Source organism: Muscardinus avellanarius (assembly GCF_963383645.1).
Source record: "Muscardinus avellanarius genome assembly, chromosome: 1".
In the NCBI taxonomy this organism is placed as follows: Eukaryota; Metazoa; Chordata; class Mammalia; order Rodentia; family Gliridae; genus Muscardinus; species Muscardinus avellanarius.
The window spans coordinates 139836310-139980488 of NC_137786.1; the positions used below are offsets into that span (position 1 = coordinate 139836310).

Here is a 144179-nt window from a genome sequence, read left to right on the forward strand (position 1 = left end):
TAAGAGACCCTGTTTCCAAAATAAAAACTATAAAAATAGGTCTGGGAGTGTAGCCCGGAAGTAGAAGGGCTTCCATCCCCAGTACCACCAAAAAAAACCCCAAAAAACAAAAAACAAAAAAACAAAACAAAATAAAAACTTAAGAAAGCCAGAAAGCCTTCTTGGTAGTATGTAAAAATGATATTGAGATAAAACTGAGAATTCAGCTCAGGACTTAATTAGCAGAAAAGGTAAGCTTCAAAGAAGTTTAAATTCACAGAAAAACAGGTCTACTGTGTCAACTAGTTTTATTTCCTTTTTGTTAATCTCTGCCTCTTAGAATATCTGATCCATTAGCATTTAAAGTTTAGGCTGGAGTGTAGATCAGTGGTAGGGTGTTTGCATGGCATAAATGAGGCCTTGAGTTCAATCCATAGCATAAAAAAAAACACAATTAAAGTCATTATTGAGGTGATTAGATTTAGCTCTCCTTTTATTACTTTTGTTGTTGCTCTATCCTTTTTTTACCTTTTTAAGATTATCTTTTAAATTAATTAATTAATTAATTTTTTATTTACTTACTTTTGTGTGTGTGGTAGTGGGGATTTAGCCCAGAGGCATTCTACCTCTGAGTTACATTCCCCCAGCCCTATTTATTTTTTTAATTTTAAAACAGTCTTACTAAGTTGTGGAGGGTCTCACAAGGTTGCTGAGGCTGGCCAAGAATCTGAGATCCTCCTGTGTCAGCCTCCCAAGTGGAGCATACCACTGGGCTTGGCTATTTATTTTGTACTAGGGCTGAACCCAGGGGCATTCTACCTCTGTGATATACCCCTAGTCCTTTTTATTTCATTTATTTTCTGAATGTGGTACTGGGAATTGAACCCAGCAGCATTCTACCTCTGAGCTACATCCCCAGCCCTATTTTATCTTTTTACTTTGAAATAAGGTTACACTAAATTGCTGAGGGCCTTGCTAAGTTGCTGAGGTTGTCCTCAACTGAGATCCTCCTGTCTCATCCTCCAAAGTACTGGGATTATAGGAAGGCGCCACCACACTCAGCTCTATTTTTTATTTATTTTTATTTTATTTTATTTTTGTGGGTCTGGGGATGGAACCCAGAGACATTTGACCTCCGAGCTACACCCTCTCCCCAATTTTTTATTCTTTATTTTGAAACAGGGTCTCACTAAGCTGCAGAGGGTCTCACTAAGTAGCTGAAGCTGTCTGCAAATTGCGATCCTCCTGTCTCAGCCTCCCAAATGCTGGGATTACAAGTGTGAGCCACCACACTTGGCTTCTATTTCTTATTTTGAAACAAGGTTTCACTAATTTTCGGGGTCTCTCTAAGTTGCTGAGCCTAGCTTTGAACCTGTAATCCTTCTGCCTCAGCCTCTAGGTGGGTGCCACCATGTTTAGCCCGACTTCACTTTTTAAATTTTTTATAAACTTCTTTTTTTTTTTTTTTTTTTTTGCGGGTCTGGGGATGGAACCCAGGGGCATTTGACCTCCGAGTTACACCCCCTGCCCTATTTTTTATTTTTTATTTTGAAACCGGGTCTCACTGAGTTGCAGAGGGCCTCACTAAGTAGCTGAGGCTGTCCGCGAACCATGATCCTCTGGTCTCAGCCTCCCAAATACTGGGATTTCAAGCTTGCACCACCACGCCTGGCTTATAAACTTCTTTTTTAAGTCACCTATTAGACTTTCTCTTTCTCTTTCTCTCTTTTTTTCTTTCTTTTCTTTTCTTCTCTTCTCTTTGACAGTATTGGAGATTGAGCCCAAGGCCTGGTACATGAGGCAAGCTCTCTGCCACTGAGATATAACCCCAGACCCTAAAATGATGTTATACACTTTCATTATAGGTTCTGAAATTTTCATTTTGGTCTCACTTTTTATCTGTTGGAGTTTTCTACCTTTTTATTTATTGCAAGTACATTTTCTTTTATTTTACCAAGCATAGTTATCACATGTAATCGGATGTTCTTGTGTAATACTTCCAACAACTGAGTCTGGCCTATGTTGCTTTTCCCTTGAGAATAGGTACCAACTTTTCCTGGTTCTTTATATATCAAGTAATGTTAGAGTGTATCTTGGACATTGTAAGTATCATTTTGTCAAGACCTTAGATTCTGTAATATCTAAAGAGCAAGAGAGTTGCCAGGAGTGGTGACACATGCTTGTTATCCCAGTGCTTGGGAGGCTGAGACAGGAGGATTGCACAGGTTTGAAGCCAGCCTCAGCTACTTAGTGAGGTTTTCAGCAATCTAGTGAGACCCTGTTTCCAAATAAAATATAAAAAAGGTCCAGGAGTATAGCCCGGAGGTAGAAAGCCTCTGGGTTCCACCCCCAGTACCACCAAAAAAAATTTAAAAAAATAATAATAATAAAATAAAATAAAGAGCAAGAGTGAAGGGTGTGTGTAAAACATGTTCTTGGTTGGAGCAGCAGTGCGTATGCCTGGGAGACTTGGGAGGCTGAGGCAGAAGCTTCAGCAACCTCCTGAGATTCTCAGGGACCTAAGGAGACCGTTTCAAAACAAACAGCAACCGGGCGTGGTGGCGCACACTCGTAATCCCAGCATTCAGGAGGCTGAGACTGGAGGATTGCTAAATTGCGAGGGTCCTCAGCTACTTAGTGAGGCCCTCCGCAACTTAGTGAGACCCTGACTCAAAATAAAGAAAAGAACAAACAAAATAGGGGGCTAGAGATAAATGGGGGGGCTAGGTCAGAGGTAGAATGCCCTAGTACAAAAAACAAACCAACAAAAGAGCAGTGGGGGACACAAATTAAGAGCCAGGCATGGTGGCACACATCTGTAATCTCAGTACTTGGAAGGCTGAGACAAAAGGATTGCAGGTTGGAGGCCAGCCTCCGTAACTTAGTGAAGCTGTCAGCCACTTAGAAAGACCCTGTTTCCAAATAAAAAATAAAATAGGGTTTGGAGGGTAGCTCAGAGGTAGAATGCCACTGGATCCAATCCCTAGCATCAAAAAAAGGAAGGGGGCTGGGATGTAGCTCAGTGGTAGAGCCCTACTGAGTTTCAACCCTAATATCACACACACACACACACACACACACACACACACACACACGTATGTATATATTTATGTGTGTATATACATAGTCTTTTTTTTGTGTGGTACTGGGGATGGAACCCAAGGGGCATTTTACCTCTGAGATACACCCCCAGCCCTATTTTTTTATTCTTTATTTTGAAACAGGCCTCACTAAGTAGCTGAGGCTGTCCACGATCCGTGATCCTCTGGTCTCAGCCTCTCGAATGCTGGGATTACAAGTGTGTGCCGCCACGCCCGGCTTAGACATATTCTTTTGATGAATGTTAGTGCTTATATTGTAGCAGTAAATTTGGTTAAAATCAAACTTCAAACTGCCTCTCGGTAAAGAACGACAGTGCAAAGAGCAGTCTGTTCCTCTTGCCCTTTTCTGGGGTGTTTGGTATCTGTAGCTGAAGGGCTGGCTAGAGACAAGGCAGAGCTTACACAAGAACCTGAGAAGTCGCTCCTGTGCCTCTGTCCTCTCAGCTCCCTTCCTTACACTTGTCTCTCGCTCAAGTTCTGGTTTATGCTTCCAAAGGCCAGACACCTATTTGGCTTTTTGTTAGAGCTCCACCCACACTGTGACTGTGGCCTCCAGCCTGAGTAAAGGTGCAAAAACAGACGCAAACCCTTTTTTTTTTTTTTTTTTTTTTGATGGTGGTATTGGGGTTCCTGGAAGCCCTTCTACCTCCGGGCTACACTCCCAGACCTATTTTATATTTTTGAAACAGGGTCTCTTAGGCCAGCGCGGCTGGCTTCGAACCTGTGCGATCCTCCTGTCTCCGCCTCCCAAGCGCGGGGATTACAAGCGTGCGCCACCACGCCCGGCCGATGCAAACACTTTGACAGAAATTTGGTCTATATTTTTATCCTTTTTAAATCTCTATCTCTACTCTTTGGGTAGAAGGTAGTCTTCTATTTGGTTGGTTGGTTGGTTGCTTTTGTAGTGCTAGGGATTGAACCCAGGGGCATTGTACCTCTGAGCTACACCATCAGCCTTATTATTATTATTATTATTATTATTTTTTTTTTTTTTTGCGGGTCTGGGGATGGAACCCAGGGGCATTTGACCTCCGAGCTACACCCCCTGCCCTATTTTTTATCCTTATTTTGAAACCGGGTCTCACTGAGTTGCAGAGGGCCTCACTAAGTAGCTGAGGCTGTCTGCGAACCACGATCCTCCGGTCTCAGCCTCCCGAATGCTGGGATTACAAGCGTGCGCCACCACGCCCGGCTCTATTATTATTATTATTATTATTATTATTATTATTATTATTATTATTTTGGTGGTCTGGGGGTGGAACCCAGGGGCTGTCTACCTACAGGCTATACTCCCAGACCTATTTTATATTTTATTTGGAAACAGGGCCTCACTGAGTTGCTGAGAGCCTCACTAAGTAGCTGAGGCTGGCTTCGAACCTGTGCGATCCTCCTGTCTCAGCCTCTCTGAAAGGTTGAAAATAGAGTTAGGGAGTTTAGGAGGGAGGTGCAAGCACCAACTGGGTTATCAGAGACTGCTGCTTTATTCGGACTCAACCCGGCACCCTCTGGGGAGTCAGTTGGCCATGGGGGAAGAGACTGACAGGCCGCGTTTCTGGAGAGTTGTGCATAGTCTCGACTGGCTGGCTGAGTCACGTGGTGCATCGGAGGCACTGATGTTTTATAGGCATGTCAATTCTCTCCCAACATCTGTAGTCTCGCCACCTCTGGAGTCTGTCTCATGATGTTTGGAGTCTCGAGGCACCTGGAGTCTCACGATATCTTCGCCTCTAGATTCCGGGGTTCCGCCTTCTGTTCCCACTGAGAGATCATGTCGGGGAGGGGAGAGACCCAACTTATCACTCCCCAAGCGCTGGGATTACAAGTGTGAACCACTATGCCCGGCTATTTTTTGGTTTTTTAGACAGGGTGTCACGAGGTTGCTGAGAGTCTCACTAAATTGCTGAGGCCAATCTCAACCTTTGATCCTCCTGTCTCAGCCTCCCGAGTACTGGAATTACAGGTATGCGTCACCACGCCCTCTTCATGTAGCTGTTTTTATTGTGTTCAGAGTTTATGATTATTATCTGTTGGAGAACAAGTTCATTAGAACCTTTCTCCTCTATAACAACAGCAGTACTGTTGGCTGATTCACCTTTTAAAATTTAGTTTGGTCTAAGAGCATGGAAAAGTGGAAAAGTGACTGTGTAGCATGTGCAGGCCCTAGGTTCAATCTCCAGCAACTCAATAAACAATTAAACTTCAACCTATCAAAGCTAGAATGGAAGGATAAGAGAGGAAGAAGGCTGAGGTTGATTAATGAAGGAGCTACATCCGAATTTGTTTAAAAATATAACATGGTTAACTTGGACACTCATTGTTGGGAGGGGGGAAGCAGAAAGGGGGAGGGCACCAATCATAGTCTGAATATATGCCATTTTCAATATGTTCCACATAAAAATAAAAAAAATTTAAAAAGCGACATTAAACTAAGCATGGTGGTGCATGCCTGTAATCCTAATACTTGGAAGGCTGAGACAGGAGGATTGTAGGTTCAAGCACAACCTCAGCAACCTGTTTAAAAAAAAAAAATAGGGCAGGGGTAGATCTTTGAGGTGGAATGCCTCCTTGGTTTACCTAGTACCACAAAAAAAAAAAAGAAAAAAAAAGGCAACACCATTTCAGCATTATTTTCAACATACGACACTATTTATATAAAAGGATAACACATATCCCTTGCTAAGGACTAAACATAGTCTTAAAAATAGCCATTACTAGCCAGGCGTGGTGGCGCACGCTTGTAATCCCTGCGCTTGGGAGGCAGAGAAAGGAGGATTGCTCAGGTACGAAGCCTGGCTTAAGAGACCATGTTTCCAAATTTAGAAAAAAAAAAAGTATAAAAATAGGTCTGGATGCCAGGCGTGGTGGCGCATGCTTGTAATCCCCGTGCTTGGGAGGCTGAGACAGGAGGATCGCACAGGTTCGAAGCTAGCATCAGCTGCTTAGTGAGGATCTCAGCAACTTAGTGAGACCCTGTTTCCAAATAAAATATAAAATAGGTCTGGGAGTATAGCCTGGAGGTAGAAAGCCTCTGGGTTCCACCCCCAGTTCCACCACCAAAAAAAAAATATAGGTCTGGAAGTGTAGCCTGGAGGTACAAGGGTTTCCAGGAACCCCAGTATCACCCCCCCACCCCCGCCAAAATGAGGAAGATGGCGGCGGCCGAACAGGACAAGCATTCCTCGGGGAAGCCCTGGATACCAGATCTTGGTTTAGTATCTGATCAGGACAACTGAAGGAGACACTTCCAGCCACGACTTCCCATCTAGAATACAGGAGAGAGAGTAGATAACGGCAAAATTAGAAACAAGATGACAAGGAGGCGCACGCCGTGCAAGAAAAGCGATTTTTGGAAGAACATTCCAGAAGGATTAGAGAAAAGACCACTTCAGCTGTACATGCTGGGGACTCTTTTTTTTTTTTTTTTTTTTTTTTTTTTTTTTTTTTTGGTGGTACTGGGGTTCCTGAAAGCCCTTCTACCTCCGGGCTACACTCCCAGACCTATTTTTACATTTTTATTTGGAAACAGGGTCTCCTAAGCCAGTGCACGCGGCTAGCTTCGAACCTGTGCGATCCTCCTGTCTCTGCCTCCCAAGCGCATGGATTACAAGTGTGCGCCACCATGCCCGGCTTGTTGGGGACTCTTAACAACACACCTTGTAAGAAAAATGAGCCGGACATGGTGGAGGGAGCCATGCAGTGCCGGGTGGGGAGCCGAGCCGTGTGTCCCGGACCTCAGCTCCTCTGTGCTGCGCCAGGGGCCGCAGTGCACCCGGAACAGGTGACCCTGCTCTACACGGTGAGGCTGTGGGCCTCCACTCTTGGAAGGGAGATAAAATTCATTGCTGTTTAGTGCTCGATCTCACAACCTCTTCAAAACACACATACTGTCTTCTCTTATTACAAAAAAAATATATTGGAGGGGGGCCTAGATGGAGGCAGCGGCAGCCAGGACTCAGGAGATGCAGACAAACTCTATCCAATTCACTTGGAACTTTTGGGGGAAAAAAATACACAAAGGGGGACTACCCCTGCCGCACATGCTTAAGAATTCTGGACATCATATCATGTAAGGAAGGAGCTCAGCAGAGAACCTGAAGGAAGGCAGTGCTGGCAGAGCAGTGGCGAGGCAGCACAGAGGCGCGGGTGCTAGTGCCAGCGGCAGAGGTGGAGGCTATTATTTTGGAGAGGCAGAGACCTGATTCAACCCACCTTGATCTACTGAAGAAATTGCACCAAAGTTAGAAATTGGAGGGGCAGACAGATCCAGTCCAGTCCACCTTGAGCTTTTGAGGAAATGTCCCCAAAAGTAGACTGACTGTTCCTGCCACACATGCTCAAGAAGTCTGGACAACATGCTAAGTGGCAAAAGGGTTTAGGGTATCAGAGGGAGCCCCAAAGAGCTGGGATGGGCCTACTGTGCTCCTTTGCACAGAGTGAGAGGCCAGGGTGCACGTGGAACAGCAGAGCCTGCTTTCCAAAGAGAAGCTATGGACCTCTGCCTTTGGAAGGGAAGACAAAATTTATTGCTACTAGGTATTTGGGGTCCCAGCTTTTGCAAAAGACATGTACTGATTTCTCATATTAAAAAAAAAAAAAAAGGAAGAATGCTGGGCGTGATGGCACACGCTTGTAATCCCTGCTCTTGGGAGGCAGAGACAGGAGGATCGCGCTGGTTCAAGGCCAGCCTTGCTGGCTCAAGAGACCCTGTTTCCAAATAAAAATATATATTAACAAAAAGAGATAGGTCTCTGGGAGTATAGCCCAGAGATAGAGGGGTTTCCAGTAACCTCAGTACTACTACTACTACTATTACTACTACTAATAATAATATAATTAATATTAATAATACGCGCTTGGAAGGCTGAGACAGGAGGATAGGAGGATTGCACGGGTTCGAAGCCAGCCTCAACTACTTAGTGAGGCTTTCAGCAACTTAGCGAGATCCTGTTTCCAAATAAAATATAAAAAAAAGTCTGGGAGTATAGCCCGGAGGTAGAAAGCCTCTGGGTTCCACCCCTAGTACCACCAAAAACAAATAATAATAATAATAATAATAATAATAATAATAATAATAATAATAGAAAAAAGGGATCATCTGTAGATGACCTGCTCATAGTGACAGAGACCAGAGCTCAATGCACAGCAAGGCCAGTGCCGGGGACTCTAAGACCAGGATAAGAGCCTGCCGGGCTACTAGGCCGGCGCCAGGGCCAGGGAGGCTGGGAATGGAGTCTGTCATAAGGCAAGGCCAGTACTAGGGCCTCTGTCCGAGGCTGGGGTCAGAGCCCGCTGAGGGGTGAGGCTGATGCCAGGGCCAGTGAGGCCGGGATCGGAGCCTGCTGTGAGGCAAAGCCAGTGCTTGGGCCTCTGAGGCCATGATCAGAGCCTGCCAAGTGGTTAGGCCAGTGCTGGAGCCAGTAAGGCTGGGATCGGAGACTACTGTGAGGAAAGGCCGGTAATGGGGCCTCTGAGGCTGGGATTGGAGCCTGCCGAGGGGTGAGGCCAGTGTCAGGGCCAGCGAGGCTGGGATCAGGACCTGCCATGAGGCAAGGCCAGTGCTAGGGCCTACGAGGCCAGGATCTGAGCCTGCCGAGGGGTGAGGCTGGTGCCGGGGCCAGCCTGGCTGGCATTGGGGCCTGCCATGAGGCCTTCGAGGTTGGGATCAGAGTCTTTCGAGAGGTAAGGCTGGAGCCAGGGCCAGCGAGGCCAGGATCAGACCCTGCCGTGAGGCAAGGCTGTTTCTGGTGCCTCCAAGGCTGGGATTGGAGCCTGCCAAGGGGTTAGGCCAGTGCCGGGGCCAGCAAGGCCAGGTTCAGAGCCTGCCATGACGCTAGGCCGGTGCTGGAGCCAGCGAGGCCAGGATCAGAGTCTGCCGGGTGGCCAGACCGGCGCCATGGCCTTCAGGAGTGGGATCAGAACTTGGAATACGGCTTACACAAAGAAATATCACAGAAAAAAGAAAAAAAAAAACAGATGCTTTCCCTAATATGCAAAAACTAGGAAGAAATGGGTAATAGGAGGAGATCTAGTTGAAGAAAGGGCCCTACAGAGGAGCAATTAAGGTGACCAATCAGAGGGAATGGGATGGGGGAAGATGGAATCTCTTTAAAACACATGATGGAGCTGGGTATGGTGGCACACACTTGTAATCCCCGTGCTTGGCAGGCAGAGACAGGAGGATCACTCAGGTTCGAAGTCAGCCGTGCTGGCTTAAGAGACCCTTTTTCCAAATAAAAATATAAAAATGGGTCTGGGAGTGTAGCCCAGAGGTAGAAGGGTTTCTGGGAACCCCAGTACCACCAAAAAATAAGAATAAAAAAAAAATACATGATGTACGTAAACAAATATATCAAAGTTAATCACCAAATTAAGCATGAGATTGAGGGAGGGGGTAAATGGGATGGGGATAGGATAAAGGCTAATTGGATGATGTGTGCTTGTATATCCTCACAAGTCTTGTATTCCATTGTGATGTTTGACTACAAATGCACCAATAAAAGTATATTTAAAAATATCCATTACTATTAATTTTTCAAAATTGAAAGTAAGTAATAGATGCTAAGGCAGGAAGATTACAAGTTCAAGGCTAGTCTCAGCAACTTACTGAAACCCTGTCTCAAAGTAAGACGTGCTGGGGATGTAGCTCAATGGTACAGTGCTCTTGGGTTTAATACATTTCTGGATAATAATTTCTGCATCAATCTTGCTTCTCTGAGGGAAAGAATTCAATCAGAAGCACAAATGGGAAATATAAAAGGCTTATTTCAGGAAGTGAAGGCACAGTGTAAAAAAAAAGGCTATTATTATAAAAAAGAGGGGAAGGATTACATTCCAGGAAAAATGTCTGGAACAGGCTGCTTTCTGAAGTGGAAAATGGCGTGGAGTCTTCCACTGGCGACTTTTATTCTGCACGGAAATCCTTGCCCTTAATGTATATGTATTAGGGGAGGTCACTCGGGCTTTTCTGCTGCAGCTCAGGGGGCTCTGTCTCTGTACATTCTCACCTTGGTGGAGACTTTCTTGTGGGTATCTGAAGAAACCCTGGGAGAGGGGAGGTGAAGGCAACTGCAGCTCCTTATCTCTTCTCAGGAAATCTAGCTGGATCCTCTGTCCCTTTCCTTTCTCTGCCTAGCTCATCTCTAATCTAACTACCTAACAGGTACAACCCCCAGTAAGGGCTGAGGGGAGGAGGGGAGGAGAAAAGGAAGGAAGGAAGGAAGGAAGGAAGGAAGGAAGGAAGGAAGGAAGGAAGGAAGGAAGGAAGGAAGCTGGCACTACACATTTTCTGAATGTGTAGGTTTATTTTATTTTTGTGGTACTGGGGGTGGAACCCAGGGTCTTTTCTACCTTTGGGCTATACTTCTGTTGGGGTGCCAAAGATGTTGGGGTGAGTTCTTGACTCAGGAACTTGGGGGTCTGCAGGGTCCTTGGCTAACATGACGGAAAAGAATTTCAGCACGCGCCAGTTAGAGACATAGACAGAGGTTTATTGGGGAAAAGGGGAGGAAATACACATTCAAGAGAGAATATGGGCCCCTCAAGATGAGGAAGGAATTTTGGGGAGTTCAGGGTTCTCTTCTTATAGGGGACTTTCATGAGGGGTGGGCTAGAAAAGGTATGTGAGGATGAGCTCAGTCCGGTAGTCCCAAGGTGGTTTATGGTGGGCAGGTGGTCTGGCAGCCTTAGGGTGAATGAGCTCAGTCCAGTAGTCCCGAGGCACTTCCAGATGGTCTGGTAGTCTGGTCAGCCTTAGGGTGGATTGTACCAGTACTCATTTCAAGTCACCCCCCCCATGCCACTTTGGCATGGGGCTGTATTTCTATCTCCTGTGTATCTATATTTTCCTCTTTTTCTGTTTTTTGTTTTGTTTTGTTTTGTTTTGTTTCTTTGGAAAGTTTTTGGGAAATTATTCCCAGGGGTCTAACAAAGATCCCTGGGGACAGTTTCCCAATCCGTAACATTTTTGGTGCCCAATGTCTTGGGGTAACGCGGAGCACGTGGCTCAGTAATTTTCACGGGACTTTTTGTCCAGTGGGCCAGGGGGAACTGCAGCAGTTTTAGCTCCAGCTGGTGAGCTGTTGAGATGTAAAACAACTATAGAGCAGCCTTTGCAGCACGGCATCTCTGAAAGTGAATTCCAGGGCATCTCGTCAGTGGTCCTAGTACCACTGCACCCCAAAAGGTATGTACCTTCCAGGAGCGAGAAGGAGTTCCCCCAGAATGACCGTGATCGTCGGGCGTCTGGGAGGCAATTCTGGCTCGTGGGGAACCCCCAACCAAGGACATAGCCCGCAGTCAAATCCCCTCCAGGAAGAAACCCCTTTAAATAGTGTAGGCTTGTTAGGCCCAATGATTGCCCATCCATTCTGCCCACATCACAGATGGGACACTTTTTAAAATCCCTATACAAGTTTAAATCTAAGAGAAATGCCCATGGCTTACCTCCAGAAAAATTCCCAAACAGGAGACGCTAGCCAGCCAGGACCCATTTCTAAATAGCAGTGAGTTTTTTCCCCCCCAGCAATGGGAAACAGTTTCTAGGAAAATAAGCTAAAGGAGGGTAAATGGACAGAGAAAGCTCACCACACAGGAGACACAAGACAGCAAATGGTAATAAGCTCTGTTTTCGGTGGTTAAAAACAGGTTTTTAGAAGATAGGCTAGTTTGTTTTCAGCAGCAGGGTCTAGGAAGTGTGGCCATTAGCAACTATGGCCACGTGCACCTTGTTGGTCACTACGGCAGGTCATAGTCACGGCAACTAGTGGAAGCCATAATGGGTAAGCTTTTCCAAAAGCTCAAAAAGGAAAAAAAAAAAAGCCTGGTAAAAGTTTTTGCCAGGCAGGTCGGCCGGGTAATGGCCACACCTGGGAGATATTGTCAGGCATTCAGCAGGCAGTTACAGCTCCATTTGCATAACAAAAGCCCTCAGGGAGGAGGCAGCTCAAGGAGGAGGCCACACCCAGCTGCTGGCTGCTGAGGCTCCTCAGAAGTGAAATAGATACAAGGAAGCAAATTAATAAGACCATTTTTTTTTTTGGAAAATGGCAATCTTTTCAGCTAGAAAAACTCATTGAGAGACGGGATAGGCACGGTGAAAGCCAATCCAAGGCAGGAGGGAGGTGGCTACAACTCCAAGCTTGGACTAGCTTTCTGGTGGACAGTACAGCCACAGTATTGCTCCATATGGTCCACACTGGATGCCCCCAGCTGGACCACTGGCTTTAGGGGTATATCCTAAATGCTAGGTAATTCATTGGTTTTTGAGTGGGAAGCTCTGGGGAGAGTGGGCGACCTTGCCCAGACAGGCCACTAATACCACACCCTCTCTCTCAAGGGGGATCCCAGCAACCCAAAGTGTCGTATCTCCACTCGCATGTGTTCTCCAAAGCGGAGGAAAAGCTGTATCCCAAACGCTAAGAAAGCTCTCATTTTTTTTTTTTTCTGCACCCAAGTATGACTACAGTATGTGCTGGGGAACAAAGACACATGGCCCAGCCAGGGAGGTTTAAAGTAGCTTATATTCAGCTGTTATTTAACTTCAGAGACCACCCAAATTTCTTTAATGATTGCAGGGTTGAGACAATTGTGGTAGCCTTGGCTAAGGTAGTATGGAGAGGGAAAGTTTAAAATTCAATCTGTCCATATGTGGTAGTTTTTCTCCTTTTATGGGCTGAGTTTAGAGCGATATCACCAACTCAAGCAATAGGTGTTGGCATTCTTAAATCTTTACCCGGTAGAGCAGGAGGCCATCCTCAGACTGCAGACTGCCAATTTGGTTTAGTAGGGACTTGAAAAGGGAAAGAGAGATGGACAAAAGCCATTTAAGAACTCTGGCTGAGCACAGAAGCCTAGGCTCAAGTGTGCTTAAGGATGAAAAGCAAGGGCATCACTGGAGTGAAGGGTCCGAGAATCGCCCACCAACCCAAATATCGAAGGACTCACAAGAGATGTAAAATGCGCGTGGGGTTTATTGTGCTGCAGCTCTGTCCCGGCTAGCCAGGGGTCGATACCAAGACACTATGGTCGAGGTTCGACCCCTCCCCACTCCACGCTCTGAATTTTATCACCCTAGGAGGGAGTGGTTACACACGAGGGAGTGGTTACAAACGTCAGAGCCCTCCAAAAGTTTGAGCCCGCCAACCTTAGAATACAACCAATCGGATACAAGGTCAAACAAGTACAACCAATAATTTTAAAACATGCATCCACACACGTCAGAGCCTGCTCTGCCTTTCCCACCCACCTTGGCTGGGCCAGGCTTATCTCTGCCCTGAATAATCTGCCTGGAGAGCAGATTAACCTGGCCTTGTTTGCTGATCTAGCTCAGAGATATGGGGATGGGGTCCCATTTACAAAGACCTTGGCCGGCAAACTGGAGATTAGAGGCTTTGACCTTGTGGGTCCCCTTCCCTGTCCTTGAATCCTGCAACCTGGGCAGCTGGGCTTATGGATCTTCATTCTATTTCCAATCCTACCTTACTTCTCTATCTTAACTCTATATTTTAATACCTTATTTCTAATCCTAATATGGAAGAAGACTTCTCTAGTTAACCTCATACTGGGGGGAAAGTGCTTCTTCCAGCCTGCTTTCCAGCACCCCTACAGGAGTAGTGCTCTCAAACCAGGAGGCCAAATAGGCCCTCCGAGGCCTGGCTCACAGTGCAAAGGGGGACAATTAAACGGCTGAGTGCCCCCAGTTCTGGAGGGGACTGGAGTTCCCAGACCTAGGTTCCCAGTAAATTACCACCACCTGAGTTGACTAAAAGAGCCTCAGAGGCCAGTTCTAAGGCGTTGCCCTTCTTTCCCATACCAAGATCCAAAAGCTTAGCCAGGGTGGGGGGGCTTAACAAGCCAGCCCTGAGCCATCTCTTTACTCAAGACTTAGCCTGTGGCGTTCAGAATGACCTTCTCTCATTCTTAGCCACACCAGAGAATTCAGTTTCTCTGTTAACAAAAGGTTTTTTTTCCTCTTTTGCTGGCTGCAGTAAAGTTAGTGCTCACAGATACATTTTTTTTTCCCAATCAGTCTTAGCTAAAATGGTTACTTCAGAAAAGTTGTCCAATTAGACTCCTGTGAGAGGTGATTAGATAAATTTATTTTCTTCTTTGACAAAAATCAATGTTTTAAGACACTAGGGATTTCTGTGGTAATTTATGATACAGTTTTTAAGGTGTATTTCAGCCTAAATCAGCAAAACAGGTTTTAATTTCTCATTTAAGTGTTATCTTTTGGGTTTCATGGTTAACCTGTATTGAGTATTATCTCATAGGGTTAAAGCTTGCCGACAGACAGAACCTGACAGACATCTATTGAGGCCCTTTGGATCATCATGGATGCACACGACATGGACCCATCTGATTCCCCCATGCCAACTACATGCATGAATGTTACCCTAAAGCTGGGCCCCCCCAACTTTGCCCCTGTACAGCTCAAAGCAATTTATGACTGACTCGACATCCTTATTCCTTTGCTGAAGGATACATTCATGCAATAGAAATAGGGGGAAAATTAAGGGAAATTGAGCTCATGTTAAATGTTTGTAAAATTGTAAATGTCAAAATGTATCTGCTATATCTACCTTTGGCCTGACAGGTGTCAGGAAGTTACTAGACAAAGGGGGGAATGCACCAGTATTGGGAACGGCCTAGGAAGATTTGGGAAAGCTCTGATTATTAATATATTTCAAAAGAAAATAATTGGTATATTTCAAAATAGTTGTGTCAAAATGGCAGCAGACCTAGGTAAAGAAAGGACTTGATTTCTGCCTAAAACAGGCAGCTATTCCAATGTAAATTAACCTAGCTCAAAGTAATTAAACAGTCTCAATAGGAAAGGAGAACTAAGCCTGTCTCTATCTAAAGACAGATCTTAAGAGAGGAGAACTAGGCCTTTCTATAAAGATAGATTTACATGATTGGATAAGCTAGCTAAAATGGTAGGAGGGGTCGACCTTTATGAAAGCAGACACCTCACCACACCTTGCTAGGGGAGGTACCTGACAGGGATATTCACTACATCAGAATTACATAAACAAGATGGAGGTCATGGGTATAAAAATTCCGGTCCATGTGCTGTATCTGGGGAGTAGTGAGTTGGCCTGGGCCACCCGCCCCTCTCATGCCATTTTGGCATGGGGCTTTAATTATTTTCTGTATTTCTTTTTTTTTTTTTTTTTTTTTTGGTGGTACTGGGGTTCCTGGAAGCCCTTCTATACCTCCAGGCTACATTCCCACGGGCTACACTTCCAGACCTAGTTTTTAACTTTATGTGGAAACAGGGTCTCTTAAACCAGCGAGGCTGGCTCTGAACCAGCGCGATCCTCCTGTCCCTGCCTCCCAAGCGCGGGGATTACAAGTGTGCGCCACCACGCCCGGCATTATTTTCTGTATTTCTATTTTCTGTATTTCTATCTTTTTAATAAACTTCTTTAAGTCTTCAGCTACTGTCCAAGCTATGCATATTTATTCTTATCTTAGGACAAGAACCCGTGGTTTTTCTGGTTTTGGTCATTTTGGGTTTTGTTATGGGTTGGGGGAAAGTGTGTCCCGGGACCCTCGCAGAGGTTCCCGGGACACAGTTTCCCCACCACCATATTCTCCCCAAAACCGCAACATATCCTACAAACGAAGAAACCCACACAGAAAGATTAAGTACTTTCCCTAATGTCTTTCAAGTGATTAGGGTAGAACCAGGAGTCCAAGCCCAGCAATCCAACTCCTCTACAGCCAGAGGTAAAAGACAAGACAAGAGATTCTGGTTTAGATAAACCTTAATTGGAAAAGATAAATGTGGTTTTCAGAGAGGAGACAGTCTCAAGGCTTCCTTGAGCTGTGTTGAGAAAGATGGAGAAAATTGAAAGGAATTTAGTAAAAGTCTCAGCATTCAACCAAAGGCTAGCTACTTTTACAAACAGGTCCCAGTTTGCCTGAGGCAATCCCAATTTACCCCTATTCTCCCAGTCTGATTATCAGTAACTCCTCCTTTCTCAAACTTCCAGGTGTGATTCTAGGGAATACTACTGTGGTATTTTCTAAAGTCTTACAAATATAGTTAAAACATAAGCCTCTAGCATACATTGTTAACAGACATAGGTTTCTATAGAATACCAGCAGAGAGAAATTAGAGAGAGTATGTGGAATCCTTGCCTGTACTCCTGCTTTCTTAAGGGATTTAAGCAAGCTGCTATTGGCATTTAAGGCTAAGGTGCCTGAGGGCTACCCCTGAGGAGCTGGTGGAAAGGAAAGTGCTTCACGGTCCTGGCTAGGGGATTAAGGGGAGGAGCTAAAGTTGACTGTTCTGTTCCTATTGAGAACTTAGAGTTTCAGAACTAGAATAACCAGGGTAAGAACTCTGAAGTGGACTTCCAGGAAGATGGCGACCAAGAAAAGCGGGGCTAAAAAGCCCCTCTAACAACCAATCTCCATTACCACAAAATCAGCACCTTTCATAGCCAGAAAACACCATCACCAGAGAAAGAAAAAAATCACCAGGCTCCAGAGAGGAGGGGGACTCAGAACAGAGCTCAGAACCACAGAGGAGATATGCTGGTCTCATGCCCGAAGACACAGCAGCAGCGCCTTACTGCCGGCGGCACCGGCAAGTTCACTGGACAGCACCAGACCAATGCACTCAACAGCCCACCAGGCTTCAGAGAGAAGCGGCAGACAGCAAGCCGAGGGACGCAGGCAGAGCTCAAAACCAGAGAAGAAATATGCCAGCCTCACGGCCGAGGGCATGGCAGCGGAGCCATGTTGTCACCGGCGGCAGCAGCAGCGAATTCACCGAGTCCATTACAGCTCCATCTGCACACTCCACAACAGTGAGTCAAATTACGGGCCCGAGAGGAGAAATCCCAGTACTGTATTCCCAGGGACTTGACCCAGTGGGGGAGTGGCGGTGGCAGAGATATCACACCATAGGAGAACGCCCAACTTGCCCCCTCCCATAGTCTAAAGCAGCCTCTATTGACTCCCTGGGTCAGAGAATCTGTGATACAACCCAGTAAAGGAGTAGTGGCGTCTGAGATACCACAGACTCGAGATCCAGAACACCTTAAGTGAAGTCTTAGTGACCCAAGGGAAGAACCCAGAGAAGGCACAAACTTTTGAAATCATGGGAAAGAGGAATAACAATGGAGCAAGGAATGCCCACAACCCACAACATCAGAACCCGATAAAACAGAAATTCAGAGATTTCTAGAAGATAAAATCAGGAAAATAACTGTAGCAATAATAGAGGTGTTTCGAAAAGAATTCAGAGAGAGCCAAAAAGAGATAAAGGATGCACTTAATGAAGTAAAGGCCTCAATTCAAACTACAAACAACCGATTAGACCACATGGAGAATAGAATCTCGCTCTTAGAAGATGATCAATCCAAAAATGAACGCATAGTTACTAATCTAAAAAAAAATATCCAACAGCAGGAATCTGACATTGAAGAAATATGGGTCCATTTTAAGAGAGCTAACCTAAGAATAATTGGAATAGAGGAGGGAAAAGAAGGTGAAACCAAAGGGATCAACAATCACTTCAAGGAAGTAATAGCAGAAAATTTTCCAAACATAGAGCAAGAGGTCGATACACAGGTCCAGGAAACTTATAGAACTCCCTTTAGACAGGATCGGAGAAGAGGATCCCCACACCACATAATTGTCAAAATGACCAATGTGGAAGCCAAGCAGAGAATCTTAAAGGCAACAAAAACAAAGGGCCAAGTGACATTCAGAGGCAAACCAATTTGAATCACTCCAGACTTCCCAAACCAAGTCATGAGAGCCAGAAGGGCTTGGAGTAACATATTCCCAACTCTCAAAGAAAACAACTTCCAGCCAAAAATTTCCTACCCAGCAAAACTTTCTATCAAATTAGATGGAGAAATAAGAAGCTTCCATGACAAACAGAAACTGAAGGAATTTATGTCTTCAAAACCAGCGCTAGAGAAAATACTCAAAGAGATTAACTACAAAGAAGAAACAGGTAACACACACCAGAACCAGAGAAACAAGAGTTTCCATCCAACAGACAACTAAGATTGGTTATCTGTGGAGATTCATTATTTATGTTAGTCTTTTACCTATCTCTAAATTGTATTGTTTGCTTTTATTGGTGTTAATTTTTAGGATTTCTAGTTGGAATATTAATATACCTTCAGATATAGCATTTGGAAATATTTTATCCCATTCTATCAGTAACTTTTAACTCTGTTTACATTGTCTTTGGATATAATATATATATATATATATATATATATATATATATATATATATATATTTTTTTTTTTTTTTTTTTTTTTAAGGAGTTTGTATACTCTTCTGTTGCCTGTGCCATTGAAATCATATCCAAGAAATCACTGCCAATTTCAATGTTGTGAGGTTTTATGACCCAGATTTTCTACTAAAAGTTTATAGTCTTAAGATTTATATTTAGGTCTTTTATCTATTTTGAGTTAATATTTGTATATGGGATAAGGTAAGGGTTCAATTTTATTCTTTTTCATGTAATTTTATTTTTCAACAATATTTAGTTAAAAGATTATTATTTCCACCACCAAATGTTCGTGGAAACCTTGTCAAAAATAACCTGACCATATATGGAAGAATTTAGCTGTAAGCTTTTATTTAACTCCAATGGTTTATATATCTGCCTTTAGAACACTACTACACTATTTCAATTATTGTAGCTTTATATGGTTTAAAATCAGAAAATATATATCTTCTAGCTTTGTTCTTTTTCAAGATTGTTTTGGGTATCTAGAGTCCATATTCCATATTAGGATAGATTTTTTTCTGAAAAATAAATATATAAATATATGATAGTTTCACCAAAAAAAAAAAAAGATAAAATATTCTCTGGTAAGAAAGAAAGCAAAAAGAAATATTGAAATGTTATCTGTAAGTTATCAAAAGCTTGGTATCAGAAAAATGAAACTGTTGTTTGAGATTATCATTTTTAATTTTGGATAAATTGCTATAATACTAGACGTCAACCACTAAGCCAAGCATGGGAAGGAGGGATGGGGAGGGAATGGGGTGGGGATCGGGTGGGGGCTCACTGGGTGATGTGTGCATGTATGTCTACAAAATTTTTTTGTATCCCACTATAATGTATGACTATAGTGCACCAATAAAAAATAAAAAATAAAAACTCTGAAGTGCTGGAGTCATTGTCTTTGGTACTGTTAGTTGTCTTATTTTTTACTTTAATAATTTTATTATTTTACCTTATTTGTGGTACTGGAAATTGAACCCAGGGGAATTTACCTCCAAATTATACCCCCAGCCCTATATTATTTTTATTTTTTTAATTTTTATTTATTTACTTATGTATTTACCTTTTTGTGGTACTGGGGATGGAAACCAGGAGCCTTTTACCTCGGGCTACACTCCCAGACCTATTTTCTATTTTATTTGGAAACCGAGTCTCTTAAGCCAGTTGAGGCTGGCTTCGAACCTGCATGATCCCCCTGTCTCAGCCTCCCAAGCACGGGGATTACGGGTTTATTATTTTTATTTTGAAACAGGGTCTGACTAGGTTGGAGAGATCACTGCTTGCTGAGGCTGTTCTTGAAACTTTGATCCTCCTGTCTCAGCCTCTCACATACTGGGTTTACAGTCATGCTCCACCATGCCCAGCTGTGCTTGTTGTCTTCTGAACTTCTCCTGAGTAATCTAGAGCAAGAAACAGACTCGATCAAGGGTCACAAGGGCCTATCACAGAGTCCTGATGCCCGAGCCTTTTCCCTTGTCTCATCCCAGGACTTAAAACAACGTCTCGTGGCCTGAGGGCTCCAAAATGAAACCTCTGCCCCTTGGTGCCGTTCGCTAAATGGGGAAGGGGCTTATCCTGGATGAGCCCCCATATGAAGGGTCCAAGAATTGTCCACCAACCCAAATATCGAAGGACTCACAAGAGATGTAAAATGCACGTGGGGTTTATTGTGCTGCAGCTCTGTCCCGGCTAGCCAGGGGTCGATACCAAGACACTATGGTCGAGGTTCGACCCCTCCCCACTCCACGCTCTGAATTTTATCACCCTAGGAGGGAGTGGTTACACACGAGGGAGTGGTTACAAACGTCAGAGCCCGCCAAAAGTTCGAGCCCGCCAACCTTAGAATACGACCAATCGGATACAAGGACAAACAAGTACAACCAATAATTTTAAAACATGCATCCACACACGTCAGAGCCTGCTCTGCCTTTCCCACCCACCTTGGCTGGGCCAGGCTTATCTCTGCCCTGAGTAATCTGCCTGGAGAGCAGATTAATCTGGCCTTGTTTGCTGATCTAGCTCAGAGATATGGGGATGGGGTCCCATTTACAAAGACCTTGGCCGGCAAACTGGAGATTAGAGGCTTTGACCTTGTGGGTCCCCTTCCCTGTCCTTGAATCCTGCAACCTGGGCAGCTGGGCTTATGGATCTTCATTCTATTTCCAATCCTACCTTACTTCTCTATCTTAACTCTATATTTTAATACCTTATTTCTAATCCTAATATGGAAGAAGACTTCTCTAGTTAACTTCTCATACTGGGGGGAAAGCGCTTCTTCCAGCCTGCTTTCCAGCACCCCTACAGCAGTGGAATTGCTCAGTGACTCAGGAGGCTGAGGCTGGAGGAATGCAAGTTTGACGCCAGCCTGGGTAACTCAGTGAGACTCTGTCTCAAAATAAAATTTAAAACACTGGGTTTATATAGCTCAGTTGAAGGAAGGAAGGGCTTGATGAGGCTGTCTGGCTTTTCAGCCACTGTGAGAAGCTGCAGCCTATAGAGAGTGTCGGCTGATTTAAGGTACACAAGTAACTATGGAGCTCTGGAGCAAACAGTTGGTTTGTGCAAAAGTGCTCTGATATCAAGAAGTAGAAAGCTTTAGGAAAGTGTGTCAGCTTGAAAATTGTTATGGATTGGCGCCCTTAGAAAAAGGGAAAGTTAGCCGGGTGTGGTGGCGCACGCTTGTAATCCCAGCATTCAGGAGGCTGAAACCTGGAGGATCGCGGTTCACGGACAGCCTCAGCTACTCAGTGAGGCCCTCTGCAACTCAGTGAGACCCAGTTTCAAAATAAAGAATAAAAACTAGGGAAGGGGGTGTAGCTCAGAGGTCAAATGCCCCTGGGTTCCATACCCAGACCCGCAAAAAAAAAAAAAAAAAGAAAAGAAAAGAAAAGAAAAATGGAAAGTTAGAGCTTAGAGCAAAGCAACACGCCACAGAGTGACATAGTGGGATGACCCAAAACAAAGTTAGCCCCGCGTGGGCGCCAAATATGTTATGGATTCGGAGAATATGGTTGTGGGGAAACTGTTCCCGGTGACCCCTGTTAGGGTCCCGGACACACTTTCCCTCAAACCACAACAAAACCCAAAACAATCAAAAACAGAAGAAAACTGTGGGTTCTTGTCCTGAGCTAAGTATAAATATATATAGCTTGGACAGTTACTGAAGATTTAAAGAAGTTTATTAAAAAGATAGAAATACAGGAGATAGTTACAGCTCCACGTCTGAATGGCATGGAGGGGTGACTCGAATGAATACACCAAAGGGATCATACGTGGACTCGACCTTTTTTATACCCATGACCTCCATCTTGTTTATGTAATTCTGAGTTAGTGAACATCCCTGTAAGGTACCTCCCCCAGCAAAGTGTGGCAAGGTGTCTCCTTTCAAGAAGGTCGAAGATCAACCCCCTGCTCTATCCTCCCTAGACTATCATGTAGATCTGTCTTTAGAAAGAGGAAGCCCTAGCTCTCCTCTATTGACTTGTTAATTACTTTTAGCTAGGTTAATTTACATTGGAATAGCTGCCTGCTTTTAGGCAAAAATCAAGTCCTTTCTTTACCCAGGTCTGCCAGCATTTTGACACAATTTTTTTTTTTTTTTTTTTTTTTTTTTTTTTTTTTGGTGGTACTGGGGGTGGAACCCAGAGGCTTTCTACCACCGGGCTATACTCCCAGACCTTTTTTATATTTTATTTGGAAACAGGGTCTCACTAAGTTGCCAAGAGCCTCACTAAGTAGCTGAGGCTGGCTTTGAACCTGTGCAATCCTCCTGTCTCAGCCTCCCAAGCGCAGGGATTACAAGCGTGCTTCACCACGCCCGGTGACACAATTATTTTTGAAATATATTAATAATCAGAGCTTTCTCAAGTCTTCCTAAGCCATTCCCAATACTGGTACAAAAATGTTAGTCATGTGACATAAAATGGAGGATTCTCAACTTTTATTGCCCTAGCCTTATGAAAAGATAAGCAGCAATCCAACAACTGCTGTATTATGCTGTACCATTCATTGTCAAAACCAATGGAATGGGCTGATGGTAAAACTAAGACTATTTGACTTGATTTGAGGGATGCATCTTCTGGCATCTGAATGATCTGGCTATGAGCTCATCTAAAGAACATGATGGGAAAATGTTGAACATTATATGTTAGCAGATGAATATGTTTTGATTTATGCAAAAAAATAAATATGCATTGCTCAAACTGGAGCAAGCATCCTTTTCCACCATTGTATGAACGCCACCAAATAAACCTACACGGCCAGGCGTGGTGGCACACGCTTGTAATCCCAGCACTGGGGAGGCTGTGACAGGAGGATTGCTTAGGTTCAAAGCCAGCCTTAGCTACTGAGTGTGGCTCTCAGCAACTTAGTGAGACCCTGTTTCCAAAAAAATTATAAAATAAGTCTGGAAGTGATGTAGGATAGAAGTAATAAGTAGGTAGAAAGGAGACAGACAGGAAGGAAAAGTAAAAATATAACTTTGATATAAGAACCTTGAGCTGAATGCTTCTGCCTGTAGTCCACAAACCAGTTCTTTTCCCAGGCCTGACTCTATCATAAAATCTTGGGAAACCTGTAGATCCTAGAGTTAACAAGATTTCTGAGAAAACCTATAATTTAGGATATCCTAGCTTAGCCGTCAATCAACTAATGAGGACCCCAATCAACCCAAGATCATCCATGTACCAGTTTTGGGAATGGCCTAGGAAGATTTGGGAAAGCTATGATCATTTTCTTTTGAAATATATTAATAATCATAGCTTTCCCAAATCTTCCTAGGCCATTCCCAATACTAGTACAGTAATAATACTAGCCCTTACTTCATAAAATATTGCCAGGATAAAAAGAATTCATATATGGCAGGCATAGTGGCACACACTTGTAATCACAGTACTTGGGAGGCTGACAGGTGGATTGCAGGTTCCCAGACAGCCTCAGTTATTTAGTAAGGCCTTCTGCAACTTAGTGAGACCTTCTTTAAAAATAAAGAATAGAGCCGGGAGTGGTGGCGCATGCTTGTAATCCCTGCACTTGGGAGGCGGAGACAGGAGGATCGCGCAGGTTTGAAGCCAGCCGCACTGGCTTAAGAGACCCTGTTTCCAAATTTTAAAAATATAAAAAATGGTCTGGGAGTGTAGCCCAAAGGTAGAAGGGCTTCCAGGAACCCCAGTACCACCAAAAGAAAGAAAGAAAGAAAGAAAGAAAGAAAGAAAGAAAGAAAGAAAGAAAGAAAGAAAGAAAGAAAGAAAGAAAGAAAGAAGAGGCCAGGAGTGGTGGTACACGCTTGTAATCTCTGCTCTTGGGAGGCAGAGATAGGAGGATTATGCAGGTTTGAAACCAGCCTTGCTGGTTTAGGAGATCCTGTTTCCAAATTTAAAAAATAGGTTTGGGAGTGCAGCCCAGAAGCAGAAGGGCTTCCAGGAACCCCAGCCCAAGAAACAAACAAACAAATAAATAAATAATAAATAATAACAAATAAAAATAAAGAATATGCTGGGCGTGGTGGCGCATGCTTGTAATCCCAGCATTTGGAGGCAAAGACTGGAGAATCACAGTCCAAGGACAGCCTTAGCGCCTTAGTGAGGCCCTTCCCAACTCAGTGAGACCCTGTTTTAAAAAATAAAAAGAGTGAGCCGGGCGTGGTGGCTCACGCTTGTAATCCCACGATTGGGAGGCTGAAACAGGAGGATCGCACTGGTTCAAAGCCAGCCTCAGCTACTTAGTGAGGCTTTCAGCAACGTAGTGAGACCCTGTTTCCAAATAAAATATAAAAAAGGTCTGGGAGTATAGCCCGGTGGTAGAAAGCCTCTGGGTTCCACCCCCAGTACCACAAAATAAATAAATAAATAAATAAATAAAGTAAGTAAGTAAGTAAGTAAGTAAGTAAAAAAAATAGGCTGGGGGTGTATCTTGGAGGTACAAAGCCCCTGGGTTCCATCCCCAGTACTGCAAAATAAATGAGTAAAGAATAGAAAATAGGGCTGCTGATAAAGCTCAGAGGTAGAATGCCCCTGGATTCCATCCACAGTACCCTCCTTAAAAAAGTTCATACAGGGAAAACTCTTAGTACTGTTAGATATTCCTTCTTCTAAAAATGCTATTTTTCAGCAAGGTGTGTTGGTGCAGGCCTGTAATCCCAATACTTGGGAGATTGAGACAGGAGGACTGCAGGTTCAAAACCAGCCTCAACAATTTAGAGAGACCCTCAGTGTCCTAGCAAGACTCTGTTTCAAAATAAAACACTAAAAAAGTGTTGGGGAATCCGGGTGTGGTGGCGTATGCTTATAATCTTAGCATTTGGGAGGCTAAGACAGGAAGAGGAAGATCTGGGTTTGTGGCCAGCCTCAGCTACTAAGTGAGGCCCTCTGCAACTTAGACCCAGTTTCAAAATAAAGAATAAAAAATATGGCTGGGTGTGTAGCTTGGAGGTAGAATGCCTCTGGGTTCAATCTCCAGTACAAAAAAAAAGAATAAAAATAAAATAAGTAAAAATGTTATTTTTCAGCTGGGTATGGCAGTGCACATCTGTAATTCTAGCACTTAGAAGGCTGAGACATAAGGATCACAAATTTGAGGACAGCTTCATCAACCTAGTGAGACTCTCAGCTATCTAGTAAGATCATTTCAAAACAACAACAACACAAAAATTTTAAAAAGGGCTAGGGGTGTAGCTGGAAGGTAGAATGCATCTGGGTCAATCCCCAGTACCTCCGCCACAAAAAAGTTATTTTTCTTTCCAGAGTCATGTGTCAAATCAGAAAAAAAAAATGCATTTCTGGAGGCAAATTGGCATTAGTTGTATTAGTTGTTTTTCTTCCATCTGTTCTTTCAAATTTCAATAATTTGAGGAAGAAGATTTTTCACTTTAGTAATTGTTACGGATTTGGGGAGAATATGGTTCTGGGGAAACTGTTCCCGGGGACCCCTGTTAGGGTCCCGGACACACTTTCCCTCAAACCACAACAAAACCCAAAACGACCAAAAACAGAAAATTACTGCAGGTTCTTGTCCTAAGCTAAGAATAAATATGCATAGCTTGGACAGTTGCTGAAGATTTAAAGAAGTTTATTAGAAAGATAGAAATACAGAGGATAGGTACAGCTCCATACCAGACTGGCGTGGAGGGGTGACTCGAATTATTACACCAAAGGGATCACAAGTGGACTCAACCTTTTTATACCCATGACCTCCTTGTTTACATGATTCTGACTTAGTGAACATCCCTGTAAGGTACCTCCCCTTACCCTGTAAGGTACCTCCACCAACAAGGTGTGGCAAGGTGTCTCCTTTCATGAAGGTCGACCCCTCCTACCATCTTAGCTAGCTTATCTAATCATGTAGATCTGTCTTTAGATCTAGAAAAGCCTAGTTCTCCTCTCCTATTGACTTGTTAATTACTTTTAACTAGGTTAATTTACATTGGAATAGTTGCCTGCTTTTAGGCAGAAATCGAGTCCTTGCACAGATTTGCCCTTCACCCAATTTTTGAAATATATTAATAATCATAGCTTTCTCAAATCTTCCTAGGCCATTCCCAATACTGGTACAGTAATGTCCCTGCCCTGGGTGAAAAAATAAAATAAAATTACCTAAGCATCTCAATTTATGTCCCAGTATTTGCATATTATACAAGTTTCTTTTTCCTTTTTCTGGGTTTCTTTCTGGTTCTTTCCTAAACCATATATATATATATAATTTTTTTAAAGTAGGGTTCAACTTTGAAACAGACGTCTTTTCCCATAAGATAGGAGCTTAAAGGGAAACTATTTTACAAAACAGACTTAACTCCTTAAACATGAACTCAAGTCTGTATTTTTGGCACACTCTGCACAAAATGATATGGCACTATTTCATTTATTTTATCCTGAAGATACCCCAATTTTATTTCTTACTGGTTAGTTGAGAATGTTAAGTCCTTGCCTCAACATCAGCCAGCAGGGAAGAGTTTTCTTCGGTACCTCAAGTCACTTTTGTTTCTCAGAATCTTTTGAAGGCACAAAGATATTAGTAGGAGCCAGGTGTGGTGGTGCACGCTTGTAATCCCTGCGCTTGGGAGGCTGAGACAGGAGGATTGCACAGGTTCGAAGCCAGCCTCAGCTACTTAGTGAGGCTTTCAGCAACTTAGTGAGACCCTGTTTCCAAATAAAATATAAAAAAGGTCTGGGAGTATAGCCCGGAGGTAGAAAGCCTCTGGGTTCCACCCCCAGTACCACAAAAAAAAAAAAAAAAAAAAAATTAGTAGGGAAATGAGAATATTTTTGGTATTTTTTATCTTCATTTTAGAAACATGTTCTCTACTTTTATTTGTATGTAATTATAAAATGTATGCAAACCCAATGTGGTGGCCCACGGCTATAATCTCGGTACTTGGGAGGCTGAGACAGGAGGATCACAGGTTCAAGGACAGCTGTAGCAATTTAGGGAGACTCTCAACAACCTAGTGAGGCCCTGATTCAAAACAAAAAGTTTAAAAAGGGCTGGGGGAGCTGGGCATGGTGGCACACGCTTGTAATCCCAGCATTTGGGAGGCTGAGACAGGAGGATCATGGGTTGCGGACAGCCTCAGCTACTTAGTGAGGCCCTTTGGAACTCAATGAGACCCTGTTTCAAAATAAATAATAAAAAATAGGGCTGGGGATGTAGCTCGGAGGTAGAATGCCCATTCCCAGACCAGCAAAAAAAAAAAAAAAAAAAAAAAAAGGCTGGGGGTATAGATCAGAAATAGAATTCTTTGGGTTTAATCCCCAGGAAGACACATGCGCACGTGTGCACACACACACACACACACACACACACACACACACACACACACAATGTAAAATGAACACCTGTGTATCTGCTTTTCAGGAAGAATCAGACCGAACAAAATGGTGATGGGTGTAGGACTCTTTAGACTCTTTATTTGGGCATGTGGGGTGTGTGTGTGTGTGTGTGTGTGTGTGTGTGTGTGTGTGTGTTGTGTTAGTTACTGGGGATTAAACCCTGAGACATTCTACCTCCAAGCTATGCTACCTGCCTGCCTGCCTTCCTTTCTTTCTTCATTATTATTGGTACTTATTTTGGTGTGTGGTACCTTTGAACTACACTCCCAGTCCAATTTTAGTTTTTATTTTAAAACAGGATTTTACTAGGCTGATGAGTCTCACAACTTGCTCAAACCTGCAATCCTCCTGTCTCAGCATCCTAAGTACTGGGATTACAGGCATGGGCCACCAAGCTGGGCTTATTTAAAACTTCATGCTTGTACAGAAGAGAGTCACGGCACTGACCAAGAAAGAGCATCTGGCTAGGTCCACAGACAAAGAAGAGAACGAATTTTATTCCTGGGAAAGGAGCATAGGATCAGCTAGAGTACAGGAATGTTCATTAGCTTTCAGAACATTTCAATAGGCTGGCTCTTTTCCTGTGAGGGCACTTTAATTTCTAAGGGCAAGTTGGGTGATCAGCTTGGAACCAAATGTTAGTGCTTTGTATAGATGTCACATCCTTGTATAAACATCTTTGCTTTATGATAAGTATAAATTACTGTAGCTGTTTCTGTTGTTGTTTTTGTTTGTAAACCCAGGGGCATCTTACCTCTGAACTAAACCCTCATATATTATTATTATTATTATTATTATTATTATTATTATTATTATTATTACAGGTCTGGGGATGGAACCCAAGGGCATTCAACCTCCGAGCTACACCCCCTGCCCTATTTTTTATTCTTTATTTTGAAACCAGGTCTCACTGACTTGCGGAGGGCCTCACTAAGTAGCTGAGGCTGTCTGTAAACCGCGATCCTCTGGTCTCAGCCTCCCGAATGCTGGGATTACAAGCATGCGCCACCATGCCCGGCTTTTTATTTTTTATTTTGAAACAGGGTCTTGCTAAGTTGCTGAGGCTGGCCTCGAACCTGCAGTCTTCCTGTCTTGACCTCTCAAGTAGTAGGGTTAACACAGAATCCAGAACTGCAGCTATTAAGAGAACATATAACTGGGGAGTAGAAGAAAACAGATCATAGCAATTAACAACCCTGAAATCTGTTGTTTTGGTGACCGTGAGTTAAAGCCCAGGAGAGTGTTTGACCTTTGCCCCTGTCTCATATCTATCCCTGATTATGAACCTGGAACATTATCATCTGTGAAGTCCTGCATATGCCCTTCTCATGACATTCTGTCCCTTGTCTTATAGGTACTATCTGAATTGTGTTTATGTTCTTCTCCCTAGACCAAGCGTGATTGTTACTGGCCTCTGGAGATCCGACAAATTAGATCTGGCCACTCACACACCCCAAAACAAATGGAAAGTAATAGTGAAAAACAGAAAAGGAGCTAGAGTCAGTGCAGCTATCCTGGGAAGACAAGGAGGACCCTGGTCCTTAGTACTGTGTTTGAGGGTCAACTGAAAGCTTCTATACATGTTGAGGTTTTGTAGACCAGGGAATAGGGACAAGGGTTGGGGCTCTGTACAACTCCCAAAGCAGGTGTGCTTTGGTGCATCATCATCTAGGACTGGTCAGGCGCGGCCTTGTGGGCATAATAAAGTGCTGTTGCCGGGCATGGTGGCACAGGTTTGTAATCCCAGCATTCTGGAGGCTGAGACTGGGGGACCGTGGTTCGTGGACAGCCTCAGCTACTTAGTTAGGCCCTCTGCAACTTAATGAGACCCTGTTTCAAAATAAAGAATAAAAAACAGGGCAGGGGGTGTAGCTCGGAAGTTGAATAATGCCCCTAGGTTCCATCCCCCATACCCGAAAAAAGGAAGAAAGAAAGAAAGAAATGAAAAGGAAAGGAAAAGGAAAGAAAAGAAAAGAAAAAAGAAAAAAGAAAGAAAATTAAAGAAAAGAAAAGAAAGTGCTTTTGCCTGGAGGGGATCTTCCACCAGATCACCAGATGTTTAGCAATCAGACCTGTTGTTCCTAGAACCCAAGTTGCCTCAGTAAAAGAGACAGATGCAAGAGGCAGAGATGCCAAGTCTATTTTAATCCTATCTTTAGCCCCCGCCATGGGACATTTGCAGGCAAAAATGGAGTGTCAAAGACCTGGTTACATTATGCCTTTGTAATAGAAATGGAGTCCCATTGCACAACATCTTCTGTGAGTTGGTTTTTGCCCCATAACATTGTGTCCCTGAGATTCTTCCAAGATGTTGCATAGCTGTGGACCATTCGTTTTCACTGGCGAGTAGTGTTTTTACGGCTATGCAATTTATCAGCTGCATTGTTAATATAATTTGTTTTGTTTTGTTAAAAATCCTGTAAAAGCCAGGCACAGTGTTGCATGCCTGTTAACCCCAGTATTTAGAATGCTGAGACAGGAGGATCGCAGGTTCAAGGACAGTCTCAGCAAGTAGTGAGACTCTCATCAACCTAGCAAGACCCTGTTTCAGAATAAAAATAAAATAGGGCTGGGGATATAGCTCGGAGGTAGAATGCTCCTGGGTCCAATTCTCAGTACCACACACACACACACACACACACACACACTCCTGTGAATATTTTTGAACATTTTTCTTGGTACAAATGGGCAAGATTTTTTTTTTTCTCGAGAACATTTAGGAGAGAAATTTCTGGCCAAGAAGCATGTACAATTTCAAATTTTAGTAATTAATGTCAAGTTGTCTTTAAGAGTGGTCCTACTAATTAACATTTTCAGTGAGTTCTGCTGCCTCACATTCAACAATTTCATCACCTGTTACTGTGGGGTTTTTTTTTTTTTAGTAGTAGTACTGGGGATTGAGCCAGGAGCATTCTACCTCCATGCTACACCCCTACCTCAGCCCTTTGTATTTTTGTTTTGAAATAGTGTCTTTCTAGGTTGCTAAGAGTCTCTCTATACTGCTGGGACTGTTCTGGAACCTGCCATCTTCCTATCTCATTCTCCAAAGTACTGGGATTATAGGCGTGCACCACCATGCTTGTCTGTTATTGTGGCATTTAAAAATATTTGTTGCCAGACATGGTGATACATGCCTATAATCCCAGTACTTGGGAGGCTGAGACTGGAAGACTGCAGGTTTAAGGACAAACTTAGCAAATTAGTAGGACTCTCAGCAACTGAGAGAAACTCCATTTCAAGAAAAGAAAAAAAAAGGCTGGGGTATAACTTGGAGGTAGAAAGACTCTAGGTCCAATCCCCAGTACCACACACACATACAAAATACATATACACACATATACACACATATATTTGCCAATTTTAAGCATGAAATGGTGTCTTCCTGTGTTGTGTTTTGTTTTGTTTCATTTTGTTTTGGTACTGGGGATTGAACCCAGGGGCATTGAACCTGGGGCATTCTACCTCTGAGCTATACTCCCAACTTTATTTTATTTTTGTGGTACTAGAGATTGAACCCTGGGCCATTCTACCTCTTGAGTTATACTCCTAGCCCTACTTGATTTTTTTTCCCCCGCAGGGCTAGAGATTGAACCCAGAGGCATTCTTCTACCTCTGAGCTACACCCCCAGCCCTATTTTTTCTTCTTTATCTTGAAACAGGGTCTCACTAAATTGCAAAGAGCCTCACTAAGTAGCTGAGGCTGGCTGTGAACCTGCGATCCTCCAGTCTCAGCCTCCCAAGTACTGGGATTACAAAAATGTGCCACTATGCCCAGCTTGATTCTTTTATTTTGAAACACAGTCTCACTAAGTTACTGGTCTCAAACCTTTAGTTCTCCTGTCTCAGCCTCCCAAGGATTGGGATTATAGGCAAGAGCCACCACTTGTGTGTGTGTGTGTGTGTGTGTGTGTGTGTGTGTGTGTGTGTGTTTGTGTGGTACTCAGGATGGAATCCAGAGGCATTCTACCTCCGAGCTACAGCACCAGACCCATTTTTTATTCTTTATTTTGAAACAAGTTCTCATTAAATTGCAGAGGGCCTTATTAAGTTGTTGAGACTGGCTGCCAATGTGTGATCCTCCTGTAGTACTCCCAAGTACTGGGATTACAAGCATGCACCATCATGCCTAGCTATCTTTGTGTTTTAATCCATAATATACCACTGAGTTCAGCATCTTCATGTGATTGGGTTTCTTCTTCTGTAAAGAGATTTACTTTTTTATATTCCATTTCTGTTTTAAGTTGATCTGTAGTTCTGAACTAAAGAAAAGTTCACATCTTCAAATACATCTGGCAATGTCTTGAGATGTTTTTGTTGGTCACAACTGGCATTGAGTATATAGAGGCTAGATATACTACAAAGCATAGGATGAACCCCCACAACATAGAATTGTATGATATAATATACTCACAATGCCAAAGTTGACAAACTTTGTTCTAGATATTAGTATTTTATCGTTTTCATATATTATATTTTCTCTAATTTGTGGATACTTTTGTTTTCTTCATGGTACCTTTCATTGAAAAGAAATTCTTAGTTTCACAATAATTGGGGCTGGGAATATAGCTTAGTAGTAGAGTGCTTGCCTCTCATACAAGTAGTAGAGTGCTTGCCTCTCATATACAAGGCCCTGGGTTCATCCTCTATACTGAAAAAAAGAAAAAATAAAGATAATTGAGTGTGTGTGTGTGTGTGTGTGTGTGTGTGTGTGTGTGTGGTACTGGGGACGGAACCCGGGGGCCTTCTACCTCCATGCTATACATCCAGACCTATTTTATATTTTTATATTTTATTTGGAAACAGGGTCTCTCACTAAGTTGCTGAGAGCCTCACTAAGCTGCAGAGGTTGGCTTCGAACCTGTGATCCACCTGTCTCAGCCTCCCAAGTACTGGAATTACAAGCGAGATCTGAGCCAGCCCCCCCCCCTTTTTTTCCAGTACTGGGGATGGAACCGAGGGGCATTCTACCTTCGAGCCACACCCCAGCCCTATTTTTTATTCTTTATTTTGAAACAGGATCTGAGTTGCAGAGGGCCTAAGTAGCTGAGGCTGGCTGTGAACCGAGATCCTCTGATTTCAGCCTCCTGAATGCTGGGATTACAAGCGTGAGCCACCACGCCCAGCTGAACCAACCCTGCTTAAAAAAAATTTTTTTTTTTTTAATTGTGAAGCAGGGTCTTGCTCAGTTGCTAAGAGTCTCACTAAGTTGCTAAGGCTGGCCTTGAACCTGTCATCCTCTTGTCTCAACATCCCAAGTTCTGGGATTGCAGATGTGTGCCACCACGCTTGGCTAAAGAGAATTTGATTTTATTACTCTTTTTCTTTTTTGTAGCTTGTGCTTTTTTGTGTCAGGTTAAAGAAAACTCCCTTTATCCCCAATGCATTGAAATTCTCCCAAAAGAACACTGGAAAAATTTTAAGTTGTTTGTTACATTTAAGTTTTTAATCCACCTAAAATTAATTTATGCTATAAAGTAGGACTCCAAAATTAATTTTTAGCTTGACATGCTTCCACATTCCTGTAATCCAACCTCCAAGATACATCTCAGCCCTATTTTACTTTTTATTTGGAAATAGGGTCTCGCTAATGGCTGAGGCTGGCCTCAAACCTGCTATCCTCCTGTCTTAGCCTCCCAAGTACTGTGATTATAAATGTGCACCACCACGCCCAGCTCATATTTTGTGATTTAGAGCCTTTAGTGTGTCTCTACTTTTTCTAGAGAAACAAAAAGGAGACATCTGATTTTTGATTACCAAATCAAGTGCTTCTAAAATGAACTCATGAACTTTACTAAAAGTTATTTCAATTCTCTACTAACTTCTTATCACATTTCAGTAAAGTTGGGAATCCACTTTTCAACTAACACAAGAAAGAATTTTCTGAAGTATCTTTTTAACACCTATAACTTAACTTATACATGAACTAATTCTTAGGTGTCATAACAGAAATATTCATACTTTTTCCTCCCCAGTAATGGAAAACCATCTTCTTAGCCCCTGAAGGGGTGGCCCTTAAAAACATTTGACTAGATCATTCCTGGAATAGAATTCCTAGCTCAAAGACCAGTAACACCTGTCATCAGCTGCAGCCTTCAGCTTTCAAATTCAGTTGCTTGGAAGCCAGCAACAAACTTCTTACAGAGTGAAGCAGAAAAGAAATATAAGTACATATTTCTTTCCCCTTTTCTCAGTTTTTTTCCCAATACTTTCCCTTCATTCTCATACCCTGTCTTCATGCAAGTTACTTGAATGGGATTCTAATATTATATTTTAGGTTTGAGGTAAATATGTAGGAGAACAATAAATTAATCAACTCAGAAAATAATTTAGCTTTAGGACAAATATTTTCCAAGAAAGGGACAAAGTTCAATTACTTCTCTGGAAAGACTCTGGAAATCAATCTCTTTTTTAACCCTGTCAGTCATTTGCTATTACTCGTTATTTATTTATTTATTTATTCATTTATTTATTTATTGCAGGTCTGGGGATGGAACCCAGGGGCATTCAACCTCCGAGCTACACCCCTTGCCCTATTTTTTATTCTTTATTTTGAAACCGTGTCTCACTGAGTTGCAGAGGGCCTAAGTAGCTGAGGCTGTCCTCGAACCGTGATCCTCTGGTTTCAGCCTCCTGAAAGCTGGGATAGTATTTATTCCTTAAATACTATGATTGGGCTGGGCATGGTTGGTGCATGCCTGTAATCCCAGTGCTTAGAGGCTGAGATAGGAGGATTGCTGGTTTAAGCCCAGCCTCAGCAAGTAGTAGTGAGACTTTCATCAACCTAGCAAAAATTAAAAATTAAAAAATAGGGCTGGGGATGTGACTCAGAGGTAGAATAACTCTGGGTTCAATCCCCAGTACCATAATACATACACGCACGCACACACACACACTATGGTTGGACAGGGTCACTCCAGCTGATTACTATGGCCAGCCCATATGGAAGTTAGTGGTGGCTAAATGGACTTGCCAGACCTAAAGTGTTCATGTTGATTTGATCAATTTAACTCTAGATTCCTGTTTAGAACTATCAAGCATAGAAAGAGGCTTAATTAAAAGTCAGGGCCTAAAATAAGCTCAGTGACATATACCTGTAATTCTAGTACTTGGGAGATTGAGACAGGAGAATCACAGGTTCAAGGCTAGCCTCAGCAATTTAGCAAGGTCCTTAGCAACTTAGCAAGACCTTGTTTCAAAATAAAAAATTAGGGCTGAAGGTATAGCTCAGTGGTAGAATGCACCTGGATTCAATCCCCATTACCACGGGGCGTGGTGGCGCACACTTGTAATCCCAGCATTCGGGAGGCTGAGACAGGAGGATTGCGATTCACAGACAGCCTCAGCTACTCAGTGAGGCCCTCAGCAATTCAGTGAGACCCAGTTTCAAAATAAAGAATAAAAAATAGGGCAGGGGTGTAGCTTGGAGGTCAAATGCCCCTGGGTTCCGTCCCCAGACCCGCAAAAAAAAAAAAAAAAAAAAAAAAAAAAATCTCTATTACCCCAAACAAAACAATAACAACAAACCCCCTCAGGGCCTATATTTACCACGCAGCCTATGCATATCTTTTTCAGCGAAAGGGGTATAAGCCATCTCTGGTGGTCTTTGAAGGAGATTTTCATGAATAAGGCTACTGAGTTTTGTTACAATTTACACACATTAAATAAGCAATCCCAAAGCTGGGCCTGGTGGCACATGCTTATAATCCCAGTACCTGGGAGGCTGAGACAGGAGGATCGCAGGTTCAAGGCTAGCCTCAGTAACTTAATGAGACCCTGTTTCCAAATAAAAAATAAAAAATTGGGCTGGGGTATAGCTTGGAGGTAGAACACCCCCGAGTTCAATCCCCAGTGCCACAAAAACAAAGAAAAAAAAAGCAATCCTAAAATCAATGTGCAAAAATAAGTAAGGGTATTTTCACGGACACAGAAAAGACACACAGAAATAGAAGGCTTTTAGCTGGGCGTGGTGGCGCATGCTTGTAATCCCCACGCTTGGGAGGCTGAGACTGCAGGATCGTGCAGGTTCAAAGCCAGCCTCAGCTACTTGGTGAGTCTCTCAGCAACTTAGTGAGACCCTGTTTCCAAATAAAATAGAAAAAGTAGAAAGCCTCTGTGTTCCACACCCAGTGCCACCAAAAAAAAAAAAAAAAAAAAAAATTAGAAGGCTTTTTTTTTTCAAGTGTAGAAATATGTAATACTGCATGAAAAGTGAACTTAGAAATCAACTTGATCAGCCAGGCAGTGTGGCACATGCTTGCAATCCCAGTACTTGGGAGGCTGAGACAGGAGGATCCTGGTTCCTGGCCAGCCTCAGCTACTTAGTGAGACTCTCTACAACTTAGTGAGACCTTGTTTCAAAATAAATAATAAAAAAAATCAGGCTGGAGGTGTTTCTTGGAGGTAGAATGCCCCTGAGTTCAATCCCCAGCATCACACAAAAAAAAAAAAAAAAGGAAAGAAAGAAATCTACTTGTTCTGCAATGATGCCCAGATTGAGGTTATAAGCACAGGTTATTTTATTTCAAATTTTTATTTATGTATTAAATTAGTGCATTATGGTTAAATATAATACTAGGTGAACAGGTTTTGATTACGCACGAGGGGGAAAAAAGTCAAAACCACAAACATGAAAAATCCTAAACCCATCAGACATGAGTAGAGTCAGCCTGTTGAATGGGGAGAATTCTGATGCAGTATCACTGCAATCAATGCTAATATACTGTTTACTAGTCAGGTAAACAGCAGATTTAGGGGGCCCCTAATGTCCAGCAGATGGAATTATTTCATGTGTGTATGTGTGTGTGTGGTACTGGGGATGGAACTCTGGAGCACTCTATCTCAGAGCAATACCCCCAACCCTATTTTATTATTTATTTTGAAACAGGGCTTCACTAAATTGCAAAGGGCCTCACAAGTTGCTGAGGCTGGTTGTGAACCTTGAAATCCTCTTGTCTCAGTCTCTCAACTACTAGAATTACTAGGGTGCACCACAATGCCTGGCTTGATGGAAGTATTTCTGTTTTGAGCCTAAGAGTATGCAAGCCTCCCATGTGAGCTGCATCTGATCTGAACCTGTTTCCTTTTTACTACAAACTGCTCAGAAGCACACTACAGATGTGCAGGTGAACCGTCTCCATCACAGGCACAATGCCTACATCCATTTAAAAGTATAATGAAAGTATCATTTGAGAACCAGACCAGGACAGTGGTATAAGCAGTACTCTTTAAACAGGCTCTCTCTGCATGGTGGTGCATGCCTGTAATCCCCAGTACTTGGGAAGCTGAGGCAAGCCTCAGAAGGTAAGCAAAACCTCATTTCAAAATAAAAAAGGGCTGGGGGTGTAACTCAGAGGTAGAATGCCTCTGTGATCAATTTTCTGTACAAAACAAAACAAAACAAAACAAAAATGGTCTTTTACACTCTCTCCTTGCAGATTTGGAACAGCCAAGTGTGATAAATATTGGATTGTTGCGAGTCATATTCCATATACTGAATAGGAATATGTGGAATATGGCTTAATAGTCACATTTTCCTGGAGGGATATTGGGGGTGACAGGTTGATTCTTGAACTCAGGATCAGTTTGGTGCTTGGCTTCTGTGGCAGAAAAGAATTTCAATACAAGCCAGTTAAAAACATAGGGAGAGCAGGGCATGGTGGTGCACACTTATAATCCCAGTACTTGGGAGGCTGAGACAGGAGGATCACAGGATCAGCTACTTAGTGAGGCCCTCTGAAACTTAGCAAGACTCTGTTTCAAAATAAAGAATAAAAAATAGGGCTGGGAGTATAGGTTGGAGGAAGAATGCCCCTGGGTTCAATCTCCTATACTGCACAAAAAATAAAAAATAAAAAAGGCATAGGGAGAGGTTTAGTTAGGAAAGTAGAAAATACATACTCAAGGGAGAATGTGGGCCATCTCCAGAGTGAGAAAGGCGCTCTAGGGTCTCAGTTCCTCTTTTATAGGAGACCCCCCCCCAGGGGGTGGTTGGGGCACACATCAAGGATGGATGTCTGGTTTTCCTCAGAATCCTCAAGTTCCTGACATCTCATTGGTGGGTGGCTGGGGAGCACCTGGGCTAGACCAAGTGAAAGATACTCTTTTTTTTTTTTTTTTTGCGGGTCTGGGGATGGAACCCAGGGTCACTTAACCTCTGAGCTACACCCCCTGCCCGATTTTTTTTTTGGGGGGGGGTTTGGGGATGGAACCCAGGGGCATTTGACCGCCGAGCTACACCCCCTGCCCTACTTTTTATTCTTTATTTTGAAACCGGGTCTCACTGAGTTGCAGAGGGCATCACTAAGTAGCTGAGGCTGTCCGCGAACCACGATCCTCCAGTCTCAGCCTCCTGAATGCTGGGATTACAAGCGTGAGCCACCATGCCCGGCTTCAGATACTCTTTGTGGATCCGGTTTACCAAACATCTTAGAAACTTTAGGTAGGGGAGATGGGCCTTTAGGATTAAAGGTGTGCCCTTTGTGTGTGTGTGTGTGTGTGTGTGTGTTACTGAGGATGGAACGTATGGGCCTTCTACCTCTGGGCTACACCCCAGTCCTGTTTTACTTTATTTGGAAACAGGGGCTCATTAATTGCTGAGGCTGTCCTCGAACTTGCCATCCTTCTGTCTCAACCTCCCAAATACTGGGATCACAGGTGTGTGCTACCACATCAGGCTATGTGTGAGCCTTTTAAGGATTAAAGGAGTGGGCTTTGGGAAGATGTTTGCTTAAAGGAAAAATATACCTAGTAGGGTGAAGATAAGGATCCTCTTGGAGTTTTTAGATTTAAAGCTACACCCCCCCCCCATTTTTATCTCCTTTCTACCTATTACTTTTATTTCTCCTATCCTACCTCAGGGGATATAGCTCAGTGGTGGAGTGCTTGCCTAGCACACACAAGGCCTGGGTTTTTTTCCCCTGTGTGGAGAGTTGCAGTTTGCACCAAGTTGTTGAAAACAGAATTGGGGCAGCTGAGCTTTTAACATAACATCAAAAACATTCGGTTCGAACAACATTTTAGTATGAACGTCTGAAAATCTGAAAAGGGAGCACTTGGCAATTCTTGCACATCACGGCCAGGTCAGGGTTCAGGACACCAAGCCGGGCATCAGATTAGCTTCAGACAAAGCGCTGCAATTAGCCTCCCTCTCCTTTGCGTCCTTTTTTTTTTTTTTTTTTAAATCTCCTTTTCTTAAAGATGGTGAACCAGCGGGGTGTGGGGGCGCACGCTTGTAACCCCAGTACCTGGGAGGCTGAGACTGGAGGAAGGCAGTTTCGCGGCCAGCCTCAGCTACCGAGTGAGCCCTTCGCAACCCTGATTCAAAATAAAGGTTAAAAAATCGGGCTGGGGGGGTAGCTCGCAGGTAGAAAGCCCCTGCGATCAATCCTAAATACAAAATAAAATCGGGCTGGAGGTGTAGCTCGGGGGTAGAATGCCCCTGGGTCCAACCCCCAGTCTCACACACACACACACACACACACACACACACACACACACACACACACACACACAATCTTTTCTTGTCTGTGACCTGAGAAATGGCTACGAGGCGCGCCAGGAAAGCCTCCACCGCGCGTTCCCCGGAGGTCGCCCACAGCGGGAGGCTGCGCGGGGCCCGCGCTCAGACTACGACTCCCCAGGCTCCCGACCACAGCGCGCATGCGCCCGGGCGGCGGGCTGGCCGTTAGCCGGGGGGGCGGGGCTTGGTCACGTGGTCGGAACCCGGCCCGGGAGGGGCGTGCGCGGGAGCACGCAGAGTGGCTGGGCCCTCGGCCGCGCGCCTAGCGTGCCCGCGCAGGCCGGGCCCGGGCTGTGGGCGTGGCCTCCGGCGCGCGCTGCGGGCGGGGGCGGGGCCTCCGCTGCTCCTGGACGGCGGCGGCGGCGGCGGCGGCGGGAGCTGGTGACCCGCGAGGGGCGCCTCGGCCATGACCGCGGAGCTGCAGCAGGACGACGCGGCGGGAGCGGCCGACTGCCACGGCTCGGTGGGCCGCGGCGCGGGCGGGAGCCGGGGGCGGCTGCGGGGCCCGGGAGCGAGGCGCGGGGCGGGCGGGAGGCCCGCGGGGTGGGCGGCCGGGCGGGCGGCGAGGCTGGGCCCGGAGCTGCGGGCTTCTCCGGGCTCGGGCAGCACTGATTGATGACTTTATCTTCCGGTGCGAAAGAGCGGCCGAAGTTGGAGGGGGCTAGGCATTTTGGAAACCCAGCTCTGAAGGGCTGCACGTGGGCTCGTCTGCAGCAGGGGTCATTCAGGAGAGTGCTCCTGGGCCCCGACCCGAAGAGAGAAACTTCCGAAAGGGGCAGCGTTGGTTGTTTTTGTTTTCACTCAGATCAGTTTTATTGCAGTGTCGTTTTAAAGAATGTAAAGCAGATGACCAAACTTATCTCGCTTAAAACAGTGGTTTATCAACAAAGTGTGGAAGACCAGGGCTCCCAGTTACCACCACCTCCCTCCTGGCCCTCTCCTCTCCTCTTTCTTTTCATGAAACTGAGAGCCGCCTCCCCAATTATTACTTTCATCTGTCTAGATATAGAAGGCGGGGGCAGGAACAGCGTGATGAATAGAAGGTATACTGATTATACTCTACTGTTCCTAATAGCTAAGAAGATTGAAATCAATACAAGGATTTCAGGGCCAAGATAGTGATAGTAAACAGTGGGTTGGAGAAAATTAAAAGGCTAATAATGCCTATGTGAGGAAACTTGTGAAGTGGGCAGTTTGAGAATGTCTTCTAGTGTTACTTTGGAATGTTTTAACACTACCTCCTCACCCCTCAAATGCTGGACTTTTTCAAGACAGAATGGGAAATCTGTGCTAAATATTCAAATACGAGTTTGGAAGTGAAAAGTTTCCTAAAGTATTTATGATACAGAGTTGTTAGATACTGCCAAGTAAGAAACCTTTTATGACTCTTTTATTCTTTTGATGTACTCAGAAGACCAGAAATATTTAACCTGGACATACTTTTTTAAACTCATGTAGAAAAGAGATAACCTTCAGATCCCAGGCGCCAAAGTAAAAAAAAAAAAAGTATGTGGATGATGTTTCATGTGCTGATTTCTAATAGAAATATTATTGTTAGATGTTCAGCAGTGCCGTCTGGAATTTGGGTCAGGATTTTTCTTGTATTTGGTTTCAGAGAGCAGTTCTATTTGTTTTTAGGACAGTGTCTTAAAAACAGGTAGGAAAATTTTAGTCTTGAGACAGTCATTGATTTAGAGAAGAGACTATTTTAAGAGAGAGCAAGTCATACTTAAATCTGTTGCGGCTCTGTCATGTAAGACCATGTCATATGCCTGTAGATCAGTGGCATCTTCATCTCTGCCACAGTCTGAGAAGTGACCCCTATTTCAGCCCTCCCTACTGGAGAGTTTGTATGTGAGGTGTTTGATGAGCATTTGTATATAAGTCATAGCTATTTTGGGACGCTTGGCACTCCGGTGGCTGTTGCCGGCTGCAGTACCCTGACAACCTGCAGAGTGGTGACATTTACTGTTCTTCCCAGTGATGTGCCCTATACTGACAGATGATAAGTTTGGAATGCATGATAGAGTTTGCCCTTTTTGTTTTTTGCTAATGTAAAATGCTTGAAGTTAGCAGGTTGAGTTGAAGGACCTTAATATGGGGGAAATACCTTTTATATCTTAGAGGGAAGTTTTTTAATAATTTCTTCTCTAGAATGGATTCTTTTATTTGAACTCTCTGAGGCATTTTAATCTTTCATTAAAAGAGATATAATTGTTCTAGTTGAGAGGAGCTTTTCTCTCCTGGTTTTCAGTTGCTATTTAAAACCTACAGTGCTTCCCTTCCTCTGTTGGTTGTACACAGCACAAAACTCTATTGCCTGCAAAGAATTTTAGTGAGAGAAAAATGTACTCTTGAAGTACTTTCTGGGTATGAGTTTGAAACTGAGAGTGAATGCTTTGTGTGTGTGTGTGTTGGAGGGGGGGTTCCTGGGGCCTGAACCTAGTGGCATTCTACCCCTGAGGCTACACTCCCAGTCCCCCCCCCCTTTTTTTTTAAATAGAGTCTTGCTAGGTTGCTGAGAGCCTCACTTAGGTTGCTGAGGCTGGCCTCAAACCTTCGATCTTCCTATCTCAGCCTCCCAAGTACTGGGATTACAGGCTTGTGCCACCATGCTCCAGGAAGTGTGTGTGTGTGTGTGTGTGTGTCCTGGGGATTGAACCCAGGGACATTTACCTCCGAACTACATCCTCAGCCCCTTTTAATTTTAAAACAGGGTTTCAAGTTTGTAATCCCAGCATATGGGAGGCTGAGACAGGAGGATCCAGGTTCTCAGGGTAGCCTTAGCTACTTAGTGAGACCCTTTGCAACTCAGACCCAGTTTCAAAATAAAAAGAATAAAAAATAGAGCTGGTGGCGTATTTAGGAGGTAGAATGACCCTGGGTTCGAACCCCAGTACTGAAAAACAAAACAAAACAGGGTTTCATTAAGTTGCAGAGGACCTCACCAAGTTGCTGAGGGTGGCTGAAACTTGTGATCCTTCTGTCTCAGCCTCCAGAGTACTGGGATCAAAAGTGTGTGCCACGCCGCATGGTGGCGCACACTTGTAGTCCCTGCGCTTGGGAGGCGGAGACAGGAAGATCACACAGGTTCGAAGCCAGCCACGCTGGCTTAAGAGACCCTGTTTCCAAATTTAAAAAGTATAAAAATAGGTCTGGGAGTGTAGTCCGGAGGTAGAAGGGTTTCCAGGAACCCCAGTACCACCAAAAAAAAAAAAAAGTGTGTGCCACAATGTCTGGGTAAGCGGATGTTTTTTGATATCACTGATTCCCCCAAACTGCAGACTGATTACTGATTACTTTTTATTTATACTGAGGATTGAATTTACGGTCGTTCATTCTACCTCTGAGCTACACTCTCAGGCCTTTTTATTTTGAAACAGGATTTTGCTAGGTTGCTGTGGGTCTCAGTTGCTGAGGCTGTCTTCAAATCTGCAATCCTACTGTCTCAACCTCCGAAGTATTGGGATTATGTGCTACTGTGCCCGGCTCAGTTTAATTCTTTTTTTTTTTTTTGGTGGTGGTGGTACTGGGGTTCCTGGAAACCCTTATACCTCTCCGGGTTAAACTCCCAGACCTATTTTTATATTTTTTTATTTGGAAACAGGGTCTCTTAAACCAGCGAGGTTGGCTTCGAACCAGCGCGATCCCAAGCGCAGGGATTACAAAGCCCGGCCAATCAATTCTTGACTTAGATAAAAAACCAGTAGGAAAGATTACTGTTACTGTAGGATAAACAACTTGAAGTCAGTTTGGTTCTTAAAAACCTATCATCCCTAACCCGGCGTGGTAGCGGGTAGCGCACACTTGTAATCCCTGGGCTAGGGAGGCTGAGACAGGAGGATTGCGCAGGTTTGAATCCAGCCTCAGCTACTTAGTGAGGCTCTCAGCAATTTAGGGAGACCCTGTTTCCAAAATAAAATATAAATGGGTCTGGGAGTATAGCCTGGAGGTAGAAAGCCTCTGGGTTCCACGCCCAGTACCACTAAAAAAAACCACCTATCATCCTTGGCAGCAGTAATTAATGGTTAGTTAGCATCACAAATTTCTTATCACTGAAGCCCTATCAAAAACCTGCCAATTTTAGTGAAAATATACTTGTTTTGCCGTCTTCTGATTTATTAACCTTTTCTTTCCTTTTGTTGTCTCATTAATCATGGTTTTTGAACATCCTTAAGTGAATGACTGGTTGGCTCCACAGCTCTCATACAAATGGTTGTTCACACAGTGAGAATAGTATTTCTAAGACATGGATAGCCTCTTACCAGGCAAGCCTTATGTGTTCTCTTTCATTAAATACACTTATATATTTATTTTTTGTGGTGCTAGATGTGGAACCTAGTGGCCTTCTACCTTCAGGCTATACTCCCAGCCCTATTTTTTATTTTTTGTTTGGAAAATAGTACAACTTTTTGCTAAGTTCCTGAGAACTTCACTGCTTTGCTGAGGCTCACTTTGAACCTGCTATCCTACCTCTCAAGTACTGGGATTATAGGCGTGTACCTCCATGCCCAGCTCATTAAAGACATTTAAACCATGGCAAACTGAAGCAAGTATGTTCCAAGGAAAATAATGATGCCAATACTAGTAATAACATTAACTGAACATGTACTATATACTAGGCCCTATACCTGCAACTTAATCTATTTTGTTGAAATTCTACTATGAGAAGGATTATACTTATTTTTTATTTACGTGTTTGTGTGTGGTTCTAGGGATCGAACCCAGGGGCATTCTACCTCTGAGATATACCCCAGCCCTTTTTTTATGGGTCTCACTAAGTTAGTGGGTGCTGGCCTCAAACACCTCCTGTCTCAGCTTCCCAAGTACTGGGATTACTGGCATACATTACCACACCCAGCCTCCATTACACTCTTAATGCCTTCTCTAGAAATCTAATAGTTTAAACTTCTAATGCCACCCCCAGGCAATCTTCTATCACTTGACTGAGCTTCTTAATATAAAGAGAGCTCTCTCTTCCATATTTGTCCAAATGCCCCATCTCTTTTTTCTTTTCTTCAGTGGAAGAGAAAACGTTTCTTCTTTCATTCTTTAGGAATAAACCTAGATCATTGGTTCTTATTGGTGAGAGATTCTGCACTCTGAGAGATATTTTCAGTCTGGAAATGTGGTCTGTTGTGACTATTGGGACAGGATGCTACTGGTATCTAGTGGGTAAAAGTCATGAATGCTGCTATGTTCAGGACATCTCCCTAAAATAGTTAAATGGCCCAGAAGCAAATAGTGCAGAGTTTGGGAAGCATCTCTCAATTCTGTATTCAGTGACCTGTTAACAGGTTGAAACCACCATAGGTATTCATACCAAGAAAACAAGCATGCACTTTAAATCAGCAGCTTGGATCTCCACCCTTAATCTCTTGAGTTAGATTCTGCCTTTTGACAAGATCTCTGGATGATTTATTTTCACATTAAATTTTGAGAAGTTTATCAATAAAATTCCAATTCTACTGTGCACATGTATCTTCAATTATGAAACAAAATACCAACAACAAAATTCTCTGCTGCCCCATCTAGCTGTTGTTTTTTTCTTTTTTTTCTTTTTTTTCTTTTTTTTGTCGTACTGGAGGTGGAACCTAGGGGCTTATCTACCTCTGGACTATACTCCCTGACCTGTTTTATATTTTATTTGGAAACAGGGTCTCACTAAGTTGCTGAGCGCCTTACAAAGTAGCTGAGGCTGGTTTCCAACCTGTGTGATCCCCCTGTCTCAGCCTCCTAACTGCTGGGATTACAAGAGTGTGCCACCATTCCCAGCTCTAGCTGTTGTTTTGTTGACTTCCTTCCTTTTATTTAGTTTATCTTTGAAACAGAGTTTCCAAATCCATCTGTTTTCTTTTCTAAAACATTTTTTCCATTGACAATAGAATTCATACTTGGAAAATAGAGGCTTGAGGATCTGGGATGTCTAAAGTGGTAGAGCACCCAAATTAATGCCATCCAGTTTGCAGAGGCCCTGGGTTCCATTCCTAGTATTGAAAAGGGTGGAAGGACAGAATCAACTGTTAGCTAATAGGAAAGAAAACAGGTCTGTTCCTAGATTCCAGCACAGAGATCAAGGTGGCAACACCACCTGCAGAAGCCCAGCTATGAAATGGCCATGGGGACCAGTCTGGGGTCAGAAGAGAGATGATTACCCAAATCATCCAAGAGAGGCCTATCAGGCAGCAGCAGGTTCCATTGTATGGCAATAAGTGGTTTTACAGCATCAGAATCTACTAGGCTGCCTGATGGGGAGGCTCACCAAAGTAGGCTTTTAATAAGAACGTGTTACTGTTTAATGAAGCAGATCTCAGAGGTCACCAGTGACTAACAACCTTCTGGTCAAATCCATGATTTTTCAGTAGTAGTTATTTTAACCATTCTCTCTTGATTATTCAAGTATTCATTCAAAGTCTCATTTTCATGCTTTCATTACTGATTTGTTATTGTTACTTTTACTACTATTTTATGCTTTATGATCCCTCATTACCATTTGTTCATTGCTGTTTGTTTTGGGATTTGATTTTATTGCTCTCTTAACGATATTTTTGCTTTTTTCTAAAAACTTTCCATGTTTGGCACTGGATATTTTACATCTGAGCTACACTCCCAACCTGATTTTATTTTAGTTTAATTTTTTTTGTAGTACTGGAGATTGAATCCAGGGGCATTCTACTTCTGAACTATACTCCCTAACCTATGGGGTGTGTGTGTGTGTGCGCGCATTTTTTTTTTTTTTTTTTTTGTGGTACTGGGGTTCCTGGAAACCCTTCTACCTCCAGGCTACACTCCCAGACCTATTTTATACTTTTTTTTTTTTTTTTTTTTTGAAACAGGATCTCTTAAGCCAGCAGCTAGGATCCTCCTGTCTCCACCTCCCAAGCGCAGGGATTACACCACCACGCCCGGCCCTATTTTATATTTTTAAATTTTGAAACAGAGTCTCACTAAATTCCTGAGGCTGGTCACAAACCTGTGATCCTCCTATTTCAGCCTCCCAAGTACTAGGATCACAGGTGTGTGCCACCACACCTAGTTCCAGTTTTATTTTGAAACAGGATCTTACTATGTTGCTGAGGTTGGACTTAAACCTGAAATCTCTTTTATCAGCCAAGTACTAGGTTTACAAGCATGTGCCACCATGCCTGGCATATATTTTGGCTATATTTACTGTAGCCTCAATACAGACAGAAGTACTATCATAGGGCCTCGATTTTGAATTGCCTACAACTTTTTTTTGACAGTATTAGATATTGAACCCAGGACTCTCGTCCACTGACCTACATATACTTTAAGCCCCTCTTTATTTTTATTACCACTTAAAAAAATATTAGCCCTAGACAAGACATTCCCTGTTCTTTTTACTTTGAAATAGGGTCTTGCTAAATTGCTGAGGCTGAGCCAGGCATAGGGGAACACGCTTATAATCCCACTACTTGGGAGGTTGAGACAGGAAGATTACAGGTTCACTGCCAACCTCCACTACTTAGGCCTTTCGCAACTCAATGAGACCCCGTTTCAAAATAAAGAATAAAAAATAGGGCTGAGGGTATATCTTGGAGGTAGTAGGATGCCCCTGGGTGATCCCCAGTGCCGGGGGGTGGGGGTGGGGGGTGGAGATGGGGGAGAGGTTTGCTTATTCTGCCTGGCTTCAAATTTGAGATCCTTTGTCTCAGCCTGTAGTCCAAGTGCTAGAGAATAGGCCTGCACCACCACACCCTGCTTCCCTGACTGCCATCTTTAACTCGGTATCCTCATGGTCTGTGTGCTGCTATAGCTGGCTGGCTGCCTGCCTACTTTCTTGGATTTTTAGGTCTTGCGTACAACTCTGGTTCTTTTACTTTTCTTCTCTTCTGAGGACTAATCATTTGGTCTATTGCTTTTATTGTCTTGTGTTTTTGTTAACTGCTTCCAAATCTGCATTTCCCCCTTTATCTCTGGTTAGTTGTAGATTGAACCCAGAGAGCTTTGTGCATACTAAGCAAGCACTCTGCCATTTAGCTATATGCTCAGGCTTTTTGAAATTTATTTTGAAACAGGGTCTTGCTAAGTTGTCCAGGCTGGCCTTGAACTTATCTTCCTGCTTCAGCTTCCCAAGTACTGGGATTAAAGGTGTGTGTTACTGTGCCATTCTTTTTTTTTTTTTTTTGGTGTATGTGGTACTGTGGATTAAACCCATGGGCCTTCTACCTCCAATTTATAGCCTGTTCTATTTTATTTTGAAACAGGGTCTCACTAGATTGATGAGAGTCTCACTACTTGCTGAGACTGTCCTCAAACCTGAGGTCCTCCCGTCTCAGCCATCCAAGTACTGGGATTATAGGCATATGACACCAATGCCCAGCTCCAGGCTAATAGCTTAGATTTATTTATATTGCTTTTTTTCATTTTATTTATAATTCCTTATATACATTACTCATTTTATAATCATAACAGTGCTGTCAAAGCTTATGGTACACTTCATTTTCAGATGTGGAAACTGATGCTCAGGAAGGTTGAGATTTGTTAGAGGCTAATGTGTATGGAATCTAGGGTATGTAATGTTGTTTCCACTATCTAGGTTTTATACATAAAAAAGATCAAAATATCAGGCACACAGCCAGGCATGGTGGCACGTGCCTCTAATCCCAAAATTTGGGAGGCTAAGACAGGAGGATCACAGGTTCAAGGTCAGTCTTAACAAGGAATGAGGCTCATCAATCTTGGGAGACCTTGTTTCAAAATTTAAAAAAGGCCGGGTGTGGTGGCGCACACTTGTAATCCCTGAGTTTGAGAGGCGGAGACTGGAGGATCACGCAGGCAGGTTCGAAGTCAACTGCGCTGGCTTAAGAGACACTGTTTCCAAATAAAAAATATAAAATAGGTCTGGGAGTGTAGCCCGGAGGTAGAAGGGCTTCCAGGAATCCCAGTACCACACACACACAAAAAATTTAAAAATAGGAAAAGTGGTGTAGCTCAGAGGCAGAATGCTCCTGGCTTCAATCCCCAGTATCATACATAAAAAAATCAGGCACACAAAGTCATATTTAAGATCTGTATGGGTAGGAGCCAGCAGCATGCTCTGTGATTGCTGGTAGTTTAAAGTTAATGTTACGGATTGGGAGAATATGGTTTGTGGAAACCGTTCCCCGGGGACCCCTGCTAGGGTCCTGGACACACTTTCCCCCAACCCATAACAAAACCCAAAACGACCCCAAACAGAAGAAAGAACCGTGGATTCTTGTTCTAAGCTAAGAATAAATATGCATAGCTTGGACAGTTGCTGGAGATTTAAAGAAGTTTATTAGAAAGACAGAAATACAGAAAATAGAAATACAGCCCCATGCCAAAATGGCATGGGGGGATGACTCGAAATGAATACACCAAAGGGCTTACAGGTGCACTCAGCCTTTTATACCCATGATCTCCATCTTGTTTGTAGTGACTCTGACATAGTGAACGTCCCTATAAGGTACCTCCCCTTACCCTGTCAGGTACCTCCCCTAGCAAGGTGTGGTGAGGTGTCTCCTCTCTTAAGATCTGTCTTTAGATAGAGACAGGCCTAGTTCTCCTCTCTATTGACTGGTTAATTACTTTGAGCTAGGTTAATTTACTTTAGAATAGCTGCTTATTTTAGGCAGAAATCAAGTCCTTTCTTTTCCCATGTCTGCCGCCATTTTGACACAACTATTTTGAAATATATTAATAATCATAGCTTTCCCAAATCTTCCTAGGCTGTTCCCAATACTGGTACAGTTAAGTCCTAAACAACTCTTCCTTTTCCAGTCTTCCGGCCCATACTTTATTTATGTCCTTTTTCTTTTTTGTGGAATGGGTATGCATGTGCATTTCCCTACTTATTTTTTTCTGTCTTTTTTTTTTTTTTTTTGGTGGTACTAGGAATTGAAATGAAGGGCATTCTGCTTCTGAGTTACATTCCTAACTTAAATATTATTTCTTATTTCATCTTTTTGTGATACCCAGGGGCATTCTACATCTGGTAGAATACTACCTGAGATATACACCCACCCCCATTTTATTCTATTATTTTGAAACAAGGTCTCACTAAATTGCAGAGGCTGGCTGCAAAGCTACAATCCTTCTGTTTTAGCCTTCCAATACTGGGATTACAAGCATGCACCCGCATGCCCAGCTCTATTTTTTAAACTTTTTTTTTTTTTTTTTTTTTTTAACATGGTCTCTCTTAAGTTGCTGAGGCTATTCTCAAACCTGTGATCTTGTCTCAGCCTCCAAGTAGTGGATTATAGGCTTGTGCCAACACACACACCTGGCTGATTTTTTTTTTTCCAGAACTGGGAATTAAACCCAGGGGCATTCTGCCTTTGAGCTACACCCCCAGCCCTATGTTTTATTCTTTATTTTGAAACAGGGTCTCAGGAAGTTGTGGAGGATCTCAGTAAGAGATCCTGAGGCTGAAACTGACTGCAAAACTGGGGTCCATCTGTCTCAGCCTCCCAAGTACTGGGATTACAAGTGTGTGGCACTACATCAGGCTCTGATGTATGTAGTATGTATGTATGTATGTATGTATGCATTTTTGCAGTACTGGGGCTGGAACTAGAGGCATTCTACCTCAAAGCTACACCCCCAGCCCTATTTTTTATTCTTTATTTTTGAAACAGGATCTCACTGAGTTGCACAGGGCCTTACTAAGTAGCTGAGGCCATCCGTGAACTGCGATCCTCCTGTCTCAGCCTCCCTTATGCTGGGATTACAAGCGTGTGCCACCATGCCTGGCTGATTTAGTTTTAATTGAGACAAAAATTTATGACAAAACAAGTTGTTTTAGAGTGTATAAATTCAGTAGCATTTAATGTAGTTAACAGCATTGTGAAATCACTAACTCTGTCTAGTTCTAAAACATTTCTGTTACCCTAAAAGAAAATTCCCTGTCTATTAAGCAGTCACTCTATTCCTGCCTCTGCTCAGTCCCTGGCAACACCAGTCTGTGTTCTGTCTCTAAATTTACCTGTTCCTGATAGTTCATGTCAGTGGAATCCTACAATATGTGACAGTACAAATATGTGTGTTATTTCATTTTGTGCAATGTTTTTGAGGTTTATCCCCTTCTGCAGCATGTGTCAGTATATCATCTTAGTGATTAATATTCCACTGTAGGTATGTACGATGAACCCTTCATAAATACATGAATTCTATATCCATGGGTTTAACCAAGTATGGATGGGGGTGTAGAGGGAGAGGGCACAGATGTTTTTCTTGTCATTATCCCTTAAACAATAAGGTGCAACTACTAATATAATATTGTATTAGGTATTATAAATAATCTATAGATAATTTAATGTATAAAAGAAGATTTACATGGGTTATATGCAAATAGTACACCATTTTATTATTTTTTGTGGTATTAGAGATTGAACCTAGGGGCGCTCTACTTCTGAGCTGCATTCTCAACCCAGTGTGTGTGTGTGTGTGTGTGTGTGTGTGTGTGTGTGTGTACTTTTTTTTTCTTAGTGGTACTGGGGATTGAACCTAGGGGCATTCTACCTCTGAGCTATACCCCCAGATCTATTTTATTTTGAAACATCTTCTCACTAAATTCTTGAGGTTGGTCTCATATCTACAATCCTCTTGTCTCAGCATTCTAAGCACTGGAATACAGGAATGTACCACTACATCTGGCTCTTCTTTCTTTCTATTCTTTTTCTTTTTCTTTTTGGTACTGGGGATTGAATACGGGCATTTCACCCCTGAGCTATATCTCCAGCCCTGTTTTATTTTGAAATAAGTTCTTTTTTTTTTTTTTTTGGTGGTACTGGGGTTCCTGGAAGCCCTTCTACCTCCGGGCTACACTCCCAGACCTATTTTTTACATTTTCATTTTGGAAACAGGGTCTCCTAAACCAGCACGCGCGGCTGGCTTCGAACCTGCGCGATCCTCCTGTCTCTGCCTCCCAAGCGCGGGGATTACAAGCGTGCGCCACCACGCCCGGCCGAAATAAGTTCTTGCTAAATTGCCAAGGCTGGCCTCGAACCCACAATCCTCCTGGTTTAGCCTCCTAAGCACTGGTGTTAAAGGAGTGAGTGCACCATCTGGCTACTACACCCTTTTATAAGGGATGTTAGCTATGAATTTGGGTTTTTGCAGGAGTCTTGGAACTAGTTCCCTTCAGATATAGAGGGATGACTGTCACATTTTATTCATTCTTCCACTGATGGACATTTGAGTTATTTCTACATTTTGTTTACTATAAATAGTTTTATCTGTGAACATTTGTATATGTGAGAGCTAGAGAGCTAGAGCTAGATAGATAGATAGATAGATAGATACTGGGAATTGAACCCAGAAGCATTCTACCTCCAAGCTATACTCCCAGCCCTATTTGAATTTTTGAAATAGAGTCCTGCTGGGTATTCCGAGGCTGTCCTCAAACCTGTGATCCTGCTGTCTGAACCTCCCAACTACAATTCTTTTGGGTATAGACTGAGAAGTGGAATTACTGAGACATATGGTAATTCTATGTTTAACTTTTTGAGGAACTGCCAAATTGTTTTTCACAGCAGCTGTTCCATTTTACATTCTCACCAGTAATGTGCAAGGGTTCTAGTTTCTCTACATCTTCACCAAACACTGTTATCTTTTTGTTTGATAATAGCCATCTTCATGAGTGTGAAGTAGGATCTCATTGTGGGTTGTTGGTTTGTTTTTTAGTTTTAGTTTTTTTGTTTTTCCTTTTGGTACTGGGATTGAAACCAGGGTCATTCTACCTCCATGCTACACAACTAGGTTTGCGTGGGTCTAGAGTGCTAGGGATTGAACCCAGAGGCCTTCTACCTCCAGGCTACACCCCAGGCCTGTTTTTTTTTGTTTGTTTGTTTTTTAATTTGGATACAGGGTTTCCCTAAGTTGCTGAGAGCCTTGCTAAATTGCTGAGGCTAGTTTGAAATCTGTAACCCTCCTGTCCCAGCTTCCTGAGTATTGGGATTATAGATGTATGCCAGTATCACTGGCTTACCCCCTGGGCCTTTTTATTTTGAAACAGGGTCTTGCTGAGACCCTTAGGTATCCCTAAGTTGCCTAGACTGACCTCAAATGTATAGTTCTGTCTAAGAGTACTGGGATTATAGGCATGCCCCACCACACTTGGCCTTACTGTGGTTTTGATTTGCATTTCCTGCATGGCCAATGTTTTTAAGCATCTTTAACAATACCCGACTGACAAAAGTGTTTAATTTTGATGAAGTCCAAATTCATATTTGTGTGTGTAGGTGGGTGTGATGCTAGGGGTCAACCCAGGACCTCATGCATGATAGGCAAACGCTCTACCACTAAGCTATAGTCCCAGTCCTGAATTTACTTTTTTATCTTTTCTCCCTTTTGTTGTTATATTAAGAATCTGTTGCCAAAGCTGAGTGTGATGGTGTATGCTTGTAATCCCATTACTTGGGAAGCTGAAACAGGAGGATCCAGGTTGGCGGCCAGCCTCAGCTACTTAGGCCCTCTACAATTTAGCAAGACCCTGTTTCAAATTAAAGGATTAAAAAAAAAAAAATTGGGCTGAAGGTGTAGCTTGGAGGTAGAAAGCCCCTGGGTTCAATCGCCAGCACCAAAAAAAAAAAAAAAAAAAAAGTCTGTTACTGTTGGGTGTGTGGCACTGCCTGTAATAAATCTGATGAGGCCCCCCTTTTGTTGTGTGGTACTGGGGATTGAACCTAGTTGCATTCTACCTCCAAACTACACCCTCGGCCCTATTTTATTTTTACTTTGAAACAGGGTCTTAATGCATTGATGAAAGTCTTACTGCTTGCTGAGGTTGGCCTCTAACCTGTGATCTTCCTGTTTCAGCCTCCCAAGTACTGGGATTACAAGTGTGTGCCACCATACCTGCCATACTGGAGATTGAAACAGGCTGTGAGACCCTGTTTCAAAAAAAAAAAAAAAAAAAAATGGCCCGTGTGGTTGCTCACGTCTGTAATCTCAATACTGGGAAGGTTGAGACGGAGGATTGCATGTTCAAGGACAACCTTAGCAAGTAGTGAGACTCATCAACCTAATGAGACCCTGTTTCTAAATAAAAATTTAAAAAATCTTGGCATGGTACTGCATGCTTTTAATCCCAGTACTTGGGAGGCTCAGGCATGAGAATTGCAAGTTCAAGGCCAGCCACGGCTACTTAGTGAAGCCCTCTGCAACTTAGTAAGACCCTCTTTCAAAATAAAGAGTTTAAAAAATAGGACTGGGGGTGCAGCTCAGCCGTAGAATGCCTCTGGGTTTAATCCTTAGTACCAAAAAAATAAAAATAAAATAGGGGGCCAGGTGTGGTAACACACTTGTAATCTCAGTTTAGTGAGGTCCTTTGCAACTCAGTGAAACCCTGTTTCAAAATACAGAATAAAAAATAGGGCGGGGGTTGTAGCTCAGAGGTAGAGTGCCCCTGGGCACAATCCCCAGCAAATAAAATAGGACTGGGAATGTAGCTTGGAGGTAGAACAGTCCCCAGTCCCCCCTCCCCCCAAAAAAAATGTTGCCAAATCCAAGGCCACAGAGATTTACCTCTATGTCTGTTTCAGGAGTTTTTGCTCTTATATTATTTTGCTCTTATATCTAGGCATTGATTTAGTTTGAGTTAATTTTAGTATTTTTATGAGATAGAGGTTCAGTGTCATTTTTTTGCTTGTAGATATCCAGTTGCCCGGCATCATTTGTTGACGAGACAGTTTTTCCCCCGTCAAATTATATTGGTACCCTTATCAATCAGTTGGCAGTAGATAGGTGTGTTCATCTCTGTGGACTCTCGGTACCATTCCATGGGTCGTGTGTCTATCATTTTGTTATGCTGCTGTATTGTGATCACTGTAGTTTTGTAGAAAATTTTGAAATTAGGAAGTATGAGTCCTCTGACTTTGTTGTTCTTTTCAATACTGTTTTGGCTCTTCAGGGTCCATTGCAATTCTTTGTGAATTTGAGGATTTCCTGTTCCATTTCTGCAAAAAAGGTTATTGGGTTCAATGCCCAATATAAAAAAAAAAAAAGTTTTCCCTTCATTTTTGGAGATCACCTTTCATATGACAGTATAGTGGCTTCCCAGTCTTATTTTTCATATTTGGTTGGGACATATATTCAAAGAAGTGAAAAATATTGTCTTAGTGTATTCTAAAGCAAGAAAGAAGTAGTGTAGAACATTATGCATAGCATGAAAAAAGATACTCATGGTCATAGACAATTTCTGGAAAGATATGTCAGATGCTATTAATAGTTGTGACCTATTGGGAATGGAGCTGGGGAGGGCAAAAGAGGGAGATTTCCTTTTCATTTTATAGCACTTTGTGCTTTGGAATTTCTTACTCAGTGAATCTGAAAAAGGTGAAAAATTTTAAAGTGAATAATGATTTTTACTCTTTTTTCTTTTAGTTCCAGCTTAAACCCCTCTATTCCATAGAAGAGCAGCTGAATTTTAAACACTTTCAAATGCTCTTTGAAATTGAGACAGTTGAAGAACTGAAACGGGCATATTTCCCTGTGTACTGACTTTTGCATCATTCATATAATTATCCAGTAGCTCATGTCAAAGGATTTTGTTGTATTCACAAAAAACTGCTGTTTGTCATTTCTAGCAAATCATATCATTGTAAATATATTAGGTTTTCCCCCCCATGAATAAATTGGACCAACATGGGTATTTTTGTTGGGAGAAAAACTGAAAAATGTGGGATATTGTGGCCCATTCTTTGTTTTGTGGAAGTTGGAAAAGTTAGCATCAGTCTCAGAGCAGGTTTTTAAGAAACTATTTTGAGCCTTCATGGTGAAGATACACCTGTAATACCAGTACTTGGGAGACTGAGACAGGGGGATCTTAGATTCAAAGTCAGTCTTGGGCCGGGCGTGGTGGTGCACGCTTGTAATCCCCGGGCTTGGGAGACTGAGACAGGAGGGTCGCCAGGTTCGAAGCCAGCCTCAGCTGGCTTAAGAGACCCTGTTTCCAAATAAAATATAAAATAGGTCTGGGAGTGTGGCCCGGAGGTAGAAGGCCCCTGGGTTCCATCCCCAGTACTGCCCAAAAAAACCCCCCAAAGCAAAAAAACAAAGTCAGTCTTGGGAATTTAGGCAACACTTTTTCTTTTTTGATGATGGGGGTATCTGGGGATGGAATCCAGGGGCATTCGACCTCCAAGCTACACCTTATGCCCTATTTTTTATTTAATATTTATTTATTTATTGTGGTACGGAGGGTGGAACCCAGGGGCTTTCTACCTCCAGGGTATACTCCCAGACCTATTTTATACTTTATTTGGAAACAGGGTCTCACCTAGTCTGAGAGCCTCACTAAGTAGCTGAGGCTGGCTTTGAACCTGTGTGATCCTCCTGTCTCAGCCTCCCAAGCACTGAGATTACAAGTATGTGCCATCACGCCTGGCTTTTATTATATATTTCTGAAACAGGGTCTCACTAAGTTGCAGAGGACCTCAGTAATTAGCTGAGGCTGTCTGTGAACCATGATCCTCAGGTCTCAGCCTCCTGAATGCTGGGATTACAAGCATGCGCCACCACACCTGGCAAGGGAACACTTTTTCAAAATAAAAAATATAACGGGTTGGTGATACAGCTTGGAGGTAGAACATCCCTAGGTTCAGTTCCCAGTAGAAAAAAAAAAAAGCTATTAGTGTTTTGTAACAAATAATAATTGTTTTAATCCTACAACTAAATTAAAACTCTGATAAAATAAAATGACTAATTACTAATCTTTGAAGCAAGCCAGAGTGGTAGCTCACACTTGTGATCCCAGGTGTGATTAAGTGCCCAGCTAGTTTAGTGTTTTTTATTGTCCTGATAATCCTGTTTGTTGATTTTTGTAAGCGAGTTTAGGAAAATCTCTTGTTCTAGCCTTGTAATCCCAGTACTTGGGAGGCTGAGACAGTAGGATCACAGGTTCACTGCCAGCCTCAGCTATTTAGTGAGGCCTTCTGCATTTTAGACCATGTTTCAAAATAAAATATAAAATAGAGCTGGAAATGTAGCTCAGAGGCAGAATGCTCCTGGGTTCCAGAAAAAAGGAAGGAAGGAAGGAAGGAAGGAAGGAAGGAAGGAAGGAAGAGAGGGAGGGAGGGAGAGTGGGTCTCTGAAGCTAGAGAGCTTGAGCTCCTTCCTCACAGAAAGGGAATGTGTGCACCACCTGCCTTTTTTCACTGCCCCTGGGTAGGAAAAGAGAGTACTTGTTTTGAATTTATCCAAGGAAATGCAGACCTGTTGGTTCTTGCCAGTTATTTGACTTCTTTGTGGTGGAAGCACAGGCTTTGTCTTGTCTCCTGTTGGGTGTGGACTTTATAATATGAGTGAAGTTAATATTTCAGTCTGCTTTCTGTGAAGTTCCAGAAAATCAGTGAGTTAGTAATGTGCTCTTTTTTTTTTTTTTTTTTTTTTTTGTACTGGTGATGGAACCATGCAGCATTCTACCTCCAAGGTACACCCCTAGCCATATTTTGTGTGTGTGTGTGTGTGTGTGGGTCTGAGGGTGGAACCCAGAGGCATTTGACCTCCGAGTTACACCCCCTGCCCTATTTTTATTCTTTATTTTGAAACAGGGTCTCACTGAGTTGCAGAGGGCCTCACTAAGTAGCTGAGGCTGTCCGCGAACCATGATCCTTTGGTCTCAAGCCTCCCGAAAGCTGGGATTACAAGCGTGCTCCACCACGCTCAGCTCCATATTTTTTATTCTTTATTTGTAAACAGGGTCTCACTAAGTTGCAGAGAGCCTAACCAAATAGCTAGGCTCTCCTCAACTGTGATCCTCCTGTCTCAACCTCCCCAATTCTGGGATTACAAGAGTGCACCAACACATCAGGCTAACCTGACTTTTTTGACATCTCTGTTCTTTGTTTGTGGGGAATCCTCACTGATTGTAACTAAGCCAAGAACTGAGCCTTTTATGTTTTTGTGGGTGAGTCAAGATATATTTAATTATTTTTCAGTTGGTAAAATTTGAGAAGTGTCCCCTAATCTTGAGCTCTCCAAAGAGGACTCTGTTGGCAGGACCCCTGCTAAGTCAGTCTTGGCTGGGAGTCCCCTCTAATCCTCTTACTTATTTGGAAACAAGATCTCACTAAGTTGCTGAGGCTGGCCATGAATCTACATTCCTCCTGTCTCAGCTTCCTAAATAGTGGGATTACACGTGTGTACCACCACGCCTGGCTGGCTTTTATTTTTTGAGATAGGATCTCACTAAATTGCTTAGGCTGGCCTTGGACTTTTGATCCTCCAGCCTCAGTCTACCAAGCAGCTAGGGAGGGAGGGAGAGAGGGGGGGGGAGGGGGAGGGGGAGAGGGAGAGAGAGAGAAAGAAAGAAAGAAAGAATTGAACCCAGGGGCATCCTGCTACCTCTGAGATACCTCCAACCGGATTTAGTTTTTTTTATTTTGAAACAGGGTCTTTCTAAGTTGCCAAGGCTAGTCTCAAACCTGAAATCCTCTTATCTCAACCTTTCAAGTATTGAGATTACAAGTATACACCATCACACTCAGCTTAAGATTTGTTTGTTTGTTTGTTTTGTAGTACTGGTAATTGAACCCAGGGGGATTCTACCTCTGAGCTATACCCCCAGCCATTTATTTTTTTATTTTTTTTATTTTGAAACATGGTCTTCACTAACTTGTAGAGGGTCTCATTAAGTACCTGAGACTGGCCTTGAACCTACCATCCTCCTGTCTCAGCCTCCCAAGTACTGGGATTACAAGTGTGTACCACCACACCCAGCAAGAATTATATATATTTGGTAGTACTGGGGTTCCTGGAAGCCCTTCTTCCTCCAGGCTACACTCCCAGACCTATTTTATACCTTTTTGTTTTTGGAAACAGGGTCTCTTAAGCTAGCGGGGCTGGCTTCAAACCAGCTGGATCCTCGTGTCCTAAGCATGGGGATTATAAGCGTGGGCCACCATGCCTGGCAAGAATTATATATTTAAAACAATTGAAGTTGCTGGGCTTGGTGGCTCATGCTTGTAAATCCCCGTGCTTGGGAGGCGAAGACAGGAGGATCACGCAGGTTCGAAGCCAGCTTAAGAGACCCTGTTTCAAAAAATAAAAAGTATTAAAAAAATAAAAATAAAACAATTGAAAAGCAAGGGAGGTTAAGCCAAGATTGCATGTTCAGGGCCAGCCTCAGCAATATAACAAGATACTTTTTCAAAAATAAAAAAGACTAGCTGGGCATGGTGGCGCATGCTTGTAATCCCCACGCTGGGGAGGCAGAGACGGGAGGATCGCGCAGGTTCGAAGCCAGCCGTGCACGCTGGCTTAGGAGACCCTGTTTCCAAATAAAAATGTAAAAACAGGTCTGGGAGTGTAGCTCAGAGGTAGAAGGGCTTCCAGGAACTCTAGTACCACCAAAAAATAAATAAAAATAAAAAATAAAAAAGACTGTGAATCTACCTTGGAGATAGAATGCCCCTGGGTTCAATCCCCAGTATCAAAATAAATGAATAAAAAAGGTGGGAGAACCATATTAAGAGAAGTAGAAGATAATGACAGTAAGCCCCATTTATTCCCTTAATGTGGGGGAGAGAATAGTATGGACCAGAGTTACTGAAATGACTATAAAGTAGGATGAATTACAGCCCTTGGCCTTAGATTGCCATTTCATAGTGAAGGAGGTCTTACTGGAGGTAATAGGAACAACACTCCAAGGCGTGTGGTGTAGTATGGAATGGGAATGTCCTGTGGAGGCCCCGTGTGGAAAGCTTGGTCCCCTGCCAGTGGTGCTGTCGGAAGTACAGTATGGCACAGTGGTGGAATGCAGGCTTTGGAGTCAACTCCTGACCCATCCCCTGACCCATGACCTGAGTCAACTCCTGACCCATCCCCTGATTACCAGTAACCTTGTGTAAGTTACCTTACCCCTCTTTGTGCCTGTGCCTCAGTGGTCTGTCAAACAGGTGTAAGGCTTATGTCACCTTTTTGTTACAAGGGATAAGTGAGTTTATATATGCAAAGAGTAATTTCAGATGAAGATGTCCATTGCTACTTTTTTTTTTTTTTTTTTTTGGTGGTACTGGAGAACCAGGGCATTCTACCTCTGAACTATACTACCTCCAGCCCTACTTTATTTTTATTTTAAAGCAGAGTCTTGCTAGGTTGATGGGAGTCATGCTAAGTTGAGACTGTCTTAATCCTGCACTTCTCCTATCTCAGCCTTCCCAGTGCTGAGATTACAGGTGTGCGCCACACCACCCTTGGCTTCCATTGCTATCTTCTTAGTTCAGTTTGGGATTAATTTGCTACTCATTCTCTCTTCTAGTTATTCCAACCTTTTGGGGGTTTGTTGATTTTGGTCTTTTAGAAATTGTATGAGATTGAAATGTATAGATTAACCTACTTTTACACAGTAGCATTAAGTGGAATTAGAATGGAAACAAAATCTATAATACCTTTTTTTAATTAGGGGTTGAATCCAAGGGTGTTCTGCCTCCAAGTTACACCCCCAGCCCTATTTATTTATTTATTTATTTATTTATTTATTTATTTATTGAAATAAAGTCTTGCTAGGTCACGGGAAGTTTTCCAACTTGCTGAGGCTGTTCTCAAACCTGCAATCCTCCTGTCTCAGTCTCCCAAATTGTAGGATTACAGGCATGTACCATCAAGCTCTGCTTAATCCTTTTCTTTGTTGTTGTACTGGAGATTAAACCTAGGGGCATTATATCTGCAAACTATACCCCCAGCACTATGTTATTTTTTATTTTGAAATAGGATCTCACTAAATTGCCGAGGACCTTGCTAAGTTGCTGAGGCTGGTCTTGAACCTGTGATTCTCCTGTCTGAGCCTCTCAAATACTGGGAATTACAGGACTACACCACTACATCCAGCTCAGTACCTTATTTTTCTAAAAATTATATGCTTATGCTTTCAGCTTTTTCCAAGACTGAATCTTAGCACCTTTTAGTCCAGTAATCACAGTGCAGAGTGACTGAGTCTAACGAGGCCCATTGCCTCAAAGACTGCTGTTCTTAGATTAGGTTCTGTTTCTATCCTCTGAAATAGCAGATGACTAGAACAGACCGGCTGTTGCTTCTTCCAGGACTCTGGAGGGATGTTTCAGTTATTTCTAGTTGTAGGATACTTTAGTTTGCATTGTTGGGCTTCAGCTGTTAAACAACGTAGGATACTGTTTCTTTTGCACCTGGCAGTGAATGTAGACTCTCTCTGAGACATATTGCTAATTGAAGTTAATGGTGAAGCATTGAATATTAAATCAGGCCATAATTCTGGTATAATCTTAGTGCTATAAATTAAAGTTCTACTGAGTTAATTTTGGATTTGTGTTTTCAATATTCATCTAAAAGATCATTATGTCTCAAGTTGAACTAACCAGTCATTTAAACTGAGCTGTACCTGTAAATAAGTATTTTGTATTAACTTTCGGCTATGAGAAACACAATAAAATGGTAGAGTGAAAGACTTTAAGGCTGAAAGGGATTATAAACTGACCTCATGTTGCTGGCAGGTTTTAACCGGTTAGGTTTTTCCATGATTTAGAGCAAATGTTCTGTAGTTCATTCTTCTGAAATTATACATTTTATTTAACAATTCAGAAAACTCTGGCTTTAGCTATATTTCTGTTGAAGTAATCAGACCCAAAGTTTTAATTGTGGTGTTGGTACCAGTGATCTGTTAACTACATGATTGGAAACTTACTATGAGTGAAAAGTGACACAGATACACGGCATGTGCAGTAAAGCTTAAAATAGCTCATCCTTAGCTCCCTGAGAATGCCCTGGACTCCTCATATGACCTGTTTACAGGGTGCTTATAGAAAGCAAAACTAGAGGCACTCTTAAGCATCCATTAAGGCCAAACTACTACACGTAAATATTTTATGTATTTACTCATATTTCATAAGTGCCAGGGTATTTTCCCATGATTAAACTTTTAAAAGAGAAACAGATTTGGCAATGCAGAATGCATCTGGCAGTCAATACTATGTTATGTGGAATTTGTCAGTTCTTTAGAGTAAAAAATGTCTCAGACCTTTCTATTCAGAGTGTATACAGGTTTGCATTCTGATTGATGTATGTCTGTGTTCTTTCCCCCTTCAAATACAGAGCTGCCAAATGCTATTAAATCAGCTGAGAGAAATCACAGGCATTCAGGATCCTTCCTTTCTTCATGAAGCTCTAAAGGTTGGTTTCAAACTCCTCTTGAAGGCCAGTGGGCATTAAAATAGTCGTCCATACAATAGTGTGCTAATTCAAGCTGTTTTTGTGCCAAAATGAAACTGTATAAAGGCACAGAAGCTCCACAGGTCAAATGGCCCAATTTCTTCAACATATTAATTTTAAGGTGATGGGGACACTTGTGTTGGGGCAAACTCTACAGAGTCAAGGAGATTTAGGTATCATACCAGTCAGTTTCATTGTACAGACTTTATATGGATCCTGATTGAGACCAACTACACAATATTTGAGTCAGAGAGGTTTGAACTGATTATTTAATATTTAAAAACTATTATTACTAGCCAGGTATGGTGGTGCACTCTTGTAATCCCCGTACTTGGGAGGCTGAGACAAGAAAGTCGCAGATTTGTGGCCAGCCTTAGCTATTTAGTGAGGCCTCCACAACTTAGTGAGACTCTGTTTCCAAGTGAGAATAAAAAATAGGTCTGGGGTGTAGCTTGGAGGTAGAACACCCCTGGACCCCTGGGTTCAATCCCCAGTACTGCAAAAAAAAAAAAAAAAAAAAAAAAAAATATATATATATATATATCATAAAAGTGTGATAGGATAATAATTATCATTAAGCCTTGTGAGTTAATATTTTTAAATGGCACATTGTGAAGTTTTGGCCAGTAAAATATAAGATGCTTAAGATTTGCCTCAAACTGGGCCTGTAATCCCAGCACTTGGGAGGCCAGGACAGGAGGGCTGTAGGTTCACGACCAGCCTCGGCCACTTAAAAATGCACTTAGCAACTTAGTGAGATCCTTTTCAAAACATAAAGTGTTAGGAGAGCCGGGTGTGGTGGCGCACGCTTGTAATCCCCAGGCTTGGGAGGCGGAGACAGGAGGATCATGCAGGTTCGAAGCCAGCTGCGCTGGCTTAAGAGAACCTGTTTCCAAATAAAGTATAAAAATAGGTCTGGGAGTGTAGCCCGTAGGTAGAAGGGTTTCCAGGAACCCCAGTATCACCAAAAAAAAGACCCCAAAAATAAAGCTGGGCGTGGTAGCACATGCTTATAATCCCAGTGCTTGGGAGGTTGAGACAGGAGGATCGCACAGGTTCGAAGCCAGTCTCAGCCACTGAGTGAGGCTCTCAGCAACTTAGTGAGACCCTATTTCCAAATAAAGTATAAATATGTCTGGGAGTATAGCCTGGAGGTAGAAAAGCCCCTGGGTTTCACCCCCAGTACCACAAAAAAATAAAAAATTTTTAAAAAATTAAAAAAAATAAAAAAGCTTGGGATATAGCTTGAAGGTAGAATGCCCCTGAGTTCAATCCCCAGTACCCAAAAATGTTTGAAACAAATATGATCATGTTACAAAACTGTTTATGACTTTTATCGCAGAGGCTGTTCTTATTTTAAATCTCTTTGAAATAACTGCCTTTTTTGACATGTTGAATCTTAACTACTTTGTGAAATCAGGATCAATAGTACCTGCAGCAGTGACAACAAATGTTCAGCAGCAGAGTTTGTGTTTATTTGCATATTGTAGGAAATAAGATCCTGGCAACTCGCTTTTTTTTTTTTTTTTTTTTTTTTCCAGTACTGGGGATTGAACCCAGGGGCATTCTACCTCCGAGCTACACCTCTAGCCCTGTGTTTTAGTCTTTATTTTGAAACAGGGTCTCACTAAGTTGCAAAGGGCCTCACTAAGTAGCTGAGGCTGTCTTCGAACTGCAATCCTCCTGGCCCAGCCTCTCAAATGCTGGGATTACAATCATGTGCCACCACGCCCAGCTCAACTCGCTTCTTTTGACAAGTTGTGTGACATAGCTTCAAGCGCAGCAGTCTCACTGTCCTCCACTATTCTTTTTGGTGTGTGTGTGTGTGTGTGTGTGTGTACATCCTGAGCCCATTTTTTTTTTTTTTTAATTTACTTTTTTAAGATACTGCAAATTGGACCCAGGAACATTCTACCTTCAAGCTACCCCCCAGCCCTATTTTTTATTCTTTATTTTGAAACAGTCTCATTAAGTTGTGGAGAGCCTCACTAAGTAGCTGAGGCAGTTGAAAACATGTGATCCTCCTGTCTCACCCTCCCAAGTACTGGGATTACAAGTGTGTGCCACCACACTGGGCTTGTTTTTAATTAAGAAAAAACTTTTTTTTTTTATATTGAAGATTCAGCCTAGGGACATTTTACTTCTAAGCTACATCCTCACCTTTTTATTGGGTCTTTCTAAGTTGCTGAGGGTTTCTGTAAGTTGCTGATACTCACTTCAAACCTGTGATCTTCTTATCTCAGACTCCCAAGTGCTAGTTTTATAGGTGTGCACCACCTTACCCAGCCTTTTAAATTTATATTGTTGTTGTTATTATTATTTTGGTACAGGGGGTTGAACCCAGAGGCATTCTACCTCCAAGCTATACCCAAACCCTGTTTTATTTTTTATTTTGAAACAATCCTGCTAGGTTGATGAGTCTAACTATTTGCTGAGGCTGTTCTTGAACCTACAATCCTCTTGTCGTAGCCTCCCAAGTACTAGGACTACAGGTGTGTGCCACCACACCTGGCTTTTTTATTTTGGGACATGGTCTCTCTGAGTTTGCCTGAGTCAGTCTTGTAACTTTCTATCCTGCTTCGGCCCTTCAGGAGCTGTCATTAGAGGCATGTGCTACCACCTTTGGCTCATACTTCTACTTAGAGTTAGACTTAGTGCATTCTGAGGGTAGTAAGGAGGTATAACCAAAAACTTAACTTGCTTATCTTCAATTCTGTGGTTCTGTGCTTGTGAAATTTCTATTGTTTCTTCCCTTCTTAGGCCAGTAATGGTGACATCACTCAGGCAGTGAGCCTCCTCACGGATGAAAGAGTTAAGGAGCCCAGTCAAGACACCGTAGCTACCGAGCCATCTGAAGTGGAGGGGAGTGCCGCGAACAAGGAAGTACTAGCAAGTATGTATCTCGTGTGAACTAGCAGAAACGAGAGCCAGCGCCTGTGAGCTCCTTGTCAGGCTCATCAGCTCTTTGAACAGCTAAGCATTTAGTCCTTACTGTGTGCTAGGCATCAGTCCAAGCTCTTAAATGGGTTCATTCATTCATTATTTAGCACCTATTCAATGAGCATCAACTGTGTGCCAACCACTTTTGAATTCCTGCCTTTATGAAGCTTATATTTTAGTAGGAGAGATCAGCAAGTAAATAAATGATATAGCATGTTAGAATGTGAAAAATACCATGGAGAAAAAGAATGAAAGAAATGAAGACAGGATGCTGGGAACTGGATTCAAGTAGGATGGACGGTGTGAGAAAGTACAGGGTGGCAGAGGGAGTGAGGCCTGAGATGAGGTGCACATTGCTTTAAGGAGCTGCAGGAGGCCAGAGCTGAAGCTGGGGTTGGGGTTAGTGAGGGGCTCCGGGAGCCCTGGGGGGAGCAGGAGGCGGGGCATGCAGAGCCCCATTGCTGGCTCATGTTCCCAGTCAAATTGGCGCTGAAAGTTTGAAGCAAAGAAATGATGTAAGCTGGTTTCCATTTTCCAGAGGCCCTGACTGCTGTATGGGGAGCAGAACATGGAGGAGGGGTTGTGAGGAACATGGTCACCTCAAGGATCCTAGGATGGGGCTACCGCGAGTGATGGCGGTTGGCAGGGCTGGGTGGAGGGGTGAGCAGTACCTGCATTCTGGCTTTTTAGACGGAGGAAGGAGGACTTTCTTACCAAGACATGGCTGTGCAAAGGCATTAAAGGTGGCTCCAGGTTCGTTTTCATAAGCACCTAAGAGGGTGGAGTTGGACTTACCCGGGATGGGGAATAACTACAGGAAGAGTAGGTGTAGGATAGAAGATGGAGGGAATCTGTTTAGTAGTATTAAATTTGAAATGCCTATTAGTTAGGCTCAGGTAGAGGTATCAAAAAAGCAATGGGGAGCCGGGCGTGTGGTACACACTTGTCATCCCAGCATTTGGGAGGCTGAGACGGGAGGATCGCTCTTTGTGGACAGCCTCAGCTACTTAGTGAGGCCCTTGCAACTCAGTGAGAGCCGGTTTCAAAATAAAGACTAAAACATAGGGCTGGGGGTATAGCTCAGAGGTAGAAAGCCCTTGGGTTCTATCCCCAGTACCATAAAAAATAAAAAGCAATGGGAGCTGAGCAGGATGGCATTGCCTGTAATCTCAATACTTGGGAGGCTGAGACAGGAGGATCACAGGTAAGAGGCTGGCCCTCGGTCACTTAGGGAGACTGTTTCAGAATAAAAAAGGCTAAGGGTAGCTGGGCATGGTGGCGCACGCTTGTAATCCCAGCATTTGGGAGGCTGAGACTGGAGGATCGTGGTTCGCAGACAGCCTCAGCTACTAAGTGAGGTCCTCCGCAACTCAGTGAGACCCGGTTTCAAAATAAAAATTGGGCAGGGTGTGTGGCTCGGAGGTCGGATGCCCCTGGGTTCCATCCCCAGGCCCACCAAAAAAAAAAAAAAAAGGTAGCAGAGACCCTGACCCAGGTGCTTAGTTCAGAGGAAATCCAGGCAACTGACGGCAAATTAGAATCATAGGAAATGTTATGTGAAGCTGGGAAGCTGATGAGCCAGCTCTCCAAAGGAGTAGGCATAGGAAAGGCCCAGCAAGTGAGCACTGGATGCTCACAGTTTGAGGTCTGGGAGGGGATGGGTGTGGGGAGAACCAGGAGGGTGGTGCTCTGAATGCCAAGAGGCTGCTGTGAGGGAGGAGCCACTATCAGGTCAGACATTTGGGCTCTGCAATTTTGAGCCATTCTAAGTAATACGTGTGTGTGTGTGTGTGTGTGTGTGTGTGTGTGTGTGTGTTACTGGGGATTGAACTCAGGAGCCTTCTGCCTCCTGTTTATACCTAGCTCTTTCTTATTTTTTTGTTTTTAGAACAGTCTTGCTGAGTTACTGAGATTCTCCTTGAACCTGTGATCATACTCTGTCAGCCTCCCAAGTACTGGGTCTCCACCATTTCAGGCTCATTTTTGTTGTTGTTGTTGTTGTTGTTGCACTAGGGATTGAGTCCAGGAGCATTCTACCTTCAAGCTATACCCCCAGCCTCGTTTTATTTTTTATTTTTTGGAAATAGTATCTTGCTAGGTTGATACAAGTCTCACTATTTACTGAGACGATTCTCAAACCTGTGATTCTCTTGTCTCGGCCTCCTAAGTATTGGGATTACAAGTGTGCACTACCATGCCTGGCTAAGGCTCACATTGTGTGTGTGTGTGTGTGTGTGTGTGTGTGTGTGTGTGTTGCTGGGGATTAAATGTGGGGTGTTCTACCTCCAAGCCACACCCATAGCCCTATATTTTTTTTTTTAAAGAGGTTCTCGTTAAGTTTTTGAGGATGACCTCAAATTTGCAACCACCTTCCGTTTTTAGCGTCTCAACTACTGGGATTACCATATTCCTATGTGTGGTTTTTAGTATACATTGTGACATTTTTAGTCAGTAATTTTCTTTTTGTAACTCACCATGTAATTGTAGTTAATTCAATTTCATTGGCATATAATATTCTATGGTCTGATTGTCCCATAATGTATGTATGTATTGATTGATATTAGGGTTTTTTTGAAGTCTATTATAAACATTAAGGCTGCTGTGCATTATTTTGATTCATATGTCTTGTGCATGTATGCAAGCTGTTCTTTGGTATATGTGCCTAGTGATATAGTTGGTTAGGTATTAAGATATGTTAATCTTCAACTTTATAAGTAATGACAGTATTTCCCCAAATGATTTTTTAATCTCTTATAGTCCCACTATGAGGGTTTGAGAATAACAGTGGTTCTCAAATTTGTTATGTCAGATTGTGAAATTGTTTGAGGATTGAACCCGGAGACATTTTACCTGTGAGGTACACTCCCAGCTCTTTATATTTGTTATTTTGAAACAGGGTCTTGCTCAGTTACTGTACATTGACCTCAAACCTGTGATCCTCCTGTTTCAGCTGCCCAGGTACTGAATTACAGGCATATACGTCCAAACTTTACTTTCGTTGCCCATCCTTTTGATGTGAAAAGATATCTTAATCAGTTTTAAAATTAGTGATGTGCTTGAGCCATCTCTTCCTTTTAAGCCATCATGTTTTCCCTTATGTGAAATTTTTCTTCATAGTTTCTGCTGAGTTTCTGTTTGTTTGCTTCTTTCTAATTCTTACTATTTTCTTATTGATATTAACTTTATTTTTATACTATTTTTGATATATTTTATATTAATACTGATTTTATTTATTGAACTTTTTTGTCAGTACTGGGGATGGAACACTACAGGGGAGAGCTCTACCTCTGAGCTACATTCTCAGACCTTTTTATTTTGAGATAGATTCTTGCTAAGTTGCCTAGGCTCGCCTCGAACTTGAGATCTTCACAAGTCGGTGTGATTCTTCATTATTTGTGATATGAATCCATTATTTTGTACTTATGTGATGCAGATACCTTCTCCCTGTTGGTGATTTGTGTTTTACAGTATAATAATGCACTAAAGAGCTGAATTTTACTTCATTTTCATATATCATTCTTTTCCTGTGGTTTGTGTTGTTTAAGAACTTGTTTTATAACCTGAACTCAAATGGGTGGATATGTATGTATGTATGTATGTATGTATGTATGTATGTATGTATGTATTTATTTATTTTTGGTACTGGGTATTAAACCAGGGGTATTCTTCTACTGAGCTACATCTCCACCCCCTTTAATTTTTTTATTTTGAAATAGGGTCTCACTAAGTTGCGAAGGCGGCTAGCCTCAAACCTATCATCTTCCTTTCTTGGCCTTCCAAGTCCTGGGATTATATACATCCTTTTTTTTTTTTTTTGGTACTGGGGTTCCTGGAAGCCCTTCTACCTCCGGGCTACACTCCAGACCTATTTTTTTATATTTTTTATTTGGAAACAGGGTCTCTTAAGCCAGCGAGGCTGGCCCCGAACCAGCGCAATCCTTCTGTCTCCGCCTCCCAAGAGTGGGAGCCTCCCAAGGGCAGGGATTACAAGCGTGCCCCACCACGCCCGGCATAATCTTTTAATACATCTGAAGTGAATTGCTTCTTGGTGTCACATAAGGGTAGTGGAATTGCTGGGCTGGCCTTGAACTCATGATCCTCCTGCCACAGCCTCTTGAGTTGCTTGCCTTACAGACATGTACTACTGCACCTACCTGTCTGTACCTGAAGTTTACACCTGAGATACAAACTCATTGCAGTTTCTTGCATGTAGTCTAACTAAGTTTCTATTTACCTCGCAGAAGTGATAGACCTTACTCACGATAACAAAGATGATCTTCAGGCTGCCATTGCATTGAGTCTGCTGGAGTCCCCCCAAATTCAAGCTGATGGGAGAGATCTTAACAGGTAGTTGCTTTAATTTTTAATTTTGTGTAGTTCACGGACAGTTGCTCTGTGAATGTGACTTAATAATTTTGCCAAGGCCTTTAGTGGTCCCTGAATGAAATTTCTCTAAGGAGAAGCCATGTGGTCTGCTTACTTACATTTTTGGCTCACTTTTGAAAATGCCAGATATGAGGAGGGTCATATTGCAGCCTGTGGTCTTTGAGTAGAAGTCTACAAAGTTTAAAGTTCATAGTTGCTATCTGAAAACAACAAGCTAGTCTTAAGTATTGGGCAAATATAAACATATATTTCCCTTGTCAGCTTGGAGGGTTATGCTGTTGAGTATTTTTAAATGAAAGTTATGACTCAACTGCTCTGCCTCAGAGGTGACCAGGGGCTATATTGTTTGAATTGGTACTAATTTGGTGATTGCCTGGTGCTGTTCACATACATTGGTTTGCAATGGTGGCCTATCCATTTCTGCACACTGCACATATTTATTCCCTTACACAGCTGAGTTGTTTCTTTGGGGAGTTTTGCCCAGGCTGTGTGCTGGGCAATTTGGAGACCATTCACGTTTATCACAGTGTCTCTTGCCTTTTCCAGTGGCAAAGACTATGGTTGAAATAAAAAACTTTCTTAGTTTTAATTTGGAAACAGAGTCTTGAAGTGTTGCTGAGAGCCTTGCTAAGTTGCTGAGGTTGGCCTTGAGCCTTCTATCCTCTTGTTTCTGCCTCCAGAGTACTGGAAATATATTAGCCATAAACAGTCTTGAATCTCAACTCAGTTACATCATTCCATCATATAGTAGTCTCTGCTATGGCAGGATTAAAGTTTCTGTTTAAAGGTAGGGGTGTGTGTGTGTGTGTGTGTATGTGTGTGTGAGAGAGAGAGAGAGAGAGAGAGAGAGAGAGAGAGAGAGAGAGAGAGAGAGAGATAGATAGATAGATATATATCAGGAATAGAACCCAGGGGTCTTCCTCTGAACCACATCCCTAGCCCTGTTTTATTTTATTTGGAAACAGAGTCTCATTAAGTTGCTGGGGCTTGCTTCAAACCTGCAGTCTGTCTACGAGGGCATTCTACTTCTAAGCTATACCTTTAGCCAAAGTACAGGGATTACAGATGTGTACTGCCACACCCAGTTTAAACCTTGCTTTTATTTACATTATAATCTTATAACTACTATATTGCCAGTGATTGACCAGTAAATTTTTTTCTGGCATTTTGTATTATCTATAAAAGTTTATCAACATCCTTTATATGGTATGTTGCTCTTTAACACTTTCCTTTTTCATTATATCATGTGTTGGTATAATATAGGATGCTCGAAGCAACCTCTGTAGAAACTAAACGCTCAAAGAGAAAACGCTGTGAAGTCTGGGGAGAAAACCCTAATCCCAATGACTGGAGGAGAGTTGATGGTTGGCCAGTTGGGCTAAAAAATGTTGGCAATACTTGTTGGTTCAGTGCTGTCATTCAGGTATGATATATTTCATCTTTTGGAAATAATTTTGTAATTTTATTAAACTGAGATGTGAGAAACATAACTTCCAAAAAAAGTAAAACAGATATTTAAAACTTGGTAGTCTGTCTTTCCTATAGCATTATTGTGTTTTGGTTGCTTTGGTGGTTTGGGTTTATATGCCCTGGGTATAAATTGGGCGATACTGAAATTGAAATCTTTAGCAATCTTCATTGCACTGAATAAGTGTTTGTGTCATCAGAGCGTGCCCGCTGTGTCCTAGCGAAGTGAGTGAAGCAAGGAGGGATGAGTTGCTGGGGACTCTGGTGGGTATCCAGGTAGGAAATGAAGCCGCCTGGAATAGAGAAGTGATACCAGTCGTGGAAGCAGAGAAGCACAAGCAGGAGAAATTCAGCATTCCTGCTCCCAAGCATTTCAGATGATATTTAGCCTGTATTCGAATTTTCTTTTTTCTTTTTTTTTTGAAACAAGGTTTCAGAGTTGTTGAGGCTGTCCTCAAACCTGTGATCCTGCTGTCTAAACCTCCCAAGTACTGAGATTACAGGCATGTACCACCACCACACCCCACTACTCTGAAGCTCTTAAGTCAAAAATTTGATTAATAGGTTGGAAGATTTACTGGGTAAAAGATGAAAGGACAAAGGGCCAATGTGAGAATTTACTGAGGGTATGAAAAAGCATGAGATCAAACTAGATTGTGGGAGAAATAAAGACAAGAAGGAACTAAGGAGTGGGGAAGGAGTCAGTTTGCTTGAGTTTCTTCTGCAGGCAAAGAACAGATGTCCTGCAGGTAACTGAACAAATGAGTCAGAAGATGTGTTATGGTCCATAATTGAGGTTTTCTCTGAATATCACATCTGTGAGTTGCATGTTTTCAGGTATTGACATATCCCAAGTGTAGCCTCGGATGTGGGAGTAGAGCTGAAATATAGAGATAAGATCCTCAAGAATCTTAGGCATCTCTGGGCTGGATGGATAGACATGTGTTTCCTTCACAAATAGGTGAATGCCTTACTGTATGTCTAGCACAGTTCTAGGCTCTTGAGATGTAGGAGTAAACAAAACGAAGACTTCTGCCCTTATAGAATTTAAATTCTCATAAAGTGAGATGGACAGTGAGCATTAAATTAAAAAGTAAACGAATGATTAGCTAGCTAAAGAAGTATATATAATGTGTTAGACTGTGACTGGTCTAGTAGAAAAAGAGGAGGGTAAAGGGAGACTGGAATCACTGCATGAGAGGTGGGAACAGGTTCAATATTTACTGTGGTGTTAGGTAGATCTTGCTGAGAGATGAAACTGGGGCTCATGCCAGGTGCATAGGAGGTGAAAGGAAGAGCCATGAGGGGTCGGGAGAAAAATATTCCTGGTAAGGGAACCCACCGAGCACTGGTCATAGGTGGGAGTGGGCTTGGTGTGTTCAAGGACCTTCCAGGCGTCTAATGGCTAGATGCTAAAAACAAAGAGGAGTCACTGGAGTTGAGGTTACAGGCAAGACGAGGAGTTGCCGAAGAAGAGCAGAAGGTGGGCGAGCTCTAACTCAAGTGTTGAAGGCTCCCTCTGCAAGACGGGCATTGTGGCACATGCTGGAAATACTAGTACTTGGGAGGCTGAGACAGGAGGTTCACAGGTTCCAGGACAGCCTCAGCAGGTAGTGAGACTCAGCAACCTAGCAAGACCATTTTGAAAAACTAAAATAAAATAAAATGGGCTGGGAGTTGGGGATGTAGCTCAGAGATAGAATACCCCTGGGTTCAATCTCCAGTACCAAACACACCAAAAGAAGGGGGGGGGAGGGAGGGAGGGAGGGAGGAAGGAAATGGAGCCCAATGTAGTAGTGCATGCCTGTGATCCCAATACTTGGGAGCTGAGACAGACAAGAGCATTGCAGGTTTGAGGCCAGTCTCAGCAACTTAGTGAGACCTTGTTTCAAAAAATTAAAAAAGGGTTGGGTGTGTAGCTTAGGAGAAAGGAAGAGGACTCAGATTATTCTGATGCCTGTAGCTTTGGTGACTGGCAGGAGGAGGATTTGAGTGATTGATGCTGAGTGCATAGGAGAAGACGCTGGAGATGGAGGAACTTTATCCATGGTGAATTGCATTAGCTTGCAGTTCTGTGGGGTTTTTTTGTTTTGTTTTGTTTTGTTTTGTTTTTACGAATAATGATGGCATCTTTGGTAAAGCCGGATTTTGGCGAAGGCTCATGGTAAGGCAGAGGCAACGAGAGCAGAAAGCCATTTCCTCATGGAGAAAAGAAACTCTGGAGTGTTGTGGGGTCACCAGTAGAGGAGGAAAAGAGATGTACTGTCTACAAGGGTGAGGTGGGAAAAGAAGGGTGTGGCTGAGGCTAGAGCCAAGCAGTGAAAATTTTTTTTTAAGTGGTGCTGGGGATTGAACCCAGAAGCATTGCACCTCTAACCTGTATCCCCAGCCCTATTTTATTTTTATTTTGAAGCAGGGTCTTGCTGAGTTGCTGAGAGCTTTGCTAAGTTGCTAAGGCTGGCTTTGAACCTGTAGTCCTATTGCCTCAGCATGTGCCACCACACCTAGCCCCAAGAAAGTATTTTACTTAGCTTTTTTTTCCTTTTCTTTGTACTGGTGATTGAACCCTGGGACATTCTACCTCTGAGCTATATATCCAGTCCCCCTGTTTTTTTGTTTTTTTTTTTTTTGTTTTGTTTTTTTCCTGTGTGTGTGTGTGTATGAGTAGTGCTAGGGATTGAACCCAATGGCGTTCAACCTATGAGCTACACCCCTAGCCCTATTTTATTTTTTATTTGGAAACAGGGTCTCGCTAAGTTGCTGAGGCTTGCTTTGAACCTGCGGTCCTCCTATCTAAGCCTGACCACCATGCCCAGCTTCCTTTTTTAAAAAAAAAAAAAGTTTTGTTTTTGGTACTGGGGATTGAACCCAGGGCCATTCTACCTATGAGCTATACCCCTAGCCCTATTTTATTTTAATTTTGAGACTGGGTCTCACTAGGGTGATAAGAGTCTCATTACTTGCCAAGGCTGTTTTCTAACCTGTGATCTTCTTGTCTCAACCTCTCAAGTACTGGGATTACAGTCATGTGCCATCATACCTGGCCTGTTTCAAATTTTTTAAAACGAGGTGGTCAGGGGTTGGGGCTACCAAGTACTGTGTGCACATATGTCACTGTCAACATGGTTTATATTATTTTGTGAGACTTTAATGCACCAATAAAAGCATATTAAAAATAAAAATAATAAGGAGCTAGGCATAGTGGCACATACCTGTAATCCCAGGAGGATCACTGGTTCAAAGCCAATCTCAACAACTTAGACTCTCAGTAACCTAGTGAGACCCTGTTTCCAAATAAGAAATAATAATTTTTAAAATGGCTGGGGGTGTAGCTCAGAGGTCGAATATCTCTGGGTTCCATACCCAGTACTACAAAAACAAAAAATAAGAAAGAAAGATTGAAATTCGATGTTGCTGAGGCTGGCCAGGAGGGAAACAGACAAGACAGTTGCAGTCTAAGCCTCCCAGGTAAAAAGTGCCCAACCTTTTACCTAGTTTGAATCATGGTTTTGGCTGTTGTCTACCAGGATATGCCACTTCAAGAACTCCAGTATGCAGTCTGGAGAGGTGTCATTTAAAGAGTATGCTGGGATGGGGTGTTACATTCATACAATAGAGGGTTTTTTTGTTTGTTTTTTGTTTTTGCGGGTCTGGGGACAAAACCCAGGGGCATTCGACCTCTGAGCTACACCTCCTGCCCTATTTTTTAGTCTTTATTTTGAATACTGGGTCTCACTGAGTTACAGAGGGCCTCACTAAGTAGCTGAGGCTGTCTGTGAACCACGATCCTCTGGTCTCAGCCTCCCAAATGCTGGGATTACAAGTGTGCGCTACCACGCCCGGCTACAACAGACGTTTTTAAGAAATGAATTTACAGAAGATACAGTAAAAATGTGTGATTTATAAATAATAAAATAATTCCTAAAGCTGAGCATGGTGTCACATGCCTGTGATCCTGGTACTTGGGAGGCTAAGACAGAAGGATTGCAGGTTCAGGGCTGCCTCAGCAATTTAGTGATACCCTGTTTCAAAGTAAAAAATAAAGAAGGATTGGGGCTATCTGTACCTCAGAGGTAGAATGTTACTGAGTTCAATCTCTAGTACAAAGTATATAGTATATATATACTTGGTATATAGTATATACTTGGTATACATATATATACTTGGTATATACTTGGTATATATATATATATATATACTAAGTATATAGTATATAGTATATATATATATATATATATATATATATATATATATATATATATACTTGGTTCTGTCTCTGAGAGATATCTGCTGTTACACTCTTTTTATTTTCTTTTGCTAAGTGAGTTACCTTTTTATTTTTATGCTTTTATTGGTGCGTTATAGTCCCACATCATAATGTAGTTCATAGTGATGGTGACATTTATGCACCCAGCACTTGTGGGCTTCCCCCTTCACTTTTAAACATGTAACGTTTATGTCAGCAGGGAATGCTAAACTCTGCTGTGACCATCACAGCTTAAGAAATTAATGAGAATCCTGTTACTGAGTCCCAACTGTCATGCCTTTCCTCTCAAACAAGTGTACTTATATATAGCACCAAACAGTATATAGTGTTATTTTACGTTATTAATGTCATGATATATGGTTTTTCCCTTTTTTACACAAAATGTTTTTGCTTTTTGGGGTGTGTGTGTGTGTGTGTGTGTGTGTGTGTTACTGGGGGTGAAACCCAGGGACTTTCTACCTCTGGGCTACACTCCCAGACCTATTTTATATTTTATTTGGAAACAGGGTCTCACTAAGTAGCTGAAGCTGGCTTCAAACCTGTGTGATCCTCCTGTCTCAGCCTCCCAAGTGCTAGGATTACAAGCGTGTGTCACCACACCTGGCTACACAAAATGTATTTCTAATATTTATCCACCTTGATACATATAAAATTCTGTGAATTTCATTTTATTGTTATATAATATAGTCTACCTTATGAAAATATTTTTCTATAACATTTTAATGATTATATAACTATCTATTATATAAATATAGTGTAGTTTATTTATTCCTGTTGCTAGGCCTTAGGTTGTTTCCCTTTTTTAACCTAAAAGAATTAACATACTTGTTAATTTTGAGGTGTAATCATTATTATTTCCTTAGAAGTACAGAAGTAGAATCAATGACTAGGTATATACTTTTAAATATGAAACAAAATATCTTATTTATTTTGGCACTAAGGATTGGACCAGGGAATTCTATCTCTCAACCACACTCCCAAACCCTTTTTTATTTTTTGTTTTGAAATAGAGTCTCAATAGCAGTATTTTGTGTGTGTGTGGTACTGAGGGTGGACCCAGGGGCTTTTCTACCTCCAGACTATACTCCCAGACCTATTTTATACTTTATTGGAAGCAGGTTCTCTCTAGATTGCTGAGAGCCTCACTAAGTAGCTGAGGCTGGCTTTGAATCTGCGATCCTTCTGTCTCAGCCTCCCAAGCACTGGGATTACAAGTGTGCGCTACCACGCCCGGCTTCATTTTGAGCTGTCATTGAACCTGTAATCTTCTTGTCTCAGCCTTCCAAGTACTGGAATTACAGGCATATTTTTCCACACTCGGTGAAAAAAAAAAAACCTTTTTTTTGAGGGAGGAGGTTTTACTGGAGGTTGAACTCAGAGGCATTCTATCTCCAAGCTATATCCCCAGCCCAACTGTCCATCCGGCCGGCCAGCTGGCCTGCCTGCCTTTATGGTAACCAGGAACCTAGGGGCATTCCACCTCCAAGCTATACCCCTAACCCTATTTTTTATTCTTTATTTTGCAAAGGGTCTTACTCAGTAGCTGAGGCTATCCTTAAACCATGATCTTCCAGTCTTAGCCTCCCAAATGCTAGAATTACAAGCTTGTGCCATCAAACCCAGCTTATTATTTTATTTTTGAAACAGGATCTCATTAGGTTGCTGAGAGTCTTGCTACATTGCTGAGGCTGTCCTCAAACCTGTTACCGTCCTGTCTCAGTTACTAAATACTGGGATTATAGGTGTGTGTTACTATGCCCAGCTTCTGTCTGCAGTTACTTTGAATGAAAGCCTGTGTGAATTCATTGCTTTCTTTCTTTCAGTCTCTCTTTCAGTTGCCTGAATTTCGAAGACTTGTTCTCAGCTATAGTCTACCACAAAATGTGCTTGAGAATTGTCGAAGCCACACGGTAAGTGGCTGCTGAAGACCTTCTTCTCTGTCACTTGGTTTCTTTCATCCCGGAGCCTTCTGTCTTCTCCACTAACAGTGGTAACCATGATTCTCCTTGGCCCTTGCTAGTATTTGTTTTCACTTCTGAGTGCTTTTTCCTTCTTTGTGACAAGAAGCAAGGATTTGTAAAAATGTAAAATTTAAGTAGGAATAAAGTTAGAAAAACAGTTTCAAGAAAATGTCATGAGATTGCTAGCTTCTGTAGCCTACCGTGATGGGGATGGTCAAGACTCCTGTTCTGTGATGGGCCCTTCCCTCAGCTACTGGCTGCTCAGGCCCCCGGATGTAGAATAGATGGCATGGTGCAGAGGCCTGGACCTTCTTAGAAGATGTCAGTCTGTCTGCTCTTGCCAAGGAGGTAGCCCCTATGCAGCAGTCTCACCCGAGATTTCGCTTGCTTGTAATGCATTCTCCAGTGGGAGAGAAGGCAGCAGCTGGGTATTTCTGTCTTCCCAACAATAGTATCTTTTTGGCGTCTACAAAGTTCTTCTTTAGAGTGACCTTGTATGTACTCCTTATCAGAGTTTCTGTTATATAGGCCTGGCTCTGACCTAGATTTAGGTAAATATGAATTAAGAGAGTGATCATTAACAGCTTTTCTCTTTATATGTTCTGATTTTCCAAATAACGTATTGTAAGAGTACATTTGACTTTATTTTCTATAGGAAAAGAGAAATATTGTGTTTATGCAAGAGCTTCAGTATTTGTTTGCTCTGATGATGGGATCAAATCGAAAATTTGTAGACCCTTCTGCAGCCCTGGATCTGTTAAAGGGAGCATTCCGATCATCTGAGGAACAGCAGGTAAGGAGAACCTTGTTCTCTTGCATTCCCTCATACTTCCGAGAGTCATGCCTTACTACTATTACTGGGATCCTGCTTATTTCAGCTGTGTAAAAAGTGTTGAACATGACTAAGCAGGACTGTGGGTGCTCACTTTTGCTCTATTTTGCGTAGAGAGCAGGTGGTGAAGAGAGCACATGTGCATCTGAGAAAAAGAAAATGTGAGTATGTCATGCTAGGGGCTCATATTTCTAAAGTGAAAGGAAATAAGAGAAGAAAGAGTAAATTTATATAGGGGCTATTGAAGTAAAAGGAGGAGATTGGGAGATATCCATGTGAGCCATAGAGAGGGTCGCTGATGAAATCCCTCTGCTTGCACTCTTGTTTTGGGATGGCCCAGATAGAAAATTCTATTTAAAAAACAGATAAACCTTAGTTCAGCAGCTTTTCTGGGCACTCTTTCTTTTAGGCATTAATGCTTTTCTTTCCCTACTTCCTACTAAAAAAGAAAAAGCTACTGCAGTTTGATCAGCTTCTTCCCTATTTATTTATTTATTTATTTATTTATTTATTTATTTTCTAAAGGTCCTATAGAGTGTTCTCAAAACATTTTTTTAAAGTTAACCTTTCAAGCCGGGCATGGTGACACACTCTTGTAATCCCAGTACCTGGGAGGCTGAGACAGGAGGATCGCGGGTTTGCGGCGTCTCGGCTACTTAGCAACACCCTGTTTCAAAATAAAGAATAAAAAGTAGGGCTGAGGATATAGCTCAGTGATAGAATATGCCTGGGTTCAATCCTTGATACCACACAAAAAATAAATAATAATAATAATAACAACAACAACAATAATAATAATAATAAAATAAAAGTTCTCCTCTACTTCAGATCTCACATTGTTCTAGAGGACTACAGTTTGTTCTTTGCGTCCCCATCTTTTTTGTGGTGTTGAGATTGAAACCAGGAGCCACCCGACCTCTGAGCTACACCCCCAGCCCTTTTTATTTTTTATTTTGAAACAGGGTCTTGCTAAGTAAGCACACACTGGCCTTGAACCTGCAATCTTTCTGTCTCAGTCTCTCAAGTACTGGTATTACAGGCATATGCCATCATGCCCATCTTCACTGGACTTTTTTTTAAATCCTAATTGGAAAATTTTGTTTTTCTCTGTCACAAATAGATGCATGTGGAAGTGGTAGAGATCTGGTGTCCTAATGCACCTTCTGGTTTGTCTTTAATAGCTGAATTCCATTTCTGCGTTTTTCATATTTGGCCCTAAAAAGAAATGGTTTTGTAGTAGTAGAATCTGAATTCTTTGGTGGGATTAAGGACAAACTTTCATTTTCCTAAGTATAGTGCTTACCTAATGCTTATGAAATTTGTGCCTTTCTTATAGCAAGATGTGAGTGAATTCACACACAAGCTCCTGGATTGGCTGGAGGACGCATTCCAGCTGGCTGTTAATGTTAAGTGAGTGTCGAGGGTTTGTTTGTACATCCTTCCAACTCACAGTGGCCACTGAGAATTAGGATATGGGGAAAGTCATTCTTCTCCAGTAGAAGTGGCTGGGTTTTACCAGAGCTCTGTGGTAACCACCAAGCTGTCCCCCTTTGTGCCCTCATTGCTTTGGCTTTCCTCCTCTGTAGACACAGGTGGTTCCCTAACCCTCTGCTTTTTATTAAAGTCATAGCCTGTGCAGTATGCATCGTAAAAAAGATAAATTAATGCTAAATGTGAATATGGTGTATAACATAGATATACTAAATTTAATCTAGATCACTTTTCTGTTTGTCTCAGAATGTGAGAGGATGGTTTTGAGTCATTGCAATCACTGACCAAACTGATGATCAGGGTCAAGAGTACATGTATCCCCCAACCTAGAAACAGATGTTAAAAATTTTGTTTTCTATATAATTAGTAATTATAAGATCTAATTACAAGATTATATACTATAACACCTTATGTGGTTAATAACAATATAAGATGGTCATACAGAAAATAATTTTATTCCATTTCTACTGGTGACACTGAGAAAACCTTTTTTGTATTTATTTGTGAAACTGCACAGAGTTCATTCTTGCCTCTATGCTACTTCTGTACCTGGTATACATCTATCATTGGGTATAGATGTACATATTCAGTGCATACAAATGCACATATTTGTCTGCGTGTCTGACTCCCTTAATAGACTAAGCTTCTTAAGGCCAGTGTTGTTAGCACAGTGTCAGGCATATACTTGTTCAATAAGCATTTTAGCTGAACTAATCTATTATTTATTTTAGACTATACCTGGCTCTTTGTGGTTGATGAAGATGCACTATTTTTGTTTCTGAATGATGTTTGAGTTTTGTGTAACACATATTTGATCCAAATGACTGAGAATTGCCTCCCTTTTTTAAAAGCAGCAGTCCCAGGAGCAAATCTGAAAATCCCATGGTGCAGCTATTCTATGGTACTTTTCTGACTGAAGGGATTCGTGAAGGTAATTTAATTCTAGACTGGCAGCCATACCCTTACTACTGTGGGCTTTGGGGAGGTAGTATAATGAATGGTCTTGAAAGTCTTATTTACAAGTCCAAATCTGAGTATTGGTTTTGCCTCTTAGTATCTGTGTAATTGTAGACAAATTATGTGAGTGCCCAGATCTTTAATCTCTTCGTGTGTGAAATGGGCACAATCTTTTGTCTTAGAGTCCTCGTATTTATATAAATTATATAACATTTGCATAGCCCAAACCTAGCAATAACATAAAATATATAGTGATATTATTGAGTTTTTTCTTTGTTGCTTTTTCTGGTATAATACCTAATCTCAAAAGATTTTATTGAGTTAGACTGCTTTTAAAAAGGTTAGTGCATGTTGTATACATAATTTTTATTTTTCAGCTATGGAGAATATTTTGAATGTGTGCAAATAGAGCAATGTCAAAATCTCCATGAACCCAGCAGTCATCTGCCCACAACTAGGCATTTTCCATCTAACCCTTGTTTACTCTTACTTGGATATTTTATCTATTGATTTGTCATCTATATGTATTGGGTATCAAACCCAGGGGCATTTTACCTCTGAGCTAAACATCTAGCCCTTTTAAGTTTTGAAATGGGGGTCTCATTAGATTGCTAAGAATCTTAGTAAATTGCTGAGGCTGGTGTCCAACCATAATCCTTCTGTCTCAGCCTCCCAAGTACTGGGATTACTAGTGTGCACCACCTTGCTTGGCTTATTTTCTTTTTTTTTTTTTTCTTCTTTCTTCTTTTTTTTTTTTTTTTTTTTTTGGTGGTACTGAGGTTCCTAGAAGCCCTTCTACCTCCAGGCTACACTCCCAGACCTATTTTATACTTTTTTAAAATTTGGAAACAGGGTCCCATAAGCCAGCACGATTGGCTTCAAACCTGCACAATCCTCTTGTCTCTCCCTTCTGAGCACGTGGATTACAAGTATTCGCCACCACACCCGGCTTTATTTTATTTTTAACTTTAATATTTATTTATTTATTTATTTATTTTCACGAGCCACGCCCTCTTGAAATAGGGTCTCACTAAGTAGCTGAGGCTGTCCACGAACCGCCATACTCAGGTCTCCTTCTAACAAATGCTGGAATTGTAAGTGTGCGCCACCACGCCTGGCTATATTTTTATTTTTGATACTAAGGATTGAACCCAGGACCTCATACTTGCTAAGCATGTGCTTAGCCATGTAGCTATACTCCAGCTCCTGCTAATCTCTGTTTATAGTTGGCTAGCTAGGTAGCAGTACTAGAGAATGAACCCAGGAGTTCTCTACATTGAGCTGTATCCTGAGCCTGGTTGGTTGGTTGGTTGGTTGATTTTTGTGGTACTGGGGATTGAACTCAGAGGCATTCTACTTCAAACTATACCCTCAGCCTGATATTTACTTATTTGGAAACAGGCTCTCGCTAGGTTGATTGGAGTTTTGCTCCTTGCTGAAGCTGTCAAACCTGTGATCCTCCTGTCTCAGTCTCCCAAGTACCTGAATTACAGGCATGGGCCATCATGCCTGGCCTTCTGTTTCAAAATAAAGAATAAAAACTAGGGCTGAGGTTGTAGCTTAGAGGTAGAATGCCCCTGGGTTCAATCCTTAGTACTCCCCCCCCCCCAAAAAAAAAGAGCTTATTTTTAGTTTTATTTATTTTGGGTACTGGGGACTAAGGCCAGTGTCATTCTTCTGAGCTAAAATCCCAGTCCCCCTTTCTTTTTTTTTTTTTTTTTGAGACGGGTTTTACTAAGTTTCTGAGGCTGTTCTCAAACCTGGGATCCTCCTGTCTCAGCCTCCCAAGTACTGAGATTAAAGGCTTGTGCCACCACACACCTATAGTTTGTTTTAGTCAAAATCAAAATGTAGCAGGGTGGTGGTGGTATATACACTTGTAATCCCAGTTGTGGGGAGGCTGAGATAGGAGGATTGTAGGTTTGCAGCCCACCCCAACTACTTAGGCCTTCTGCAACTTAGTGAGACACTGTTTCAAAATAAAGAATAAAATAGTGCTAGGGGTGTAGTTCAGAGGTAGAATGCCCCTGTATTCAAAAAAATATATATCAAAATGTGACTCATTTATGATTCCCCCCCCCCACACACCCTGCAGTACTAGGGATGGAACTCAGGAGCATTCTACCTCTGAGCTACACCCCCTGCCCTATTTTTTTTATTCTTTATTTTGAAACATGGTCTCACTGAGTTGCAAAAGCCCTCACTAAGTAGCTAAGGCTAGCCGTGAACCATGATCCTCCTGTCTCAGCTTCCCAAGTGTTGGGATTACAAGCGTGTGCCTCCACACCCAACTTCATTTATGATTTTGATAAGTATTTTAAGTCTCTTTTCTTTTTCTTTTTTATTTTATTTTATTTTTTTGGTGGTAGTGGGGGTGGAACCCAGAGGCTTTCTACCTCCAGGCTATACTTCCAGACCTTTTTTTATATTTTATTTGGAAACAGGGTCTCACTAAGTTGCTGAGAGCCTCACTAAGTAGCTGAGGCTGGCTTCGAACCTGTGCGATCCTCCTGTCTCAGCCTCCCAAGCGCGGGGATTACAAGCGTGCGCCACCACGCCCGGCTTCTCTTTTCAATGTCTATAGGCTCTACCATCATCCTTTTTTTCTTCAAATAAGTTTTTGAAGAAATTTGTTTGTTTATAATATATCTTAGAGTCTGAAATTTTGCTGCTTGCATTCTCATGATACATATTTAGTATAGTTCTTTCTGTTTTTCTTTTTGTCAATTGGTAATTGGATCTAGAGGTTTGGCCTGATTCAGTTAAGGGTGCTCTTGGCCAGATTTAATCCACATGTGGTGGGAACATTTTTGAACAGGAAGCACATAATGTCTGTTTGTTTTTGCAATGATGGCAGTTGTTAATAGTCCTGCCTCAGTTCATTGGTACAGTAGAGGTTTCCATCTAGGCTTAAGTACAATCCTAACCAGTTCTAGGGGGCTACTGAATTTAAGAAGAGATTATCTTTATGGATCTAGAAAGTAGACTTTACATAGATGTGATGCCTTTAAAAATTGGTCTCTCTTTGTCTAGGAAAGCCCTTTTGTAACAATGAGACCTTCGGCCAGTATCCCCTCCAGGTAAACGGTTATCGCAACTTAGACGAATGTTTGGAAGGGGCCATGGTGGAGGGTGACATTGAACTTCTTCCTGCTGATCATTCTGTAAAGTATGGACAAGAGGTAAGGTGGTGGATGGTTTTACTTACTGTGCCAGCGACAAAGTCAATTAAAAAGGACTGAACCTGTAGACAAAATAGTTTTTCCGTCATGTATTACATAACTTCACATTGAGTAGAACTTAAGTTCGTCCTAAGTCTTTCATCAGTTGATATGAGTCAGTGAATCTCAGTGCTTTGATAAATACTTTTCTGAAACTGTGAATTTGAGTTAATCATGTAAAGGTTGTATACTGCTGCTGATGTTTTAAGTATGATCAAGTTTCTCTCTTTCTGTTGAAGCCTACCTGTACCTGAGTAGGGAGAACCCACTGCCTCCTTATTTTCGGAGGGTAAAAGTACAGTGATTAACTCCTATGGTATGCCATTTAGAATATTTTCCCTATTGTAGTGTTTACTGTTCTCAATTATAAATTTTGCCTTGAATTTTAGAATTTTGAAATTATTTTTTAAGTTTATGGGGGGTTTTGTGTTTGTTTTTTGGTGGGTTGGAAAGAAAGGGGAAGCAAGGGTAATTAATATCTTGTGATTCCAGTGGATAAGAATTAGAGAGTATCATTTGTATTATAATTATCAACACTAAACAGTTAGGATTGTTCATACATTCTAAGGCAAAATTGTGGCTTATATAAGAGTCTAATTCAAGAATTACTTTAAGAAGAGTTTTTTTTTTTTTAATTCAAATAGGGAGTGTAACATGAGCTGTATGAAAGTATATTAGCAGTAGAAAGTATTGGGACATGGAGAAAGCACTGCCTCCCCAGCTTTTCAAGGAAAGAACTAATTTCATAGGGGAGTCCGAGCATTTTTGCTAACTTGATGGTTCTTACAAAAGAGAGGGAATGAATGGTCTCTAGCTACTCAAACCTGGTATTCAAGGATGGGAACTCTGTAAAACAAAAATAAACTGAATCATTATGCTTGTTAGATATATCTCTGAGGTAGTCAAACAGGCTATGTGGATGTACCTTGTACTAACAAGGCATGTGAAGGAAAGAAGAGATTTTAAAGCCATTCGTAGGAATCTCTGCACACAGGTGCCAGAGATTGAACAGATACCTTTCCTGGTGTAGCTTTTCCTCACCTAGGAGCAGTGACAGTGGAATTCATTTTTGTTGTTTGTTTTTTTAAAGTCAATGTTTTCCTTCATTGATACTCTAGGTCATAGTCAATCTGCCATTGTAGATTAACTAGAAAAAAAGAGAATGTGTGTGTGTGTGTGTGTGTAAGGCAAGTAGTCTGTCACTGAGCTGCATCCCCAGCCCTTGACTGGCTTCTTATGAAATATCTATACATTGAAATTCAGAGTTCTTTTCTCAGAAACTTGAGGAATTATGAAATCATGAGCTTGGCATGGTGGTGCACGCCTGTAATCCCAGTATTTGGGAGGCTGAGACTGAAGAATTGCAGGTCCAAGGAGGCTAGCCTTTGAAAACTTAGACTTTTTTCAAAATAAAAATAAAATGGGTCTAGGAATAAAGACAGAGTACCCTTGGGTTCAGTCCCCAGTACAAAATAAATAAAGTCATGAAGCCATTTTAAGTTTCTTTTTTAGACATAAAAAGGAATTCAAGTTGTGTTTAATAGAAAATAAATAAATAATACACGATATGTGTTCAGTACTATTCTTCCTACATAATTCCTGGAGATAGTTATCACTTTAGTTATGTGCAGCTTTCATCATCTCACTGTTTGGTTAGGCTGTTTCTTCACTTTTGGACCTTTTTTAAAATACTGATGACTTACTCAGTATGAATGAGTTTGTGGATACCTGGTCAATTCACACATTCAAGGGTGGTTATTTCCAAGGATGATGGTTTAATAAAATGGCTATTCACTGGCTACTAAATTTACAGTGTTGAGAAATATTTAACCAGATTCTTTAAGATAGCATGATTCTAAAGTGTTTGTTTCCTTTATTATTTGGGATAAAAAAGAATAAGCTCTAGTTTGAGCTTAATTTGAGTATAAATTCATAGTTTGATGAGGAATATTTTAAATCTGTCCATTGTTATTTCTTAAAATTAATGTTTCTTTTCCCCACATTTCCACCCTGGATATAGCGTTGGTTTACTAAGCTACCTCCAGTGTTGACCTTTGAACTCTCCAGATTTGAGTTCAATCAGTCCCTTGGCCAGCCAGAGAAAATTCACAATAAGCTGGAATTTCCTCAGATTATTTACATGGACAGGTGAGTTCTTAGTTGATCATCTTTCTAATGCAATGCAGTAGTAGAAATGAGCCTTGTAGTAAGCATATTGGGCTCTCAAATCACCTGGAATTCTCAATAGTATGTAAATGTGGGTTTAGTGGATCTGGGTTGGGTCCCATGAGTTTGCAGTACTCAGAAGCTTCCAAGGTAGTATTAATCATGTTTTTGATCTTTCAGGATTTAAAGATCTTCTGTTCTTTCTATTCTGAATATTATCTGTATTTCTAGAGTGATGGTGGTTGAATCTAGAGATAATTATCCAATTTTAATTTTTTTAAAGTCTGGTTTGTTGAGGTATCGTTCAAAAGAACTGAGTTTACATCCAAAAGAATGGTTTACATCACCATTCTTGCTACCAGTGAATTGACAAATGTAAATAATAAAATAACCATTTTCATAGTCATGACAGAGAACATTTCAATCACTCAGAAGATTCCCTTTAAGCTGGCCATGGTGGTGCACACTTGTAATCCCAGGGTATGGGAAGCTGAGACAGGAGGACTGCAGATCCAAAGCCAGTATCCACAACTAAGCTTCAAAATTTAAAATAAAAAAAAAAATAGGGCTAGGGTGTAGATTGGAGATAGTTAATCCCTTTCTTCCACCCCTAGGTTCTGTCAACCACTTTTCTGTTGCTATAATTTGCCCTTCCTAGAATACTGTATTAGTGACACTAATTTTTTTTTTTTTTGGTGGTACTGGGGTTCCTGGAAGCCCTTCTACCTCCAGGCTACACTCCCAGACCTATTTTTTATATTTTTATTTGGAAACAGGGTCTCTTAAGCCAGTGAGGCTGGCTTCGAACCTGCGCGATTCTCCTGATCCTCCTGTCTCCGCCTCTCAAGCACAGGGATTACAAGTGTACGCCACCACACCTGGCTCTTTTGTCCACTAATTAATTGGTCTGGTTGTCTTAATATGGAGTTGTAGAAGCTTTTTGTATATATTTTGGTGAAAAATCCATGAATTTCTGTGTTTATTTCTTTTATTTTCTTATCAGTGTCTTTAGAAAAGCAGAAGTTGTAATTTTGATAAATCAAGTATATCAGTTTCTCTTTTATAGTTTATACTTTTCTGTGTTCTAAGAACTTGCAAAGTCACAGATTTTTTTTTTTCTTCTAGAAATGTTGTACTTTTATCTCTTATGGTCTAGTGGTCTGTGATCCATCCAGGTTTTATTTTTTTATGGTATGAGATAAGGGGTCTTTGGAGGAGAGTGGAGGCATGTCTAGTTGTATTAGCATCATTTATTGAAAAACTGTTCCTACTCCCATTGAATTACATTCTTGAAACTTTTACTTGGGAGGCTGAGACAGGAGGATCACAGGTTCACGGCCAGCCCCATCTCCTTAGTGAGGCCCACCACAACTTAGGCCCTGTTTCAAAATAAAGAATAAAATAGGTCTGGGGGTATAGCTCAGAGGTAGAATACCCCTGGGTTCAGTCCCTGGTAATACACACACACACACACACACACACACACACACACACACACTTAACAGAACACAGATTTGTGTGTCTATATCTAGATCCGCAATCTTAGGCCAATGCCACATTGCCTTGATCACAGCTGCTGTGTTCTAAATCTTGACATTGGGTAGTATAAAAATTGTTTTCATTTTCTGGCTCTTTGCACATATATGTATATAGATTTTACCAGTTTTCTTTTTTCCCTTCCCTCCCCTCTTGTCCTCTCTCCCTTCCTCTCTTTCAGTTGAACTCATTGATACTCTACTACTGAAGTACATCCCGACCCTTTTTATTTTATTTTGAGGGTTTCACTAAGTTGCCCAGGTGGGCCTTGAACTTGGAATCCTCTTGCTTTAGCCTCCCAAGTAGCTAGGATTAACACTGTGCACCACCAAGTATGCCTAGATTCTAACAGATAACTATTGGAATTTTTGTTTGGATTGTATTGTACCCATAGATCAGTTTGTGGAGAAATAACGTTTTTATAATATTCAGTCCTTCAGTTCATGGACATAGAGTAGGTCCATTTATTTAAGTCCTCATTAATTTCTCTCAATATTCTATAATTTTTAATATGCAGGTCTTATATATAATTCAAAAAATTATTCCTCAATCATGCTTTTGGTGTCATTATAATAATTTTGTTATTACTGCGTAATAATTTTGTTGCTGAACACAGTGGTGTTCTCTGAACTGCACCCCCAGCCCTATTTTATTTTTTATTTGGAAAAATGGTCTTGCTAAATTGCTAAGGCTGGCTTCAAACCTGTGAACCTTCTGCCTCATTCTCTCAAATTACTCAGATTATAGGCATGTGTTGCAACACCCAGCTATAATGACTTTAAAATTTTACTTTTTGTTTGCTCTTTATGAGCATATGGAAATTTGGTTAAGTTTTTTCTTTTATTAAAGTGACATTGTATTATTTGACCTTCTGACTTTTTTGTAGTGTGAGTTTTTTTAATTGATTGAGATATTTTATATAAACAATCATGTCATCTGCAGCTTCTTCCTTTACTATCTGTTTTTTTCTTATCGTATCATATTGACTATGCCTTCAGTAAAACACTGAATCAGTGAGAGTGGGGGCATACTTGCCATATTCCTGATCTTTGGTGGAATGCATCAGCCTTTTGTTGTTAAGTATGATATTAGTTGTGTGTTTGTCATCGATGCCCCTTATCTGACTGAGGAAGTTTCTTGTACCCCTACTTTGCTGAGGTTTTGCGTCATGAACATTTTACACAAATTTTGTTTGTGGAATTATCATTTTCTTAGGTACATGTACAGGAGCAAGGAGCTTATTCGAAGTAAGAGAAAGTGTATTCGGAAGTTGAAGGAGGAAGTAAAAATTCTGCAGCAAAAATTGGAAAGGTGAGGTTGTGAGTACTCTTGTGCTTGAAAGTATAAATGGAAAAAAATAGAATCTAAGGAATATGATGTTTATACTTGAAGATTTATTCAGAATTTAATAACTAAGGTACTTAATAAAATAACTAAGAAAAAATTTTCCTAAGTGTGAATTATCCTTCAAGACCAGCTAGTATTATCCATGTGTAAGTAGTCATCCTAGGGAACTTGAATGATCCATCACAAAATTATTGGCAATATGCTGAAAAAAAACAACATTTATGTTTTATATATATAGCTGTTCACATTTTTACTCCCCTGCTATCTTCAGAAGCATGAGAGAAGAAGCTCTCACAGTGCTCCATGACAAAGTCATTTCTGAAAAGGTGAGCAAAGTTGCTACTCTGCTTGGAGCACTGGTGCATTCAAAGGGCTAGTATTTCTGACACCCACAGGTCCCTTCTTCTCTGGAGGAGTCTTTACTTTTTTTGTTTTGTGCTGACTTTTTTTGTAATCACCCTGATTTTGTGAGGAGTCAGTGGGACTGAGTGTGTCCCACTGTTTACCATTTATGAAGGAAATGCCATGTAGTCTCAGTGTATTTTTCCCCTTCATCTACTTCACAGTTTCCCTCCTATCACCATGCTGCTAATATGACTCCATCACCAGGTCATGCATTTCCCTGAGGGTAACACTCTCCATCCAGCCCCTTGACTTCTCAGATACTGTCCTGGAAGTGATTTACAGGAGAGAGAGAGGGAGAGGGAGAGGGAGAGGGAGGGAGGGAGAGAATGAATGAGTGTGTGTGTGTGTGTGTGTGTGTGTGTGTGTGTGTGTGTGTGTGTTACTAGGGGTTGAACCCAGGGGCATTCTACCTCCGAGCTACACTCCCATCCCTATTTTTTAATAAGTTGCAGTAAGTAGCTGAGGCTGGTTACGAATCTTCAATCCTTCTGTCTCAGCCTCCCAAGTACTGGGATACAAGCATGCACCACCACAACTAACTAATTTAGATTTTAGAGTAGAGTATAGGAGCATCTGCCTTGTATAACTGTTTTAAAATAAAATGGACTTTAAATTTCAGATTTTTTTTCTGTACTGGGGAAGCCAACCCAGGGGCATTCTACCATGGAGCTACATGATCCCCAGCCCTTTCAATTTATTTATTTATTTATTTATTTACTTTATTTATTTGTGTGTGTGTGAGAGAGAGAGAGAGAGAGAGAGAGAGAGAGAGAGAGAGAGAGAGAGAGAGAGAGAGAGAGAGAGAGAGAGAGAGAGAGAGAGAGAGAGAGAGAGAGAGAGAGAGAGAGATGCTAGGGATGGAACTCAGGGGCGTTCTGCCTCCGAGCTCCACCCCCGGCCCTATTTTTTCTTCCTTATTTTGAAACTGTCTCTCAGTTTCAGAGGGCATCACAAATTGTTGAGGCTAGCCATGAACCTGCAATTCTTTTGTCTCTGCCTCCTAAGTACTGAGATTACAAGCATACACCACCACACCCAGGTATTTTAAAAATTATTTGCCAGACATGGTGGTTCGCATCTGTAATTCCAGTACTTGGGAGGCTGAGACAGGAGGATTTCAGGCTAGAGACCAGCTTCGGCAATGTAGCAATGTCCTCAGCAACTTAGACCTGTTTTAACTTTTTTTTTTTAATGTGGAAACAGGGTCTCTTAAGCCAGCACAGCTGGCTCCAAACCAGCATGATCCTCCTGTCTCCACCTCCCAAGCGCGGGGATTACAAGTGTGCGCCACCACGCCCGGCAGACCCGTTTTAAAATAAAAATAAAATATAGCTGGGGCTGTAACTCAGTTGAATGCTCCTGGTTCAATCCCCAGGACCACAAAAAAAATTGGTATTATTATCTGTGGTGCTGGAAATTGAACCCAGGGGCATTCTACCTCTGGGCCACTATTATTATTTTTATTACTTAAGCTTAAAAAAATCTGCTTTTATGTGTATGAAATGCCCATGAAAATAAATAGAAAACTGTTAATGGATACCATTTGGTAGTAGACCTGAGATCTGAGTAGATGACTTTTATGGTCTATTTTACACTTTTTTGTATTTGACTAAAATTACTTTTTTCTATGATAACCTTTCATGGCATTGGAAATAAGATGTACGTATAGTGTAGACAACTATTTGGCACTGGGGTTTTTTTTTTGTGTGTGGTGGTACTGGGGGTTGAACCCAGGGACATTCTACCTCTGATCTATACCCTTAGCCCTATCTTTTTATTTTGAAACATGGTCTCACTAAATTGCAGAGGGCCTCACTAAGTAGCCGAGGCTGGTCATGAAACTGTGATCCTCCCATCTCAGCCTCCCAAGTATTGGGATTACAAGTGTGCACCACCACGCCTGGCTAAATTTTTTGTTTTGAAACAGGGTCTTCTTAGATTGCTGAGAGTCTTGCTATGCTGCTGAAGCTGGCCTCAAATCTGCAATCCTCCTGTCTCAGCCTTCCAAGTACTGGTATTACCAGTATGGGCCACCACACCTGGCTTCATTCTACCTTTGCTAAGCTAGCCTTGCCATCTGTCCTCTAATAAGTGATTGACTGTGAGTTGTCTTGTCCTTTATTCTCCAATATATTCATTTCATACTTTTCTTCTTTTTCAATATAGAAACAGATGATTTCTTCCATGTTTTATACCTGCTTCTTTCTTCCAATGTATTTAAAAAGAAAAGTGTGAACAACTCTGTTATTTAGTAAAATGGTATCCCAGAATTATGAGGTTGCCTATATGAACAGGTTAGGTTGTTTGTGTTCCATGTAAACCCTTGTCTACTTTATTCAATTCTAGAGCTCATAAAACGACATCCCTTCAGCAAGTTTAAAACAATGCGCTAGTAATGGCAGAATATTAAATATAAAAATATATATTTGTTTATTATTGTGCTTACATACTGGAAGATATTTATTATTTTCTCATCCCATAGAAATGTTCAATAATTAAGCCTGGCCTCTGACTTTGAATGAGTATATGAATAATAACATACTTAAATACAAAGGAATAATTTGCCAGTTTTTTTAAACTCAGGCCTTTATCACCAACTTTCTTCTCATTTTGAAGCTTTACTTTTGCATCTTTTTCAATTGTGAAGTAGTTGGTTCAAAGGGGAGCAACAAAAACCCTTGAGTAATAGTTCAACACAACTATTTTGAAATGTAAGTGCAAATAACATATGTCTTTTCCTTAAGAAACATTTTTTTTTTTTTAATGAACAGAGCCTAAATGTGACATGACACCAAGAGAAAGCGTACCTGGCGTGACTTTTATTAGTAGCCATTTGAAATCTTTTCTGCCAGCTATAGAACATTATATATTAGCAAGTTTTACTTTTATAGGTAGACAATTTTTAACCTATAAATTGAATAACCTACTAAACCTTCCTATTGACTCTCCACACCATAGATCTTTTGTCCACAGGTCTTAAAATGTACAGTAGACTGGGTAATAGAGTGCCATTGTCTTTCCTATTAGGTATGTGAAATATGGCTCTGGCCCAGCTCGGTTCCCACTCCCAGACATGTTGAAATATGTTATTGAATTTGCCAGTACAAAGCCTGCCTCAGAGAGCTGTCCACCTCAGAGTGACACGTGCATGACATTACCACTTGCTGCAGTGCACTGCCCGGTTTCTGACCTGACATCCAAGGAAAGGTAATGAAAGCAGATTTTTTAAAAATGTTATGGATGGTTTTTCTGTTTTAATTTGAAGTATGCATCCTCTTTCCAGCTGATTAATACTTAAAGATAAGAGCACAAGGATCTGTGAGATCTTCGCCTTCAGGGAAGGATTTTTGCCAACTGTTTTTTGGTTGGCAGTGTTCATAATTCCCTTTAGTGCCCTTGTTTTGCCCCACAATGCTTGGGATTGTTCCAGAGGTTACTTGCTGTCTAGGATAGTGTTCATACTCTGCTTTATTCTGTCTTGATTTGAGCTAGCTGCTACTACAGAGCTTTCTCAGGAAAACCATGCTCTGCTCTTCCCAGACCTCTCATTCTCCCATCTCCGAAGTTTGCACGCTAAGCAAATATCAAAGCAAGTGACTTATTCATCAGTAGGGAATTAAAGCATGAGAAAGAATTGGCTAGAAACTGAAGAGGGTAGACTTAGAGGGGTTTGTCCAGTAAAGAAATAGGGAAGCCACATCACACCAGTCTCCTGATTCTATTCTAGCTCAGGTGCAACAGTCTTTATATCCTAGAAGACCCAATAAGGTCAGCGTGAATCACATTTAATATGTGTGTGTCCTGACAAATAAAAACACTGAATACCCACTAGAAGTCACAAAACTTTCTTGTTTAAAGACCCAACCATTCTCCTTAACCCCCATGTTAATATTATTATTATTATTATTATTAACATCATCATCATCATCATCATCATCATCATCATCATCATCATCATTAATTATTGGTGGTACTGGGGTTTCTGGAATCCCTTCTACCTCCGAGCTACACTCCCAGACCTATTTTTAAACTTTTTAAAATTTGGAAACAGGGTCTCTTAAGCCAGCGTGGGTGGCTTTGAACCTTTGTGATCCTCCTGTCTCCGCCTTCCAAGTGCGGGGATTACAAGCATACGCCACCACGCCTGACATATTATTAGATTTTAAAGTTACAGGTGTGCATGCATGTGCCCTCTTACAGAGTGGAGTATTTTTTCATATGTACATATATATGTATCTTTAGGGGAAAAGAGGCTTCTTTCTTCATTTGTGCATGTAGTAGAAGAGGAGTGAAGGTTTCTTTTAAGTCAAAGCTAAAGGAAGTTTATGTTTGCCACTTTTAGTGTGAAACAGAAACCTAGTTTATAATTAGGAACTTATTTTGTATTCCTGCTTGTTTGTGTGCAGTTTTACTCTGACAGTAATTAGTAGATAAATTAGTGTTCACTTTACATTCTTTATTCTGTTTGTTTATAGCATCATGGCAAAGAAATTAGTACTTACATTTTGTAGATGAGAGATTTCCTATCTGAGGATGATCCTTTGTCCTTGGGCATTGAGCTCAGGAGTGGTAGACCTGACTTGAAGCCCTGTTCTCTTACCTCCCACAAGGGGCGACCTAGGGTCTGTTCCTAGGAGTTGGATGTTCAGCTGATACTCATTTTCCTTGCTTCTGTTTATCAGTTTCCTGGTAGTCTCACTGCAGTTACATTTTGGAAACTGTCAGTGGCCCTCTGACTCTTCGAATTTCAACCTTTTTTCCCCATCTTCCTGTTGGTTCATTCTTCATGATAGGGCAGTATGATTAGTGACTAAAGAACATAGACTCAGGCAGATTTGGGCTTACGTTCTTTCTTTCTTTATTTATTTATTTATTTATTTATTTTTTGGTGGTACTGGGGTTCCTGGAAGCCCTTCTATCTCCGGGCTACACTCCCAGACCTATTTTTACATTATTTGGAAACAGGGTCTCCTAAGCCAGCACGCGCGCGGCTAGCTTCGAACCTGCGCGATCCTCCTGTCTCTGCCTCCCAAGCGCGGGGATTACAAGCGTGCGCCACCACGCCCGGCTTTACGTTCTTTTTTTAATCACCCATTGGCTGAGTGAACTTTAGTAAGTTCCTTAATTTCTTTAAACATTAGGCTTGTAATTGATACGATAGGGATAGTAATAATATCTGTGTTATATCCAAGTTGTGTTAAGTAAGATTCAAACAAGAGTACATTTGCCTTAATATCTTGACAGAGTTGATACTCACTAAATAATAACTGTACTTTTTTAGATAGCTTGTTTTCCAAAGCATGTTAACTTAGAACAAGGTATATTTTGGAAATTATCATATGAGCATGATTTTTGTCTTCCTTTAGTACAAGTACAAAAAACTCTTCTCAGGATGTTGGAAGTACCTTTTCTTCTCCTGAAGACTCTCTACACAAGTCTGAGGTAACAAATAAGCCACTGAGCTCTCCTCTCTCTGCCCTGGGAATGCCTGCACACCCAGCTCCTCGAACAGTCACGGACGAAGAAATGAATTTTGTTAAGACCTGTCTTCAGAGGTGGAGGAGTGAAATTGAACAAGATGTGCAAGGTTGGTGCTCTTACAACTTGTTACTTTTTGCCTTTTCTGTTTGATTGAATACTTATAAACTAGGCACCTTTGGATGCACCTCTTGGTGATGCCATACAGATTCTTGAATTTTGGCCTGGTAATTATGACTTCATTTGCACCTGGCATGCTCTGTAAAATTGGTTTTCACCACCATTATACAGCTGTATATGTAGCCCTCCCAGATTCCTTCCTCCAAATCTCTGGGAATTTGCAGAATCTTAGACACTCATTTTCACTTTTGCTGAGATCAATAGATCTTTCTCTCGTTCCCTTTCTTTTCTTCTTTTCCTTCCTCCCTTTCTTTCTTTGTTGCTATCTTTCTTGCTGTGCTGGTGATCAAACCCAGGGCACATGTTCTACTACAGAACTATATATCCCTTGCCCAGATTTTTCTCCATCTATTAATTTCCATTCCTGTAGTAGGTTTTTTTAAAATATGCTTTTATTGGCACATTATGGTCTCACAGCATAATGTAAATCATGTTGACAGTGACATGCATGCACTCAGTACTACCACTGGCCATTTGTACATATGTGAAAATACCAATGTCAGTCTCAGTACTGTATATGGGGAAGAGGGGAGATGGGGAAGCAGCTAGAGTCGGGGGTGGAGGTGGGGGACTGTAGTAAGTTTTCTGAACTTTGGCTTCTATTGACCTAAACTTAGCATTTTAGATTTCTTCTTTGGAGCCTTTCCATGTGGAAATGTCTTACTGAAGGTTAATGGGTAGAGGATATTTAAGTGCTGCACACAGTGTAAAATTGAATTGTTCAGTATTCTCTTCTTGCAGGTTGGTTGACTCTGCCGTATTGCTCAAACTTCCCCTTCTCTTCCTTTCTCCTTTTATTTAGGGAGCAAAAATACAAAACTCCAAAATCCTCCCAAATTCTCATTAAGAGAAATTTAGCCCTGCCCTTTGTTTTTCTCATATTAGAACCTGTTGCTGGACGTATTATTTCATACCCAGGTGCCTCATTTAAGTTCTTTCCTAATAGAGACAGTTTCCTCTTTAAGAACTTTTGATGTCATTTAAATTTTTTTTTTTTTTTTAGTGAAATTACATTGAATTTAGAGCCTTCATACCTTAGCGCATCAACTTCTTTGAAGCTGTGTGCTACTTTGTGGTTTCTATCAGGAAATTGAAATCATTAGAACAATGGGTATAGACAAGCAGTACTATCTGCACAGTTGGGCAGCTTATGTGACATGAAATGAGATAATCTTAACAAAGTCTTCTTTTTAACAGATTTGAAAAATTGTATTGCAAGCACCACCCAGACTATTGAGCAGATGTACTGTGACCCTCTTCTTCGTCAGGTAGAATGCAAATCGATGGGAAAGTAGTCAGACCGTGTACTGATGCTAGATACAAGAAAATACAGTTGTTTTTTTTTTTTAAACAAATAGAAATATTCCTCAGATATAAGAATAAACTTGAGCTGGGTACTGTGCTGCATGCCTGTAATTCCAACAACTCAGGAGGCTGAGGCAGGAGGATTGCAAGTTCAAGGCCAACCTGGGCAACTTAGCAAGACCCTGGTTCAAAATAAAATAAAGGCTGGGATGCTGCTCAGTGGTAGTATGCTTGCATAGCATGCATATGACCCTGAGTTCAATCCCGAGTATCACCCCTCTCAAAAAGAAAAAAAATTAAGATGGATACTGTTAGCCTTATTTTAAGTTAAAGAAAACAATGTACCTTTACCAGTAGTAGAATCTAAAACATTCTTATTTTGATTCTGCCTTGTGGTATTTTTTCATACAGTAGAAAGTTTGCTGTCAGACACTAATAAAATTTTTCACAACATGATACTTTAAGTAGTATATAGTTTGGAAAACTGACCCAGAGTCCTGTTATCCATCCTTTCCAGAGTATTATGGTCTAGAGTATAGGAGTGCTTCTTTATTAGCATGCTTTCAAGCTTTATGCCTCTAATAAAAACTCCAAAAGGGACTAGGCAGGATAGAAATTCTTACTGTCCCCAGAAACTTTTGTTCAGAATAGTGTTCTGGGCATGGCCTTGCAGAGGCATCTGTGTGAATGGAGCACAGACAGAACAGCTGCAGGAGGAGAGTTCTGCTTCTAGAATAGTAGTGAGCACACTTCTATTGTGTGACAGAAATGTCTTGTATGAATCTGGGTTTCCTGTTGTCTCGTATTATTCGTATTATTATTATTATTATTATTATTATTATTATTATTATTAATTATTTGCAGTCCTGGGGATGGAACCCAGGGGCACTCTACCTCCAAGCTACAGCCCCAGCCCTATTTTTTTTTTTTTAATTCTTTATTTTGAAACAGGGTCTCACTGAGTTGCAAAGGGCCTCAGTAAGCTGAGGCTGTCTGTGAGTGAACCACGATCCTTCTGTCTCAGCCTTCCAAATGCTGGGATTACAAGCGTGCACCACCATGCCCAGCTTCTTTTGTATTATTTAAAAAATCTTCACCACCAGTGAAAACATGTATAGGTACTGATGGGAGTGTAACATAAATCTGATTCTGACTGACTTTCCTTTTTTTATTTTTAACTAGGAGTTGCTTAGCATTTAAGCATTAATAACTTTTGTCCACATTGAAAAAGTACATGCTTTTCAAATGTTGAAACAACCAAATGAATGGCTAAAGGGTCTTCACTCCAGATAAGTGGTGGCCACACACAAGAAGGAATATAAGGAGTGTGTGACTGATTTAAAAATGAAACAGTCTAACTTAAAATGTGGTACCAATAAAATAGAAACAGAACAAAATAGCCACTAAATTTGTTTTTAGGTCCCAGTTATGGTAAACATTTTCTCCATGTGAATGATCAAGGCCATTCTCTTTTGACAAACTGACTTTTAAGTTAGAAGGATAAATAAACATAAGTTATCTTTAATTACAGAGTTAAGATCTATATTAACTCTAATCATAAATCTATAATCATAGAGTTAAAAGAGCCTTCAGAGGGGTCATCTAGTTCAGCAGTCTGGTTTTAAAGGTACTGGAACCAAGATACAATTTTTAAATTCCAAGACTGAATTAACAAGCTTTTCGATGAGCCCCACATCAAACACATGTATAAATAGGTGTTTTTTCTCTATCTGATATCTGGAAACAGTTTTGAATTTAATAACCTAAACTTTATTCAGATTACTTTGCTTAATCTAACTGAGGAGTTTCCTTTGTCATTTGCAGGTACCTTATCGCTTACATGCAGTTCTTGTTCATGAAGGACAAGCAAATGCTGGACACTACTGGGCCTATATCTATAATCAGCCCCGACAAACCTGGCTGAAGTACAATGACATCTCTGTTACTGAATCTTCCTGGGAAGAACTTGAGAGAGATTCCTATGGGGGCCTGAGAAACGTTAGTGCTTACTGTCTGATGTATATCAATGACAAGCTACCCTACTTTAATGCAGGTAAAAATATCTTAACGCAGAGATGTGAAAAAAATCTGTTACTACTCAGGGAAGGGAACAGTCTTATATTTCTTTTGAAAATATTTTTAACTATAATTTATTATTACAGAATAATGCATTTTTTTTTGAGGTACTAGGGGTGGAACCCAGAGACATTCTACCTCCAAGCTACACCCCCAGACCTATTTTTTTATTCTTTATTTTTGAAACAGGGTCTCACTGAGTTGCAGAGGGCCTCACTAAGTAGCTAAGGATGGTTGTGAACCGCGATTCTCCTTTCTCAGCCTCCCAAATGCTGGGATTACAAGCGTGCGCCACCACGCCCGGCTCATAATTTTTTTTTAATTTTTTTTATTTTTATGTGAATCATATTGAAAATGGCATACATTTGACCCCTCCCCTCTCCCAACAATGAGGGTCTGGTTGACCATGCTACATTTATACTTTTACACATATTTGAATGTAGCTCCTCTATTAATCAACCTCAGCCTTCTTCATCTCCTACCCTTCCATTCTAGCTTTGTGAGGTTTCCCCTCCATTTTATCTGGAGTCCCTCTGATATTCCTAATTGCCCCTAGTTTGGGCATGTTAGAGGAAACATATGTCCTTTCTCTTTCTGTGCTTGGCTGATCTCACAACATAATGTTCTCCAGGTCTTTTCATCTTCTTGTGTATGACATGATTTTGTTCTTTATAGCTGAGTAGAATTCCATTGTGTGTGTTTCCCATAATGCAATCCATTCATCTGTTGATGGGGACCTAGGTTGGTTCCATACTTTGGCTATTATGAATTGTGCTGCTATGAACCATGGGTATGCATATGAGAATAATGCATTTAAAAGATATAAACAGCATAAAAGGAAATAAAAAGGAAAAATAAGTTTGTTTCTATTTCCATCTTTGACCAATCGTCCCAAATATATACTATTAGCTGTCCTGTAGATATTGCCCAGCCATACACTATTTTCTATCCTATGTAGTTTCCAAGTAATGTTCTGTATGAATGCTCGATTTTTAAAAATTTTTTATATTTTCCTTTTTTTTTTTTTTCTTTTTTTGGTGGTACTGGGGTTCCTGGAAGCCCTTCTACCTCCGAGCTACACTCCCAGACCTATTTTTTATTTTTGGAAACAGGGTCTCTTAAGCCAGCGCGGCTGGCTTCGAACCTGCGTGATCCTCCTGTCTCCGCCTCCCAGGCGCGAGGATTACAAGCGTGCGCCACCACGCCCGGCTATTTTTTCCTTTTTTTATATTATAGTAATTTATCCAAAATTAACAATGATAATCTCACATTACAGATTGATTTGTCTGATATGAAACTTTTGATCACTTAGAGATAACATTTCAATATTTCTTTCTTGTTTCCTTTCTTACCAGAGGATATTTTTTCTTTTTTTTTAAAGTGAAACTATACTTTTTTTTTTTTTTTTCAAAAAAATCTATCCTAACATGAAATATTAGGATAATATCCAAAACAGTCTCGAAAAAGAACAGCTAGAAAAGATGTACATTTTCTAATTTCAAACCTTATAAAGCTACAATAATCGAAACAGTGTAATACTGCTATAAAGGCAGCTATATCAACCTGTGGAGTAAAATAAAAAGCCTAGAAATAAATTCTTCCATATATGGTCAAGTTATTTTTGACAAGGTTTCCAAGAACATTTAGTGAAGGAAATAATAATCTTTTCACTAAATATTGTTGAAAAATAATAATTACATGAAAAAGAATAAAAATGGGCCCTTACCTAACACCATATACAAATATTGACTCAAAATAGATAAAAGACCTAAATGTAAATCTTAAGACTATAAACTTTTAGAAGAAAACCTGGGTCATAACACTTCACAACATTGAAATTGGCAGTGATTTCTTGGATATGATTCCAATGGCACAGGCAACAAAAGAATAAACAAACTTCATAAAAAATAGAAAAAATGTACATCCAAAGACAATGTAAACAGAATTAAAAGTTACTGATAGAATAGGATAAAATATTTCCAAATGCTATATCTGAAGGTATATTGATATTCCAAATATAAATCCTAAAAATTAGCAACAATAAAAGCAAACAAAACAGTTTAGAAATAGGTAAAAGACTAAAATAGATAATGAATCTCCAAAGATTTTTATATGACCAGTAAACACATGACTATCACTCATCATTATCATAATATAATTAATCATTAAGAAACTACAAATAAAAACTATAGTGAAATACTACTTCACATTTGTTAGGGTGGCTACTTAACATGAATTACCTTGCTCCAGTCCTTTACCTTGAGTTTGTTACTCTTTTTACTTGTAAAGTGTGTTTCTTGTAAGCAGCAGATGGATGGATTCTGGTTTTTAATCCATTTTGCCACTTTATGTCTTTTTATTGGGGAATTGAGGCCATTTACATTCAGTGTGATCATTGAGAGATAACTTTTAATTCCTAACATGTTAAGATTTTATTTCTGTTTGAAATACTGTTTATTCTTCTTTGCTTAGTTGTCTGCTGGGTGGAAAATCTTGTTTCTCTAGTTTTGGTGTGTATTACCTATTTCTTCTTTGTAGTTCATCTCTTTGAGTATTTTCTCTAGTGCTGGTTTTGAAGACATAAATTTCTTCAGTTTCTGTTTGTCATGGAAGCTTCTTATTTCCCCATCTAATTTGATAGATAGTTTTGCTGGGTAGAAAATTTTTGGCTGGAAGTTGTTTTCTTTCAGAGTTTGGAATACGTTACTCCAAGCCCTTCTGGCTTTCATGACTTAGTATGGGAAGTCTGGATTGATTCTATTTGGATTGCCTCTGAATGTCACTTGGCCTTTTGTTTTTGTTGCCTTTAAGATTCTGTGCTTGGCTTCTACATTGGTCATTTTGACAGTTATGTGGCGTGGGGAACCTTTTCTTTGATCCTGTCTATGTGTTCCTTTTTGGAGTGATCATCTTCTCAGAGTGAGATTCTATTCTCCATGTGGTCTAATTGATTGTTTATAGTTTGAATTGATGCCTTTACTTCAATGATTGCATCCTTTATTTCTTTCAGACTCTCTCTAAATTCTCTTTGAAGGTCCTGTATTATTTCTACACTTATATTCCTGATTGGGTCTTCTGGAGCTCTCTGAATTTCTGTGTTATCAGGTTTTGATATTATGGGGTTGTGGGCGTTCATTGCTCTATTGTTGTTCCTCTTTCCCATGATTTCAGAAGTTTGTGCCTTCTCTGGGTTCTTCCCCAGCTCACCATGACTTCACTTAGGGTGCTCTGGATCTCGAGTTTGTGGTAATCTCAGCTGCCACTACTCCTTTACTGGGTTGTATCACAAAGTCTCAGGCCAGGGAGTTAATCAAGGCTGCGTGAGACAATGTGGGTGCTGGGCTGGGCATTTTCCCACAGGGAACTGCGACTAGGGTGTGGTGTCTCTGCCACCACTACTCCTTCACTGGGTTGGACTGCAAAGTCTCAGACCTAGGGAGATTATCAAAGCTGCGCAAGTCCCTGGGGGTGCAGTACTGGGTTTTCTCCTTTAGGGGCCGCAATTTCACTTACAGTTGTTGTGTGCACTGGTCTGGAGCTGTTGCGGGCATGGTGAACTCGCCACTGCTGCTGGCAATATGGCGCTGCTGTTACACCCTCGGCCGTCAAGCTGGCGTATTTCTTTTCTGGTTTTGATTTCCGTTCTGAGTCCATGGAAGGTGTGATGAGGTTGGCCACTGGGAGTTTTAGACGTTCTTTACGTTGAAAGAACTGCTGAGTTACACCCGAATGATCCACAGCTACTCACTTCAGTTCCTTGTTTACCTTTCCTCTCTGGAGCCTGGTGCTGTGAAGCAAGATGGCACTGGTGCGGCTCTGCCGCTGCAATGCAGGCTGGTTTCTTTTCTGTTCTCTGGTTGTTCTTCTAGTCTTCTTTTTTCTCTGTCCCTTGTGTTTACATTTTTTTTATTTCTCTGCTGATAGTGTCTTCTGGCTATGAAAAGCGCTGATTTTGTGGCAATATTGATCGGGTGTTAGCAGGACTCATAAGTGCTGCTTTTCTGGGTCGCCATCGTCCCGGTGTATGCTCGATTTTATTTATTCCCCCTCCCTTACTTTTACCTGGTAGATGATAGATTTTTCTATTCAGTTCTGTACCTTTTTTATTTAGATCTCTGTATTTTCATAAACAGAACCTCCTCATTCTTAACATAATTCCATTGCATATAATTTATCTGACCAGCTTCACATTTTTAGGATTTTATTTTCACTTTTTTTTATTCATACTAGAGGTTCTCAGGGGCATTCTGTTTCTGAGCTATACCCCCAAGCCCTTTTATTGTTTTTTTATTTTGAAATAGTAAGTTGCTGAGGGTCTCATTAATTTGCTAAGTCTGAGTCTAGACCTCAAACCTGCAATTCTCCTCTCTCAACCTCCCAAGTACTGGGATTATAGGTATGTGCCACCAAGCCCAGCTGATAGAGATTTTAATTATCTTTAGCTTCTCTGCCTCCCCCACCCTAATTTAGTAACATTTTTGAGCCTTTTTTTTTTTTTTTTAATGGTACTAGAAATTGAACTCTGGAACATTCTACCTCTACGCTACACTTCCAGCCCTGTTTTATGTCTTGTTTTGAAGTCTTCCTAAGTTGTGCTAAGGATAGCCTTGCACCTGCAATCCTCCTCTCTTAGCCTTTCAAGTCCTGGGAATTACAAGTGTGTGCCAGCATGCTTGGCTTGAACATACGGTTTTGCACCCTTTAGAGAAGAGTAAATTTTAAAAGTATATGTGCTTGAACAGTTTTATAGTTCTCGTAGTATCTAGAGCAGTACTAATTGCCATTTATATTTTACTTTGTTCCCCAGTGTATGCTTTCTAATTTTATTTCTGCAATAACTTTAAACTCTAAAAAGGAGATAGGAAGGTTAGAAATTTTTGTCATTTTCTACTGGGTTTCATGCTTTAAGAGGATCTACAGTTGTCTAGATTCATATAGCAAGTAAATAAATGTCAGGCCCAACATTCAAATCCAGTTTTGATTTCTAGAATTTTGATCTGTTTAAATTTACATTATTCTCTCTTTCTTCCTTTTACATCTTTTGTTAGAAGTTTTCTGACTACCATTTTACATGTAAGATAATAGGCTTTTTCTGGGCGCCTGAGAGAAGAGTACTACAAGGTTGAGGCCACCCTAAGAACAACATAGCAAGAGCCTGTCTCAAAATAAAAGGTGCTGGATGTGTAGCTTGGTGGTAGAGCGATTGACTAGTTTGTACGAGGTTCTGGGATGAATCCCCAGTGCTGGGGGGAAAAAAAAAATGGCTTTTTTGTTTTTAAATACTCAAGCTTTGTTGTATTGTGTAAGTTTAAAAAATGTAAGTTTGGCCGGGCATGGTGGCGCACGCTTGTAATCTCCGCGCTTGGGAGGCAGAGACAGGAGGATTGTGCAGGTTCGAAGCCAGCTGCGCGCGCTGGCTTAGGAGACCCTGTTTCCAAATAGAAATGTAAAAATAGGTCTGGGAGTGAAGCCCAGAGGTAGAAGGGCTTCCAGGAACCCCAGTACCACCAAAAAAAAAAAAAAAAAAAAAAAGTATAGCTGGAAGTGGAGGCACACCTGGTATTCTGGTATTCTCAGTGATTCAGATGCTGAGGTAGGAAAATTGAAAGTTCAGGGGCAGCCTGGGTAACTTAGTGAGACTCTGTGTTGCAATAAAAAAATAAAAAGAACTGGGGGTATAACTCAGTAGCACAGTACTTATGGGTTTAATCTTCACTACCATCAAAAAGAAAATATGTAGCCGGGCATGGTTGTGCATGCTTATAATCCTTGTACTTGGGAGGCCGAGACAGAAGGATAGCTCAAGTTTGAAGCCAGCCTCAGCTATTTAGTGAGGCGCTCAGCAACTTAGTGATGCCTGTTTCCAAATAGGAAAACAAAAAAGGTCTGGGAGTGTCATCTGGAGGTAGAAGGCCCCAAGGTTTCATCCCCAGTACCAAAAGAAAGAAAAAAGAAAAAAAAATAGAAAATATGTAAGACATTCTGTCCAAATAGCATATTTATTTTCCTCTGTTACTTCCTGCCATGTTCCCGAGGGACATTCCACTATTGAGCTATATCCCCAGTCTTTTTTTTTTTTTTTTTTTAACTGAACTGAGGATGGAACCCCATATTGTTTCATATGCTTGCTGATAACAGTTGATTGTATGGAACTTCAAAAAGTATAAATCCCTTAAAATTTCTATCTAGCTTTCTTGAGATAAGTGGACATTCTTATCAATAATTTGTACAGTGGTTAAATTGATAGAACTGTTTAGCTTTAATTTTCCATTGTATCAATTGATTTTCAGAATTTTCAAGAAATGTCTGATATATCTGGTGCTTGACCATGATTCCAAATCCTTTTTCTCTATCATTCATTTAGCAGGTATTTAATAAGTGCCATCCTACTAATGTGACAGGCTCTGTGCTATTCTTCCTAACCATATATCTCAGTGTTTCTGGTGAATCATATATGTATGTACGTTACATATATTGTAACGTGTTGTTAGGGGGAAAAAAAGATGAAATTTTTTTTCTATCTAAAAAGGATCATTTGGTTTCTAGAGACTTTCTGGATAGTCATCTATTCACTTATTTATTTAATTTTAATTTTTACTTACCTATGTGTGGGGATACTGGAGTTAGAACCCAGGGACATTCTATGAGCTACACACCCACTCTATTTATTATTTTATTTTGAAACAGGGTCTCACTAAGTTACTGAGGCTGGATGTGAACCTGCAGTCCTTCCTCCTGTCTCAGCCTCCCATGCACCACCACACCTGGCATGGTCCTCCATGTATCCTCCATTTAACTGAATCCTTGGTTCTTTTTTCTCAGAGGCAGCCCCAAGTGAGTCAGATCAGATGGCAGAAGTAGAAGCCCTGTCTGTTGAACTCAAGCACTACATTCAGGAAGATAACTGGCGGTTTGAGCAGGAAGTAGAGGAGTGGGAAGAAGAGCAGTCTTGCAAAATTCCGCAAATGGAATCTTCTACCGGCTCACCATCTCAGGAGTTTTCTACATCACAAGGTCTGTAAGAAGGACACATTGTCAGTGATCTAGTAGCATGCGTGCTGCACTCCCCAGCCAGCCAGCTCCGTGTACCTCAGTGACTAAGTGGGGCCAGTCTTCACAATATGTTTCATTTATAGTTGGTATTATACAACCTGATAGAATAAATTGGGGCTTTACTGTAGATTCTCTAACTTACTTGATTTACCATCCCCCTTTCACAAAACCATTACTCAGCTCCCCGCCCTCATCTGCCTTCTTTAGTCAAACAGAAGGATGCAGTGCCAGATTTGCATAGATATCTATGAAAATATATACTTTACATTGTGATTGCCGATGAGCAGAAATAATATCAGAAAGACTACTAGTACTTTATACTTTTGTTAATTTTCCAAATTGTAGGAGAAACTGGTCAAATTAATAGGTAGGCTCTATGAAAACTGTCCTCCAAAGGAGATCTTTCTAACAGATCTTGGTTGTTCTTGGGAAGCCTTGGGATAAAGAAATTCAGCAAAGTTGTGATCAAAGTAAAAGTTACAGAACCTTCAGTGGGTTCTTGCTGAAGTAGCCTTTTTTTTTGTAGTCACTGATTTCTAGAGTGGCATTTGTATAGTCTTTCTTAAAATGTGTTGGAATGGTTGTGTATTAAGCTGTGTGTTCATCCTGCTTGCCTATTATCAGGACGTTGTAGCCCTTACTTATCTTCACATGCTAATGCCTTTGTACGATTCTCGGTCAGAGTCTCCAGCAGCCTCTTCTCATGGAGTTCGCTGCTTGTCATCTGAGCACGCTGTGATCGTAAAGGAACAGACTGCCCAGGCTATTGCAAACACAGCACGTGCCTATGAGAAGAGTGGCGTAGAAGCAGCACTGAGTGAGGTGAGACTGACTGGGAGCTGAGACGCAGGAGGGCCTCACTTTCAACAGTCATTGCCAGCTTTCTCACATTTCTGTTTTTCTGAGTCTCTGCTATTTTTAATCAAACCCTCTTTATTTCTCTTGTTTGTTTGTTTTTTCTTACTGTTTCTTCCCATTCTGCTGCTACAGCTTAAGGAAGCTGAACCCAAGAAGCCCATGCCCCAGGAAACAACCTTTGCAGAGCAGGCAGAGCAGCCCTCAAAGGCTAATGACACAGAGTCTGCTGCCCAGCCTAATTCTGAGGTCTCTGAAGTCGAGATTCCCAGTGTGGGAAGGATTCTGATTAGATCTGATGCAGATGGATATGATGAGGAGGTACAGAGATGAGTGCAGAAATTAGCTGTTTCTTGTCAGTCTTACATTTCCCTCTTACTGTGATTGAATTTTAAAAGACATCTTTTAAAAGGTGTCTGGCTTTAGCTAATAGTTTTTCATTGAAGCAAATAACTGACAGATGGCCTGTCTGGTTTTGACTTTAGTTACCAATTTTTAAAGATAGTTGTTTGTACTGTGTAGTGCCCCCATGTATGTATATCCACCCAGGATTTTGTTTGGGGATTACTGCTGAGTCTAAGTGACTCAGAAAGGTAGTTTCAGTTCCTCTCTTGGCATTGTAGACAAAAACGCCTTCTATAGAACTCTTGTTTTTTCTATCAGTCCATTGTTTTTCCTCCAGACAGTGATTTCAGATGTCCAAGAGCAAAACAAATGTGTATTATAATTGGTATTCCATTTAATTCTGAATCTTTAGTAGGAAGCTCTAGAGTCCCAAGTTTTTCGTCATCTCCTTTTTAGTTGCACTGCATTTAAACAATCATGGATACTGGCTCTCATTTCTATTTACTCCTGTGGATTTTGTTTTTTTTAATCATTGAAAGGTTTTTATTTTATAGTCATTTCTGTAGTGGCTTTCAGACTTGTTCTATTTTGTTTTGTTTTTATTTTTGTTTTTGGTACTGAGGGGCATTCTGTCTCCGAGCTACATCCCCAGCCTTATTTGTTTAATTATACTTATATGTATTTATTTATATATTTACATTTATATATTACATTTTTATATATTACAAATATATATATATATATATATATATGTTTTTGTGTGTGTGTGTGTGTGGTTTTGGAGACTGAACCCAGGAGCATTCTACCTCCAAGCTACACCCCCAGCCCTATTTTTAATTTTTCATTCTGAAATAGTCTTATTAAGTTGTGGAGGGCTTCACTAAGTAGCTGAGGCTGGCTGTAAACCTGCGATCCTCCTGTCTCAGCCTCCTAAGTACTGGGACTACAAGCATGTGCCATTATGCCCAGCTTATTTATTTATTCTTTGAAACAGGGTCTCACTAGGTTGCTGAGAGTCTCACTACTTGCTAAGGCTGTCCTCAAACCTGTGATCCTCCTGTCTCAGCCTCCCAAGTACTGGGATTACAGGTACACCACCACATCTGGCATCCAGACTATTTTTAATATACTGTTTATCCTAGGAAAACTGTAAAATAATTTATGAAATTTACTTTTTGTTACTAATAATTGAATTCAGGGGGATTGTACTTCCTAGCAATAGCCCTAGCCTTTTTTATTCTTTTTATTTTGAAACAGGGTCTCACTAAGTTGCTGAGGCTGGCCTTGAACATGAACTCTTCCTATCTTAGCCTTTTAAATACTGGGATTACAGGCATGCACCACCACACCGGGCTAAATATTTGTGTATTTAAGCTATCATCCAATGTTCCTGAATTAAATTACAATTCTGGTCTTAGGCACTTCTCCTCTGAGAGCTGTAATTTAGCTTAATTCTTCAGCAGTGCCCTATAGGAGATATTTTTGGACAAATGTCTTTCTTCATCTTGCTTAAATTAGATACGTAGACTAGCTCGTTCTGGGCAGGGTGTTGATGTTATACAGAGGGATGGAAGCTGTGCCTTAACACAGGAAGCGGGATGGGAACGCCCTGCAGTTGAGGTCGCTAGGGAGCACGTTGCTCTGCTGCCTTCCAGCACCCTGTTCACCTTGCTTTCATACAGTCTTCCTCTGAACACTTTTCTTTCCTTTGTCTCTCTTGTGTTTTGTGCCCCCTTGTGGTAGGTGATGCTGAGCCCTGCCATGCAAGGGGTCATCCTGGCCATAGCTAAAGCCCGTCAGACCTTTGACCGAGATGGGTCTGAAGCAGGGCTTATTAAGGTATCTCTTGTTTTTAACATTTTAATCTTTATAGCCCAGGTATGTTAATATGGGGCAGTAATTCTATAAATGAGGAGAAATGGGTTTAAAATGTCCTTCATGTAGTGAAATGTAAAGTACCCTTTCCCGTCCAACTAGTGAGAAGTTATCCCATAGTAAAACGACTCCTCTTCTCAGCACCAACCAGCCTTGGTTAGCAATGCCAGTCTGTGACATCCAGACTACAGAGGCTTTTGTTACTGTTAGGAGGTGTTTGTTAATAAAGCTCTGAGCAGTTTTGTGCCTTTGCAATTTGGGGGTATTACTATAAAAAATAGGTAATGTTTTTAAAGATATCTGAATAAAATAGAAGATTCTTGAATAAAAATCTATTTGTAGTGATTTTAAAAATGTCATTTGAATATGCCTGCAACAGTTAAAACTAAATATTTGAGGGACTGAGGATGTAGCTCAGTGGTAGAGCACTTGCCCAGCATACACAAGGCCCTGGGTTCAATCCTTGGCACACCCCCCTAAAAAAATATATATATTTTTTTAAAAGAATTTCATGAGAAAAACCAGTTTCTTATGAATACAGTATGTCTTTGGTGCCAGAATGCTAGAGGAGTTTCATTCCTTATGATACGCAAACAACTTAAAAGATTTTCCAGTTGCTTTTTAAATCCACAGTAGGAATTTCTTAGAATTGACATGAAGCTCTGATACTCTCTATCCCCAGGCATAAGTTTTTATGTGTAGAAGTCCAGAAAACTTCTTTTCCTAACTATCAGTTGTGTCTTTAATAGGCATTCCATGAAGAATACTCCAGACTCTATCAGCTTGCCAAAGAGACCCCTACCGCGCACAGTGACCCTCGACTTCAGCATGTCCTTGTCTATTTTTTCCAAAATGAAGCACCCAAAAGGGTAGTAGAACGGACCCTTTTGGAACAGTTTGCAGATAGAAATCTCAGCTATGATGAAAGGTGAGAAGGGCACACTCGACTAACTCCCCACCCATGTGAAGTCCTCCGAGGGAAGGATTTCATTGCCTGCCGAACTTTCTCCCACACAGATCAATCAGTATTATGAAGGTGGCTCAGGCTAAACTAAAGGAAATTGGTCCAGATGACATGAATATGGAAGAGTACAAGGTGAAGTCTTTCTTCTTCCTCCTCTTTTTAATCAACAAAGCAAAAACATTAATTTTGCATTTTTAAATGATACTTTTTCTAATATGCATTAAAATACAACTATAAATTTTCAAAAAAAAGAAACGCTGTTGCATTTCTACTGAAGAAGACAGTGTGCTCACCACACCTACTGAGGTTGAGGTTATTCTGTGTTACTGGGAGTAGCCAGTCTTTCCATCTCCCTGTACCTGGATGGTCTTGTCAGTACTGGAGAGGACATTTTATTTCTGGAGAGGTCATTTTATTTATACCAGAACTCAATGGCTTTGACATGGGCATTGGAAATTCTGGGGATGAGTTCTAGGTTCAGAAATAAATATTTCTGTTTCTAAGTGAAGGAATTGAATTTTGAAAATTCAGGTCAATGGTAGATTTTTATTTTAGATGTTGAATGGAGTTTTGTGTTGTTAGTTTTTGCAGTACTGGAGATTGAGCCCAGAGATGCTATACCACTGAACTACATCCCCAGCCTTTTTTTGTTTTTTGTCATTCATTCATTCATTCATTCATTCAATTTATTATGGTTCTTGGGGTGGAACTCGCGGGCATTCTACCTCTGAGCTACACCCTCAACCTTGTTTATTTTTTATTTTGAAACAGGGTCTCACTAAATTGCAGAGGGCCTCACTAAGTTGCTGAGACTGGCCAGGAACCTGTGACCCTCCTATCTTAGCCTCTCAAGGATTTATAGGCATGTGCCACCATGCCCGGGTTCTTTTAAAAAAAAAATTGTTGAAGATTTAAAGAAGTTTATTAGAAAGATAGAAATACAGAAAATAGAAATACAGCCCCATGCCAAAATGGCATGGGGGGTGACTCAAAATGAATATACCCTAAAATTTTTTTTTAATTGAGTGTGTGTGTGTGTGTGTGTGTGTGTGATACTAGTGATTGATCTCAGGGGAATTCTACCTCTGAGCTATACATACTCCAGCCTTTTTTAAAATTTTGAAGTAGAGTGTCTTTAGGTTAGTTCATGCTGGCCTCAAACCTATGATCCTTCTGTCTTAGCCTCCGAAGTACTGGGATGACAGGTGCATGCCACCACACCTAGTTGTTTGTATGTGTATATGTGGTACTAGGGATTGAACCCAGGGCTGTTTTACCTTTGAGCTGTACCCCAACCCTTTTATTTTTGGTTTTGAAACAGGGTCTCACTAAATTGCAGAGGCTGGCTTTGAACCTACAGTCCTCCTGTCTTAAGTATTAGGATTATAGACATGTACCACCTTGCCTGGCTCATACCCAGCTTTAATTTTTTTTTTTTTTTTTTAATTTTGAATTGCCTAGGCTGGTATTTGAACTTGTGATCCTCCTGCCTCAACCTCCTGAGTAGCTGGGATTACAGGTGTGTGCCACTGTGCATAACTTGAATAGATTTTTATCTGAAACTTGTTTTAAGCCTGCCCAGATAAATAAATATTTGTACTGAATTTAAAAATTACAGTGGTAGATAATGCAGCACTAGTATATTAGATCAAATCATTAATGGTAGCTGTTCTTTTTCAGAAGTGGCATGAAGATTATAGTTTGTTTCGAAAGGTGTCTGTGTATCTCCTAACAGGCCTGGAACTCTATCAAAAAGGAAAGTATGTGGCCTTTTGTTTCACTGAGATTATATGTCAGGATGCTGCTCCTTTCTGCCACCCACCCAGGGGTTCTGAGCATCACGCCATGCTTCGCTGCCCTGGCACATACACTAGTGTGCCTCTACACATTTTCCTTTCTTCATTTGGTTTTGTTCTGAGTAACAGTTTCATCTTTCAAATAATGATAGATTTATTAATGAAGAGGTAAACGATGGTAGACTTTCTTTTTGACAAATGAACTCAGAAAAATGAATTTTTGAGTTGGGATGGACCCCAGCAAGCATCCAGTCCCTTCCTTTGTTTTTGAGATGGAAAAAAAGGACGAACAAGTTTTCTGATTTACCTTGAGTTTTTTGGCCAATTTGTAAAAGAGCTGAGACTGGCTGTGCTCTTTGGCCTTCAGGCTTTTCCCAGGATAGCATGCTGTCCATCATTAAGACTTTTCCATAGTTGCAGCCAAGTGGATTCTGCTCTAGTGGTATGGGGAACACTGAGATCTAAGCCCTGGCAAAGGAGAACTCACCTGTGAATTTTCTGCCATTTTCTAAGGTACCAAGAAGCACTGTCCTACCTGGTGTATGCCTACCAGAGCAACGCTGCTCTGCTGATGAAAGGGCCCCGCAGGGGGGTAAAGGAGTCAGTGATTGCTCTGTACCGAAGAAAATGTCTTCTGGTTTGTACTGTTTGCAAAGCCTTAAAGGTTTATTGTGTGTGTATGTGTATGTGTTTCTCTCTATTCCTTAGAACCATGGTGAGATATAACTTAAAATACTTCTCTCCCAGAGATTTTAGATTTTCCCCAACTCTGAGCAGTTTTACATTGGAACGGGTTGTTTTCATTACCTTAAGTGAGTATCGTTCTTCATCAACCCCTAAGGGAGTTGAGAAAGCGAGTCAGCGTCCTCTCTGTGGCTGCATTGTAACTTTAATCACACTGGTTCTTTACTGCACAGTAAGTTCATGGAGCATCGATCCTCTTCTCATTCAGCTCTTCCCTCTGGCCTGACACATAGAGAGCATGTAAAAAAATGTGTGTTGAATAAATGTGTGTTGAAGGACTGGGGTATTTTTCCAGTGTTCCTTACTAAACTAGAAGATGAAACTTTATGGAACTTCTGAGAAATTCCATTTTTTTTAAAAGGTACGGCTGAGTGTGATGGCCCACACCTGTAATCCTAGTATTTGGGAGGCTGAGACTGGAGAACCATAGGTTCAAGGCTAGCCTCGGCAACAACCTCGTGAGACCCTGTTCCAAAGCAAAAAAATGCTGAAGATATAGCTCAGAGGTAAAATACCTCTGGATTTAATCTCTAGTACAAATAAGTAAATAAATAAGCACATAAATAAGTAAATACAAAAATAAAAATGTAGGAAACATAAGAGGTGGTCTTGCTAATTAGGTTGACATCACTGTCATACACTAGTCAAGAAAAACTTATCCTGGCCTGTTCTGAATTTGGCAGCCACACGGAAAGGCAGAACTGGTCCCCTCTGCCTGCCCAAGGCTACACTCCACACTTGTCCTTCAGAGAACTGTTGAGGTGCTTGCCTTTGGATTATGTGCTTATGTTCTTTCCCTAGGTGACCAGCTGTCAGCCCTTCACAGGAGGAATTGGGCCATCATTCCTACCAGTGCCTTCCTCGATCTTATTACCAAATGGGAGATATTAAGTTATGACATGCTCATCTCAACAGTTTCGTTTTAAATCACCAACATCCTTTTTTTTTCTTCTTCTTCTTGTGCAGCACTTGGGATTGAACTCAGGCTTTTTACCTCCAAGCTATGCCCCCAACCCAGTTTTTTTTGTTTTGTTTTGTTTTGTTTTGTTTTTGAAACAAAGTCTCGCTAAGTTGATGAGAGTATCACTGATTGCTGAGGCTGTCCTTGAGCTGTGATTCTTCTGTCTCTTTTTCTAAAGTACTGGGATTACAGGTGTGTGCCACCACACCTGGACTATTTTTTATTTTGAAACAGGGTCTTACTAAGTTGCTGAAGCTGGCTTTGAACCTGTGATGTTCCTGTCTCAGCCTCCCAAGTACTGGGATTATAGGCGTGCGCCACTCTGCCCAGCTCACATTGACATCTTGAATATCCACCTCACTCAGCTTGCACAGTCATGAAATATTAATGATTTAGACTTTCCATCATTGGTTCTCAAAAACCAGCGTGTATAGCATCACATAGAGAACTTTCTTTCAGATAGTAGCAATGTTCAGGTCTCTCCCCAGACAGACTAACTAGAATCTTTGGAAGGGCCTGCTCATGGTGTGTACAGTTGATTCTGGTACTCAGTTGGGGTTAAGAACCATAGAATAGTTCTTTCGGTAGAAGCTGATGCTTGGTGGAAACAGCCTGACTTTAACTTGCAAGGTCAGGTCAGTGAGTCACAAACTTTGTTCACTTGGGAGGTTTATGTTTTTTTCAGCCTTTTTCTCCCCTCTCATTTATCTGTAGGAGTTGAATGCCAGAGCAGCTTCTCTCTTTGAAACAAATGATGACCACTCTGTAACCGAGGGCATTAATGTGATGAATGAGCTGATCATTCCCTGCATTCACCTCATCATTAATAATGACATATCCAAGGATGATCTGGATGCTATTGAGGTCATGAGGAATCACTGGTGCTCTTACCTTGGACAAGATATTGCAGGTGTGTTGGTGTTAGCACTTCTGATCTTTTCTACAGTTTTGTGAATTTTAGAAAGTATGGTGGTCTTATTTTTCAGCTCTGGTTGTCAAAGTCTTTTAGGACATTGGAACTCTCCAGCATATAAGTGACTTAAATGGATTTGCTATGTGGGCATGACCCTAGGCTCTACTCATCATAACCTCCTCCCCTGTCTCCCTCGTACCTCCTTAATTGAAGTACATCCTCGGGAAGCCAGAAAGCTCTATTTGAAAACAGTCCCTGCTCTCTGGCTTCCATTACTCTCTCTTCTGCCCAATCCAAACTCTTTCATAGCTTAAGAGTCAAAATCTGGAGCCAGGCGTGGTGGTGCACGCTTGTAATCCCAGCATTTGGGAGTCTGAGATAGGAGGATCCTGGTTCATGGACAGCCTCAGCTACTTAAGTGAGGCCCTTTGCAACTCAGTGAGACCCTGTTTCAAAAATGAAAAGACTAAAAAATAGGGCTAGGGGTGTAGTTCAGAGGTAGTTCATCCCCAGTACTGCAAAAAAAAAAAAATTATTTCTGCAAAGTATGATTACTTGATGCGGCAATAACTAAATCTTCCTGGGACTTGAAATTACAAGACAAAAGAATATTATTAAGTGTGATGACTTTGAGATTACTAAATTAGTATAGGGAAATCCCTGTTTATTCAGAGTATCTTGGGGATGAAGCTTAAAGATAATTATTTTTAGGTGAGTTCAGTGGACTTGGAGGGTTGATGTACATTCTGAAAAGAATCCTCTGTTAGTTTCTCAATGGTATAGGATATTCAAGTGTTTCATAGTATTTATTCTAGTGGTAAATTCTAAATATGTAGTTGCTATGTATTTTTAATGTATGCAGTTTTTATTTGGACCATATGTGATATATAGCTTTACTTAGTGCCATGTGTACACATTGGTATATTTTAAGCATTTGGAAGAAAATAGCACCATTATATTTATAGTAAAGAGTATCATATTTTCTTTCTCAAATTGATTAAAAGACCTATCCGTGATACAGTGAATATGTAGTGCAACTCTGTCCACATCAGAGAGCTTAAAACAGTGACGTAAACCTATAGTATACTTCGCAAGTGGACCTTTGTCCCCATTTGACCTAAAGGAATCATTTATTATCTGGCCAGCATAATGCTTTCGCCTTTGAGATTGGTAATAGACTATTTGAAATCTTTCCCATGTATTTGCAAACTTACTGGTTTTTACTCAGAAATCTATTTAGCTGTATATGAAACCATCCATTTTCTCTCCACAGAAAATCTGCAGCTATGCTTAGGGGAGTTTCTACCCAGGCTTCTGGATCCTTCTGCAGAAATCATCGTCTTAAAGGAGCCTCCAACTATTCGACCCAATTCTCCCTATGACCTCTGTAGCCGATTTGCAGCTGTCATGGAGTCAATTCAAGGAGTTTCAACTGTGACAGTGAAATAACCCCCTTTCTGTTCAAGGCCACCCAGTTTCTGGCCGCCCACCTGCTGCACAGCCTTCACCTGGGGAAGGGGATTAGGTGGACAAGTAAGATTTAGATCCACACCTCACACATACTGTGTGCCTAAAGGAGGATCAAAGATAAAATTGCACTTTTTAGGTATAGAATCATGAAAGCGTGACTTCACTAGAAAAGGCAGGAATTAGTGTATGAAGATACTGAATTATGCCAGAAAACCTGAAATGCCTTTGAACCTACCTTAATGCTTGAGCTTTTTTAGGCCTCTTGCAACTTTTTAAATTACCCTTCAGGCATAAATATTTTTGACAGCAGAATGAGTGATTCATCAGAACCTGAACCAGATGAGCAGCTAATAGTTATTTTATCAAATACAGATGACATTTAAAAATTCTGAACTATATGAAATTAGCAATGTACCTTGCCTGGCTCTTGACAGACAATACAATAGTATTGGGGCTGATAAAACCCCACCCTTTTACAGGTGGGTAGAATATAAGGTTACAGGACAGTGAGATGCTATAAAGACAAAGGAAGCTGCATCTTTTTTTTTTTTTCTTTTATATTTTTAAATAAACCAGAAAACCTCATACTCAGTCCTGAGTGAAAGAAAGGAAAGCAATTAAGGACTTTGACCGAATAGCATTATGAAGCTTGATGAAAGATAGTATTTTAGTAGTTGTTAACCACTTAGGCAAAATTTTCAAGTATCTGAGAATTATCAAACAGTCGTTTAAGGCTACTGCTCACACAGTGGAACACTTTGATTCCCCTCTCCCATTTTGCTTTTACAAAATGAAGATGTGGATTTGTAAAAAGGAAAAAGATCTATCTATATATATGTATATGTAGAGAGAAAACTTTTTTAAAGGAATAAACTGGGAATTATGTTTTAACCAAATTTTAAAGATTATTGGAGGAATTGTGGGAGGGAAGAACACTTCATACAACTATGCAGATTTTATAAATGTGCAATAAACATATTTGTTTTACCCTTGGTGTACAGTGTGACTCTTATTTAAGTATCTATATATTTTTTTATTTTGGAAATGGATGAACTCTAAGCACATCAGTTTTTTTCTTTTTTAAAAGAAAAAGATGGATTAAAGGGTTGAAAAATTGATATGGCTGGAGGTGCCAATATATATGAGCAGGCACCAGTTGGTCCCTGAGCAGCACCTAGTGGTGACTGATGTCTTACTATTTGCCATTTGCACTGCATATAAATGTATCCACTTTGTAATTTGTCAGCTTTTAGAATGAAAAAATTCCTAAATGGAATGTTTGCATTTGGATTAAATTAGTACTAGGCATCTTTTACAGATATTTAAAGGAGCTTTTGTGTTTTAAAGTTCATTGCAGCCTGGTGTGGTGGTGCATGCCTGTAATCCCAGTACTCGGGAGGCTGAGACAGGAGGGCGGATCACAGGTTCAAGGATCAACCTAGCAAGACTGTTTGAAAATAAATTTTAAAAATAGGGCTGGCGATCTAGCTCAGAGGTAGAATGCCCCTGGGTTCAATCTCCAGTACCGTACACAGTTCATTGCAAAAATTTGTTGTAGGAAAAGGTGTGTGTGTGGGGGGGTGTAATTGGGGATAGAACCTAGGGGCCTTCTACCTCCGGGCTACACTCCCAGACCTATTTTATATTTTATTTGGAAACAGAGTCTCTAAAGCCAACTGAGGCTGGCTTTAAACCCTCACAATCCTCCTGTCTCAGCCTCCCAAGAGTGCACCACCACACCTGGCTAGGAAAAGATATTTTTGAGGGGGAGCACAGGGGCTCAAACCCAGGGGCACTCTACCTCTGAGCTACACCTTGAGCCCTATTTTATTTTTTTATTTGGAAACAGGGTTGCTGAGGCTGGCCGTGAACTTGAAGTCTTCCTGTCTCCACTTCGCAGCGATTCTAAGCATGCACCACCATGCCTGGCTGCCTCTCTCTTGTTACTCTCTGACATTGAGTACTGTGCACAGTGCTTCAGTTAAATTATTTCGCTTGACAATCCCTTGCACTCTTCCTTTCCAACTTGGGCCAGGCAAAATGGCTCCCGCAAAAAAGGGTGGCGAGAAGAAGGGGTGTTCTGCCATCAAGGAGGTGGTGACGGGAGTACACCATCAATATTCAGAAGCTCATACACGGAGTGGGTTTCAAAAAGCGTGCCCTTCGGGCACTCAGATCCGGAAATTTGCCATGAAGGGGATGGGGATTCCACTTGTGCGCATTGATACCAGGCTCAAAGCTGTCTGGGCCAAAGGAATCAGGAACGTGCCATATGGGATTCGTGTGTGATTGTCCAGAAAGTGGAATGAGGATGAAGACTCACCCAACAAACTATACCTTCGTCACCTACGTTCCCATTACCACCTTCAAAAATCTGCAGACAGTCAACATGGATGAGAACTAACCACTGAAAGCTAAATAAAAGTTATAAAGCTGCAAAATATATATATATTTCATGTAACCGTGGGGTAATAGTAGGAACTGTGGTTTGTCCAGAGTTAGAGCACTAATCCTTGTCTTCATAGCCTATTCTTGGAGCTGCTCATCTGTCTTTTGACAGTTTTATAAAAAAAAAAAAATTATTCCTTTTCTACGTCACTTATTTCCGCGTCAGCTATTGGGAATCTACACTCAGTCAAGAAAAGGAAAATGTGGACATCCACAGTAACATTTGGATCCAATCTGACCACCAGGGGGAGTGCTGAGAAGTTTCCCACAGACTGGGCCACCTTTAGGTACAGCTTCCTAAAGGCTCCACATGCTAAGAGCTCAAACTGTTTTTTACAGCCCTTAGGCTAACAATGCTTTTTGTGCTTTTAAAGTGTTAGGGAAATTAAGGACAATGGGAAGGAGAGCAGGAGAAAAAAGCTTACGTTCTCTTACCTAAACCTCAAGCATTTGAGCAGAATTCTTCACATCAGCATTAATCTGAAAGCCAGTTTAAACTTTCTCTGGTTAACTGGAATAGCAATCTTTTGATTGTATTTGTTAGCTCCTTTAAGGACTAGGAAGGCGCCGGGAGTGGTGGCGCACGTTTACAATCCCTGCGCTTGGGAGGCTGAGACAGGAGGATCCAGCAGGTTCCAAGCCAGCCTCAGCTACTTAGTGAGGCTCTCAGCAACTTTAGTAAGACTATTTCCAAAAATAAAGTATAAAATAGGTCTGGGAGTATGGCCCAGATGTAGAAAACCCCTGGGTTCCACCCCCAGTACCACCAAGAAGAAGAAGAAAAAAAAAAGAACTAGAAAGGCATCCAGGCATGGTTGCATGTTTGTAATCCCAGCATTCCAGAGGCTGAGACTGGAGGATCGGGGTTCGCAGCCAGCCTCAGCTACTTAGGCCCTCCGCAATTTAAGACCCTGTTTCAAAATAAAGAATAAAAAACAGGGCTGGGGTGTAGCTCAGAGGTCGAATGCCCCTGGGTTCTATCCCCAGACCCGCAAAAAAGAAAAGAAAAAACTAGGAGGCATTTAGACTCTTTTATATATATATATATATATATATATATATATATATATATATATAGAGAGAGAGAGAGAGAGAGAGAGAGAGAGAGAGAGAGAGAATGTGTGTGTGTGTGGTGAGTCGACATGTTTTTTAACCACACACTTCCAGAAGGAAGTTCCTTCTTACCTGTTGGCAAGGAAAATTAATGAATGAACAAAACCAAGAACTGAATGGAGCACTAGGGATGTAGCAGAAATAGGATTGAAGGGAGAACTAATTGTACCAGAACTCACGTAGATTTAGTCTACTCATTGCCTGGTTTATCAAATGTCTTATATATCTCACAGTTTATTCTATGGATTGCTATTTACTACCAGATTTTGGCTATTATGTTTAATGCTACTAGGAACATCTTTTTATTTATTTACTTATTTTGGTGGCACTGGGGCCTCTACCTCTGGGCTATATCCCCAGACCTATTTTATTTTTTATTTGGAAACAGGATCTCACTAAGTTGCTGAGTCTGTCTTCGCACCTGCAATCCTTCTGACTCAGCCTCTCAAGTGCAGGGGTTACAAGTGTGTGCCACAAACCCTAACTGGAATATTTATGGTGTACATACAAGTTTATTTCTGCATTTGTTGTATTGATAGATTTTGGTGCACATACAAATGCATTTTTGTATCTGTTATGTTGTCATAATTAGAATTGGAATTACGTAGAAAATAGGTATAAATATGTGTGTATTTATTTATTTAGTAGTACTGGGGATTGAACCCAGGGGCATTCTTCCTCAGAACTATACTCCCAGCCTTTTTTTTTTTTTTTTTCAAGTCTGGGGATGGAACCCAGTGGCATTTACCTCCAAGCTACATCCTCTGCCCTAGTTCTATTTTTCTTTTTCTTTTCTTTTTTTCTTTTTCTTTTTTTTTTTTTTTTTTTTTTTTTTGCGGGTCTGGGACCCATAGGCATTCGACCTCTAAGCTACACCCCCGGCCCAATTTTTTATTGTTTATTTTGAAACAGGGTCTCACTGAGTTGCGGAGGGCCTCACTAAGTAGCTGAGGCTGTCTGAGAACCACGATCCTCCAGTCTCAGCCTCCCAAATGCTGGGATTACAAGCATGCGCCACCACGCCCAGCTCCTACTTCTTATTCTTTACTTTGATACAGGGTCTCACTAAGTTGCGGAGGGCCTCACTAAGCAGCTGAGGCTGTCCTCAACTGTGATCCTCCCGTCTCAGCCTCCCAAATGTTAGGCTATTACAAGTGTGCGCCACCACGCCTGGCTTTTTCCTTTTCTTTTTCTTTTTCTTTTTCTTTTCTTTTTTTTTTTTTTTTTTTTTTTTTGGTGCTACTAGGGGTGGAACCCAGAGGCTTTCTACCTCCAGGCTATACTTCCAGACCTATTTTATTTAGAAAAAAAACTCACTAAGTAGCTGAGGCTGGCTTCAAACCTGCACAATCCTGTCTCAGCCTCCTAAGTGCAGGAATTACAAGCGTGGGATACCACACCCAGCTTTTTTTTTTTTTTTAACAGAGTCTCTCTAGGTTGATGCAAGTCTCAAGTCTCACTAAATTGCTAAGGATGGTCTGGAATCTGTGATTCTGCTGTCTCAGCTTCCCAAGTACTGGGATTACCGGTGTGCACCATCATGCCCAGCAGTGATTATATATATATATATATATATATATATATATATATATATACCTTTATTAGATACTGCCAAACACTTTTCCAAAGTGGTTATACCAAATTAAGCTCCTCCCATCGGTATGATTTCTAGTTACATCATTCCTTAACAACACTGTTTTGCTAGTATTTCATTTTGGCAGATGTGCCACAATGTCTCATGGTTTAATTCGTACTTTCCCACATACTACCTATGTTGAGCGTGTCTTTATTTTACGGTACTGGGGATGGAACCCAGGGGATTCCTCCTCTAAGCCCTGTTTTTTACTCTTTATTGTTTGAAACAGGTTCTCATTGAGTTGCAAAGGACCTACATAGCTGAGGCTGTCCATGAACTGTGATCCTCCTGTCTCAGCCTCCTGATTGCTTGGATTTACAAGCTTGTGCCACCACACTGGGCTCTTGAGTGTGTCTTTATATACATATTGACCTTTGCACATTGTCTTGTGAAATATCATACTTAAGTCTCTTGTGTGTTTTTGTTGTTGGTGGTATGAACTTAGTGTGTTTAACTCATTGATTTACATGGGCGCTTTATATAATCTGGTTACAGAACTAACTGGTTTATATACATTGCATGTACCCTCTCCCAGTCTAGCTTTTAGCTCTGACTATATATATATATATGGACTGAACTACCTTTAAGCCACACTGCCAGCCCTTTTTATTTTTTTTGAAACAGGGTCTCACTAAGTTGCTGAGACTAGCCTTGAAGCTGTGATCTTCCTGTATCGGCCTCCCAAGTCCTGGGATTTAGGTGTGTACCACCTTTGCTTTTAACATTTAGTTGATTGGCCCAGCACGAGTTTTTGAACACATTGTCTCAGGTGTAGTGTGGGCCATCATATCTGTAATCACACACTTCTTCCATATCTTATAACAGATTTATTCCTGGGCAGTTGATGTTTTTCAAGCTATTGTAAATGCCATTTTTATTTATTTTCTATTTTTTAATTTAGTGTGTGTGTGTGTGCGTGCGCGCAGGCGCACGCGCATGTGTGGTACTGGGGATTGAACGCAGAGGCATTCTACCTTTGAGCTACCTCCCTAACCCAATTTTATTTCTTATTTGAAAAATCTCTCTAGGTTAATTCCAGTCTCACTATTTGCTGAGACTGTCTCAAATCTACGATCCTCCTGTCTCTGCCTTCCAAGTACAGGGATTACAGGTGTGTGCCACCATGCCCAGCCCATAAATGCCATTTTAAAAATTGCATTCTTTAGCTGGCTGTGGTGGCACACACCTGTAATCCCAATACTTGGGAGGCAGATACAGGAAGATCACAGGTTTTGAGGCCAGTATGTAATAATTTAGTGAGACTATTTCAAAATAAAAAATAATATAGGCCTGGGGATGTAGATCAGAGGTAAAACACCCCTGAATTCAACCCCAGTGCCAACACACACACACACACACACACACACACACACACACACACACACACATACTTGAACCAGATGTAGTGGTGCATGCCTATAATCCCAGTACTTGGGAGGCTGAGACAGGAGGATCGCAGGTTTGAAGCCAACCTCAGTAATTTAGTGAGACCCTATTTCAAAATAAGAAATAAGGCCATGGGTGGGGTGTACCTTAGAGGTAGAATGCCCCTGGGTTCAAGCCCAGCTATTTGGGAGGCCAAGGCAGGAGGATTACAAAAAAGTTAGAGGCCAGCCTGGGCCACTTAGCAAGACCCTGACTCAAAATAAGAAAAAACTTTGGGAACATAGCTCAATGGTAGAGCATTCCTGGGGTCAATTCCTAGTACCACCCACATACACAACGCCTTCTTTATTGTTTTGTTTTTTGCTATATCTAAAAACAAAATTGTGTTTTTATATCAAACCTAGATCCAATGTCCTTGATAATTCACTTACTCTAATAGTTTGGCTAGATATTTAAGATTTCCTTTATACATAATTATGCTATTTATGAGTGATGATTTTCATTCTTTGAATATTTATAACTTCTTTTTCTTATCTAATCACCTTTGGTAGAATGCTGAATGGAAACTATTAAGAGAGTGTTTTTGTTCTCGAGTATTAGGAAAGAAAATTTTCAGCATTAAATATGATGTATGATTGTTATAAATTTCACATACTAGATAAAGATTCATTTATTCTTGGTTTTCAATAAATTTTTCCCCTTAGTACTGGGGATCAAACCCAAGGGTACTCTACCAATGAGTTACATCCCCAGCCCTTTTTATTTAAATATTTTTTTCTAACTTGCTGAGACTGGCCTCAAATTTATGATTGTCCTTCTTCAGTCCCCTTGCTCCAATCATGGGGATTATAGCATGCAACACTGCACCCCGCTAAGAGTTTTATTTTTTTAAATCATGAATAAGAAATGTTGAAAATATATGTTGAGTTTTATCAAATGCTATATGTAAATAGATAGATACAATTCATTTTCCAGGATTCTGGTACTTTTTTTTTTTGGTACTAGGGTTTGAACCCAGGGCTATTTAACCTCTGAGCTACAACTCCAGCCTTTTTAAATTTTTAATTTTTAATTAGTTAATTTTGGGGTACTGGGGGGTTGAACCCAGTGGCATTCTATCTCCAAGCTACACTTCAGTGGTTTTTTAATTAATTAATTTATTTATTTGTTTATGCTGGAGATTGAACCCACGGACATTCTACCTTTGAGCTACACCTCAGCCCTTTTGTTTTTTTTATTTTATTTTTATTTTATTTATTATTATTGTTTATTATTATTATTATTATTATTATTATTATTATTATTATTTGGTGGTACTGGGGTTCCTGGAAGCCCTTCTACATCTGGGCTACACTCCCAGTCCTATTTTATATTTTTTAAAAATTGGAAACAGGGTCTCTTAAGCCAGCAAGGCTGGCTCCGAACCAGCGTGATCCCCCTGTCTCTGCCTCCCAAGCACAGGGATTACAAGCGTGCGCCACCATGCCCGGCTTGTTTTTTAATTTTTATCTATTTATTTGTGTGCGTGTGGTGCCGAGGATTGAACCCAGGGGCTTTCTACCCCCAAGCTACCCCCATCTCTATTTTTTTATTCTTTATTTTGAAACAGGGTCTCACTAAATTGCAGAGGGCCTCACTAAGTAGCTGAGGTTGGCCACGAACCCACGATCCTCCTGTCTCAGCCTCCCAAATGCTGGGATTACAAGTATGTGCCATCGTGCCTGGTTTATTTTTTATTTTGAAATAGAATCTCATGAAGTTGCTGAGGATTTGACAAAGGTGCTTGGGCTGGCTTCAAAGCTGTGATTCTCCTGCTTCAGCCTCTCTAGTACTGGGATTATAGCCCCTGGCTTCAGTTATTATTTGAATTTCATTTTTTAAACCAACCTAGGCATTATCATGATAAACTGGGTTTGATCATGATTTTTTATATGCAGATGGAAATCTGGAAATCTGTTTAGGATTTCTGCATGTTTATAAGAAAAATTAGCCTTATATATTTTCTTAATTTTCTTGTCATGGTTTTTTTTTTTTTTTTTTTTTTTTTTGGTGGTACTGGGGTTCCTGGAAGCCCTTCTACCTCCGGGCTACACTCCCAGACCTATTTTTACATTTTTATTTGGAAACAGGGTCTTCTAATGCAGCGCCAGCGGCTGGCTTCGCACCTGCGCGATCCTCCTGTCTCTGCCTCCCAAGCGCGGGGATTACAAGTATGCGCCACCACGCCCGGCTCTTGTCATGGTTTTGATATCAAGATTATCATGGCATTATTGAATAGATTGGAAGATTATTTCTTATTGTCTGAGTTCTAGAAGAGTTTGGATAAAATAGAATCATTTCTAGCCAGGCGTTGGTGGTGGCAAATGCCTGTAATCACAGTACTTGGGAAGCTAAGACAGGAGGATCACAGTTTTGAGGACAGCCTCAGCAACTTAGCAAAACCTAGTAAGACTTTGTTTTATTTGTTTTTTATTTTTTTGGTGGTACTAGGGATGGAGCCCAGAGGCTTTCTACCTCTGGGCTATACTCCCAGACCCATTTTATATTTTATTTGGAAACAGGGTCTCACTAAGTTGCTGAGAGCCTCACTAAGTAGCTGAGGCTGGCTTCGAACCTGTGCAATCCTCCTGTCTCAGCCTCCCAAGCGCGGGGATTACAAGCGTGCACCACCTCGCCCGGCGTAAGACTTTGTTTTGAAACAAAAATGAAAAGGGCTGAGGAAGCCAGGCGTGGTGGTGCACGCTTGTAATCCCAGCATTTGGGAGGCTGAGACAGGAGGATCCCGGTTTGTGGACAGCCTCAGCTACTTAGTGAGGCCTTCTGCAACTTAGTAAGACCTTATTTTTTAAAAAAGAATAAAATAATCAAGCTGGGGGTGTAGCTTGGAGGTAAAATGCCCCTGGGTTCAATCCCCAGTACCGAAAAAAAAAGGCTGGGGATGTAGCTCAGAGGTAGAATGCCTGTGGGTTCAATCTGCAGTACCACATACATTAAAAATCAAATTAAAATGGGATTCTTTCTTCTAAAATGTTCAGAGGTATTTATTGTTAAAGCTACATCAGCCTAGAATTATTATTTGTACGTTTCATAGAAATATTTTAAATTATGAATTATGGTGTCTGGATTCTTTGGTTACTTGTCACAGTTTTGGAAAATTATTTATTTATTTTTGTGGTACTGGGGGTGAAACTCAGGGACTTTTCTACCTCCAGGATATACTCCCAGACCTATTTTATATTTTATCTGGAAACAAGATCTCACTAAGTTGCTAAGAGCCTCACTAAATAGCTGAGGCTGGCTTTGAACCTGTGTGATCTTCCTGTGTCAGCCTCCCAAGCCCTGAGATTACAAGCATGTGCTACCATGCCTGGCGGTTTGGAAAGTTGTTAGAAATCTGTCCATTTCATTTAATATTTTCTTTTCTTTTCTTTTTGCATTTCTGGGGATGGAACCCAGGGGCATTGGACCTCCGAGCTACACCCCAGCCCTATTTCTCAGTCCTTTTGTTGTTGTTGTTGTTGTTTTAAAACAGGGTCTCACTAAATTGCAAAGGGCCTCCCTAAGTAGCTGAGGCTGTCTGCGAACCCTGATCCTCCAGTCTCTGCCTCCCAAATGCTGGGATTACAAGTGTGCACCACCACACCCAGCTTCATTTAAAATTTTATTGACAGGAATTTTATAATAGAATTGTGTGTGTGTGTGTGTGTGTGTGTGTGTGTTAATGATGCTAGGATCTGTAGTGATGCCCCTCTTTCACTACTGATATTGAGTGACATCTTTTTGCTTTTCTTTTTGGTTGTTTTTTTCAGGGGTTTATTAATTAGTCTTTTCAAATAACAAAATACTGCATTATTTTTCTCTTGTAAATTTCCTGCTTTTTCAATCCAAAGCCTTTCAGCAGGGGTTCTTAATCTTGTCTGCCAATGCAGAGTCAGCTGTATCATGTTTAAAAACACAGCTGTGAAGGCCTCCCCTACAGATTTGGTTTTGGCTTAGTTTTGGGCCCTGCCCTTGAAACTTTGTTTAAAAAGCATCTCAGGTGATGTGGGTATAATGAGGACCACTTCTGCATAGAACTTTGTGCCTGCTAAAAAAGCAACTTTGACATTGTCTCTGAATTCAATACTTTTATAAAATTCTATAGAACTTACTTCATTGATAGTTTGCAGATTTTTTTTATGTCTGATGTATTTTCTGTACTTCATGTTAAACTTGACTTAGATGGAGGTATAGAAAAATATGTTTCCTGTATAATTAACCTTTTAAAAACAACTATGAACATATCATTTTCTTGAGGTTCTCTCACAAGTTCAGATTCTGAACTATTCAATCATGACATTACTTTGTCCTGAGCCTGGAAATATTTTTCACATTTTTTTTTCAAGTTCTTGAACAATAAACTGACACATTATTCTGCAAGTAAGAGTGGAATTAGTTTAAGTGTGTGTGTGTGTGTGTGTGTGTGTGTGTGTGTGTGTGTGTGTTTACTGGGGCTTGAACCCAGGAGTTCTACCTCTGAGCTACACCCACAGCCCTATTTTATTTTTTATTTTGAAACAGGGTCTTGCTAAGTTGCAGAGGGTTCACAAGTTTGCTGAGGCTGGCCATGAAGCTGTGATCCTCCTGTCTCAGCCTCTCAAGTACTGGGATTACAGGCACGTGCTACCACTGCCAGCTAAGTGCCCTAATATTCTAAAGGCATTTCTACATTTCTAACCTTGCAGCACACTGGATCGCTACCTTTCCTGTCTGGTTGTTGGCTCATTATAATGATCCTTAAACTCCCTTATTGTGTTACCAATTGTCCATTGATAAGCAAATGAACAGAATCTGTTTATGAGAGTTTTTTCCCCCTCAGTGCTGGGGATCAAGCCCAGGGCCTTGCACATGGTAGCAAGTGCTCTACCACTGAGCTACACCCCAGCTCTAGAATCTGTTTAAGGAGTGGGGCTAATAGAGCAGAGACCTGATCTCTTCCCTCTTCAAAATAAGGTAAGCCTGGGTTGTCCCTGATATGCCAGCAAGACAAGAAATTATGATAATAAGCAATGGACAGGAATATTAACTCTAAGTACAACTAGGAGATAGAAACTACCTAAAAACTTTAGATAACATGGGATGGATAAATTGGCACAAAAATGGTACCCAGGAGCTGCCAGTTGTGAGCTTTGAAAATTTAATGTGTGCGAATCCTTGTGTTAATCATATTCATGAATGGCCAGTTTTCTACATAGAGTCCTGATGGTGGGCTAGAGGTATCACTGCACGCTAAAGGTAATCGTTCCAAATTAGCATTTAGATTTTAACAGTAAACAAAAGACTCAGTGATGACCTGAAAATAGTATGGTCATTTATGAAGCTTTTGTTTTGTTTTGTTTTGTTTGAGACTGAGTATTGCTATGCTGCCCAGGCTGGCCTTGAACTTCTGTTCTCCTGCTTCAACCTTCTGAGTAGCTGGAACCATGGTGTGAGTCGCCATGCCCAGCTATGAAGTCATCTCGACTCTACTTAAGGAATAGGCAGAGTCCATGCCCTATTCATGGGCTAAGCAGTTGTACAGCTTTCGTAATGTATACATTACTACTGGATCAATATGTCTTTTATAATATGTGGATCCTTGGAAAGAATAGTGACATTAGAATCTGTCACATCTGAGCTCAAATACTGGTTGGACCTGTTTTCTTGGTCTAACAAACAGAAAAAAAAAAAAAAAAATAGCCAGGCATGGTAGTACATGCTTGTAATCCCAGTACTTGGGAGGCTGAGACCAGAGAATCACAGGTCCATGGCCATCCTCAGCAACTTAGCCAGACTTTGTTTCAAAAACAAAAAAATAAAAATGACTAGAGATGTAATCTCAGAAGTAGAATGCTCCTGGGTTCAATCCCCAATGCCAGTAATGACAATGATGATGATGATAATTAAAAGACACAAACAAGAAAATACCCTGTAGTCATGGGTTTTATTTATTTATTTATTTATTTATTTATTTATTTATTGCAGTACAGTACTGGGGATGGAACCCAGGGGCTTTCTACCTCCAAGGAACATGCCCAGCCCTATTTTTTTATTCTTTATTTTTGAAACAGGGTCTCAGTGAGTTGCAAAGGACCTCATTAAATAGCTGAGGCTATCTTTGAACCATGATCCTCCTGTCTCAGCCTCCCAAATGCTGGGATCACAAGCGTGCACCACCACGCCCGGCTGTAATTGTATTTTAAGGGTTGAAGTTGAAGAGTTGAAGAGAATAGACAGAGCAATTATTCAGTCTAAAGGAGAACTCCAGTTGCAGTTCTTTTTGTGTGTGTGTGGTTCTGGGAATTGAAACCAGAGGCATTCTATCCCTGAGTTACACCCCAACTCTTTTTAATGTTTGTTTTGAAACAAGATTGCTAGGTTGCTGAGAGTCTCACTAAATTGTTGAGACTGGTTTTGAACCCAGGATTTTCCTGTCTCAGCTTCCCAAGTACTGGTATTACACAGTGCACCACCATGGCTGGCTTCCCCAGGGGCAGTTCTCTTGGTATAAGAATTTTAAGGGTTCTGGCCTGCGTAAAGCATTATGCCTAAAGAAGCGGTGTGTATGAGAAGTATCAGGGAAGCTGCGTGCCTCTGGAAAACGGATGTGTTCATATTAGCCACCCTGACTGGAAAAGTGTTGTGGAAGGATGCAGGGCTTATGTTGGATATAAAAATTACAGTGTAGCTGGGCGTGGTGGCACACACTTGTAATCCCCGCTCTTGGGAGGCATTGACAGGAGGATCCCGCAGGTTCGAAGCCAGCCGTGCACACTGGCTTAGGAGACCCGGTTTCCAAATATAAAATGTAAAAATAGGTCTGGGAGTGTAGCCCGGAGGTAGAAGGGCTTCCAGGAACCCCAGTACCACCACCAAAAACAAAAACAAACAAACAAAAAAAACCCCACAGTGTATCCTATCAGATTTCCTGTCCTTTCTAGATATGTTTTTCTTTAATCACTTTATTGAACGGTCTGAACTTGATTAGATATGGCACATCACTGCTGCCTTCAATATTATCTTTTGGATTTCTCTTTTCTGCCTTTAGCATCTCAAGATGACATAGCTTTATTTTCATGTGTGAGTATGAAAACAGAGTATGTTCATGTATCATAGAGTTCAGATCAGTCTGCATCCAAAGTTCATTCTCTCCTGTTTGTTTTAGAGCTTCTCCCATCTTTTATCGAGCCCTCTAGGAGTTCAAGCTCCGTGGTAAGAAGGAGCCATAGGGTCCTCCACTCTCTTCCATTCCATCTTCTCACCCCAACTTGGTTCCCCTAAGCCTGGAGGAGGAGAGTTCATGAGGACAAAGATGAAGGACATCATTTTATTCGTGTGTGTGTGTGTGTGTGTGTGTGTGTGTTACCTGGGATTGAGCCCAGGGGCATTCTACTTTTGAGCTACACCCCCAGGCCAATTTTATTTTTTATTTTGAAACAGTCTCACTAAATTGCTGAGGCTGGTTTCGAACCTGCGATCTTCCTGTCTCTGCCTCTCAAGTGTTGGGATTAAAAAACTGTTCGTAAACTGGGCTGGTGGCGCACGCTTGTAATCCCAGCATTCAGGAGGCTGAGACAGAAGGATCGCAGTTTGCGGATAGCCTCAGCTACTTAGTGAGGCCCTCTGCAACTTAGACCCTATTTCAAAATAAAGAATAAAAAATAGGGCAGGGAGTGTAGCTCGGAGGTCGAATGCCCCTGGGTTTCATCCCCAGACCCGCCCCCCCCAAAAAAACTGTTCATAATGCTCTTGTAATTCCATGTCTTCTGTTATACAGGAATGCAATGATTAGCCCTTGTATGGGACATTTTGTGGACTCTTCGAGAACCCTGGAGAAAAACTCTGGACTCCATTCCTTGAAGACTTCCTGACTTTCTCACTGACTTTCAACTGTCTCTCTGGCTCCAGCCTTCTCTCCTTCCACAGTGCTCTGGGACATTGTTCTCAAGAGTCCAGTCAGGCTGTGGAATGTCCACCACCTCACCCCACTGTCCTGCTCCGGCCAGTCTCCTGCCTTCCTGCTGCCGCAGGGGTGCTTAGGCACCTATTTCTAGGCCTCTACAACTCAACTGCTTCCCCAAACTTTCGTGGGCTCCACCTGGTGGCAGTAGGAGTGGGCCAAGGAGTTGAGCCGCTCAGCAGGGGTAGGCTGGGATGTGCTTCGGACACTCAGCTTGCCTCTTGGGAATAGCTGGATCTGAGTGGTTCTCTTAAGACCCAGGTCCATAACATCTTCACAGGGAAGGATGGAGAACATCAAACTCTCAGCTGTTAGAAGCTCCTTCCAGGAATTCTTCCCAAGTGAACCTAGATGCATCCCTTCTGTAGGCTCTTGGGTCTGAAGTCTGGCCTTTTGGACCTCTAAGTGGCAGTGTGCTGGGCCTCTCCCTGGAGAATATGAGGCACAAGTCACTCATGGCACATGGCTTATTTAAAATTCTAGGAAATTGAAAAGTCTATTCCACATTATTATGAATGTAGAAGAAGTCATGAGAAAAATGACCAGCTTGGAAAGATCCATCAGGCTGGGTGTGGTGGTGCATGCTTGTAATCCCCGCGCTTGGGAGGCTGAGACAGGAGGATCGCACAGGTTCGAAGCCAGCCTTAGCTACTTAGTGAGGCTCTCAGCAACTTAGTGAGACCCTGTTTCCAAATAAAAATATAAAAAATAGGTCTGGGAGTATAGCTCGGAGGTACCAATACCACCAAAAAAAAAAAAAAAAAATGAAAGAAAAAAGAAAGAAAGAAAAGAAAAGATCCATCAGATGGTAGAAGGTAAGGTGAACTTCAGCTTCTTTCAGCTCTCAATCAGATCAATCAGAGGCCAGTGCATGCAAACAAATACTGCCCTTACCAAATTTCTAACTGTCCTAACCCTAGCTAAGGTAACAGACTTCCTGGCCAGAAGCCCATGAAAACATTCCTGACTTTCTTCCCATCCCACACATATCTAACTCACATCAGTTCTTCTTAGCTGTTTTCCCTGGAGCCAGTCTCAGAGGCTAAAAAAGGTAACAGGTAAGTATGTTAATAGGTTCTTCCTGAATACCTTAACATTTAATGATGAAACTTTTAGACTCAAACAGGCTGGTGGCTGGGGATGGTGGTGTACACCTTCAGTCCCAATACTTGGGAGGCTGAGACAAGAGGCTTGCAGGTTCAAGGACAGCTTCAGCAATGTAGTGAGGCTCTCGGCACCCTAGCCAGACTCTGTTTTAAAACACAAAAATAAAGAGGGGTGTGTAAGTCAGAGGTAAAATGCCCCTGGGTTCTCAATCTCCAATACTACAAAATCAATCAACACACACACACACACACACACACACACACACACACACACACACACAGCTGTTTGAAAGAAAGTGGTGAATTGCATTAAAATTGGTGAGTCCCTGAGCCATTTTCTTACAATGCTTTGCACGTAATAAAAGCTTTTGACTTGAAATACTGATTCATGTACCTTTATTTTCCTGCGTATATCTTTCCATGTGTATTCACAATAAAAAATGTTTTAGATATTAGAATAATTTGTGACAAATGAAAATGAGTAAAGGTTGTGTTAAAGATTGAGTTAATTCCATTTTTCTTATTATTTTCACCTTCAAAGCAGTAGCTTTTTCTTTTTGTAGTACTGGGTTTTGAACCTAGGGCATTCTACCACCTAGCTGTATACTCTCAGCAATTTATTATTACTATTATTACATTTTTGATACTGGGGACTGAACCCAGGGATATTCTACCTCTGAGCTACAACCCTAGCCCTTTTTATTTATTTTTTATCCTGAAACATAGTCTTCTTTAAGTTGCTGAGGGATTCATTAAGTTGCTGAGGCTGGCTTTGAACCTATGATCCTCCTGTCTCAGCCTCCTAAGTACTGGGATTACAGGCATGTGCCACCATGTTCAGCAAGAGTAACATTTTTAGGTGGATGATGTCTCCTTTCTTGGTCTCTGTCTAAAAGTAGATTCTCAGCTGGGTGTGGTGGCGCACGCTTGTAATCTCAGCACTTGGGAGGTTGAGACAGGAGGATTGCACAGGTTCGAAGCCAGCCTCAGCTACTTAGTGAGGCTCTCAGCAACTTAGTGAGACCCTGTTTCCAAATAAAGTATACAATAGATCTGGGAGTATAGCTGGGCAGTAGAAAAGCCCCTGGGTTCCACCTCCAGTACTACAAAAATAAATAATAAATAAATAAAAGTAAACTATCACCAGAATATAGGTCACATTCCCTCCTGAGGATAACACATTGTTAGCAACTGTTAGTGAGTCAACAGTCCTTGCCCCATACCCATTCGGTGGTAGTAGTCCAGGGTGCTTCTGTGTCCTTCAGAAGGAGAATTGGGCAGACAGAATATTGTCTTAACAAACCTGTAGTTTGTGTCCATTTCTTTGCAGAGGATGCTGTAATTAGACACTGATGAAAAAAAAATGTCATCGGTGCCTGCAAACACGGGATTGGGGGGGCACCAGCCGGAGCAGGTGAGCCACCTGGCCACAAAGTCACCTGGTTGAACATAAACATAAGCACAAAGGAGGTCTGTCTTCCTAGGTCTTTGGCTTTGCGTTTCTTTGTTGCTAGCTCTTCTTTTGATCTGCTGGGTCACCTCAGCAGTTTATCCTGGGTAGCAATAAAGTGAGGTGAAGAACGCCTGCCATGGCAACAAGCCCAGGTTGAGTCCTAACACAGCTGGTTACTTTCGCGGGCTTGTTGCTTCAAACATAAACTGAAATTTCCTCATTAGCAAAACAAATACAATAATATCTGCTCTCTTGACATGAAGACCCTTTCAGATGTGTTAAATAAAATGACCAACGTAAGTGAAAGTGATCTGAATGCTCTTAAACCCTATGCACCTACGGGTATTCCAGGGAAAATGCCAGGGACAAGCTGTTAGGAAAGGAACAGGGATGCCAAGTGTGGTGGTATTCACTTGTAATCATAGTACTTGGGATGCTGAGACAGAAGGATCGCAGGTTTGAGGCCAGCCTCAGCAACTTAGGAAGACTCTCAGCAACCTAGTGAGATTCTGTTTCAAAATAAAAATATAGAAAAGGCTGAGGTATAGCTCTGAGGTAGACTACTCCTGAGTTCAATTCCCAGTACAGAGAGAGAGAGAGAGAGAGAGAGAGAGAGAGAGAGAAAAGAAAAGAGGGAGGAGAAGAGAGGAGAGGAGAGGAGAGGAGAGGAGAGGAGAGGAGAGGAGAGGAGAGGAGAGAAGGAAGGAAGCCAGGCATGGTAGCACACACTTATAATCCGGTACTTGAAAGGCTGAGACAGAAGGATCTCAGGTTTGCGGATGGCCTCAGCTACTTAGTGAGGCCCTCTGCAATTTAGTGAGAATCTGTTTCAAAATAAAGAATAAAAAATAGGGCTGGGGGTATAACTTGGAGGTAGAATACCTCTGCGTTCAATCTCCAGTACCACATAAAAAGAAGAAAGAAAGAAAAAAGAAAAAGAAAGAAAGAAAGAGAGAGAAAGAAAAGATGGAGGAATTAATGCTGCCACCAGCTGGGGCTAAGCTCCAGTTCCCAGGCCATGTGCTTGGCTTCCCATGATCCCGAGAACAGAGATTGACAGTATTTCTTACTGTGGCCTATGCAAGGTCCGACTCCTTCCGACTTCACTAGCTGCACCTTACACATTTTCTTCTTCCCTTGGCATGTAGAATTCCTACCCACTCTTTACGTTTCAGTGATTACCACTTCCTTAGGGTGTGCCCACCCCCCACCCCACCATGACTATTTGACTAGGTCAAATCCCTCTTCTTGCAGGATCTTGTAACCATGTTCCTTTCCACGTTTGTAAAATGTGTCACAATTTACCCTTGTGTCTCTGTTTGCCTGAATGAAGAGCAGGGCTTAATTTTGTCTTATTTACCACCTTATCCTTGGCTCCTAGCACATTGCCTGGCACACGGGAGGTGCTTGACAGATATTTGTTAAATAAGAGAATAAATGATCAGATGGATGAGTGGCGAATCCTTCTTGCAGACACTGTAGGAACAAGAAAACACTTGGATATTTGAACCTTGTCCCTCCTTAAAAGAGTTTTGAAACTACTGAGAAGGAGTAGCTGGAAAGACAGACATTGCAAGCAATTTTCTGACTTACCAGAGAAGGCCAGGATAAACTTCAACAAACTTTGCCCCTTTGTACACAAAGATAAATTCATATTTGTATATGTCAAGTAGATATGCCCAAATGACCATGCAGAGAAGGAAAAGGACAATTCTAGAGAGACTATGACCACCTGGGAGCCTGCCCTGGGCAGGAAGGTCAAAGTTACTAAAGACGAAGTTGTACTGGTATTGACACCATTTTCTCAGGGGGAAAGAAGAATGGTCCTTTTCTTTTTTCTTTTCTTTTCTTTTCTTTTCTTTTTTTTTTCTTTTTTTCTTTTTCTTTTTTTTTTTTCTTTTTTTTTTTTTTTGGTGGTACTGGGAATGGAACGCAGGGGCCTTCTACCTCCGGGCTATAATCCCGGACCTATTTAATATTTTTAGTTGGAGACAGGGTCTCTTAAACCAGCTGAGGCTGGCTTTGAACCTGCACGATCCTCCTGTCTCAGCCTCCCAAGTGCAGGGATTACAAGCGTCCGCCATCACGCCCGGCTGAAGAATGGTCCTTTTCTAAGGATGATACTGACCTGGACTTCCTTGGTGAATTTGTTTATTCTTGTGTTGATGCGTGTGTATTCCTTCTTGAGCAGTGGCTATCTCACAAGGCTGGGGCTTTTTTTTTTACTGAGAGGTGAGAGTTGTGATAGGCATCAGAATTGAGCTGCCAAAGCATCCCTCCAGCCTGGGACAGGAGGAGTCTCCCCACTTCTGCAAGGAATCCAGCATACCTCTGAACTTGGAGGCGTGACCTGGGAGGTACTGGGAAGCATCACCCTTCACTGTTCAGTGGGAATCGTTGGCGGGGTCAATGGTGACTCGTCTACAACTGATTGTGGGAATGTGGGGGGCTGGGTGGATATGCAGGGTGATTGCAGCAGGCAGGTTCTGAGCAATATGAGGTGCTTCTTGGAGGACTTGCAGAAATACCCGAGGAAGCCCTGGATGGGACAGTCAGCCAGAGAGCCTGTTGGTGCAGGTGGACCAAGCAGAGGGGCTAGGGTTCTGTTATGAAAGGGACTTCATTTGTAGTCATAGCCTGGTAGGTTTGTTGATGTATGGGCTAAAATTTAAGGGGTTTATAATGTTAATTTGCATGCAGTAAAAGACCTTTTTTTCTTCCTTTTTCTCTTTCTTTCTTTTTTGGTACTGGAAATTGAACTCAGAGGCATTCTACCTCTAAGCTACACCTGAGTACTTTTATCTTATTTTGAAACAGGGTTATCCTAAGTTGCTGAGGTTGGTCTCTGCACTGTGGCTGGCTTAAATCTCACTTTAAAACAAAACTAAACCTTTTTTGCAGCTCTGGGGATTGAACAGGGCCTTGCACATGCCAGGCTAGCTTTCCACCACTGAACTACATCCCTAGCCAGGTTAGTGTGTGTTCCACCACTGAACTATATCCCCAGCCCCCAGTGAAGGACATTTCTGGGAAGCTGATTATTCTTTTCACATGCATGCCTGCACTAGGCAACAAGAAGCACAGTCACTCTAGGGTAACCAGTTTGTCCCAGTGTGCCTGGGACTTTGCTAGTTTTAACAGTGAGAGTCTTAAGTCTTAGGAAAATGAGAAGGTTGGCCACCTTACCACTGACACACCTCACACCGATCCAGGTGAGGAAGATAGTCAAGCACTCAGCCTTACACCATTAACAGAAGCCAGAATAATATCTCTGGGCTTTATTGTTATTTTTTGGTACTGGGGATTGAATCCAGGGGCAATCTGAGCTATACCCCCAGCCCTATTTTACTTTTTATTTTGAAACAGGGTCTAATTAGTTGTTGAGAGCCTTATGTAAGTTTCTGAAGCTGGTCTTAAACCTGCACTCCTCCGGCCTCCCCCACCCAAGTGCTGGGATTATAGGTATGTGCCACCATGCCAGCCTCCTCTGGGGTATCAAGCATCTGAAAAGCAGCAGAGGTCTATTGTCATGAAGCCCCCTTTCAAGGTGCTGTCTTGAGATGCCGTTCTGGGCCCAAAACTTATTTTCCTTTGCCAAGGCACCTTTGATAGCTTTTCTAGCTTCACAGACAATACCTCTTTCACATGAGATTTGCTCTGATGGATATAACTTTGGGATACATTTTCCCTAGTAACAAAACAATCAAGTATATAACTAAAAATGCATTGAAAGCATTTTGCATAAATAAAATCATAAAATCTCAAATGAGATAAATATGCTTTTGAGACGCTGTGCCCCGAGTTTTCACTCTGAAGTGAAGATTGCCATATCACCGAGATAATCAAATCTTTAACAAAAGGTACGGTAACCCCTTACCCCCAAAATGAAATGAAGCGAGAAAAGGAAGAGAAAGGATGCTACTGACATTTCTTTATTGCAGAGATTTCTTGGCAGAAGCCAGTCCTAGATGAGCAGGTTCATGTGTCTTGGTGTGAGGTGGAGGGAGCCATCTGATTCCACTGGTGGAGCACAGGACGCTGGGGTTGCGGGATCAGTCATCCAAGAAGAATGCAAGTCTTCTTTTTCCAGAAAGGCAGAGAAGATGAGAAATAGTCCACCTAGAGCCAGGAAAATGCCAGCAGCCCAGCCCAGATAAAGGGCATCTCCAAACTCCCACCGTGGTACAATCTCAGGGAGGCTGTCATCCCAGAAGTCTTGGATTGTGGCATAGGCTACCCAGGAGACTGGAAAGAGGGTAGTGGCTGAAGCCAATGCTTCCAAAGACCCTCCTAGGAGGCAAAGTTGCCTCTTCAATAGCCGCCGGATCCTGTGAAACTGGAAGCATTCAGATCCACAACTAGAGAGCAGAAGCCCCAACAGCCCCAGCCCGTGGGAGGCTACCATGAGGATGCGGGATACCTGGAGCTCCTGGGGCAGAGATAAAAAGGACTCAAAGGCCTTGCATACAGTGCCAACTTCCTCCTGACTCACACAGGCCTCCCAGAGCCCCATGAGCCAGGTCTCCATTTCATTCAGCTCCAGATTGAGAGTCTTCCACTGGGGCAAGACGGTGGTGACGCATGAGCAGACCCAGCCAAGGAGCGAGAGGAGCAGTCCCCCGATCTGGACCCTCCCACGGCAACTCCAGGTCATGGCTTCTCCCTCCACAGAGGCAGAGGAGAAGGCTGGGCGACTCAGGGATGCCTGAGCAGGTAGGTACTGCTTCTCAGGAGGCTGGGTGGAAAGTTTTTCACATTTGGAGAGGGTTTCTGTATTAGTTTTCTGGGCAGCAGGTGAGGCAGGTGTCAGAAACTTGGCTTTAGGGGGTGTGTCCAAGATTGGATGTGGGTGTGGATTCTGGAGGAGGGTCCCACGAAGGGCAAAAAGCCATGTGGTAAGCCATCAACATATATTTGATGAGTCCATTCATAAACTTAAAGTTAAAATCACTCCCCACCTCCAAGATCACAAGACTAATGTTCTGGGAATATACATTGATATACTCTTCCTGAAGGGCAATATGACTTCATATTTCATACTTTTAAATATATGTAGCCAGCCAAGTGTGGTGGCCACATACATTTAACATGTATGTAATCCCTGTACTTGGGAGCCTGAGACAGGAGGATCAAAGGTTTGAAGCAACCTCAGCAAATTGGTGAGGGACTTAGCAACTTAGTGAGATCCTGTTTCCAAATAAAATAGAGCTGGGAGTGTAGCTTGGAGGTAGGATGCCCCTGGGTTCAACCTCCAGTACTACAAAAAATAAATAAGTAAATAAATAAAGCCTTTGAGCCAGGTTTTGACTCTATTTTTGATGAATATATACAAAGATATATAAAATGTTTATTGAAATGTTGTAAATAATTGTAAATTAAGCAGGATATAGTGATGCATACCTATAACACCAGTATTTCGGAGACTGAGACAGGAGGATCACAGGTTTGAGGCCAGCCTCAGCAGTTGAATGGGACCATTAGCAACTTAGCCAGACCCTGTTTCAAAAATTAAAAAAATAAACATGTGGAAGATGGCGGCGGCCGCAGTCACAGTGGTGACCATGGTCGTAGTGACGATAGCTGGCAGTGGCCAAATTGGACATGTGTTCCTCTGAGAAACCCCAGGCATCAGATTTTGGTTTAATATCTGATTGGGACAACATATAGAGACATTTATAGCCATGACTTCCTACCTAAAATATAAGAGAGAAGAGACAGACCTAGATGGCAGAAATGGCGGCAGACGCGGGGGTGGCTGCGGCCAGTATTCGAGAGAGGTAGATAAATCCAATCCAACCTGCCTTGAACTGTTGGGGAAATCTCCCCCCAAAAAGACTGCTCCTGCCCCACATGCTCAGGAATTCCGGACAACATACTATGTAAGAAAAATGCCCGGGAGGAGGGCCAAGATGGCGGCTGCGGTGGTGGCCAATTTCAGGGGAAAGCCAGTAGAGTCATTCTAATCCACCCTGAACTTTTGAGGAAATCTCTCTGAAAGTACACTGCACCTGCCCCACATGCTCAGGAACTATGGACAACACACTATGTAAGAAAAATGTTCAGGGTGCGTCAGATGGAGCCCCGCGTAAGCAGGTGGGCCAGCGCCGTGCATCCCCGGAGCCAAGGGCGCTCCTGGCCGCTGTACTCCTCCGCGCAGTGTGCACTCAGAGCAGCAGAACCCGCTCTCCATGGTGAAGCTGTGGGCCTCTGCTCTCAGCAGGGAGATAAAACTCATCGCTACTAAGTATTTGAGCCGCCAACTCCTGCAAAAGACACGTACTGTTTTCTTTTATTAATAAATATTGAAGCCGGGCGTGGTGGCGCACGCTTGTAATCCCCGCACTTGGGAGGCTGAGACAGGAGGATCGCACAGGTTCGAAGCCAGCCTCAGCTACTTAGTGAGGCTCTCAGCAACTTAGTGAGAGACCCTGTTTCCAAATAAAATAGAAAATAGGTCTAGGAGTATAGCCCAGAGGTAGAAAGCCCCTGGGTTCCACTCCCAGTACCACCACAATATATATATATGTATATATAGAAGAGGGAGGAAGATGGCGGCGGCTGCAGCTGCAGTGGTGACCAAGGCCAGAGTGTTGTAGGTTGGCAGTGGCTGAATAGGACATGCATCCCCCTGAGAAACCCTGGACAACAGATTTTTATTTAATAGCTGATTGGGACAACACACAGAAATATTTCCAGTCATGACTTCCTATCTGAAATATAGGAGAGAGAGTGGAAAATGGTGGAATTAGAAGCAAGATGGCAGCACGGTGCCTGCCACTGCAAGAAAAGTGATTTTTGGAGGGATAGCCCAGAAGAGATCAGAAAGCAGACCGCTCCTGCCATCCATGCACAGGAATACTTAGCAAAACATACTCTAGGAGAGACCAAGAAGGTGGTGGTGGCACCCAGTATTCAGGAGAGGAAGATAGATCCAACCAAATTCACCTTGAATTTTTGAAGAAATCTCCCCAAAAGTAGACTGTTCCTGCCCCACATGCTCAGGAACTCTGGACAACATACTATGTAAGAAAATGTTTTGTGGAGATGGACCAAGATGGCAGCAGCGGCTGTGGCCAGTATTTGGGAGAGGCAGACAGATTCAATCCAATCCACCTTGAATTTTTGAAGAAATTTCCCCCAAAGTAGACTGCTTCTGCCGCACATGTGCAGGAATTCTGGACAACTTACTATGTAAGAAAAATGTCTGGGGAAAGTTGGAGGGAGCCCCGCCCATATTGCTGGGCCTGCTTGCTGCATGGGATGTCCTGGGAGACCTCAGCTCATGGCCGCTGTGCTCATCTGTGCTGGGCTAGGGGCAAGGGTGTGCTTGGAACAGCAGATTTTGCTCTCCATGGTGAGGCTGTGAGCCTCCACTTTCAGTGGGGAGATAAAATCCATTGCTGCTAGGGAACTGGGCTCCCAGCTTCTGCAAATGACATGTGATATTTTCTCCTACTTAAAGAAGGAGTAGGGTAGGGGCTGATTGGGTGATGTGTGCATGTATATCTCCACAAGTTTTTTTTTTTTATCCCATTGAGATGTATGACTACAATGCACCAATAAAAATTTATAAAAAAAAATAAAGCCAGTTGTGGTGGCACATCCTAGTACTTGGAAGGCTGAGGCAGGAGGATCACAGGTTTGAGGCCAGCCTCAGCAACTTAGCAAGGCTCGCAGCAACCCTGTAAGACCCTGTTTCAAAATAAAGATAAAAAAAATGGCTGGAGGGTGTAGCTTGGAATTAGAATATCCCTTGGTTCAACCCCAGTACCACTAAATAAATAAATTAATAAATAAATGAGCTGGGGTGTAGCTCAGAAGTAGAATGCCTGGGTTCAGTACCCAGTACCACAAAAAAGTGCAAATGTGTGTATGTGTGTATATATATACATATATATGCATATATTGCATATTTTTACACTACATAAAATTTTAACATGGTTATATTGATGGTAGGATTAAGGATAGTTTTTATTTCCTTATTGTACTTATCTATGCATTTTATAAATTTATCATTTAATATTTTCATAAGCAGAAAAGCCTACAAACATTTGTTTTGTTTGTTTTAAAATTTAAACCTCCCAATTCAAGGTATTTCCTTAGATCCAGAACATACCTGGAGAAGCGCTCTCTCCCCAGGGCAGCAGCTATAAATGGGTGGTCACCATACTGGCTTCCATTCCTGTTTACTGCTGTTGCCAGGCAGCAGGGTCTGACAGGAAGGGAAGTAATTCGCATTTGCTGAGTATGGCTAAGTGCCGGGCTTTGGCCTGGGTGCTTCATCTGTCTTTGATTTTCATACTGCCATAGTGTACTCACGTTAGGTAACTTGCTCAGTTTCCTGGTTGATAGGCAACAGATGCAACACCTGAACCAGGGTGCTGGTCCCTTGCCTCTGCACACAGCTGGGTAAGTTCTGATTGGAAAACAGAGAAGAAAACCAGGATTTATTATACTCAAGTCACAAATGTCTGATCAACGTGTTTCTCTATTCATGTTTGCACACTGTATAAATCTGGAAAGAAATCAGAGTTGCGGCCCAGCCAGCAAGGGGGAAGCACCTCCTGAGAAAGAAGGTCCTGGAGTTTTTCTGACGTGTTTGTGTGTGTGTGTGTGTGTGTGTGTGTGTGTGTGTGTGTGTGTGTGTGATGAACATATCAAAGCAGTCTGTTATACCAGTGATTGTCAGTGGTGTGGGATAGGAGGGGGCAAACATCATTGTCAGGAATTTTTTCTTTCACATTTTATTTCAGAAAATTTCAAATATATACAAAAGTAGAGAAAATGGATAAAGAAATTGTTTCTTTCATCACTCTGCTTCAAAAATTATCTACTGGTACCAGTTTTGTTTCATCCATACCTGTACTCCCCTTCAAACTGCCCCCCCCCCCGCAAAGCCCTATTTTTACACAAATGGGATGTTCTTTTAAATCTTAGGCTTCTTCTGCTTCTTTTATAAGAACCACATGTATTAATCAACATGATGGCAAAACACTATGCAAACCTGGAAATGCTCTGTGCTTGCACTACATGCAGGCAGGACTGTGCGTCTGATGTTCTGCTTCTGGAATACAGGGATGTGTTCCAGACATGTGAGCCCTGATAGGTCAGGAGAATTCTTTTCAGATATTGTCCTGATTTGTGAAAAATCTGTGAGTGGGGAGACATACAACATGATAAATGTGAAGGCCAGTGTGTTAGCTTTTTGCCACTGTGACAAATACCTGAGAAAAACAACTTAGAGGTTCAGTTCATAGCTGGCTGGCTCCATTGCTTTGGGCTTGAAGTGAGGCAGAATATCATGGTAGAAGAGAGCGGCAGAGGGAAGCTGCTCAGCTCATGGCATCAGGAAACAAGAGAGAGAGGGAGAGAGAGAGAGAGAGAGAGAGAGAGAGAGAGAGAGAGAGAGAGAGAGAGAGAGAATGGAAACAAGGACAAGATATTTCTCCCAAGAATACTTTCCAAGGACCCACTACCTTCTCCTAGGTACCACCTCCTACACTTTCCATCAGCTCCCAATAGACCATTCAGCTATTGATGGGTTAATCCACCAACAAGCAGGGTCATGTCTGTAATTCCAGTACTTAGGAGGCTGAGATAGGAGTATTGAAGGTTCAAAGCCAGCCCCAGCAATTTAGCGAGAACCTGATTCAAAATAAAAAGTGAGCCGACTTCTAGGAAGATGGTGACTGAGAAAAGCAGCATTTATGAGTCCCGCTAACACTCAATCTCTATTGCCGCAAAATCAGCGCTTTTCATAGCCAGAAAACACTATCAGCAGAGAAATAAAAACTGTAAATACAAGGGACAGAAAAAAAAAGACAAGAAGAACAACCAGAGACCCGAAGAGAAACCAGCCCGCATTGCGGTGGTAGACGCCATGCCAGCATCATTTTGACTCATAGCACCAAGCTTCAGAGAGGAAAGGTAAACAAGGAGCTGAAGTGACCAGCTGCAGATCATCCGGGTGTAATTCAGCAGGTCTTTCAGTACAAAGAACGTCTAAAACTCCCAGTGGCCAAGCTTATCACGCCCTCCAGGAGCTCAGAATGGAGCTCAAAACCAGAAAAGAAGCCGGGTGTGGTGGCGCACGCTTGTAATCCCCATGCTTGGGAGGCTGAGACAGGAGGATTGTGCAGGTTTGAAGCCAGCCTCAGCTACTTAGTGAGGCTCTCAGCAACTTAGTGAGACCCTGTTTCCAAATAAAATATAAAATGGGTCTGGGAGTATAGCCTGGAGGTAGAAAGCCTCTGGGTTCCACCCCCAGTACCACCAAAAAATAAAAAATAAAAAAAAAACAGAAAAGAAATATGTCAGCCTCACGGCCAAAGGTGTGGCAGCAGTGCCATATTGCCAGCCTGCGACAGCTCCAGATCAGCACGCACAAGAACTGTAAGTGAAATTGTGGCCCCCTAAAGGAGAAATCCCAGCCCTGTACCCCCATGGATTTGCACAGCTTTAATAATCTCCCTGGGTCTGAGATTTTGCAGTCCAACCCAGTGAAGGAGTAGTGGTGGCAGAGATACTACACCCTAGTCGCAGCTCCCCATGGGAAAACGCCCAGCCCAGCACCCCCACGGTCTTGCTCAGCCTTAATTAACTCTTTGTGTCTAAGACTTTGCAATACAATTCAGTAAAGGAGTAGTGGCAGCTTCAATAAACCACAAACTCGAGATCCAGAGCACCCTAAGTGAAGTCGTGGTGACCTGGGGGAGGACCCAGAGAAGGCACAAACTTCTGAAATCATGGGAAAGAGGAACAACAATAAAGCAATGAATGCCCACAACCCCACAATATCAGAACCTGATAACACAGAAATTCAGAGATCTCCAGAAGATCAAATCAGAAATATAACTGTGGAAATAATACAGGACCTTCAAAGAGAATTTAGAGAGAGTCCAAAAGAAATAAATGACACAAGCATTGAAGTAAAGGCATCAATTCAAACTATAAACAATCAATTAGACCACATGGAGAATAGAATTTTGCTCCTAGAAGATGATCACTCCAAAAAGGAATGCATAGTTTATAAATTAGAAAAAAAAATCAGACAGCAGGAATTTGACTTTGAAGAAATATGGGCCCATTTTAAGAGAGCTAACCTAAGAATAATCGGAATAGAGGTGGGAAAAGAAGGTGAAACCAAAGGGATCAATAATCTCTTCAAAGAAGCAATAGCAGAAAAATTTTCCAAACATAGAGCAAGAGGTCGATACACAGGTCCAGGAAACTTATAGAACTCCCTTTAGACAGAATCAGAGAAAAAGTTCCCCACACCACATAACTGTTAAAATGACCAATGTAGAAGCCAAGGAGAGAATCTTAAAGGCAACAAAAACAAAAGGCCAAGTGACATTCAGAGGCAAACCAATTAGAATCACTCCAGACTTCCCAAACCATGTCATGGAAGCCAGAAGGGCTTGGAGTAACATATTCCAAACTCTGAAAGAAAACAATTTCCACCCCAAAATTTTCTACCCAGCAAAACTATCTATCAAATTAGATGGGGAAATAAAAAGCTTCCATGACAAACAGAAACTGAAGGAATTTATGTCTTCAAAACCAGCGCCAGAGAAATCATCCTATATATCTTATATTGTGAACATCTTCCAGTCTGCAATACATTTGAATAATGAAACTTGATTTTAAAAAGCTTTTTAAGAGCTGGGCATGGTGGTGCACCCTTTTAATCCCATACTTTGGAGGCTGAGACAGGAGGATCCCGCAGGTTCAAAGCCATCCTCAGCTACTTAGTGAGGCTCTCAGCAACTTAGTGAGACCCTGTTTTCAAATAAATCTGGGAGTGTAGCCTGGAGGTAGATAGCCCCTGGGTTCCATCCCTACTACCACACACACACACACACACACACACACACACACACGTGCCAGTATGGGGAATGGCCTAGGAATATTTGGTAAAGCTCTGATTTTTAATATATTTCAAAATAAAATAATTGGTATATATATATATTGGTGGTACTGGGGTTCCTGGAAGCCCTTCTACCTCTGGGCTACACTCCCAGACCTATTTTTATATTTTTATTTAGAAACAGGGTCTCCTAAGCCAGCGCGTGCTGCTGGCTTCGAACCTGCGCGATCCTCCTGTCTCTGCCTCCCAAGCGCGGGGATTACAAGCGTGCGCCACCACACCCGGCCTAATTGGTATATTTCAAAATTAGTTGTGTCAAAATGGCGACAGACATGGATAAAGATAGAACTTGGTTTCGGCCTAAAAACAGGCAGCTATTCCAATATAAATCAACCTAGCTCAAAGTAATTAACAAGTCAATAGAGGAGAGCTAGGGCTTGCTCTTTCTAAAGACAGATCTACTTGATGATCTAGAGGGGATGGGGCAGGGTTTGACCTTGCCCTCCATGAAAGGAGACACCTCACCACACCTTGCTAGGGGGTCACACAAACAAGATGGAGGTCATGGGTATAAAAGGCTGAGTCCATGTGTAAGCCCTTGGGTGTACTCATTTGAGTCATCCCCTCATGCCATCTTGGCATGGGGCTGTATTTCTATTTTCTGTATTTCTATCTTTCTAATAAACTCCTTTAAATCTTCAGCAACGGTCCAAGCGATGAATACTTATTCTTAGCTTAGGACAAGAATCCACGGTTTTTCTGTTTGTCTGTGTGGTGGTGGTGGGGGAATTACTTCTCCCCCCCCACACACCACGCACACATTTTCACCCCCCCCTGCAACACACACACACACACACACACACACACAAACAACAAAAACCCACCTTTTTAATAAAATTGATTTGTAATTTCTGATAGAAAGCTAGAAAGCTACCAAGGTATCTGGTTCTGGTCCACATGGTACTAAATGTGTGTGAGTGTGTGTGTGTGTGTGTGTGTGTGTGTGTGTGTGTGTGTTTGTATACATATACACACACACGACTCTATATATACACAGGTGTAATATAAACTACATAATATAAAAGGGGTGCAGTTATACAGTGGCCTTTTCTCTATGAGGAAGTTAGACCACTTCATTGCACAACTCTAAGGGGCAGTATTCACATAGACTCATCTACTGTGCCCAATGAGAGGGAATATTTAACGAAAAAAGATTGAGATGGGCTTCTGAGGTCTTCTGGCTAGATAAATTCAGAGGCAATTTTTTTTTTTTTTTTTTTAAACTGGGGATTGAACTCGGGTATTCTACCTTCGAGCTAAACCCTTTTTATTTTTAATTTTGAA

The 144179-nt window shown here is 41.6% G+C and overlaps 2 protein-coding genes and 1 pseudogene across 22 annotated transcripts; 2 read left to right on the forward strand and 1 right to left on the reverse strand.

Annotated features, from left to right (window-relative positions):
* Positions 1–39094: 39094 nt before the first annotated feature.
* On the forward strand, positions 39095–113825 carry USP28 (ubiquitin specific peptidase 28; the record flags this gene model as incomplete). 20 transcript variants are annotated; one of them, XM_080718432.1, is made up of 26 exons in its annotated part: positions 39095–39151; positions 60739–60816; positions 63616–63748; positions 68037–68142; positions 69445–69604; positions 75739–75825; positions 76532–76669; positions 78045–78118; positions 79051–79130; positions 82190–82338; positions 84398–84525; positions 87295–87390; positions 90859–91038; positions 93198–93418; positions 94687–94757; positions 96619–96847; positions 103693–103884; positions 104606–104745; positions 104914–105099; positions 106867–106962; positions 107748–107926; positions 108016–108094; positions 109643–109722; positions 110272–110395; positions 112178–112373; positions 113650–113825. In XM_080718432.1, 26 exons carry the CDS (start codon positions 39095–39097, stop codon positions 113823–113825), a joined length of 3435 nt encoding a protein of 1144 aa, XP_080574558.1. The 20 variants fall into 20 exon arrangements, with proteins under 20 accessions (XP_080574558.1, XP_080574569.1, XP_080574572.1 ...); XM_080718443.1 differs by having other exon boundaries at positions 79054–79130; XM_080718446.1 differs by having other exon boundaries at positions 79054–79130; positions 104920–105099.
* Positions 113826–115886: 2061 nt separating this feature from the next.
* LOC308264353 (large ribosomal subunit protein eL31-like) lies at positions 115887–116250 on the forward strand (annotated as a pseudogene). Its single transcript has one exon. The product of its transcript is annotated as a large ribosomal subunit protein eL31-like (transcript).
* An 18680-nt stretch (positions 116251–134930) lies between these two features.
* Positions 134931–135620, reverse strand: CLDN25 (claudin 25; the record flags this gene model as incomplete). Its single annotated transcript, XM_080701301.1, has 1 exon — positions 134931–135620. The coding sequence occupies one exon, from the start codon at positions 135618–135620 to the stop codon at positions 134931–134933; it is 690 nt and encodes a 229-aa protein (XP_080557427.1).
* Between the last annotated feature and the right edge of the window lie 8559 nt (positions 135621–144179).